The sequence below is a fragment of the Chionomys nivalis genome, chromosome 17 (genome assembly GCF_950005125.1).
Source record: "Chionomys nivalis chromosome 17, mChiNiv1.1, whole genome shotgun sequence".
NCBI lineage: Eukaryota > Metazoa > Chordata > Mammalia > Rodentia > Cricetidae > Chionomys > Chionomys nivalis.
In genome coordinates, this window is record NC_080102.1 from 33726481 (window position 1) to 33861003 (window position 134523).

A 134523-nucleotide genomic window follows, 5' to 3' on the forward strand; every position below is an offset into this window, starting at 1 on the left:
GGAACAAAGAGGTGTGGGGTTGCTGGATTACCCTGGCTGAATACCTAGGCCCCTTAGAGCTTGTCCCTTTTTGCCCTGACCATTCCTATCAGAGAAACTTTGGGAACCCAGCCAGGCAGCTCATTAACAGTCATCAAAAGTATCTCCACGACTCTCTTGGCAACCTGGGTGAAGACAAGTCGCCAAGACAAACTTGATAGGCAACCTAAGCGACACTTATGGTTGATATCAGGGTGGATTCTGGCTCACAGCTGGAATTAGGGAGGCAGAGAAAAGTCTGTGAAAGCCAAGTGATAATGTAAGAGCCTAAAGTTGAGCCGGGCAGTGGTGGTGCACGCCTTTAATCCCAGCACCCCAGAGGCAGAGACAGGTGGATCTCTGAGTTCCAGGTCAACATGGTCTACAGAGTGAGTTCCAGGACAGCCAATGTTACACAGAGAAACCCTGTCTCAAAAACAAAACAACAAAACAAACAAAACTAGTCAGTGTTAAAGTGCTCATAGAATGGGGAACCTCCTTTTACCTGGCTCGTGTGTCCGGACGAGCCTCCTTAAAGTATAGAACTAACGCTCCCTCCCCCGACTTGAAGCTCTTAAGTCACAGCCACAACCTTTGCAGGTTGAGTCTTTGCACTCAGGAACCAGGCACAAGCACCTGCATGCCCTTGGCCAGATAGTAAGGCTTATTGGAGGGGTGGGGAAAGCTAGTCGGGAGGCGGGGCCCTAAGTTTTACTTGAAGTCCTAAGTGGACCCGCCAAGCATAAGAAAGAGCGCAGTGGGCGGGACTGTGAAGCGCGGGTTCTTTTTTCCTCTTCCAACCGCCACAGTAGTTTGAGTGGGTGGGGCCAATGTCCAGAACTCAGGCTCCCGGGGCACAGGTCCTAGTTGTGCCGCCTGGTCTTGACCTCCTGCAGTTCCGGCGGACTCTTAAGGATTCAACTCTCCGGCTGGAAATGAGTCTCCCTGACGTTTCGCTGCGAAGGAGCCCCGTTCGCCATGAACCCTCACTCGATTGGCCCCCGACACCTGACGCCCTGAGGCCTTCACCTTTCCCACATCCCGTGCTACAAGCCCTATATGGTTTATCCCGCAAGCTGCTCTTCCCAGCCTACTGGTCTCTGGACCAACTGCTGGGCTGCTGGGCACCAATGGCACGATCCAGTAGTCTGGGGTGGCTCAAAGTCCTGGCAGGAAGTGGGGCGGCGTTGCTATCGCTGATGGTAGTCGGCCTACCCCTGGTGCTGTTTGGCCTTGTACTCTGGCTGCCCCTACAGGTCTGGCGCCGCCCCTTCTGCTACCAGCCCCCTCCAGCCTGCTGGGTTTGGCCACAGCCCTGGCACCCGCCTGCTGAGCGCGTGCGCTGCTTTGCCTTTTTCACTGCCAATCTGTGCCTGCTCCCTGACGGGCTGGCACGCTTTAGCAACCTGTCGCACAGCCAACAGCGCGCGGAGGCCATTGGTGCTGTACTGCTAGGTAGCCTTCGAACGTCACACTATGGGGCTACTGGATGCAGCCAGCCGCTGCCTGTGGTGCCTGGCGGTGAGCTGAGGGCCACAATACCTACGGGTTTGGACTTCGTGTGCCTGCAGGAAGTGTTCGATCTCCGCGCAGCTCATCGTCTTGTGCGCGTCCTGGCGCCAAATCTGGGCCCAGTCCTATACGATGTGGGCACATTTGGCTTAGTGCCCGGGCCGTACTTCAAGATACTGGGCAGTGGACTTCTACTGGCCTCGCGCTACCCGCTGCTGCGTGCCACCTTCCGGTGCTTTCCTAACGCTGGTCGCGAGGACGCCATGGCCTCCAAAGGTCTACTTTCTGCCCAGGTACTAACAGGCTGCAATGCATCCTAGCAGGGAGAGGGTAAGCAATGGGTGTAACAAGCAAGGAGAGCTAGAACTGTGGGTGGCGTTGCAGGCACAACTGGGCATCCTGGATGGGCGCCGTATCGTGGGATACCTTCATTGCACACACTTGCAGGCACCCGTTGGTGAGCTCTTCAGGGGGGGTTGTTGGAAATGTGGGCAGCCCCTCTTCTCTCCTTTGAGAGCAGTAGATCCCTAACCTCATCAACATTTTTGTCCCTACGCCCTGGTGTTTGTTTCCTGCCCCTCAGACATCCCAAGAAATGCTTGGGTGGGTTTACAGATAAGGACCTGGGTATGGCCTTGGATCCCCACTCTGGGCTGAGGCAACCCCAACTCTCCTCTTAGAAGATGGGCATATTCGCTGCAAACAGCTGTCACTGCTCCTGGAATGGGTGGAGGAGTTTGAGGCCGAGAGCAGCCAGAGTGGCGAGGCTGTAGCCTTCAGCGTCCTCCTGGGAGACTTCAACTTCGACAACTGCTCACAAGGTGAGAAGCTGGGGCAGGTGGAGCCGAGAGACCCAGACCTGCCTGCTAAGAAACGGTTTTCTTCTACAGATCATGCAAAGGAACAGGAGCACAAGCTCTTCAGCTGTTTCCATGACCCCTGCCGGCTAGGCACCTGCCAGGAGCAGCCCTGGGCCTTGGGTACTGCTTCTGTAGAGGAGGGGAGAGCAGGTCTGTGGGATCCCAGTCAGCAAGACTGCCACTGATTCCGCTCTCCCTCTTCCCGACTCCACAGGGACAATTCTGAGCACTTCTAAGCTACACCACGCCATTGCCAGCTCCCCAGAGATGCTTCGGAGGTAAGTGGAATGAGCCCAGGCAGGTCATCTAGGAGGAACTGCCCTAGCCTCAGTGATGCTGTGCCTCTCCTAGGGCCCTGAAGGAAGAAAAGGGGCGCCGCCTCTACCTGGCAGGACCCCCTAGTGGAATTCACTCAGATAAATCCTGGCAGGGTCGGCGCCTGGACTATATCACCTACCGCGGAATACCTGGGAGTCGCCTGAGTCCAGTAAGTGCCTGAGCTGGGGGCAGTTGGGCTTGCTCAGACTGCAAACAGCTCTCAACTTGATGCCTGCCCCGCAGGAAGTGGAGCAGGTGACTTTCAGTACTGCGCTGGCTGGGCTCACAGACCACTTAGCTGTGGGCCTGAAGCTTCAAGTTGTGTGCTCCTGACTCTGGCACACAAAGGGACGACGAGTGAGAAAGACCATCAATATCTGTGCGACTGAAGGATCTTTATTGGGGGACACTCACACAGCTTCCTGGGCACGGCGGTACTCATATACACTGCCGCGCTCTGGAAAGGCTGGAAAGAGCGGAGGCGAACCCGGAGGTGGCGCTGGGTCCTCCGGGTCTCCGTAGCCTCCACCGCCGGGTGTGTGAAGGCAGAACACATCCTGTAAAGAAGAGCAGGTTCAACACAGGTGTGGCCTTGTCCCGGTAAGATCACAGAGGACACTACACAGCCACCCTAGCCAAATTAAAAATTTTGCATCTCTGATGTTTACCACACAGGCTGCGTCTCTTACCCCGGGGTACACGGTCACAGATGTCTTCCCGCCCAAATTCACCGTGCGCCCGTCCTTTCTGATCAGGAGGTTTAAGCCCCGCGCACCAGGCTCTCCCCCTACAGGAGGAGGAAACAAGGAGATGGGGGTCAAGGGAGGTAGGGGCAAGAGATGGGATCCTGAGGTGGCAGGCAGCGACAGGGCAAAAGAGGCTGGAAAGGGCTGGAGAGTCACCCACCGTAGAGGCCATAAGGCTGGAAGGCCCGGCGCTCGGTGAGCACGGACAGCAGCGCCTCTTCCCGAAAGACCAGCTCTCGGATAACACCATCACCTCCCCGGAAGCGGCCTCGGCCCCCAGAGCCTGGCCTCAGCTCAAAGCGGCGCAGGATAACTGGGTACCTGTGCAGATAAAGAGCACAGCAAATGAGCGGCTGACCCATCTCCAGATCAACTGCCTATCACTATGGCTGCTCAGCTCACCGGCTCTCCAGAATCTCCGGGTCCGTGATACGTGTGTTAGTCATGTGACTGTGCACACCACTGCGCCCATGCCAGCCAGGTCCGGCGCCCGCACCACCAGCCACCGTCTCATAGTATCCCATCCGGGCATTGCCCAGGGTCACATTGTTCATACAGCCCTGACAGAAGCATATAACAGTATTTTGTTACTGTGGGTATCCACCCCCACCACGCTGTTTTCCAGCAGCTCCCAGACCTTTGCTCCACCACACCTGGGAGGCTGAACAGGCCCCGAAAGCCCCCAGAATGACGTCCACTACTCGCTGAGATGTGAGCACGTTGCCGCCCACCACTGCTGCCTCTGGGGATGGGTCCAAAATGGAGCCTTTGGGAATTATTACACGCACAGGAGCCAGGCAACCCTGGTGAATGAACAGGGTGATTAATTAGGGATGGGTACCATTCAGATTCAGATAAAAATTCTACCACCCTAGGCTGTTCTATTGGGCTGCCTTTGTCTTCAGGCAAACCTCAGAGTGACCTCACCCCTACGAACCTGGTTAAGTGGGATGTCACGGCCCACAAGACAGCGCAAGCAATAGATGAGAGCAGACAGTGTTATGGCCCTTGGGGCGTTGAGATTGCCAAACACCTCAGACCCGGAACCGCTGAAGTCAAACACTGCGCTGCCCTGCCCACAAGGAAGAAAGGTGTGGCCCTCAGCAACTGGTCACACCCCAGAGGCCAGTGTTGTCCCCACGGCCCTCGCACACTAACCTGACTCAGGTTTATCTGAACATGCAGACAGATCGGGGAGCCGTCATCCATGTGATCCTCTGCAGATACCTCGAGGGGCAGGCCCCGGGCCTGCCGGGAAGCTCCGAAAGCCCGAAGCATGTCTCGAACTGCTAATTCAGCGTTTGCCTAGCAGGAAAAAGGTTCAGGCTAGCCATGCCACCTGCAGGGTGGCCCTGCTACCTTGGAGCCACGACACTGCCCCATGATGCTCTCAGGCCCACCTGAATATGGCCCATATAGGCCTGCACCACATCCAAGCCATACTGCCCGATCAGCTCGCCCACCAGCTGGATGCCCTTCTGGTTGGCTGCCACCTGGGCACGAAGGTCCGACAGGTTGTCATGCAGGTTCCTGGTTCCACTGCAGCCGGAGATCTTGCCTGGTGCCTGCAGGGCCTCTGTCACCGCTGGATGGTGGATGGACAGGGTCACTACTGAGTTACCTTCCATGCCCCCAGGAACCTGTGTGCCTGCCTGTTCCACACCCACGACACACACACTGGGCACTGGGAGCACCCTATTGACCTCCCACTGACTCGCCACCTCCCCTGGACTCTGATGTAGGCTCCATCCTTCTGCTGAGCCTTCTTTTTTTTTTTTTAATATTTATTTATTATGTATACAATATTCTGTCTGCATGTTTTGCCTGCAGGCCAGAAGAGGGCACCAGACCTCATTACAGATGGTTATGAGCCACCATGTGGTTGCTGGGAATTGAACTCAGGACCTTTGGAAGAGCAGCAATACTCTTAACCGCTGAGCCATCTCTCCATCCCGCTGAGCCTTCTTTTGCAGTCCAGCATCTGGAGCACCTCTGGCAAGCAGCAGTGCCAATGACTTCACTGGAGCTGGATGTGGCTTGGGAGCTGGTGGGTTCGTCCCTAAGCAAGCCCATCCTTTTCCAGGCTTCCTCTACACCTTGCAGGAAAAGGTTTCTCTGATACGCATTCCACAAGCACCTTGCTGTCTGCCCTATGTCCTGCCTACTCCCACTGGCCTCCTAGTACTTCAAGAATATAAGGCAGCACAGGGCGGAGACACAGCTCAGCAGTCAAAGAGCCCTTGATGCTCTTTGAGAGGATTCAGGATCGATTTCCAGCATCCACACAAGGGGCTCTTAACTGCCTCTAACTCCAGTTCCTGAGGATCTTGTGCTCCCTTCCGGTCTCCAAGGACACCTGCAAACATGTGGTGCGCACACACACACACACACAATCGGGCACCTGTCATCTCACAGTTTCCTACATCTAGACAAGACTCCCCTCCGCTCCTGGAAGCAGTGCCGTCTAGCCCAGGGACGACACCACACCAGGGGAACCCCTCACTTCACCGTCTTGGTCGTGGACTTCCCTGAGGTTTTCCTGGCCACTTGAACCCTCAGCCACATGGTTACACTTGTGTCTCCATGATCCACCTCAGCTCCCAATGGTCAAGGTTATGTATCCTAGGTGTCTGTGGCACCCAGAGTGGCCTACCATGCCCTCATCTTAACTCCAGAATTCCTTTTTGACTCCTCAGAGCCGTATGACCTCAGAACAGGGCCATCTTTTCCAGTGCCTCCATCTTGCCTGCAGCTGCTCTATACTGCTCAGAGCAGAGCCTCCATCCTGTAGCCGTCTACACCTGACCCGACAGTCCCTCCCACCACCCTCTGCCACCTGGATACCCACACTCTTTGAGGGTGACTGCAGCTGTTACCCCTGACCACTCTGCTCACCCTCAGGGTTACTCTGCAGGCAGGTGTGCTCCAGCTGCTCCGCTGACTGAGACCCAGACCCAGACAGGGATCCTGCAGCCTCAATACCCAGTGTAGCCTGGAGCAGTAGCTAATCTTTTCTACCTGCTGCCCCCTTGGATGTCTTGGCCAACTCCCCACCCCAAAGTCACCTTCTGGGAGACCATCTCTGGCTCCAACATCAGTCATCTCAGCTCTCTGCGCATCTGAGATGACTTACAACTGCCCTGAGAGGGCGCCACATGTCTTTGCCATGCCTCATGGCAGGCCTGAGCTGATAAATCAGGATGTATCTACCAGTTGTGTATCAGGATCCTGACCAGCCTGGTTCTTGGTAGCAGCCAAGCATCCTTGCCTGCTGAACCATCACTGTGACCCGTCTCCAGCTTACCCTCTTCCTGGAAGACGCCTCCCTGGACCAGTTTGAAGGATAGAAAAACAGCACCCTCCTGTTGCAGTGTGGTAGAGTGAGGAGGCATAGAGCCTGGCGTGATACCCCCAATGTCTGCATGGTGCCCTCGGCTGGCCACATAGAACACGGGCCGTGACTGGCCTGGCCAAAATACCTAAGGGGTAAACGGCAACCATCAGCGGCACCAGAAACCTCTCGTCCCTCTGATGGTAGCCAAGGCAGCACTCCTCACCGGTGTGATAACTGTCAGGTCTGGGAGGTGACTGCCCCCTGCACTCGGATGGTTGCTGAGCAGCACGTCACCAGGATGGAGGTCAGCTCCTAAGTGCTGAATCTGAAACCAGGAGACACATACAGAGTGGAAAAGGAAAGTGAAGTCATGGGAAAGGGAGGGGGCAGAAAGGAATAAAACAAGTCACCATCACCACACCTGGAACTGTACAGTCTCCTGCATGGCACCCAGGTGCACAGGAATGTGGGGAGCATTGGAGACCAGGCCCCCGTCTGGCCCAAAAAGGGCACAGGAGAAGTCGAGGCGTTCTTTGATGTTGGTGGAGATGGCTGTGCGCTGAAGGATTCGACCCATCTGCTCTGGGGGGCACAGAGTAGTAACCAGGTAGCCCCATCATCCACCAAGAAAGGACTCACAGGGTGAAAGCCTTCTGCACTCAAACCCAGCAGCTTTTCCTGTGCTCTGGGGAAGACCAGGGTGGCAGCACACCTTCTTGGGCAGGAGGGCCATAGCCAGGTGTATGTCAGCTTATGAAAAGAGCGTTCTCTTTCCTGCCTGCCTTGAGTCTCTTCAACTTCCCTCCCTGACTGGTGCAACAAGAACCCGATCTCCAAGCTTGGACCCCTGGGCTCCTGAAAGCCTATGGCCTGACTCTGAACAGATGAGCTCATAGCGGCTGCCTCTTTTCTCTCCCTAGATTGCTGAAAATCACATGACTCCTGGTGAGACGAAGAAAGTGCTTGCCCTGTGTAAGGCCTGCTCTTGCAGCAGGGAGTGCAGTTTCAGAGCCAAGGCCATACTGCTCACCCCACCACCCTTCCCCTTGGCACACACTTGTCAGGTCAGCACATGCAACAAGAGCCAATGCGACCCCACTTGTCTGTACTTTTGCCTAGTATGCAATCCCTCATATCCTATATCACATATGCCAGCGCTACAAGGAAGACAAAAGTATCCACTCACCAGCAATGCTCATGAAGCGGTGTGAGAAAATAGACAGCTGGATGGGGTCAAGCTTGGTGCCCGACATGCTAGGAGCCTCAGCTCCCACAGAAATGCGGATGTCCCCTGTCTCAGTCACCTCTGCTTGGCAACCTGGTTCTACGAGGATGGTGCTGGGGGCAGGGGACACAAAGGAGCTACAAGAAGGCTGGCCACAACCTCCCCCCAACCAGGGATGTCACTAGTCCATGCCAGGAGATGCCCCGATGATGGAACCTCTGCAGCCCTGAGCCAAGGGATCTGCTGTGAAGGGCACTGCAATAACCCCTCCAAGGCTATACCCAACCCAGGCTTACCTGTTGCTGTCAATGATAAGGCAGGGCCCCTGGAGCTGGTGCCCATAGCCCAGCTCTCCTAAAAGGTACACGGGGGTCTCTTGATAACCCCCCTCAAAGTAGCACTGGGTCACCTGCAGAGGGTGTGGAATGAGCTGGGCTCCTGGATCACCCTTCCTGAGGCCCCTCAACATGACTGAGCTTCCCCATCAGCACTTGTCCCCAGGTCCTAAGGATGTAGGTGGACCAGCACAGCAAAGCCTCCAACCTTGTCTACCCGTGGAGGTCCAGTCTTGGCTTTGGGGGTGTCCTCCAGGCGAAGTCCACTACGGCCAGTTCCCCGCACTCGCACATCGTCTACCACCACTGGCCGCTCAGGAATGATGAAGCCAAACTCTCTCAGGTACCTGCGCTCACCCATCCAAGGGACCAATCAGAAGAAGGCAACCAGAGCAGCAGGCCACATGCTAGACCCACAGAAGGGCACATATACCTCTCAACAAACGCTGCTCCAAAGTCGCCAGCACGGGGTGAGTGGGCTGTGGCCGGATGCTGATGGGCAGACACCATTAGGGCACAATCAGTGCCTTGGTAACGAAGATGCAGGAAGCCCTCAGTGCTGATCTGAGACCTGCAGGAAGCAGGTTAGGCCATTCACCCAGTGCCTTCTGAGGATACCTGCCCTACTTCCTCACACTCTGAGACCATTGCCCTAAAGCCATCCCGTGGTACACAACCAAAGGGCTGGTGGAGATAATACCAGCCCTGTGTTCAGTGGTCCATAACTCTACCTAGAGAAACCCTGGGCCCGCAAGGCATCCACACACTGCTCCTCCAGGCGGCTCAGTCTCTGGTCCAGTTGCACAAAGGTTTCAGGTGTGTAAGACAGGGAACAGGGCTCCTGTGCTTCGTGAACCACATCTGCCAAGGCCAGTCCCAGTGCTGACAGCAGCCCACTGTGCCTGCAGAAATGGTGGCACAGAGGTGTGGGGACACTCCTCAGAGCCAGCTCCCTCAGCTAAGGGCATATGCCCATGTACAAACTTACCTGTGAATATGCACAGTGTCCATACCCAGGGCCCGGGCAATGGCACAAGCATGCTGCCCACCAGCTCCTCCAAAGCAGGCTAGCACGTGGGCTGAGGGGTCATGACCTCGTGCCTGGTGATTCAGGAAGGGTCAATAAGTAGTCTTTCCTACCCTGGACGGGCTCCCACCCCATCCCATTTCTGGTGGGCTGAAAGAGTATGGGAGCAGGGCTAGGACAGACAGGTGATGGTGGACAGAGGGGGCATACCTGTGTGAGGGCACGGATAGGCCGGCACATGGCTTCATTGGCAACACGTACAAACCCCATGGCCACCTCCTCCAGACTTAGTGGGGAAGCTGGGCAGGGTCCACTAGTCAAGAAGCTGTTGACCTCAGTGGCCACAGCCTCTAGTGCCTTTCGGGATGCCTCTGGGGACAGTGGCTGGTCTTCTCCAGGCCCAAAAATGCAAGGGAAAGAGGCCGGCAGCAGGCGACCCAGGACCAGGTTAGCATCTGTCACAGTCACAGGACCCCCTGGGAAGCAGGCACAGTGTGTGGGTTGGAGGCTAATGGAGCAAACCAGATGTGGGCAGCAGGGACAGAGACAGGGAGTAGAACAGACTAGAGCACCACCCAGAAGGAGCGGCCTGTCAGAGCAGAGGCTAGCTCTTACCTTTGCGGTAGCAGGCAGGACCTGGGTGAGCACCTGCTGACTCCGGCCCAACCACAAAGAGGCCAGACCTTGGGGGGGGGGGAGTAAAGGACTGGAATTAGAGGTGGGGAGGATTAAAAAGCCGACAGGTCCTGACTGAAGAGATAGGCACTGACCTGAAGAAGAGGCGGGAACCCCCACCAGCTGCCACTGTGTTGATGTCCAGCTGGGGGGCCTGGAGGGTGACACCAGCTGTGCTAGCCTCAAAGACATGCTCAAATTCTCCAGCATAGCGGCTCACATCTGTGGATGTGCCTAACAGGGATAAGATGCCAAAAGTCACCCAAAGACCCATATCCCCAGTCTCATCCAGCTAGGCTGCGGAGTCTCCCCTCATATACCAGCTTTGGCCGTCATACCTCCCATGTCAAAGCCAATGACAGGCTGACCGCCTTCCAGCTGGTAGGTGGTAGCTGAGTAGCCAACCACACCGCCAGCAGGGCCAGAAAGCACGGCCCTGGAACCACTGAAGGCATCCATGGGTGCCAGGCCACCATCAGAGCGCATGAAAAGTACTTGCACACCCTGGGAATGGGGAGAATGGAGAGTGATGTCATAGGCAGGCACAGGGGTAGGGCCTGGGGTGGGGTGGCCAACGGGCCTCACCTTTAGTTGGCCCTGGAAGCCACGGCTGAAGCCCTGCACATAGCGCTGGATGGTGGGAGTGAGGTAAGCATCAGCACAGGCCGTGTGCCCCCGAGGGACAATGCGTACCATGGGCATGGCTTCCGAGGACAAGGACACGTGGGTGAAGCCCAGCTCCCGGGCCAGTGCACCCACCTGCTGCTCGTGCTGGGCCCACCTACAACGAGAACCCAGGGGGCTCTGTGCCTCCCACCCAATACCCTTCCAGCTTTCCTCTGGACCAGGCCTCCACCCACAATAAGCCCTCACTCACGTGTACGAGTGCATGAGCACCACAGCCAGACTACGGATGCCCCGAGATAAGAGCCCCTCCAGCTTCCCACGCAGGGCTCCCAGATCCACAGGCTGCTGGATCTCTAGCAGGTCCCCTGTACGGCCTGAAAGAGCCCATATCCCTCATTCAAAAGTTGCTAGCTCTGCCTCCCCCAAGAACCTCACACAGGCGGCCAGCACCATCCGCACCTTTAACAGGAGAGCCGGCACCTGGTTCTCCATGGTACAGCACCACTCGCTCCTCCACCTCCAGCACCTCCTCATACAGTACCTCTGGCATGGGCACAGCCTGAGGGCAGGCAGAGGCTTAGAAGAGACCCAGGCCTGAGGATTCTGTGGGGTCCTGAGTGGCTGGAGCAGTGCAGGCAAGGGGATGTGTCCCAGAAAGTGAGGAGAAAATCAAAACGGCCTGGCAAGACCCATCCAGGCTCCTCCCTGCACCTAGGCACTTAAGTGGGGGTAGAACCAACCACTGGTACCCCCAGAGGGCAGCTTTTTCCAGGAACCCAAAGGTGAAATCTCCAACCCCTCACCCTGAACAGTGCTGGCTTGGACTGGCAGGGTACCACGGGCTTGCTTGGCAACTATGGGGACAGAGTCCTGCTGGCAGTGCTCAGTCTCCTTTATGCCTATCAACAAGTGGATTTGGCCATCGTTGCTTCACCGCCCTCCCCACAGGGCCTTAGCTGGGAAAGGGAGGGGAGTGCACAGATTTACCTAACACCCAGCTGGCATGGGAGAGCTCACCAGGTCAAAGAGGTCTGCCCGGGCCTGGGTGCCAATATGCAGCAGGTCTCGGAAACCCCGTGTCACGAGCAGTGCCACCCGTTCCCCCCGTCGTTCCAACAATGCATTGGTGGCCACTGTGGTACCCATGCGGATGCTGGCAATGCGACTGGTGTCTAGGGGTCGGTCTCGAGGCAGCACCACACCTCCCTCCTGGGGACCACATAGTCAGTGTGAGACCTCAGGCTGGGGTTTCCCTCACCCGCTACCTTTGCCCTGGCCCACCTGCTCCAGGATTCGGCGGATGCCCTCTGTGGGTGCATCTGCATAGTTGGCAGGGTCCTCTGAGAGCAGCTTCAGGACACGCACATGCCCTCCTGGGCACTGGGCAAAAACATCTGTGAAGGTGCCACCACGGTCAATGGCAAAATGGAAGCGCCCTTCTGGGCTGCCCATGATGGCGGGGCTGCAGTCCAGCCGTAGCTCTTCAGATAGTAACCCTGGAAGAACTGGACACAAGAGCCTGTCGTTAGGGATAGGGGGACTGGGATTATGCCTGAGGGGGCATAGTTTCTAAGCAGAGGCCAGGAGGGGAAAAGGTGGAGTCCAGTTCTAGGAGATGCCCCGGGGAAGAGTCAAAGAGTAGCTCTGGGTTTGGTAGGAGCTGCAGGAGCAGGTCACAGGGTGGCCAGGCAAGGCCATCTGTCAGCCCAGTGTCCCCACAGCACAGGTCTGAAAGTCCTGGTGCCGACAGAAAGCCAGGACCTGGAGTAGAGGTAGAAGGGCCGCTGGACCCTCGAGCCCTTTTATGCTGGGGGAGCCTGGGTTCTTTCAGCAAGAAAAGGCGCTGGAGTGTGCAGGTAAGAAATAGCTCCACTTCCTGCTTTGCTCAAGCTTCAGGGCCAAAGCCTTAGGACCACTGGAACCCTGCAGAGCCGGTACAACAGTGGGGCGAGGCTAAAGCCAGGGAGACAAGAGGCTTGGAACAGCAGAGCCCCGAGAGGGAAGTAGGGAAGGCGGTAGCTGAGTAGGTAAGGACTTCTGCACAGACCCCCACCTGCGTGCAACCGCAATCCGTCTGGGCTGGGAAGTCTCGGGCTTGTGTTCTCCCGCTGCGCTTCCCACAGGCCCTGCCCCCACCTCGGGGAGGAGCCTGCAGACCCGAACCCTCTCCCTGAACGCACACACAAGCCTGGCGGGGCTGGCCCTCCGGGTTACATAAGAGCGGGCCGGGCCTGTGCAACTCCTCCTTTGGCCAGACCGATCCACGGAGTGACTGAGTGGCCCTGCCAGCTGGGGCGGACCCAGTGCTTTGGCTCAAGGGCACCTTGGTTTTGGGAGCTGCTGTACCTCTCTCTACATGTTCTGGTTCGCCAAGCGTGGGCTCCCTTGACACCCACCTTCAGGTCTCTATGTAACTGGCTGAGTCCTAAAGTAACAGTATTTCTGATGTACTCAGACTGTTCCCCAGCGTGGGAGGACCCGAGGCAGGAGCTAGGGTAGGTGGAAAGGACCCCGAAAGGAACGATGGGAGATAGGAGGATCTAGGAGGGCTTCCTGCCTCCGGAAAATCCTCTTATGTGGGCATGTGAAGTTGCACAATGAACAAGAGGCCTCTCTGCACACATGCCCCGGTCAACTCCACAGCGGAAAAATGGTTCAGCACACCTAAATCGATGTCTCTCCTGCAGTGTGGAACTGGTGTTCCCTCCACAGGATGACTTATCCAGGGGCTCTACCCTCCTGTCTGTCTAGTCAGCCCTTAAGGGGGCCTAACTCTAAGGAGGAGAAAGTGCACTGGCAGAGGAGGCCCCAGGACAACCAGAATTTATATGCAAGGAGGACCAGCGTTGTTTTCTTGATTCGTTCCTTCACAGGCTTTAGCCCCAGGAAAGCAGATCCTTCTCCCTTGGCCAGCATCTCTAAACTTTCTAAGATTCAAGGGAGACTCATTTGTGCTGGCTGGTTGGAAGTGGGGACTTCTGCAGGCAGGCCACAGGCTCTGGATTCCAGAGCAGGGGAGACAATCAGCCATGTGTGATGGTGACACTGCCCTACAAAGGTGACCCCTCAGGACCTTGGGAAGTCTGTTGAACCTACAGGCCTTACCCACCATGCTAGGCTAGATGCCAAACAAGCTTAGGGCACACACTCAAGCCCCCACCCCCACCAAACTAAGTGTCTTGTAGAATATTATTTTAAGGTGTGTTTCATTTGTTTATGCTGTGGAACATTTGTTTTAATGATGCAAAGATGTGGTGCATTCTTTAATGTTGCATTTGTTTAACTCTGTGAAGCTGTGAACTGTGCCTGTCTAAAACACCTGATGGTCTAATAAAGAGCTGAACGACCAATAGTGAGGAAAAAGAAAGGATGGGGGAGCTGCAGACAGAATAAATACAGGGGGAGTAAGGGAGATAAAGGAGTAAGAGAAGAAGGGGCTAGTCACCCAGCCAGCCACAGAGTAGAAGTGAAAGTCAGATTACAGAAGTAAAAAAAGGAAAAAGCCCAGAGGCAAAAGGTAGTTGGGATAATTTAAGTATATATATATATATATATATATATATATATATATATACATACATATATATATTATATATATATCTGGCTAGAAACAAGCCAGACTAAGGCCGAGAATTTATAAGAAAGAATAAGTCTCCGTATATGATTTATTTGGGAGCTGGGTGCCCCCCCCTCGCCCCCGCCAAAATGCCCGAAAAGTAAAGAGTAAAAAACAACCAACAACAAAAGTGCACCGCTGGCTCTCATGGCCTGCTTGGACCTTGGAGGCTAGGGTGTAGGTGAGCTGGTTATGCATGAGAGCTGCGGGCTCTGGACTGCACGCCACACTTCAGGCACTGCCTGGTGCCCTCGGGCATTCCAAAACTGCCCTCACATCCCTTCCTTGTTTTGTGGATGCCCAATCTGTCAGAAGTCCTTTTACTGCGACTTTCAAAACAAATCCAGAGTAAGGCCTGTAGTGCAGGCCTGTAATCCCTGCATAGCTTAGTGAGACTTTAATTTCAAAACAAAAAACAAAGCGGGCTGAGTGCAGCTCGGTAGTAGTAGACGACTTGTTTCATATACAAGAGGCCCTGAGCTCTATCCCTAGTTTGGATAGACAGTGTGTGTGTGTGTGTGTGTGTGTGTGTGTGTGAGAGAGAGAGAGAGAGAGAGAGAGAGAGAGAGAGAGAGAGAGAGAGAGAGAGAGAACACACCCAGAACCAGAAGACAGTCTTCCCTGGAACTCCCTCTTTCTTCTGCATCAACCTCACACCCAGCTGGCTGCCACCTTAGGGCATTTGCTCTAATGGTTCCCTTAGCTTGGAAAGTTTTCCCCAATCACATGACTCCTGCTTCATTCGGCGCAGCTCGACGTCACTTTCTCAGAAGTGTCATCTCCTCTCTCCTGCGTGGACGTCCACGAGTTCATCCCACCCTCTTCCCTGGGCTGGCTCCACTTCACTCTTTCTACCACCAGCACCCAATAAGGAACTTGTGGTCCCACTCCATAAGGTCAGGTCTTTGCATGACTTCTTTCCATTTGGGCACACGCTGGATGAGAGGACTCTAAAAGATGCCCGTGGCTCACCTCTCTCAGCATCCTTGAATTTGATTGTCTTACGTCTGGACAACCAGGGGTTGGCAGTCACTTCTGCCACGAAGCTGGAGCTACAGAAGCCCAGGCTGCTGCCCCTGCTCCTCAGGACTAGCTTCAGCTCTTGGTTCTCCTGGATGAGCTGCACCAGCCGCCGTAGCTCTTCATTCTCCTGTGCCAGCCGCTGGATCTCCTGTCGCAGGCCCTCATAGCTGCTGAGAAGGGACATGCCCAGGAGAGGTGGTCGGTGGGCTGGCCAGCAAAAGGAGACTCTGCCATTGTGAGGTCAGCATCTTACTCCCACCTCTGCATTCCAAGACTGCCAAGGCCCACTCTTCCTGTCCGCAACAGGTTTCGTCTGATTTCTGGCTCTGAAGCTTGGATCACCAGAGATGCCCAGACACCGCCATGGGTCTTTGGATTTCTTTATTAAGCTCTTCCTGGAAGGTAGAAGTTTCTCTGCCCTGGTCCAGCTTAGGGGTGTCACAGGGAATAATCAGGTTTCTCTACCACTCACCTGCCACTGACTACACCCCCTTGGTCTCCACGTAAAATGACGGATCTGAGCAAATGGGTGTGACATCTGAGTCCGATGGTGGTGCAGCACCCAAGGAGGTCGGGGAGGGTGGGTATTGGAGCTACCCTGCAAGGGTGGGGTTTGTGTCTGGCCTCATGAGTGAACAGCAATGACCAGGGCAGGTACAGCCTTAATAGACTGAGGAACTCATTGGGTGCATGGAAAGGGCTGATGGCCAAGAACTGGATCAAGCAGCCATGGTCTTACCCACAGGGACAATGGATTTGCATCTTACACTGGACTCTTATAAAGGACTTTCTTCCATCCAGTCTGTCTTGTAAAAGTCACTTGGATTTCATGACTGTTTCTTCATTATTGTTATTTGCTTCATATCGTTTCCTTTTTGCTTGCTTGATGAGTGCAGCTTTCACTTATTAATTTACAGGTTCTCCATGGATTTCTATGTCCTTTCCACAGTCCAGAAAACTCTGGCAAGAGTCCTTCGTTTGTGGTGACACAGGTGGAGGATGGGGAAGAATTGCCTAGGGCTATGCTGCAGGAGACTGGGTACCACGGAGCCATCTCTCTGGTTCCAAGCATTGACAATTTAAATAATTCCACAAAGAAACAACCCTAATGCCAGGAAACACAGAATGTTTCAGATAGTAGAGAGATTTTTACCCTGAATGAATGGCAGATCCAGTGAATTAAACCCCCAGACAGACATTCTGAACATAGAAGGTGAACTGGGATGGATAAAATTTCAAGACCCCGGTAAAGTTCTGTCATAGACCTTGTCACCGTTTTTCAGACCTGTACATGGGATGGCCTTAAGTCTGACGATGATTAGTTTATTAGTTTATCAGAGGGATAAAGGCAAATTATCCCAGATATGTCAAATGTCACTCCATGGGCCTTTCAAAGGATGGTCCTCTTCCCAGCAAAGAGATTCAAGGGTTAAAAGAGATTCTATGAAAAAGGGATGCTCCCCAGGCGGTGGTGGTGCACACCTTTAATACCAGCACTTGGGAGGCAGAGGCAGTTGGATCTCTGTGAGTTTGAGGCCAGCCTGGTCTACAGAGTGAGTTCCAGGACATCCAGAGCTACCCAGAGAAACCTTGTCTTGAAAAATGGGGGAGGGGGGAGTGACTGACCAGGGTCAAAATATTGAAGGGCTGACAAGATGGCTCAGAAGGTGAAAATACTTACTACCAAGCCTGACTACCTGAGTTCAAGCTCTGGGCCCCACAGGGTGGAAGAGAGAAAGCTGTCCTCTAACCCCACATGCTAGCTATAGCATATATATTCCTCCACTAAGTGTCAAACCCGGGACAAAAGGCTGAGGTGCCTATTAACATAACATAACAAAGCAGACCTGGCTATAGTGATATTTTATTTGTATTTTAATGAATTTCTATTTTAATAAATAAAGCTTGCCTGAAGATCAGAGAGTAAAACAGCCCCACTGGTCAGCCTTACAGACCAAGCAGTGGTAACACACACCTTTAATCCCAAGTTACCATACTAGTTTGCCATAGAAACCAGGCAGTAGTGGTGTACACCTTTAATCCCAGCCCTAGAGAGGAATATAAGACAAGAGGAGACAGCTCTCAGACAGTCTCATTCTGACATTCCTGGAGGCATTATCACCATTTTGGACTAAGGTGGAGGTAAGAGCCAGAGGCTGGCTGTTTTGCTTTTCTGACCTTCAGGTTGAACCCCAATTTCTATCTCTGAGATCTTATTAATCGTGCTACACCTGGTCACCAGCTTCTCCCAGTATCCCTCAATCACTACCTGTTACATACCCACCCTCTCCCTTGAACTCTCCAGTTCAGAGGTTGGGCTGCCCTTCCCCCAGAGGCTCTTCCCTCTATAATCCAGACATTTTGGTTACTCGCCCCTTTTTGGACCTTTGGCCTCCTGGCTGCAGTACCTGATTCTCCTCTCTTCCCTGTCCCCTTCCTTTCCCCCTCTCCCACATTGCCCAGTTCAGTCTGGTCATGCCCACTCTGGACTCTCCCAGATGGCCCTGCCTCTGACCATGCTCTCTCCATATCTACAATAAACGTTCTCTTCCACCACACCTAGCCAATGCCCTTTCTTTTTTATTTCTTTTTCTCATTCACCCCACACACTCCCATTCTCTCTCTCTGGGAGAGAACCTCTGCACTGTCTTGCCTAGTCACTGGTGGGGAAGACAAAAATCTTAATTCCTTGTCCTAAATAAAGACTTAATAGTATTTAATAATAGCAGACTTATATTTGATATTTCTTACAATATGGAGTCCAAGGTTATGAACTCCCTATGTAACCAAGAAGGACCATGAACTGCTGCTATCCTGCCTTTGAGTGCTAGGATTGAAATTCTGGGTCGAATGCATTCTAGGTAAATTTATTGTAGATATGCATATAGATAAATGTAGAGAGCATAGTCAGAGACAGGGCCATCTGGGAGAATCTAGAGTGGGCATGACCAAACTGAACTGTGCCATGTGGGAGAGAGGGAAGGCCAGGGATAGGGGAAACAAGAACCAGGTGCAGCAGTGAGGGAGCCAAAGGTCCAAAAATAGGCAGGAATCTAAAATGTCTGGATTATATAGGGAAGAGCCTCTGGGGGAAGGGCAGCCCAGCTCCTAGGCTGGAGAGTTCAGAGTAGAGCGTGGGGCTTACAAGCCTTACTCTGTAACAGGCAGTGACTGAGGGATGCTGGGAGAACCTGGGGGCCAGGTCTGCTTTGATATGTTAAGTAGGCACCTCAATCCTTTGTCCCAGGGTTTGAGACTGGACCCAAGTGATCCCCCTAACTCCATCTCCCATTGCTGGATTTACAGGTTTGCCCACACTGTCCAGTTGACATATTCAGTCCTGTATGGGGAGCAGGGTGGTGGTGATGCACACCTTTAATCCCAGCACTCAGGAGGCAGAGGCAGGTGGATCTCTGAGAGTTCGAGGCCAGCCTGGTCTACAAGAGCTAGTTCCAGGACAGCCTCCAAAGCTACAGAGAAACCTTGTCTGGGGGGAGTGAAGGAAAGAAAGGAGAGAGAGGAGAGAGAGAGGAGAGAGAGAGAGAGAGAGAGAGAGAGAGAGAGAGAGAGAGAGAGAGGAGAAAGAAGAGAGAGAATGAGAATGAATAGTTAGGGAACATTGGGTGGGCCCTCACTGCTGGCAGAACCAACTCCTCCCAACTTGCTAGGGGAGGCCCCTGCTTGGCTGTTGTGACGTGGATGGCAGCTGACTTCGTGTGCCTCCTGCCCCTGCCTCAGCTGTGGAGGCCAGTCTCCTCTGCTGGACTCTGCGCGGCTCCAGGACTAGAGAGAGTGTGCAAACAATGGCAGGCACGCTCCGGGGCCTCGACCTTAAGAACTCTGGCCCAGGCGGGTCTCCCAACAGGTTTGGGCCACCCTTTCACTCTGAATGGCCAAGGTCATACAACAAAGCCAAAAGCATTTATTTAAGATCTACTGAGAGCTGGCCCTGGGTCTGAATTATGAAAGCTTTCAGACTCTGGGAAAGAAGACCTGAGGACATGAGGCCCACAATCTCTTAGGAGTAGGAGCCAGGCCTCACTCTGGGAAAAGGAAACCTATTTATTCCCAATGCCTCACAGACCAACCTGGGGAAAAAGAGGGAACAGAAGGACCCACTCCTACCCAGGCTGTCAACTCTGGCTAATCTGAGGATAAGATTGGAGACATTCAGGCCTGAAGACAATGACAACCTCAGGGAAGAGCCATCAGCAGAGATGTGGCAAGCCAGCTAGAAATGTAACAAAATCAGGTTCAGAGAATTGAAAAAAGCCCCTGCTGATATCCACACCTTGGGTAGCCACAGAAGAGAGTTTCTGGCTGAGGAAAACATTGTGACTGTGGGGAAAGGAATGCGGCAGACAAGAGCCAAAATGGCCGTGGGCTGTCTTAGACCCTTACACAGGATTGTTACCAATCTCTGTATCTGATTGAACGTCCTAATGTGATTAGGCAAAGCTCCTGGAATGCACCAGTAGGCTTGCTTATTATGTCCAACCCACCCTAAACCTGTGAGAAGCACCTCAAGCTTTCTACAGAAGAGATTCTGAGTCATTCTGGGTAGACGCACTTGTACCCAAGCATCCAGGACACAAAGGTGTACCTGCCATTGGCCAAGCAATTGAGGTTCCAGGTGTTGGCCACCAGAAGGAAACACTGATGGGCCAATCTCGTTGGGGCAAGGCCACAGGACTGCAGACCCTGGAATGTCGTTTGCTTTTGTTGTGCCTTTACATGTTTGCTGCAGCTCTCTTTCTCTGGTGTGAGTGGACGTGGGGAGATCTCCACTGCCGGTAATATAGTGTTTATCTCTTGGAAACAGCCCATTCTACTGGGCATTTTTATCTGTGGATTGTCAAAAAGATGACCCCTCCCTAAGCTGTACTGTCTAATTTGATAACGAGAGCTTATACAGAGTTTTGATGAATGAAAATAAATACATGGAAATGTTTCACAGCCAGGGCCCGTGAGTCTCACCTAAGGAGCTGCATGGATTGTGCCTCAAGTTAATAATTAACAAGTGAGTCCCAATAGCCCATCTAGTTAAAATTCTTTTAACCTTAATGTTAGGAGATGTTCACAGGTTTCAAAGTGCATCACAGCTGAAACAAAGCTTTGAAAATAACAAAGTTAAAAAAAAAAGAAAAGAAAAAGAAAATAACAAAGTTAGACTAAGATGTTTTTGTTAAATAGCTTGGAGGTTTAAAAAAAAACCCAAGAAGACAATCTAAAGTTTTAGAAAGGCACATAATTGAATTCGGAACGCGTTAAGGTCAGGGAACAAGAACAAAGCAACCCAATTATCGTTGACTGACTACCTTTCTTGCTAGGATTGGTTGATGATCAGGTGATGATTAATTCCTTATAGCCATTTTTGCTCTCAATCTTCTACTATAAAAACTATTGGCCGGGCGGTGGTGGCGCACGCCTTTAATCCCAGCACTCGGGAGGCAGAGGCAGGCGGATCTCTGTAAGTTCGAGGCCAGCCTGGTCTACAAAGGGAGTTCCAGGAAAGGCTCCAAAGCTACAGAGAAACCCTGTCTCGAAAAACCAAAAAAAAAAAAAAAAAAAAAAAAACTATTGATGCACTGGGTGGCAGTGGCACACGCCTTTAATCCCAGCACTCGGGAGGCAGAGGCAGGTGAGTCTCTGTGAGTCTGAGGCCAGCCTGGTCTACAAGAGCTAGTTCCAGGACAGCTAGGGCTGTTACATAAAGAAACCCTGTCTCAAAAAACAAAACAACAACAAACAAAAAACAAACTATGGATATGTACCTTAAAGATTTAAAGTAGATCTGGCTGATTCTTCTTCATATATAAAAGTTTAGGTTTGTGATTCCTTTAAGATTCCTTATAAGATTACCTTTCAAGATAAGTAATAAAGTAATTGCCCCTTTCTTTGTAACTGCAAAATGCAGCCTGCCAGTAAAAGACCTGACAAAAATACCTTGCATACACACACAGTTAATTTATAACAAGTTGCTTGGATATGAATGAGAGTGGGTTCTTGGGTTAATTTTTTTTCACCTGTAGTAAGTAAAATGCTTAACCATGTAAGGGAGATGGAAGACATGCTGTCTTTACTGTTTGTTTTCTATTCATTGCACTCATTCACTTGAAAAGCCGAATGGAACCATGATGTAATTCCTTTTTTTTTTTTAATATTTATTTATTTATTATGTATACAATATTCTGTCTGTGTTTATGCCTGAAGGCCAGAAGAGGGCGCCAGACCTCTTTACAGATGGTTGTGAGCCACCATGTGGTTGCTGGGAATTGAACTCAGGACCTTTGGAAGAGCAGGCAATGCTCTTAACCACTGAGCCATCTCTCCAGCCCCCCATGATGTAATTCCTATATTGCCTGAAAAACTTGGAATATATAAGCTGTAAAAAAATATATACAGCAGAAGCAACACAGAAAGAGAAAGAACATAGAAAGAACATTGAGAGAACAGAGAATAAAGAAGGAAGCCACCAGGGTTAGAAAGATGGCTCAGCAGTTAAGAGCATTGGTTGCTCTTCCAGAGGACCCTGGTTCAATTCCCAGAACCCACGTGGCAGTTCACAACTGTCTGTAATTCACCCTCATATAGGCAAAATACCAAATGCACAATAAAATAAATATTAAGGAAGGAAGCCATCAAGAGAGTGTGTGAATATTTTTTCTAACCCCGCCCCCAGCGCCAGACAGAAGAGTCTAGCACAGGCTGACTCCATGCATTTCTCTTCCAAGTCCTGTGCTGCTGGAGGCTGGTCCCCCACAGTAGTATGTACCCACTCCCCAGCAACCAGAATACCAGTGACAGCTGTGAGCTCCCAAATATGCTGACTATGCCACAAAGACTCAGAGCAATCCACCCCATTTTTGTTTTGTTTTGGTATTTGGTTTTTTGCTAAAAAGCATAGACTCTTCACTTAGCCCTACCGATACCCAATGGGGAACTTAAAACAGAAAAAGGGTTGACATCTCTGCCTTCATTTTACATCTGTCTCCTTTGCTTTAAACTTGGGGTTACATCTCACTTCTACATATTAATACATATATCAGCTGTATAGAATGACTATATAACCACCCCATGGTATGATTAAGGGGGAAGTTTTTGTTTTTGTTTTTTGAGACAGGGTTTCTTTGTGTAGCCCTGGCTGTCCTGGAACTAGTTCTGTAGACCAAGTTCCTGTAATTCAGAGCTAGGTATCTATGGGTTGTGATTTGGTCCCTGATACTGTCTACATGTAGGAAATACTGGAACATACCCCAACCACATGCATCCCTGGCAAAACATGGGAGTCTTGTTTTCCCAGGAGCCTAAGCACAAGCTCTGACCATCAGTGGGTGAACACTAACCTGTGCTGCCCCAGGGAGAACTTCCAGCTTCCTAAACACTAGGGTTGGGGACACCAAGCAGTGACATCAGAAGTCATATACAGTGAAGGAAGTGGACCTCACAGAACTGAAGAAAGACAAGCCAAAGAACCTGGCCAATGCAAAGTTACTGCATTTCCTAGTTTTCAACTCATGCAAAGAGTCAGTATAACAGGACTCCTGTACCAGAAGAAAGCAACTCTGGCCTCTGGAGGGGCCAGAGTCGGGACTCCACAAAAGGGTCAAAGCATTACTTATCCAGAGGCCTAGGAACAGCATCATGTGCTGGCAAAAACAGTGGCCCTGTACAGTGTGTTAGCTGTTTCCAATCACTGTAAGAAAATTCTGAGAACTTTGAAGGAAGAAAAGTTTCTTCTGACTCACAACTTTGGAGGCTTGAGCCCATGGCGAGGGTGGCCTTGTGGAAGCACCTGTAAAAGGGTCTGCTCACCTCAGGACAGCAAGGAGACCGATGTGGAATATTACTTTAACTAGCTAAAGGTGTGTTATATTTGTTTATGCTGCATTTGTTTAATTATGTAGTGATGTGTTGCTGCTTCACCTTGCCTGCCTATGGCCCATGACTGGTCTAATAAAAAGGTGAACGGCCGGTAGCGAGGCAGTAGAGAGGTAGGTGGGGCTGGTGGGGCAGAGAGAATAAACAGGAGGAACATAAGCTCTGCAGAAGAGAGAAGGGAGAGTGAGAGAGCGAGAGCGAGAGCGAGAGAGAGAGAGAGAGAGAGAGAGAATAGAGAATGGGAAGAAGAGAACAAGAAAGAGAGAGAGATGCCTGGGGCCAGCCAGTCAGCCAGCCACCAGCCCAACATGTAGTAAGACATACAGAATGATAAAAGATTTTAAAAAAAAAAGAAAAAGAAAAAGAAAAAAGAAAGAAAAACCCTATGCAAAACTTAAATGAAGAGAAACAGGTTAAATTATATTAAAAGAGCCAGTTAGCAACAAGCATAAGGCCGGGTGCCAGGCAGTGGTGACACATCCCAGCACTCGGGAGGTAGAGGCAGGTGGATCTCTGTAAGTCTGAAACCAGCCTAGACTACAGAGTGAGCTCCAGGACAGGTTCCAAAGTTGCACAGAGAAACCCTATCTCGAACTCCCCCCAAAAAGGTAAGGCCAAGCACTCATAACTAATAAGTCTCCAGGGCTGGAGTGATGGCTCAGCGGTTAAGAGCATTGCCTGCTCTTCCAAAGGTCCTGAGTTCAATTCCCAGCAACCATGTGGTTGCTCACAACCATCTGTAATGAGGTCTGGTGCCCTCTTCTGGCCTGCAGGTATACACACAGACAGAATATTATATACATAATAAATAATAAATATTTAAAAAAATACTAATAAGTCTCCGTGTTATTAATTGGGAGCTTGGTTGGTGGCCCAAAAGAAAGCCCACTACAGAAGATATGAGACAGGAAAGGCAGGGTCCCCTTATCTCCTGTAAGTTTGCTCTCGATAGACTAACCAGGCCCCACTCCTAAAAGGTCCCACAACCTCCCAGTAGCACCAAATTAGGGAACAAGTCTTGCCATCAACGCATGGGCTTTTGAAGGATGTTCCAAATCGCAACATCTGGTGTTACTGCCACTCCCCAACCTGTACAGCAGAGACCAAGGACCTCAGACTCTCAACACTATGTCTCCTGCTCTGGACATAATTTTGTCTTTTTGTGTTCCCTCTTCTAACACCTCTGTCCCAGGTCCCCAAACACCTTACCACCCACAGGACAGTGTTTTACATGGACAACCTACATTATAGTGTATGGCCTAGGACTCACTGTCTAACAGAATGGTGGCACAACCTGCTAAAGGTACGTGGGACATTGTCTGCTGGGGTGCATCTGCGCTGCCCAAGGGAGTCGGGTTTCAGAGTCAGGCTAACTGTGAAGTTAAAGGATCAACTCTTTTCAGGTTGGGGGCTTGGCAAAGGGTTCATAGGGCCATATTTTAAAATATTTTTATTAAAAATATGTTTTGCATGATGTGGTAGCTCATGCCTTTAGTCTCAGAACTTGAGAGGCAGATATGGGTGGATCTCTGTGAGTTCAAAGCCAGTCTAGTCTACAAAGCCAGTTCCTGGCTGGGGATGAGAGCACATGCCTTCACTCCCGACTCTTGTGAGGAAGGCAGAGGCAGGCAGATCGCTGTGAATTATAAGCCAGCCTTAGTCTCCTTACGGAGTTAGAGTTATACAGTGAGACCCTGTCTGGAGAAAAGAAAATTTGAGGCAGTATTTCAAATATCCCAGGTTGGATTTGAATTCATTAAGTAGCCAGTGATGACCTTGAATTTCTGTTCCTTCTTCAAGGAACCATCTGCAGATCATGGGATCCTGCTTCATGAGGTTATATTGGGGTGCACTTAGTTTGGACTCAATGAGACCACTCGCTTCTTGATAAACTGCTGCTCTGCTTGCTCTGATGGGGAAACAGCATCTAGGAACACAGCTTCCTTCTTCTGGTGCAAGTTATAACATGAGGGGCTGATGAGACTGGCTAATGGGGACTGGTAATTCAAGAAGAATGGAGGATTAGTCACAGACAAGAAAACCCAGGGCGCCCTTAGATCACTTGACTGGTATGTACAATGTGTGAAAGAAATCTGTTACCAGGTTTCTTCCAATTTAACAAAGTCATAATATTTTACCTGTAAGAGATTCTACCTGGACACAACCAACTTATACAGCCTTCAGCTTTGTTTTTCTTTAATTTTTTCAAGATTCATTTATTTATGCATATAAATGTATGAATGTGCACCATGTGCACGTCTAGTGCCCAGGGAGGTCAGAAGAGGGTGTTGGATCCCCTAGAACTGGAGGTAAGGATGGTTGAGAGCCACCATGTGGGTTCTGGGATTCAAACCCAGATCTTCTGCAAGAGCAGCAAGTATTCTTTACCAGTGAGCCCCAAACCTCAGCTTTTTAAACTGTGGGTCATGTCTGATTTCACTGTAGTCCTGTTTCTACACACGCACACACACACACACACCCCATGTACACTTTGTACACACACATTATACCTTGACAACAAAGCTACCTGAGATGCATCAGCTTAGATTTGAGTATATTATGAAGTGCAGTGTTTCACTTTGACTCAGAAACATTTTGTAAAATATAATACTTAATTATTGAAAATAAGAATTTTAGTGTTTGGCTATCATCATCCTTCAGCATGGAAGCAAAAATTAGTCTGTCTTTGGTTTGGATTTTGTTAGAATGCTTAATTTTATTTTTTTCCTCTTTTCATTATTCATGTTTGTTGTATATTTGGGATGTATGATCATAATTCATTGTATAAATGTATGAACCTATACCAAAAAGAAAGAATAAATATTAGGGTCACCTCAGCTATCAGCAAGTTTGAGGCCACCACGGGCTACATGAAACCCTGTCTCAAAACACCAACAGATAATGATCAAATATTTTAGAAAGAAAATTAAGTTACTTTCTCTGTGTAGAAGGTGACATCATAAAAGAATTGTCTTCAGAGGCTGTCAGCACATACATTTAAAAAGGGTAGGGGAATGTGGTACATTAGGCAGTTAGATAGCATTGGTTTTTTTTTTTTATTTTATGTGCATTGGTGTTCTGTCTGCATGTATGTCTGTCTGAGAGTGTTAGAGCCCCTGGAACTGGAGTCACAGACAGTTGTGAGCTGCCATGTGAGTGCTGGGAACTGAACCCAGGTCCTCTGCAAGAGCAGCAAGTGCTCTTAACCGCTGAGCCATCTTGCCCCCAGTCAACTTAAGTTTTTTACTGCATGTTGGATTTTATTTTGCTTAATTCTGAATCTACAACTCTCAACTCTCCCTAATCTCAGAGGGTCTGGTTTAAAAAAAAAAAAAAAAAGAGTCCACACAGCAGGCCTGAGAAAACTCATCAGGATGTGCAAGGCTGCTGGTGTCTGGGCACGCACTTTTGGTGAGCTGCCCACCACTTCCTGGTAAGAGTGGCTTGCTGTGACTCAACTGTTTGTACAGCTCCTGCTGAACAGCAGCTTTCTGTCTGGGAGTTGGGAATCTGGGTGCCTGCCAGCAGAGCATGCACTAAAACCCCAGCTGTGTCTCCGAGGACCTCCCTGGCAGAAAGCATCTCAACATGTGCTGCCCCAACTTGTTGGGGGAATGAAGTGTCAGCATGAGTCCATCCGAGAGGACGCTGGAAGCTCGCACCTAGATTCTTTAAGACTCCATGAACTTCTCCCCTTCGCTGGCTGTGATTTCAATCTAAGTGCCCTCAGCCAGGAGGAGTACAGTTATCTCCTGAGTTCTGAGACCTCCCAGCAAACTACATCCTTAACACAGCCCTCAAATTTGTATAAGTGTTAGGATCCATGATGGTTAATTTTGATACTCAACTTGGTTAGATTAAGAAAAACCTAGCCCGGGGCCTAGAGAGATGAGAGTTAAAATACTGGCTGCTCTTGCAGACGACCAGAGTTCAGTTTCCAGCACCCATGCTTGGTGACCACAATTGTCTGTAACTCCAGCTCCAGGGGACCCAATATCCTCTTCTGGCCTTTGTGGGCACTCTCAAGACACCAGGGAATGCATATTCATACACACAGACACAGAGACAGAGAAATAAAAATATAAAAATCTTTTATAAATCAAAGTATAATCAGCAGAGGCACACTTTCAGTGGTGTTTCTGATGAGCATTTCCAGAGAAAATTACTGGAAAGGGAAGATTCACCCTGAAATGGGGTACCCCTTCCCATGGGCTGGGGCCCCAAACAGAAAGAGAAAAAAGGAAGAAGCCAGATGAATACTGGTAATTGTGTTTCTCTGCTCTTTGGCCACCTGCTCCTGCCACATGAACTCCACTACGCCTTCCTGCCATGATGGGCATCATCCTCTCAAACTGAGTCAAGGTAAAGCCTCCTCCCAAATCTGCTTTTTGTCAGGCATTAGATTACAGCAACAAGAAACTTGATAAGGTCCCCGAATCCTCGATCTATCCAGATGTATGTTCTACAGCTAGAGTATGGGGTCAAAGCCAGAGGGAGGTAGGGGAGTGGTCTCAGACCCTGAACCTGATGAAGCCACGTTGAGGTCCTTGTTCCTAAGGGGTGGAAGAACACTCTTACTAGGAGACATGGTGAGGACTCTGGAAGCAGCAGCAGCCACCAACCTCCTCTGGACTCCTTAGGCTGAAGACCAGCATCATTCTGGCTGTTCCAAGTTGCTGAGGCTGGCACCACCCAGTGGGGTAGGCCTTTGGACTTGCTGAGGCAATTCAGTATAGTCATCTGTGGTAAGGACCAGCAGGACACAAGAAAAACAACCCCAACCCAACAGGGACAGCAGATGCTGGGGCCACCCATGTAGGAAGACCTGAGCTACTGGACAAGGGAGTGGCTTAGTCCCGCTGCTGAGGATCAAGGCTGAAGATGGCTCAGCCAAGCTGCATCAGCAGGGACTGACTCCTATAACTGGTGCCCAGCCATCACGAAAGCACAACCATTGTGATGGGGGTGTTGGAACTGTTAGTATTAGGGTCCCTTAGACTATTTCTCCAGCCCAACACAGAAGATCCAGTTTACCTGCTGTCTTGTAGGAAAATGTTGACAGTCCTCTCATTGAGGTGTGGGATCCAAGTCCCCCACACTGGTTTTGTGTGTCTTGGAAAGTTCATCTTTGGGACCCACCCATCCTCTCTTCACACTACTATATACACTCAGCTCACTGTTTTAATTCTTAAGGTTGGGTAGTGACATGCATCTCTTTATGCACTAACGGGGGCTGTATGATGGGGAGCTGCAGGTGAAAAGGGTGAGCTCCTTGCTAATGATCATGACCACTCTGAAACAGATACCATGAGGTGAGGTGCTGGATGTGGGCGGAGGGAGAGGCTCTCTCTTTCCTTCCTGTAGACACAGCATCCTTTCTATTGCCTGGACTGACATGAGAGATTGGAACATACAGAGCGAGCAAAGCAAGAATAACAAGACTGTTAGGTCAGAGATCTCTACCTGCTCTAGTTCCCAGAAATTGGGCCATACCCCCTGCAGTCTCTCTAGGGACAGAGAGTTAATAAAAATCTGCTACAGCCCTGCAACTCTCAAGAGTTCTTTCCCTCCCGTTCCTAAACATAAGACATGAGTTATTGCTAGACTTGGTTTTTACATTTTATTACCTGAGGGAGGAGCCGGGGATACCTGCCACGGTGTGGGCATGGGGTCATTAGACGACAGTCTCCGTAGGTAGCAGTTCTCGCTCCACCATACGGGTCCTGCTCCTTTTTAGTTTGAGACAGGGTTTTTCTGTGTAGCCCTGGCTGTCCTAGAACCCACTCTGTAGACCAGGCTGGCCTCAAACTCACAAAAACCTGCCTGCTTTCACCTCCCAAGTGCTGGGACTAAAGGCTTTCACCACCACACCTGGCTGGTGTGATGTTCTAACTCTAACCCTTGGGAACTGAATGCTCTTTCCCTTCAGGCCCCTGTCATACTACTGCACACAGAGATAAGTCATTGGATAAAGACACTCTCATCAAGTCTGACAACCTAAGTTCAATCTTCAGAACCCATATAAAGGTGAAAGAAAAAAATTGATTCCACAAAGTTCTCTTCTCACCTCTACATGCAAGCATGAACACGAATAACTGCTTCTTTAATTGCCAGGTGTGGTAGAGCACTAAGCACACAGAGGCAGCAGGATTTCTGGGTTCTAAGCCAGCTGGGGGTACAAGACATCATATTAAAACACACACACCACAAACAGCCACCACAAAATTATTTACTCTGGGTAAGAAAAAAATAACATACTTAGAATCCAGACTCATGAGCCCCTCACTAGGAACAGTGTCCCTTAATTATAAGCCCCTGGGACATATCAGGTAGTATAAGAGGACGTGGTGGGGATATAATCTGCTCTATCTACCCCATGGGTATGAAGCAGACAACAAAAACATTAACTCCAAGCTGGATGTTGTGGCAGGAACTATAATCACAGCATTAGGAAGCTGTGGTCGGAGGACTTACCAGTTCAAGGCCAACCGAAATACATAAAAGCTCAAAAAAGCAACAATTATAACAACAAAACAACCTGAGATTCATATCAACATTCCAAAAAGCAACAACAAAATCTCAGGACTATTTGGGTTTCTTATTCTCTGAGTAAAAACACTCCCAAGAAAGTGAATACTAGACGATCCTATCTTTAAAAATAATTAGAACTCCAGAAGCTGAAGCTGCTATACAGCTTCACATTCAATTGCGGGCATTTTGTGCTTGCAGTCATGAGGTGTAGAAAACTTGCTGGTCACGGTAAGGGAGGGAAAGTTATGGATTTAATCAAGCAAACGAAAAAAAAAAAAAACCTGAAAACTAAAAACGGCTCCACAAAGAAAATAATGACGTGTATAACAAAAAAGTATGCTTGGCCAGGCGGTTGTGGCTCACACCTTTAATCCCAGACACGGAAGGCAGAGGCAGGCAGATCTCTGTACATTTGAAGGCAGCCTGGTCTACAGAGTGAATTCCTGGTCTACAGAGTGAGTTCGAGAAATTTTGTCTCGAAAAAGAAACAAATAAACAAAAAACACAAACAACCACAAAAAAGTGCTTAAACTGACTACACGGTTGAAAAGCCAAAAATGCAAAGGACCCAGGTTCAATTCCCAGCACTCATAAAGTGGCTCACAACTGCCTGTAACTCCTGTTCTAGGGAACCTGATGCCTTCTTCTGACCTCCACGGGACGAGGTGCATAAATGGAGAACAGACATAAATGCAAGTAAAACATTCATACAATAAAAATAAAGATATGCAATTAAAAAAAGAAGGCCAAAAACTGTCTCCGCTGGGATGAGAGCCACCAACAAACCAAAGATGTCCAAGGAGAAGCCCGTCTTCAGGGCCTTCCCCCTTCGCCGACCCCGGAAGAACTGCAAAAAACAGCTCGGCTCAGGCCTTCGGTTTCCAGGCCCAGAACGACCTAACTGGACATTAGGAAGCCGACGCTGCCGCGATCCGTAGCTGTATCGAACCGGAAGGGGAGGGGTTCAACGGAAGTTGTTCACCGAGCCCGAAATAGGAACGGACCGCCGGAAGCCGCAGGTGCTAGAAGCCCGAGTCGCTAGCGTTGTGCTCTCGTAGGCGGAGGGAGGAGCGTACAACATGGCCGGGCTGGAGCTGCTCTCCGATCAGGGTTACCGGATAGACGGTCGGCGCGCGGGGGAGCTGCGCAAGATCCAAGCGCGTATGGGTGTGTTTGCACAGGCTGACGGCTCGGCTTACATCGAGCAGGGCAATACCAAGGCGTTGGCGGTAGTCTACGGGCCTCACGAGGCGAGTAAGCGGCCGGGTGCGGGGCTCGGGGCTGCACGTCGCGGGAGTAGACCTAAACCTTACAGTTTTAACTCCTCCCCGCAATGGGTCCTCATCATCTCCGAGGTGCCTCAGCCGGCCTGGAGAAACTCCACTCACTCCCTCTTCTCTCAGCTCAATTACTATTCTGACGTCTTGGCGGGAAGAAAACTCCCAGGCCCCTACAACACTCTTTCTTGCCTTTCTGCATTTACTAATTACATCAACTTTACTGAATCTTCGGCGTTGCTTGTTTCTCTACTGGAACATAAACTCCCAAGACAGGGACTTTCGATGAAATTGTCTGCTTTTATTGCTGTCCCAGTTCTGTATCGGACCAGCAAAACACGCACATCGTACAGTTTGATTAGCATTTGAGAGTTCATTCTAGGCGGAAGCCAGGATGACGGTCAGGCATATAACACATCGGGGCCAACGATTGGTAGGGAGGGGGGCAACAGATCAAATAAAGTTGAGAGGTTACCAAAGGGCTGAGGACCCAGGGCCATTGAGATTTTTTTTTTTTTTTTACATGTAATGGAGAACCTCTGGAAGGTAAGTAAAATGTTAGTTGGTAGGTGACACGGATCAGATGTTTGTAAATGCGGTGGCCATAATAGGAATAATTTGGGACGAAATGAAGCAACTGTCGAACAAAGAGTTGCCTGCCAAAAGCTTAGACTGAAAATCCTCCCTCCAGCTAGGATGTGAAAGCAAGAGTAGCAGCTGCTTTCTGAAGCACACGAGAGGAAGAGAAGCAGGAAGGTTGAGTCATTCAGAATGGATTGAGTGTGATCCAGGAGGTAGGCCTGGCTCATGCATTCTTTTCTCCTCCAGATCCGAGGCTCCCGGTCTCGAGCCTTGCCTGACCGGGCCCTAGTGAACTGTCAGTATAGTTCAGCAACCTTCAGCACAGGTGAGCGCAAGCGAAGGCCCCATGGGGACCGGAAGTCTTGTGAGATGGGGCTGCAATTACGCCAGACCTTCGAGGCAGCCATCCTCACACAGCTGCACCCACGCTCTCAGATTGACATCTATGTGCAGGTGAGTTACCTGCAGCCTCAACCCCCCCACCCCCCGTACAAGGGGTGGGGGCTCAGAGATATGAGGTGGATTGAGATATGGGTCTAAGGTCCTGATGCCCCTTCAGGTGTTGCAAGCAGATGGTGGAACCTATGCAGCATGCGTGAATGCAGCTACGCTAGCAGTGATGGATGCTGGGATACCCATGCGGGACTTTGTATGTGCCTGTTCAGCTGGCTTTGTTGATGGCACAGCCCTAGCGGACCTCAGCCACGTGGAGGAAGCAGCTGGAGGGCCCCAGCTAGCCCTGGCCCTGCTTCCTGCCTCGGGCCAGATTGCACTGCTTGAGATGGATTCGAGGCTACATGAAGACCACTTGGAACAAGTGCTGGAGGCTGCTGCCCAGGCAGCCCGAGACGTGCACACTCTGCTGGATCGTGTAGTCCGGCAGCATGTGCAGGAGGCCTCTATCTTACTGGGGGACTGAGTGCCAACAACCCCATCCAGAATAAAAGCCTGTTCCTCTGCTGAACGCACCTTACTGTACAGCCCTTCAGAAGAGCTCAGAGCCCCGCAGAGCAGAGTGTGCACTGCTGTCTCTAAGTGCTAGGACGAGCAAGAGTGCCCAAGCCCTCACACTAAGGGATGTGTATGTTCACACAGCCCATCTGGGACCTGAGCACCAGGCTGAGGTGGAACGTGACTGGCCGTGGTTGCCCATCATAGAGACAGAAGGCTAGACTAATGCAGCAGTTTTTGACATGTCGGTTTCAACCCCTTTGGTGGTCAAATATCAGATATCTACATTACAGATCATAACTAGCAAAATTTTGGTTATGAAGTAGCAACGAAATAATTTTATGGTTGGGGGTCATCATAACATGAGGAACTGTATTAAAGGGCTGAAGCATTAGGAAGGCTGAGAACCACTGGCCTGATGTCTCCTTTCGTCAGGAATCTCCTTGGGCCTTTTCTGCCACTTACCTTGGACTCTGAAAGGTTAACAAGCCCTTTCTGCCTCTTTGGCAACTGTCCTTAGCTGTGACCCTTACCTCTGCACCCTTCTAGATAAACTGCCTTCATTCACCCCTCCATCCTCTGACCACTAACTGATCCACCATGCCGATGCCTCGTGGGTGGACAAAGACGATATGCTTTCCAGTTTGTAGTCCACTCCCTTCCCTGTGGCCAGTGGTAGTATACCATCTTTCCAGTACCCTTATTTGACTTTAATGACCTTGATGCTGGATCCACCTTAGGTGAGCCCACTGTCGTCCTCCCCCCCACCCCACCCCCAGACGGTTTCTCTGTAGTTTTGGAGCCTATCCTGGAACTCGCTCTGTAGACCAGGCTGGCCTCGAACTCACAGAGATCCCCCTGCCTCTGCTTCCCGAGTGCTGGGATTGAAGGCATGTGCCACCATTGCCCGGCAAACCATAGGACTGGTTCGAAGCCTGACAGTTCACGTGGGGCCCTTCTGTCATAGAACACAGTCATCCACATTTGAGTTATCTTTCCGTCGCTCAAGTTCTTCACCCACCTGCGTTACACAGCTTCTTCTCAGACTCCTGAGATAGCACACTATTGCTGCTCTATCTTCAGCTCCGCCAGGGTCCTGCCCTTCAAGAGGCTGCTCACCAGCTGGTCCACAGCCCCAGGTTCCAGTTCCGCCCCGTGCCGTGACCACATCCTGTAGCTGTCCGGCCTTCTGCAGTTTGGGCATGCGCAAAGCGTGGTTCCCAGCAGTTTCTCCCACTACCCTGCGTAGTGGCGTGACGAATCCTGGGACCGGAAGTAGGGCTGCACGGGGCGCCGGGTCTGACGGGAACCGTGCGCGCTCGGAGGTCTCCGGTGGCGGCCTGAGCGGAGCCCCCGCCCCGCCATGGGTCTCCTGTCGGACCCGGTGCGCCGGCGCGCGCTCGCCCGCTTCGTCTTGCGCCTCAACACTCCGCTCTGGTGAGGGCGGGCCAGGGGGCGGGACTCGCGAGAACCTGAGCTGTTGAGGGTCCGCTCGTGGCTACTCCAGGGGCCAGCCGCTCTATGCAGGCATCACTCAGACCCTGAGCTCTGAACTCTGGTTCCGATCCATCCCTTATACAGCGGCTCCGGGATCTTAATGGTTCGGGCCATGCCGCCGACCCCCTGGGAAAGTGATGGGAGCCACGAGCGAGCGTCCCAGGTCGGGCTAATTCCGACGCCCCTCTGTGCTCTCTCTCAGCGTGCTGAGCTACGTGGCTGGCATCGCCTGGTTTTTGGCGCTGGCTTTCCCGCCGCTAACCCAGCGCACTTACATGTCGGAGAACGCCATGGGCTCCACCATGGTAGAGGAGCAGTTTGTAGGTGGAGACCGCGCCCGGAACTTTGCCCGGGATTTCGCTGCCCACCGTAGGAAGTCGGGGTGAGTGCCTAGTAGAGGGCTGGGGACTTCAGGAGCAGCCGAGACCAGGAATCTCTGCACAGAGGCTATCTTTGTGTCTCCAGGTCTCTGCCAGTGGCCTGGCTGGAGCGATCGATGCGATCCGTAGGGCTGGAGGTCTACACTCAGAGCTTCTACCGCAAACTGCCCTTCCCGGATGAGACCCACGAGCGCTATGTATTGAGGGAAAGGGGTGTGCTCGGGAGAAAAGCACTTTAGAAGGAAGGGTGGCTGGGCCGGGTGTCTTGTTGAAGTGCCCTGCAACCAAGAAACTCAGTGGGAGGGATGGTCTGAAAACTTCTGGTGGTGAGCATTGTGGTGCCAGGAAAGAAGGCAGGCTTCAGCCTGTTCCGTGTAGGGTCTACTGAGCCATTCCCACGCACACTTTATGCAGATGGTGTCAGGTACCAATGTGTATGGCATCCTGCGGGCCCCACGTGCTGCCAGTACCGAGTCCCTGGTACTTACTGTGCCCTGTGGTCCAGACTCCACAAATAGCCAGGCTGTGGGGCTGCTGTTGGCACTTGCTGCCCATTTCCGAGGTGAGACCCTGGGGCTCTCTGGTCAGGGAGGGTTTGACCAATGTCCCAGGCCCTGCTGACCCTGCCTTTGGACTCTAGGGCAGATCTACTGGGCCAAAGACATAATCTTCCTGGTAACAGAGCATGATCTTCTGGGCACTGAGGCTTGGCTTGAAGCCTACCATGACATTAATGTTACAGGTAAGGGTTGCTCTGGTCTGGCTCTGGTCTCTCTCCGTGTCAGCTATCCTCACTAGTGCCCCCTCTAGTGCTCATTGCTTGCTCCTACAGGCATACAGTCGTCTCCCCTGCAGGGAAGAGCTGGAGCCATTCAGGCGGCTGTGGCCCTGGAGCTGAGCAGTGATGTGGTCACCAGCCTCGATGTGACCGTGGAAGGACTCAATGGTCAGCTGCCCAACCTTGACCTGCTCAACCTCTTCCAGACCTTCTGCCAGAAAGGGGGGCTGTTATGTACACTCCAGGGCAAGGTGGGACCACCTGCTTGGGAGCATGGGGCCTGTGGTAAGGGGTGACTCTGATCCTGTGCCCATTCCTCCAAAGCTGCAGCCCCAGGACTGGACATCACTCGAAGGACCATTGCAGGGTCTGCAGACCCTGCTACTCATGGTTCTGCGGCAGGCCTCTGGCCGGCCCCATGGCCCCCATGGCCTTTTCCTGAGGTACCGAGTGGAGGCTCTGACCCTGCGTGGCATCAATAGCTTCCGTCAATACAAGTATGATTTGGTGGCAGTGGGCAAGTAAGTCTCTGGACCCCTCTCCATGTTGAAGCAGAGTCTAGCTGGGGTGAGGATGGCTGATCCTGACCTGGCTGTGCTCCGCAGGGCTCTGGAGGGCATGTTCCGCAAACTCAACCACCTCTTGGAGCGCCTGCACCAGTCGTTCTTCTTCTACCTGCTGCCAGCCCTCTCCCGCTTCGTCTCCATCGGCCTCTACATGCCTGCCGCTGGCTTCCTGCTCCTGGTCCTTGGACTCAAGATATCCTCTACTCTCGTTCTCTCTGCTCACTTGCGGCCAGCCTCCAGTCCCTCTAACTATGAGCTGGGGATAGTCCTTCATCCTGCTATGGGGGTGGGGAAGTGAGCCTGTGATCTCCCATCTAACAAATCACATCCAATGTCTTGTTGGGGTCCTTGACTTGGCCCATGCCCTGGAGCTGTGGATGCAGTTACATGAGGCAGGAGTGAACCCTGAGGAAGCTGGGAAGGCTCCTGGCCCTGGGTCTCCACCCTTGGCAGCACAGGTAATATTATACTCCATTGCTGTGACGGTGGGTTTCTGAAGTCCCCAGCACGGCTTTCTGTTACCACATGGCCTCTGCTGGAGGGTTCCCACAAGTCCTTGGGGGGCTCCCCTATGCTTTTGGCTAACTCCAAGTTCCCGTGTGCTCTGCAGGGCGTGAGCCTGGCCTCGCTTATGGCACCCCTACTGATCTCTCAGGCCATGGGTCTGGCCCTCTATGTCCTACCTGTGCTGGGCCAACATGTAGCTGCTCAGCATTTTCCAGTGGCTGAAGCTGAGGCTGTCGTGTTGACGCTGCTAGCAATTTATGTAGCTGGCCTAGCCCTTCCACACAACACCCACCGGTGAGCAGCTGGGCTGGACAGAGGGAGGTGCCCCCCTCCACCAGATACTTAGATGGCTTCCGGATTACCCTTGAACTTCTCACCTTGTAGAGTGGTCAGCTCACAGGTCCCAGACAGGGGCTGGATGGCACTGAAGCTGGTAGCCCTGATCTACCTAGCCCTGCAGCTAGGTTGCATCGCTCTCACCAATTTCTCCCTGGGCTTCCTGCTGGCCACCACCATGGTCCCGGCTGCTGCACTCACCAAGCCCCATGGACCGCGGTATGTGCTGATCAACTTCTTCTCTACCAGAACCTTTACCCCTCGTCAGAGCTAACCCTCATTCATTCAGTTCTTGGCTTTCACCATGATCGTACTTAAATGTTGCCCTTCCTCCCAGGCCACTCTATGCTGCCCTCCTGGTGGTGACAAGCCCAGCAGTCACACTCCTTGGTAGCCTGTTCCTGTGGCGAGAACTGCAGGAGGTACCACTGTCTCTGGCAGAGGGCTGGCAACTCTTCCTGACAGCACTGGCCCAGGGCGTGCTGGAGCACTACACCTATGGCGCCCTCCTCTTCCCGATACTGGCCTTGGGTCTGTATCCCTGCTGGCTGCTTTTCTGGAATGTTCTCTTCTGGAAGTAAGATCTCTGGAGCAGAGATCCCCATGCCTCCGTTCTACCTCCTCCCTGGGAAATAAACAAGATCTATGTTTCTGTTCATTGGGACCCTGGCCCTCTGTCTACTCAGAGACCCTAGCAGTTGGCTAGGCATTCCTCCTCAGCTCTCTGAAGGAGCCACCCCGGTGCTCCTCTCCTGATGGCTGGAGTGGCAGCCTGGCCCCATTAGCATCTGGAGGAGAGCCTCAAGTGCAGAGCCTACCTTCACACACAGTCCTGCGGGGTGGGTACCCGGTTACCAGTGCAGTGCTCCTCAGTGCTGTGCTAGAAATAATTTGTGGCAGCCAGGGTTTGAGGGTCTGACAGGAACTGAGGCACCCAGAGACCACACAGCACCACCTTTGGTCTGCGTTAAGATGAGCTGGATGCTTGGGGTTTAGGCCATGTTTCTAGCCAAGGCTAGAATTTTAGTGTGGGCTATATATGGAGGAACACCAGGCTCCACTTACACTAGCACAAGGGGAGGTGCCCACTAGAGGCAGAACTCAAAGTCTGGCTAGTACCCAGAAACAATAGACTAAGGCCCGCACAAAAGGTGGCAGGTCAGGACGCAATCCTGAGAAGGAACTGTAGTACCTTTTGTGGAAGAAGGAAAGAATGATGTGATGTCATTAGTGATGTCAGGACCGTGTGGGAAACTGTGGGGCCTAACACAGCTGCTCTACCCAAGAAGGCTATAGAGTCCACTCAGGACCTTCTGGGATGCCTTCTGATGGGGCCTGGCTTCTCAATATTGGTTCCTTTTGGCCTTTGTGATTCTCAAATTCTTTTTCACTTGGAGCCAAAGCTCAGTATGTAAAGTCAGCTGCTGCTAGTCTGACAACCTGACTTTGATCCTAGGGACCCACATGGTGGAAAGAGAGGGCCAGCTCCCACAAGTGGTCCTCTGACCATTCGTGCACTGTGGCATGCATATAGCTATATACACAAAAATTTTTTAAATTTTAAAGTTTCTTTAGGGAGGAAAAAATGGGGGGGGGAACTGCAGTCAGGATGTAATGTATGCGAGAAGAATAAATAAAAAATAAAAATTTCTTTGGGATCCCTGTGGACACCATTGATCTACCTGGGCAGGAGCCTATGGATTACACATGGAGGGAATGTGTGAGAACCCATTGTGACAAGTAGCCTTGTAATTGAGTCCAGTTTCTTACCCTTAAGGCCCTTCTCCAACCCTGCTTGCTTCCTGTCTCTGCCCTCGGGAGTGCTACATCCTGGGTACATCGTAGGCCTTGCTCTATGTAGTTACCTAGGAAACCTTGTCTGTGTGCCTTTTGTCTTTGAACTGTCATCTGGTACAAAATTCCCCTCCCTGCATTTTGGCTGGTTTTGGCCTCAGCTGTCTTTAACAGAATGTTAGCAGTCACTTAAAACACAAGTGGACATATATTTATTTAGGGAACATACACAGGAAGAAAGCTAAACCATCATTTCACATGTGTTCTGAACATATCTAGAGTGTTTCTCATCTACATGAATGTTGAACAGAATAAACGTTTGTTTGGGGGGTATAAATTTGTCGTGATTTTCACTAATGTATAAATTTTCCCCCAAAATGTGAGGTGTAGGCTTGGTGGCATGACTATAATAATCTTAACCCTCTTCTGTGCAAAAACAGAGTGACCATGAGAAATAGTCCAAATAATAGGGGAAGCAGTGGGGTGGGCAAGATGATATATTCATATGGTCCTAGCTACTTGGAAGGCCTTGATGCAAGCGGATTACAAGAGCCTTGTAGTTTGAGGCAAGTTTGGGCAACATAGGAAAACACTGTCAAAACATGTCATGCCTGTAATCCTAACACACATCCTGAGGCTGGCGTATTCTGAGCCTGGCCTGTGTCTTTGACACACATAAAGGGTAAAAGGTATAATTGAGACATGACAGGAAGAAGTGTAAAGTCCTAGATGTGTCCTGATGGGGCTGGCACAGTTGTACTTCCCCTTGACATTCCATTTTGCCTTTCTTAGTCTAGAATCCAACTTGGATGTCACCAGATCACCCTGAATGAAACTTCTAGGCCTACTCAGTAGGGCACAGTCATGGTGTGTTATGGCTAGAGGGGTGGAAATAAGGGCACCTTGAGAGAAGAGTCCTTCCCCAGAGAGACCGCTCTTTGGCCCACTTTCGCTTTCTGAAGTTATGGTTGGAACACAAGAAGTCTGAAAGTTGGGACATAGTGCACTACTGGGGTGGAGGTGGGAGCGGTGGGTGACAGCAGGGTTGCTCTGGATTCCTGAACAAGGCCTAACTTGGGGAGAGGAACAAATTCTACCTTGTATGTGGTGATTCCTAACTAATTATCACTCAGCAGGAAGTACAGTTTATTTAAAGACCCATAGGTAGCAAGCTGAGCAAGTTTAGAAATACTGGGTGTTGGGGATGATAATAGTTATAAGGAAAGCTTAACTCTGGTGTACCCCCATACTGAGGCCGGGACTGGGGTCATGAGAATGTACGTGGAAAACGTGTGTGTGTGTGTGCATGCGTGATTCACAAATCACATAACTATGTCCTGGACTTTATTTTGTTTTGTTTTGACTTTTTGGTTATGAGCCTAGCCTTTATTTGCTCTTTGAGACAGTCTCCAACTCCCTATACACCCGAGCCTTGAATTCCTGCTCCTGCGTCTATCTCCCAATCCACAGACCACTGTCCTGGAATCAGGAGATAGAAACATTAGCCAAAGCTCTTGGATCCCCACTAAAGTATACCTGGGTAGCTGCATCTGAGTAATCCAGAGGTAACGGGGAAGTTAGAGATATCACTTGATCTCAGCCTATTGTTTAACCAAAGATCTTATTGGATGTGTCATATAATTGCAGGTACTTGGGGAGGTGTTCTCATTTGGTTTACTGCTAGTCTTCACATACCAGGGTATTAGCACTATAGAAACTTTTTTCCCCCCTGCAAGGTTCCAGCATAAAGCCAAGCAAAGGCAGGATATTCATTTGCTGAATGGGGGAGGGAGGAGGGGTGTAAGGAGGAAAGAGTTCAGGAAAGACACCCCAGAAAGAAACTAAGGGCCATCCTCAGCAGCCACATCCTGGGTCCCCACTAAACCCAGAAAACCAGGGGAGATGGGAGAGGTACCAGGAGGTCAACTCTGCACTAATGTCTGTGGGAACCTGGATTTTCTTGTTCAATGCTTCTATTTTTCTGCCTGTGTTTCCTGAGTGCTTGCTCTCAGCAGAGGACAGGTAGGACAGCAGGCATTTTGATGATAGCTGGCCTTCTAGGCAAGATGTACCCTTGAGAGGACAGTAACAGTTCCTTGCACTGCCAGGATGGCCTCTCTAGTCCAAGACCTAAACAGAAAGGAACTGGCTATGGAATGGAACAGAGGAGAGATCAACAAGGTCCTGTGGGAAGTGAGCTGCCTGAAAAACCGGGAAGCCCATGCTACTGCACAGCAAAGGACGTGTGCTGGAGGGGACAAACTAATGCAATGGGACTGCCTTCAGCCAATGGCCTTTGAGATGCTGGCCCACTTTGGGCGTGATCTTTGGTACTGTATGTGCGGAGGTAGGGGCGTGAGTGAGCCCCTTGGCTGCTGGATTCAGTTCTTATTTGCCTCTCATGCAGAGGACTGCTGATCTGTGAGTCTACACCTAAATAAAGAGACCTTTATTATACTCCATTCCGAGCCAGTGTGGGACAACTTTATTATAATCAACTACACCTGGTATCTACATGGGTTGGAGCAGGGTAGAGCACGGACCCGGGACAGCTCAAAAGGTCTGCGACTGCCGGGCAGTGGTGGCACACGCCTTTAATCCCAGCACTTGGGAGGCAGAGGCAGGCGGATCTCTGTGAGTTCGAGACCAGCCTGGTCTACCAGAGCTAGTTCCAGGACAGGCTCCAAAACCACAGAGAAACCCTGTCTCGAAAAACCAAAAAAAAAAAAAAAAAAAAAAAAGGTCTGTGACCCTGGCCCACATGACTTAAAACCTCTGCACCTGAGCAACATGGCAATTTCCCCGCAGCCTACCCACCCACGCAGCTTTCCCGCTTACAAACTGGCTTTCCAGTTTGGGATTAGGCTTGCAAGCTCTGGGTTCCTTGATGTTCTGGCCACCAAAAAACCCTCTCTAAGTATGGAATTAATTAATTGCCCTTCACCCGATACTATTTAAGCAGCCACTACAGCAGATCCAAGTGAGACTGTTCACAGGGTCACTGGTCCATTTCTCCACCATAAGCCCACAACCACGACACCTGCTGGCCAATAAAATATTATACCTTCAGCAATTTATTAAAAATTTATAACAGTTAATAATAAATAAATGTAAACATTGTATAATGGCAGGCAATTTCACCACCCAGGAATTTAATAACCCTTTTTCTTTCTACTCTGGATGGTATTCTTCAAGGATTGTGTGGTTTTTCTGGTATGCCCATTTTTATGATAATCAAACTTAGCTTTGTTCTTCATGTTATATCCTTACAGAAATGGTTTGATAACAAAGTCAAGAATGAGGCACTTTGCCGACTAATAATGAACAGCCAGCTGACAGGGTTTATTTATACTATTGAAAATCAAAAGTTAGCTGAAAACTTAATGCCATTAAAAAGGATAACATTAATTTGACAGGCAAAATTCAAACCTTACAAAAGGGTGCTAAAAAAATGTCTAAAAGAATTCATACTGTTAAAATTGACAATCAGCCGGGCGGTGGTGGCGCACGCCTTTAATCCCAGCACTTGGGAGGCAGAGGCAGGCGGATCTCTGTGAGTTCGAGACCAGCCTGGTCTACAAGAGCTAGTTCCAGGACAGGCTCCAAAACCACAGAGAAACCCTGTCTCGAAAAACCAAAAAAAATAAAATAAAATAAAATAAAATAAAATTGACAATCAAAACCTGTCAAAAATTTATGATAAGTTAGCAGATAGAGTATCTCTCCGGGAGAATGGAAACATTTGGGGAGGGGTTTTGCTCTTGTTTCCACAGGAGAAGAAAAGCTATGGATAACATCAAAATTAATAAAGATTCCGCTTGAAAAAGAGAAACCTCTTGAGAAAGAGAAATGACAGCTCATCCGCAGAGGTGACAGTCATATGACACTGGGTCACACAGTGTCAACTGCCAAACTCTCTTTCAGATGAGTTAAACCACCTTAGGTTCCCACCAGAGCTGTATAAGGACTCCAATTTCTCTACATATTGTGTTGGTTAAATGAGACTGGCCCCCAGAGGCTCATGTATTTAAATAGTTGGTCCCTAGTTGGTGGAACTGTCATGGGAAGGATCAGAAGGCTTGGCCTTATTGGAGCTGTGTCATTGGAAGTGGGTTTTGAGGTTTCAAAAGCTCAGGTCAGGCCCAGTCACTGCCTCTCTGCCTCCAGCTCTCAGCTCTGCACTGCACCATGCATGTTGTCTGCTGCCCTGCTTCCCACCCTCTGAGACTGCAAGCAAGCCCCAATTAAATGATTTCTTTTGAGTTGCTTTGGTCATGGTGTCTCTTCACAGCAATAGACAACTAAGCCACTGATCAGCACTTGGTCACTGTCCGTTTTGTTGCTTACAGCAAAGTCTAGTGGGTATGAAATTACACTAAGTTGGCTTATATTTCTGAGTCTAAGGCAGGACTTCCATGGGACTAATTCTAATAATTGACTCTTCATTTCAAATTTATATGTCAGGCTTTCTTATTTTTTGAAAACTGATATATCCGGGCTGGAGAGATGGCCCAGTGGTTAAGAGCCACTCTTCCAGAGGTCCTGAGTTCAATTCCCAGGAATCATAAGGTGGCTCAGCCATCCATAATGAGATCTGGTGCCCTCTTCTGGCCTGCAGGCAGACATACAGGCAGATTACTTTATACATGATAAATAATAAAGAAGATAAATATATCAAATAAATTGTTTCATGTGGTCACACTCATCTTTAGAGTCACCCTAAAAGTAAAGGAATTCCTGAAGTGCAGAGCTCCAAACCACCCACACATGTTACCAATTTGGATTTTTTAAAAAAGAAGCGCCAAATGCCTGGGCGATCAAAGGCAGTTTACATCCAGAGGGAGCTGCAGCTTTGTGATGGACAGCAAATCATGGGGTATGTTCTCAGTGAGGAAGTCGAGTTTATATATGGAGTTTGTATGAAAGCTTAAAAGGAATTTGGTCAGGGATAGTTTCTACGCCCGGTCGCCACTACAGTCGCCGCACTAGGCCTGGACGGGCGAGCGGCTCTTAGCTCTCTGGAAGCCTGCCAGAGACTCAACTGGAGGGGAAGAACCTGGGACTACAGTAAAGAAACTCGCCGGCTGCAATGAAGGACGTAACGAGAAAGAAAGAGCAAACACAAACAACAACAAAAACAGGTGTTGTTACTGCAATCGGAGTCGCGGCCAGGCTCAGCGGTAATTTCCCGGTGGACTAGAAGAGCTAGACAAGGGCAGCCCTGGACCTCTGATGGACAGTTCCCTAGCCAGCTCCGCCTGGACCCGCCCACTGCCTTGTCTCGCGCGGTCTGAGTTCTCGTCCGCCCGCACGGGCCGACGGGAACGGCGGCCGCACTAAAGAGGGCCGACATGGCGGCAGCGGCAGCTTCGCTTCGCCGGTCGGTGCTGGGTCCCCGGGGCGTGGGGCTTCCAGGTGCAAATGCTCCGGGCCTGCTGGGCGGCGCGCGGTCCCGGCATCTTCCATTACGGACACCGCAGGTGAGTACTGGCGCGGACCTTGGCCACCGCGCGCCCCTCAGCCCTGAAGGTCACGGCGGGGAGGCTCCGGGTGCGCGCCGGCATCGGTCCCCCACGTACCTCCTACGACTCGGCAGGGTCCCCGCTGACGGGTCGGCGCACTCGGGAAGCCAGGCTGGGTGCCCACGCCTCGGAGCGACAGGGCACGCTGGTCTGATCCCAGGGTCCGGCTGTGGTGGGGTCGGGACGGGAGATTCCTGCAAAGGGCTCGCCCAGAACGACTCCCGAAGCCAGCTGTCTAGACCTGGCTGATGGCCTGAAGTGACCCCAGTCTGACCTCAGCCGGCTGCGGGTGACCTTGGTCTGCTGCCGCACTCTTGGTCACTTAGGCCTGTCTCCCGGTTCATGCTCCGAGAGCATTCCTCACCTGCTCTACAAAGCCGAGCTGTGGCTGAGGAGTCAGCTGCACTAAGGGATGCGGCAGACAGCGGGCCCCTGGCGCTCTGCGGGCGGTGGCTAGTGCTGGGTGACTGAGCGGAAGAGATGGGCGCCCATTCAGATCCCCAGGTGGGCGGGTGGGGTCTTGGCAGGTGCTGAGCGGGGCTCTTGCAGGCAGTGTCCTTGTCCTCGAAGTCTGGCCCCTCCCGGGGCCGGAAGGTGATGCTGTCAGCGTTGGGCATGCTGGCGGCTGGGGGTGCAGGGCTAGCTGTGGCTCTGCATACTGCTGTGAGTGCCAGTGACCTGGAGCTGCACCCCCCCAGCTACCCATGGTCTCATCGTGGCCTCCTCTCCTCCTTGGACCACACCAGGTGGGTGTGTAGCGGTGGGGTTGGGGGTGGACGTTTCTGGGTGAACGGGAATCTTAAGTTTCTCTCATCCTTTTTCTCTTTAGCATCCGTAGGGGTTTCCAGGTATACAAGCAGGTGTGCTCTTCCTGCCACAGCATGGATTATGTGGCTTACCGCCATCTGGTGGGAGTGTGCTACACGGAGGAGGAAGCGAAGGCGCTGGCTGAGGAGGTGTGGGGCCAAGAGAAGGTGGAGGATACAGGGATTGGGGCTTCTACTGTGAGGGATTGAAGGACTGTAATGGGATTCTTGGTGGCAGGTGGAAGTCCAGGATGGCCCTAATGAAGATGGGGAGATGTTCATGAGGCCTGGGAAGCTGTCTGACTATTTTCCAAAACCATACCCCAACCCTGAGGCTGCCAGAGCTGCTAACAATGGAGCCTTACCCCCAGACCTCAGCTATATCGTGCGAGCTAGGTACATGGGCTGCCCTTAGTGCAGGGGTGCAAACAGGGAGGGAAATTAGCCTTGTGGTAAGGACTGAGCCACGGGTCTGCTTCTAGGCATGGTGGTGAAGACTATGTATTCTCCTTGCTCACTGGGTACTGTGAGCCCCCCACTGGGGTGTCATTGCGAGAAGGCCTGTACTTCAACCCTTACTTTCCTGGCCAGGCCATTGGCATGGCTCCTCCCATCTACAATGAAGTCTTGGAGTATGATGATGGTGAGTGTCCTTGACCATGGGTCCTTTCCTATTCCCAGCATGCTTCCTTATATTCCTGGGTCTAGAAGTCTGCTCTCCTCTTACCTGCAATGTTTGTTGACTGTACATATCTAAAAAGGCTTTGGGAACAACTTCATAGTCCTGTAGGGTTCCTATCCCTTTAAAGCCTTGTAATGGACAGTCCCTGCCTCTGTGGAGCACAGTGCACAGAGGGTTGCCCTGGATTGGCACAAGCCCCCAAAGGTAGCTCTCACCATTTGTCCCTGGCCCAGGCACCCCAGCTACCATGTCACAAGTAGCCAAGGATGTCGCCACCTTCCTTCGATGGGCATCAGAGCCAGAACATGACCATCGGAAACGCATGGGGCTCAAGGTGAAGGGTTGGGAAGGGTCACAGTGGGCATAGGGAAGGGGTCTTTCCTGTCTACCTTTTCTGAACTTGCTTTGTTCCCAGATGTTGTTGATGATGGGCTTGCTGCTGCCCCTGACCTATGCCATGAAGCGGCATAAGTGGTCAGTCCTGAAGAGTCGAAAGTTGGCGTACCGGCCACCCAAGTGACCCTGTCCAATATCTGCTTGTCATCTTGCCTGAACAAGCCCTCAGCAGTCCAGGAACAGTCCTAGGCCTTTTCAGGCCTAGCCCCTTTTCATCTGATACACGGAAATGGGGTAGGAGACCAGACTCTTGCTTCTGATCTTCCTTCAGCCCTCATTGTGGGAATAAATTAAGTTTCTCAACATATACATTTTAGCTATTCAATGACTGAAACCCAAATTGCCAAGGAGCCCTGGGACCCATGTTTCCCTGCAATATTGTTCCTTCCTTATCTAGTATCTGGGCATTATAAATGTGGGCCAGAATGCAAAAATTGGCTGCTAAGAGCAGTACCATTCAGATTAGAGAGATGACTTAGCAGTTAAGAGCGCTGGCTGCTTTTCTAGAGGACCCAGGTTCAGTTTGCAGCAGTCACAACTCCAGAGGATCTGAAACCCTCTTCTGGCCTCCAAAGGCACTGCGTGAATGTAGTGCAAAGGTGTACCTGTGGCAACAACCACCGCTCTACCCCCAGTCTCAAAATATTTTATTTCCAAAAAAGCAGCACTGTACTGTTGAACAGAGTGGCTGTGCCTTGGCAGAGCTAGAAAGGGGTTCCCACTTCCACACTGATGGCAGCAGGGAGCCTTCAGATCTTCAGGAAGACCTAGAGCAGCATCACTGGTGGAGCAGTGCTATCTTGGGGGGGCGGGGAATGAGGAAATTCTCAGAAATGTTGAGTAGCCAGGCAAAGGGGATCTGGGATGTCTTAGTCTTGGCTGGACAGATAAAAGGGTTGTACTGGAAATATATGTGGAAGTGTCTGGTATTTATCAGGGAATGACACCTAGTAGTCTCCAGGGCAGTTAGGTAGTACATCTAGGCCAAACTGGCCGCGACTAGATTCATAAAGCGGCAGCACTTCAGTTCATAAAGAGCGGTGACAGATGGTTGTCAGGATCACAAAGGCATGACTCCCCATGCTAAAGCATCCCTTTGGTGAAGGAGAAATACCCAGTCCCATTGCTGGTTTCTACTGGCTGAAACAGCTGAAAATAGTGATTGGACTATAGGATTCAAGAAGGGCAGCAAAGGGCCAGGGTTAGTGAAAGGAACTCCTGGCAGATTAGCAGTCTGAGGAGCCCCTGTAGGCTTGAAGGCTCTGGAAAGACCCTAGTACCATGATCTGTACCGTACTATGGAACTTTAATCTAAATCTACTCTTGAGTAGTCTCCTGGTTGTGGTTTGGGGAGCTCCATCTGCAGCTGAGGGGTAGAATCTGTTTCCTTGCTCCCAGGCAGCTGGACTAGTGCAGCTCTGCACCAAGACTAGGACACAGGCTGGTTCTTGTGTGTCTTTAATTACTGGCTTGTGGCCCTGGTTCCTTAACAGTGCATCTCTGTCCCCAACAAGCAGAGGTCCCCTGCGACATTTGAGTGGTGGTGGTGGTTCAGGGATCTGGGCCTGTGACAGGAGGGCCATTGTCTCTAACCTGGAGAAGAAGATAGGTTATTTCTATTTGTTCTATATTGTATCCCCTCATCCCTACCCAACCTCTTGTACCTTTGGTGTCTTCTAGGTGGAGGCCGTAGTAAGGGGATCCCAAGTACAGGGCCTTTGAGTGCTACACATCTCACAGCCAGGGCGGTTTGAGGCATTGATGAAGGTGCAGGAAGGGCAAGACCAGCCAGGCTGGGAAGATGGGAAGACCATTGATGCATCCCAGCTCCTTCCAGTGCCCACAGCTGCCCATATCTAGCCCACTCCCAGAGGCTCTGGTTATTTGCCCACCTGAGGGGGATTTAGGAGACTGGAACTGGTTGGCTGGAGGGTATGAGGCTGCTCCAATGACTGAGGAAACAAGCATCCTAATTTCCCATCCATCTTGGAATGTTGAGGGCTATGTCCTGTGACAGAGGAGAAGGCTCAGGGCCATCTCAAAACTACACCCCACCTCTCTTAACCACCATTAAGAACTAACCTGAAGCTTCTCGGGGGGCTGAGAGCAAGTAGAGAAAAGCAGGGTCCCCATCTTGCGAGACCCCATAGGAAGCAAGGCTTCGTTCAGGCACACATAGGCACCGCCCAATAACCCAGCGCTGCACAGCTGGCGGGAAACCGAACTCTGAGAACACCTGAGGCCAGAACATCAGGGCCAGGTACTGTTACCCAGGATCCATGCTATACATGTAAGAGTCCCGATGCCCCATGCTCACCTTTTCCTGGAGGGCTGCAATGGAGCAGTGTGGGTGGATCTGCAGTGAGACATGGGCAGATGATGCAGAGGACAAAACAGATGTGGCATCTTCAACTGTGACTTGCAACCTATGTCAAAATGTAGATCAGAGGGTTGGACAGTTAACCTAGGAGGGTCAGGAGGGCAGAGTAAGCGAGGCAAGATCAGGTTCTACCTGATGGGACCTGGTGGGAACCAGGCCTCCATGAGCTGGACATTGAGAGCCACATGATGCTGTGCCAGGATTGCTGCCACATGAGCTGCTTCTTTCTCATCTCCATCTGCAATGGCCTGGGCCAGGCGTGAAGCCAGCTCTTCTACGGGTAGAAAAGACAACTATCACAACCAGACACCAGCCCACCAGCCACAGCTCTCCAAGTCCCTCCAGTCTGTCCTTACCTTTTTTCAAGTTTCCAGAACTTTGAGGAAGATCCCCCTCAGGTTGGGTTGCTTTAGGTATTTGAGCCACAGAAGAACATGGTGGAGAAAGGGGGCACATTTCTGGGGCCGGGGCTTGGCTGCCATTGCCTAAGAGAGAAGATACAGAGTAGGCTAGTGGTCTCTATCTTCAGGATTTTAGGACCTTTGCGTTCTTGGCCTGACCACGCTATCCTTAGGCCATAATTCAGGCTAAGCCCTCCTCTCCCAATCTTGGCCCTCAAAACAACAAAAACTCTCAACTGGACAGAGATGGGTCAACATTTCAGAGCATCTGATGCTCTCGCAGAACACCCTGGTTTGGTTCCCAGAAACTTAACAACCACCTGTAACTCCATTTCAAGGAATCCAATGTCCTGGCCTCTGGGGCACCAAGTACACTGGTACAAACACACACAGAGAAAATATTTATAGGTAAAATTAAAAGAAAAATCCTCAAAAATCTTGCCTGAATTCTGGTACCAGTGCTATATCTGATTCATCCTTGGTATCATTTTTTTAAATTTATTAAAAAACTATTTTCTCGCCGGGCGGTGGTGGCACACGCCTTTAATCCCAGCACTCGGGAGGCAGAGGCAGGTGGATCTCTGTGAGTTCGAGGCCAGCCTGGTCTACAAGAGCTAGTTCCAGGACAGGAACCAAAAGCTACAGAGAAACCCTGACTCGAAAATCAAAAAAAAAAAAAACCTATTTTCTCATTTTACATATCAGTTCCAGTTCCCACTCCCCTTTGTATTAATCTTTATGAACCCTTCTGCCAGCTGGTCCCACCTATGCATCTCCTATTTAGCAGAATCAAACCAACCCCTCAGATGGCTTGCCATTTCCTGCCCAGCAGCAGACCTGTAGTCAGTGACCCCCTCTCAGTACCCTCAGGAGTCTTCTGGCTCTCTAATCTACAGAGAATACTACACTGTCCTGGCATCCTTACAGAACTTGATATACTGCTGTTTCTACTTATCTCCTGAAAGCCAGCACACTGCAATAAGGGATCCCCACCCAGTCATGACAGCTCCCATAATGACCTAGGCCCTTGATACCCTGAACCATGTCACCACTGAGATGGGTAGAGCTTTTCAAGAACTTTGCCTGAATTCTGAAGGTCACTTGCACAAGTTGCCCTTGGAGAATTTGTACTTCTTGCATTTTGGGCCATGAAACTTAAGCCATATTCTTTTAATTTCATTCTCCAAGAAGACTTTAAGACCTTATTTCTTTTGGTTATTTACTTTTTTGTTTGTTTGGTTTTTGAAAGAGTCTCTCTACATAGCCCTGGCTGTTCTGAAACTATGCAGATTAGGCTGGCCTTTGAACTCACAGAGATCCACCAGTCTCTACCTCCCAAGTGCTAGAACTAAAGATGTATGCCAGCACACCCAAGGAGACCCTATTTTAAGTAGCAACCTTCCCTCCCAGCTTTCTCATTCCTTCTACCATCTAACTGAAGTTTATTTATTCTAGAAATTAAAGTTCTAAGGAGGGCAAATTAGAAGTATGGATCATAATTTTAAAAGTGCCCACAGGCTGGAGAACTGGATCAGTGGTTAAGAGCACTTGTTCCACTTGCAGGGAACTGGGGTGCAGTTCTCAGCAACCACATGGAAGCTCACAACCATCTCTAACTCCAGTCCCTGGGGATCTGATGTCCTTCTCTTCAAGGACACTAGGCATGCACATGGTGCAAAGACATGCATGCATGTAGAGAAAAGATTCACACATATAAAACATTTTAATCTAAAAAATTGAAAAGTGCCCAGGAAGGGGCTGGAGAGATGGCTCAGAGGTTAAGCACTGGCTGCTCTTCCAGAGGTCCTGAGTTCAATTCCCAGCAACCACATGGTGGCTTGCAACCATCTATGAGACCTGGTGCCCTCTTCTGGTGGGCAGGCATACATGCAGACAGAACATTGTATACATAATAAATAAATAATTTTAAAAAGAAAAGTTCCCAGGAAGGTCCAGGAGAGAGAGTTTAGCAGGTTAAAGTACTATTTTTATTTTTTATTTTGAGACAGGATTTCTCTGTGTAGCCCTGGCTGTCCTGGAACTTACTCTGTAGACAAGGCTAGCCTCAGAGATCCGCCTGATTCTGCCTCCTGAGTGCTGGTATTAAAGGCCTGCGTCATGCCATCCAGCTTAAAGTGCTTTTCATATAGGAAGAATTTAAATCCCCCCAAACCAAATAAAGCCAAGCTTGGAAGTGTGTGTCTGTAACCCCAATGTTTCTATGGTAAGATGGAGGATAAAGACAAGAGAATAAGCAGAAACTTCATGGGAGTTAGGGAAACTAGTCTGACTTATAAAGTAGCTAACAGCAAAGACTCTGTCTCAAACAAGATGGAAGTGAGGACTAACACCCAAGGTTGTCCTCTGACTTCCATGCATGCCATGCACATGTATGCCTGCATACATACATGCATACCACATATACACACACGAAGGAAAAAAGAGAGTTCTGCAGTTGGGTAGTACACATCTGTATCAACACTGGGTACAGAGGTAAGTGGATCGTTGACAGTCCAAAGTCAGCTTGGGCTAGATAGTGAGTTTGAGATCCGCCTGGACTACACACTTGTCACAGTGAATAGTCTAAAGCAAGGGCTACATAAACATCCGGTAAATGAATGACTTGAAAGTCTTCCTCAATGCTAAGTTACCCCTGCCCCTCTAGCAGTTTTTCCTCAGGTCTTATTTGTAAGCTGCCCTACATCTCCTTAGGGCACAGGCTACATCAGTGGTTCTCACCCTATGGGTCACAACCCATTTGGGTGGGGTCAAATGACAGTTTCACAGGGGTCACCTAAGACCATTGGAAAACACAGATATTTACATTATGACTCATAACAGTAGCAAAATTACAGTTATGAAATAATTTATGGTTAGAGATCACTACAACATGAGGAACTACATTAAAGGGTAGCAGAAATAGGAAGGTTGAGAATCACTGGTCCACATGCAAGGCCGTCTTTTCTCTATGCTTCCCTCTCAGACTTAGGCTGACCTCTCCAGAGCCCCAGCCATGTCCATGCTTTCCCAAGCAGGCACTGTGTACAAGCCTCACTAACTGGTCCCTCTATCTCATTTTAACCACTAATTCTTCCAGTTTAACAACCATAAAACCTATCTAATTTCCTCTCCTAAGGTCCTCGGGTCTTTTTTCTTTTTTTCTTTTTTTTTTTTTTTTGGTTTTTCGAGACAGGGTTTCTCTGTAGCTTTGGAGCCTATCCTGGAACTCCCTTTGTAGACCAGGCCTGCCTCTGCCTCCCGAGTGCTGGGATTAAAGGCGTGCGCCACCACCGCCCGGCTTCGGGTCTTTTTTCTAACCTTGGCTACACCACTCTATATGACTAGAGAGTCTGTCTTTAGTAGCACAGACCTGAACCTGTTATTTTTCCACTGAACACAATGCTGTTCTTGAACTTTTGGCCCTGCAGCAGGGCTTGCTCTTCCTTTTTCACACTTGTCTGGTATTACAGGTGTCAGCTCTTGAATCTCTCATTTTCTCCACTTTATTCCTCTTGGAAGCCTTCCTAGATGCCCAGCTTCTCCCATCACTGTCCCTACCCACGACTAAGAGGCCTGCATTTATTCCACGACACTGACCATTTTGTCCCTCCGCGGTGGCATCTCGCACCAGTGCTGCCCACTGCTGTGCTTCCTGGGAGTTGAGAAAGTACACACTGAAGGTTCCAGGCCCTCCCGGCGGAGGCTGCAGCTCGTGTTGGTTAGGTCCACGTACTGTATAGCAAATGGACTCCAAGGGCCATTCTAAACTGACCTGAAGAGGGAGAGTATGCTGGGTCAGTGGTTCCTCATCTTTAGCCAAGATCAAAGGAAAAGGAAACAAGAGGTCATTTTTACCGTCCTAAGCCTTTCTTTCCTGTTATCATACCAATTTCTCATGAGAGTTTGTAAAGCATTAACCCCATTTTCACAGACAAGTAAAGAAAAGTAACTGCTTAAGAGCAGTTGGCAGGGGAATGGAGACGCTTGACTCCGCTGTCCCGGCCCACACTCACCGCCCCTGGCCCGGTGCCCAACAGCCCCAGCCGGAAGCGCCCAGGACGCTCAGGGTCGGCACTTAACTGCAGCCTCCGTAGCTGCGCCTCGGTGTCGTGCCCTGAGCCCAGCGGTCTCACCGCGGCCTGCACTGCCAGGAGCACCGCAGGCGAACTAGGGTTTGCAGCCGCTGCAGCCCCGCCGGCGGGCGGCGCCATATCTGGTGCGGCAGAATCCTGACCCTCCGAGAGCGCTTCCGTGATACGGAGCTGTTGAGCGCTTCCGCCGACCAGAAACTCGAGCTATGGGCCTAGGTTCCGGATGCGCCAAGAGTGGAGAACATGAAGGACCCAGGGTGGCGCACTACCTGAGCTCGACCGCCCGCTGTGCTCAGGGATAGAGAAGGTCCAATCTCCAGGCACGCTAGTCACGTTTGAGCTGGGCCTGGGGACAGTGTCAGAGACCAGACACCGGTCACAAAATGAAGGATGGACTTTTCTCAAAGGTTCGCACGGGCGATAGCCGCTGCCCGACGTAAGGCAACACCAGTACCCGGCAGGAGCAGGGCGCCAATCCACACAAACACACACCAGACGCTGGTGAGTCTGTTCCACCCTGGGAAAAGGGTTGGCCCCCCCGAGGGCGGGGCGGGGCTGCCCTAACCAATGAACACTAAGAGGGGAGGCGGGTTCGTAAGCGAGAGCGAGACAGACAAGCTACACAGCCAGTAGAAGGGGAAGATAAAGTTGAGTGGCGGAGAATTCCCCCAATGGCTTGTCGCGGTCTGGATCCTGAGGTCGGAGCGGACCATTCAGAGGAGTGGGGCCGGGCCTGTCGGCCGCTTGTTGTTGTCGGGCCGGGGGAGGCGGAGGTCGCTGTTTCGTTCGCTGTCTGGTGCGATCTGTGGCGGTCAGCGGCAGGTCAGTCGCAAAAGCGAGTGCTGCAGGGGGGCGAGGCTATGTCGCGGCTGCAGCCCGTATGGGCCGGCAGGGCCTGGAGTAACGGGACGTCGCCGCGAAGCTTCTTCCCCCGGATACAGTGCGGCCCGAGTGGAGGCCGCGGCGCCGCCCTCCAGTCCTGAGGAGCCCGCGCCGCGCGCAGCCCGTGCCGTCGTCATCTCAGCACCGACGCTAAGCAACCCGGCTAGCCTGGCTTGATCTAGCCAATTCCTGGCAGGTGGGTGTCCGCCTTGTGCTCCAAGCGGTCCCGGACTGCGGGAACCACAGTCCCCGGCAGGGCTCGCGCCTGTGCATTGCCTCATGGGACTTGTAGTTTTGCCGCTGCCTAGCCCGAGCGCCTCTCTTGGTGCACTGCCTCCTGGGGCTTGTAGTTTCCCTTTACGAATCGGCTGGTGCCTCTCTGCTCCCTGGGCGGCAATGCCAGGAGACTGCTGGCCTGAACCTGTGGAGGTTTGGCGTACAAAGAGAGAATTAGGCATAATTGGAAATGGAACTGAAGAACTAATGGGTTTCCTCTTCTCGCCTGGAAACATCGAAGCAACCCATAGAATCGGGGAAGAAAGCCCATACAGGTGACCCTCAGGGCTCAAGCCCCAGGTGCCCGGTTCTGAACCAAATTACAGGTTCTTAGCCTGATTGAGGCCCTTAGTACAGTCTGAGGGTGTCTGCAGAGTGCCGATTTGGGTAGGGAACGTCGAGAGAGGGACTTTCCAACACTTTGAGAGTGAGCAGAATACAGGGTGGCCCTCTCAAACACTCCCCACCTCCCACTCCCAGCCATCTCCAGGACTCTTGCAGCATGTAGGAGGAGTTGGAGTTGAGCTGAACCCTGGTCTTGCCATTCTCAGGTAACAGGATCCTTTCCCTGCCAGTGCTGAGCGCTCAAGGGCAGGTAAGGGGAAGGAGCGGAGCTGCCAGATGGACTCAGGCAGACCCAGCTGCAAACAGTGCTCTACTAGTGGGTGGGAAGGCTGCAGGCAGAACCTTTGGAGCTAGGCAGCCAAACCTGGCTTCCCGCATTCTCAGGTAGCACTGCACTAGTCCCTCTGGCACGAGAAGCCCCCGCCCAAAGGACATGAAGCTACTGGAGAACTCCAGCTTTGAGGCCATCAACTCGCAGTTGACAGTGGAGACTGGAGATGCCCATATTATTGGCAGGTGAGACTGGAGGCTCTTGGGATCACACTCTCGGAAGCCACCATCTTATCCCCTGAGTTAACTGCTTGGGGTCGGCGTGCTCCATGATCCTGCCTGCATTTCGTAGGATTGAAAGCTACTCGTGTAAGATGGCAGGAGATGATAAACACATGTTCAAGCAGTTCTGCCAGGAGGGCCAGCCGCATGTGTTGGAGGCACTGTCCCCACCCCAGACTTCAGGCCTCAGTCCCAGCAGGTAAGCTGAGTGGAGCCTACCTTTGGGGGTATGTGGAATGGTGGGCAAGTCTGACATTTATCTCTGTTCAGATTGAGCAAGAGCCAGGGTGGCGAGGATGAAAGCCCTCTGAGTGACAAGTGCAGTCGCAAGACCCTCTTCTATCTGATTGCCACACTCAATGAGTCCTTCAGGCCAGACTATGACTTCAGCACAGCCAGAAGCCATGAATTCAGCCGGGAGCCCAGCCTTAGCTGGGTAAGGATGGGAAGAGGGACCCAGAACCTTGTAGTCATGACCATCGCCCTCCCCACTTTGAGTAGGTTCTTGGGTTCCACCTGCCATCCTGGCCCCTTGTCATCCCTGTTGTAACCCGCCGTAGGTGGTAAATGCCGTCAACTGCAGCCTGTTCTCAGCGGTTCGGGAAGACTTCAAGGCCCTGAAGCCGCAGCTGTGGAATGCGGTGGATGAGGAAATCTGCTTAGCCGAATGTGACATCTACAGGTGGGCTCACATCTTGCAGGTAGACGTGGCAGGGCTGTGTGGCAGTGGGAGCCTCACACCTCTGCTTTCCTCCCTCTTCAGCTATAACCCAGATCTGGACTCAGACCCCTTTGGGGAAGACGGAAGCCTCTGGTCATTCAATTATTTCTTTTACAACAAGCGTCTTAAACGAATTGTCTTCTTTAGCTGCCGCTCCATCAGGTTGGTACCATTGCCACCTCCCTTTCTCCAGCCCCCTGTTCCTTAACTGGGTCTGTTCTCCCTGAGAAGGCCTGGGTAGCTGGTCCAAAGACTGGCATCTCTCCCACCCAGTGGCTCCACCTACACGCCCTCAGAGGCAGGCAACGCGCTGGACTTGGAACTGGGAGCAGAGGAGGTTGATGAAGAGAGTGGACGTGGAGGCAGTGAAGGCAGGGCGGAGGAGACCAGCACCATGGAGGAAGACAGGTGTGGTGGTGGTGGTGGAGGCTACAGCCATGGCTCCGAACTCTAGAGCCCGGAGTGGGTGGGAAAAATCAGGGTTCTTGGCCTGGTCTGGGTGGTACCTCCTGAAGTCCTACTCTGTGCCAACTTCTGCCTAGGGTTCCAGTGATCTGTATGTGATGCGGAAAAGCAGAGGTCTCAGCTTCATCCAGCTTCGACCAATGCCTGAACTTGTCTACCTACGGAGTTCCAGAGCCTCCCCAGATGCTGGCTACACCCTGGCACTGCCGCCATCCTGGCTCTGCCCAAGGCTATACCTGCCTAGCCCTTTGGTTTCAGCCTGTGGACGTCCACTCACCCCTGCAGGCTCTTACTGCCCATGCTGTGGCTGGATTAGACAGCACAGGGCCGGCTAGAAAGTGACTGCTCTGCACCGCCAGCCTGCCACAGACAGGACAGCTGTATCACAGAGTTTATTTTTGTATTTCTTATTGGGCCTGTACACTCCAGCTCTAAGGGCCAGAGACTTGAGGCCCTGTAAGCGGTGCCCAGTGTTTTATAGGGTCTGGTCTTGGACCCTGGTGCCCACTTTTGCCCCCCACCTTACCAGGTGGGCCACATGCACTGAGTGTCACTTTGCTGCAGCTCTTTCATTTCCAATAAAAGTTTCTGTGACTCAGAGAAACCCTGTCTCGAAAATTTAAAAAAAAAAAAAAGAAAGAAAAAAAAGAAAAAAAAAGTTTCTGTGACTTCAAAGGAACATGGGAGTGTGGGGGCGGGGCCTGCGTCGGGGGCGGGGCCTGCGTCAGGGTGGGGGGCAGGCCGGGAGCGTCTGGTATCTTAGCAACAGCTACTGCCTTTCCGTTAGTCTCAAGAGCTTCTACACCTCGTACCTCTGGGATTGTCCATGGAGGACATGATGTTAGACGCAAGCAACCTCTTTGCATCAGAGGGTGACAGTGCAGTTCTGGACACAGACGTGTATGATCAGGAAGGCTATGATGTCCCAGATCCTGGGGTGCTCTCAGAAAGGCATGGTGAGGGCACCTACCATTGTCCAGACACCCCACTCAGAGGCAGATATTTCTCAGACTTTTGTTCAGTCGCAGAAGTGGAACTTCCCTGGACACTCCCTGACCCATCATGTCCCTCAGAGGAGGGCTCAGTGTTGCTTCCCACCTCCAGGGGTAGGACACAAGGCTATAGTGACACCACACCCTCCACTGACTTACAGAATCGGGTCTGGACGAGGCACCACAGGACCTGCAGCTCTTTACAAATAGCCAGAAGTGGCGGAAAATGACACTGCGTTCCCGAGCCCGCCTGCTGTGGCTGCATCTACGCACATACCTCCATGACATTGTAGAAAAGGTGTGGCTCTTTACGAGGTTTCTAGCTGGGCTCTTCCCTAAAGACACTGGGCACCAACTCCACTGGTCCTTCTGAGTCTCCACAGGCAGAGGAGCTCAGGCCTCCACTATTCACATGCACGTCTGTGTACTCTGGCCTGCAGGAGAAAAGAGCAGAGCTGCGAGTCACTCGGATGACACACGGGCTGGAGCCACTGCGTCGTCTGAAGGTGGCAGCTGGCCTGCGCTCAGTAGCACAGGACCCAGTGGGTGGACGCTTCATGGTACTAGACGGTGAAGGTTACCTACATCAGCATACCAAGGATGGCTGGGTGCAGGCAAAGCTGCAGGCGCCTGTAGTGCTGAACGGGCTGGTGACTATGCCTGGCCCTTTGGGAGAAGTGGGCCGCTTTGTAGGCTGGGGCCCAGCTGGACTGTCCATATTAGGGCCAGACTTCCACCTGCTCTGGCTGAGCCCGCCACGGGAGAACAAGACGCTGGGCCAGGAGCCTCTGTGTTGCTTACCAGTGCCCAGCCTGGGACTGTTGCTTGTGGCCCAGGTGGGAGGCAGCCTGGAACTCTGGAAATTCCGTTCAGGGGGTCGCCGCCTGGTGTCCTGTGGCTCACCTTTGCAACCACCGCCAGGCTTGTCTGGCTCTCTCAAGAGGCTGGCGCTAGGGCCGGAAACTGATCACGGCACCCAGCATTGCTTTGCTGCCTATGGCTCGGCAGTGCTCACTTTTGATCTGGACGCCTGGTCGCTAGTAAATGTGTGCCAGGATCTGCATAAAACGTGAGGGGAGTCCAGGGATGGGGGATGGGAGGCAGATCCCTTAAGGAGAGCCAATCACTTCAGGGCTGTGCTGAGTCCTCTGGGATTCCCATTCTCCCCCGTCTAGAATCATCTCAGACCTGGAATACTGTGAGGAGGTAGAAGCCATGGTGACAGCTTCCCGGGACAGTACCGTGAAGGTGTGGGAGGCTGACTGGCAGATCCGGATGGTGTTCGTGGGCCACACAGGTGTGCCACAGCCTGGCAACTCTTGCAGCCCTTCTCTCTCATCCTGAGCTTGCCCTTCTACAGGGTTGACTGAATCCCAGGAATGCCTCCTTAAGCTATGATGTGCCAAAATGACCAACACCTCTCCTGCAGGCCCAGTGACAGCTATGACAGTGCTCCAGAACACCTCACTGGTAGTGTCCGCCTCACAGGATGGAACGCTTCGCACATGGGACCTGAGGGCCGCAACTCAGGTGGGAGAGGTAACACTGGGTTGCTGGAACCAAGACATATTATCCGAGAGAGTGAGCCGTTTGCTGGCTCCTGCAGCTCCTGGCTGGTCGGTGCTCTCTCTGTGCTCAAAAAGTGTGGAGCTGTGGCGTGTGTGTGACCTCTATTCACCCTTAGCACAGCTATCTGCTCCAGTGCTTCACATACAGGTGGCGCCAGTGCTGCCTGCACCAGCTGAGCCGCCTCTGCCCTCTCGCCTTGTATGCGCTTGTGCAGATGGGTCGGTCTACCTGGTGTCAGCTGCTACGGGACGAACTGTGAGTTCATTGCTGCTGGAACCGGAGGACTGTGCTGCTGGGGTGGTTTATTGTTTGTCTCGAGAAGCTCTGTGGGTGTTGACACGCTCAGGGCACCTACTGCGCGCCAATGCAGCACGCTGCCCCATGGTCGTACTGCACCGCCTGCGTCCGTCTCCACCCCCAGCGCCTCAGCCCTGCTGTCTGCACCTCTACAGCCATCTCACAGACCCTCGTAGTGCATTCAGTTGCTGGGAGATTGTGCGCCATAATCAGGGCGACACGCTCCGCAGTGCCATTGCCTGGAGCTGGAAAAATAAGAACAGGTGGGCACTGCAGCTGTCTGAGGCTGGGTTAAGGCAAAATGTGGCTGACTTGGTGACAGAGCCTTGACCAACAACCTCCTTCACTTCTCACAGATTCTTACCAATGATAGGGCACTCAGACGGCACACTGTCTGTACTGGATTGGCGCACATCAGTGACAGTCTTTCTTACAGAAGCACACAGTCCAGAACCAGTGACTGCTATTGGGTCCACCTGGAACAGCATTGTTACTTCAGGTCAGTACCTTCTCTCCCTCAAAGACAGCCTGGGAGCCCCTGCACCTGCCCGAAGTCCCAACCTTGGCTCTTGCTACCCAAAGGTGGCGATCTGACAGTAAAGATGTGGCGTGTGTTCCCATATGCCGAGGAGAGCCTGAGCCTGTTACGCACCTTTTCCTGTTGCCACCCGGCGGTAATGCTCTGTGCTCTGGGCAAGCGCATCACTGTAGGCTTTGAGGATCCAGAGAGCGCCACCTATGGCCTGGTGCAGTATGGCCTGGGTGACAAAATGCGCAGTGACCACCGGCCACAGGATGACCCTACAGACCACATCACTGGTGAGGACAGTGAAGCAAAGGTGAAGCCTGTGTCCTTATTCTCAACTGTTTCCTAACCTTAGTTCTGCCCCTAGGCCTATGCTGCTGCCCTACCCTCAAGATATATGCATGCTCCAGCCTGGACTGTACCATCCGAATCTGGACCTGGGAGAACCGGCTGCTGCGGTGTGCTGGGGCTCTTTAGTGTGGGGGCAACTAGTGGCTAAAGGATAGCCATCGGGGGTTTTCTAACCTCTGTTTTCCATTAAAGCTCAGGGACTGGACTGAAAGGGACAGGGTCTTGCCCCTGTCACTGCCTCAGGTTCCCCCTCCGTGAAACAGGTCCTAGACTCTCGGCACTCTTGCAGGCTCCTTCAGTTGGATGGTCCCCCTCAGGCTCTGGCCTTCTCCAACAACAGTGGAGACCTGGTATTCGCTCTAGGTTCCCGCCTCTGCCTGGTGTCCCACAAACTCTACCTACCTACATCCTATCTAGTTGAGGTATACAAAGTGGTCAAGGTGGGACTGGCAGCTGCGCACACATGGTACTGGGAACAAAGCTCTTCCTGCTTCTTCAGAAATTGTGTCAGAAGTCCCCTGATGTGGTGAATGACCCTCCGCTGCCGCTGAACAGCCAGAAGCCACTGACATCCACCCAGCTGCAGAGGCTTGCCAGCCTTCATGGAGCAGCCAGCCTCAGGTCTGCCGGCGGGGCTACTCAGCTACTGTGGAGGGTTCTACCCAGTCCCTGCGGGGGGCAGGGTTTGCAGAGCTGTGTGTCCCCCAGTGTGAGTTCTCCACATTCCTAAGTCCCTCTGTTATTGCTACATCTCAACCCAAGAACCTTTTCTCCTGGCTGGTCCTTACTCCAACTTTTAACCCATTCCACCAGTAATACCCAGAGTCTCACCTATGCCTGCTTCTATCTACAGTGTGACCTTGCCCTTCACCTATCACCAGACAGAAACAATTCAGCAGCCAGTGTTGAAGGAGGTAGTGTTGAACCTGACTCTTTGCCTGCCCAGTGCCCATCCATGCTCCATATCCATTCTCAATCCACAACCTCTCAGCCTCTGGCCTGAACTCTCATGGTTGCTTTGGGCAGTGCATGGCAAGTCTTCAAAGAAGCAGGGGCTGGGCTGGAGAGATGGCTCAGAGGTTAAAAGCATTGGCTGTTCTTCTAGAGGTTATGAGTTCAATTCCCAGCAACCACATGGTGGTTGACAACCATCTGTAATGAGATCTGGTGCCCTCTTCTGGTGTGCAGGCAAACATGCAGACAGAACACTGTATACATAATAAATAAAATAAATCTTTAAAACAACAACAACAACAACAACAAAGAAGCAGGGGCTGACCACTGATCTCCACTTCAGGACTTGAAGGATCTCATAGCCCGGGATCAAGACCTTCAAGAACTGAGGCAAGGACTGGTGGTCCCGGCCCCCCGGCCCCAACTCTCCTGGAAGATGCGCCAGGAAGCCTTTGACAGTTACTTACATCTGATCTACGGTTCTGACCTGCTGGTAGGTATGGGATCAATCCCAGGCCCTGGCATAACCTTCACCCTATTTGACAAAGACTTTGTGTTTGTTTGTTTGTTTGTTTGTTTTCCTGTCCCAGGACATAAAATCTGGAAGGGAGTCCCTGCAGTGGGGCACTGCTGGCCCCGTCACAGAGAAAGGGACTCAGGACACGGGGACCCAGCCAGGAGCTGCCACCAGCGGCGGGCAGGCTGCGTCAAGCACTGACGTTCAGCCAGTGTCCCCGCCTTCAGCCCTCCACACCCCAGGAGCCCCAGGCAGGCGCTTTGCCCGCCCTCCCCGTGTCTCCTTGCCCATTCCACCCACTCACCGGACAGTGCATAGCCAGGCATCCCAGGTGAGGCTTTCTTCCCTTCCCATAGCCACCCATATATGACACTGTGGTCCCTGTCCCAGCCCCTTGTACTTCCTTGTGTACCCTAGCTTCTAGCACGTTCCTCGCTGAGCTGTGAGCTGGGCCTCAGTTTGGGTCTGCAGCTGCGGTGGGATTCATTTGGAGAAAAGATCATGGACCTGAACACATCACCTGATTACCTGAAGAATAGGGTGAGGGCCCCTATTCAAGGGTGGTTTCGGGGGCTTGGGTGGCTGTGCTCTGTTCTTACTCCCTGTCCTTCCCCAGGTTCCACTGTTGCTGCACAGAAGGCCCCGAGATCCTCTCTCAAAACTAGGGGGCTTCTTTCCTGCCACCATACAGCCCCACAGGGTGAGACCCCCACCCCTCCTTTCTCCCAGAGGTAGCCTCTTCTAGGGGTCACTCTTTGTATATCCTATCTCCCTTGGCTGTAAATCATTGTACCCCAGTCTGACTTAAGGGCCATGCCTACCTGGAGCCTATAGGGTCAAGACTTAAGAACCCTGTACCTCTGCCGGGCGGTGGTGGTGCACACCTTTAATCCCAGCACTTGGAAGGCAGAGGCAGGCAGATCTCTGTGAGTTCAAGACCAGCCTGTCCTACAAGAGCTAATTCCAGGACAGGCTCTGAAACTACAGAGAAACTTTGTCTCAAAAACAACAACAACAGGGCCGGAGAGATGGCTCAGAGGTTAAGAGCATTGTCTGCTCTTCCAAAGGTCCTGAGTTCAATTCCCAGCAAACACATGGTGGCTCACAACCATCTGTAATGGGGTCTGGTGCCCTCTTCTGGCCTGCAGGCATACACACAGACAGAATATTGTATACATAATAAATAAATTAAAAACAACAACAACAACAACAAAAAGAACCCTGTACCTCTCCATTCTGGCCAGTTCTGGTGTGGTCCACTCCTTGCTGCTTTCTAGGACTAGGCCCAAATCAAGGGCCCACCACCAGTGGTTGTTTCTGCATACACTGTCCCCTCTGGGAGCGCTACATTCCCTGTAGACTTTTTCTGGAAGACCAGAGATCTTGTACTTCAGGGGAGCAAAATCCAGTGGGGTCGGTCCCTCCAGATCCACTGTCTTGCCATACTTGGTCACACTGGGCACCCAGGCAGGCCCTAGCCCCTTGCTTAGCACATACCAGGCTCCTGTTCAGGTGTATCATTAACCCTTCCAGCTTGGGGAGGCCTATTCACTCAATTTATGAACCTCTCTCCAGGTTCCTTTCTTCCTTCCCTGCCCCCTCTACCATGGTGTTTTTTTTTTTTTGTTTTGTTTTGTTTTTTCAAGACAGGGTTTCTCTGTGGGTTTGGAGCCTGTCCTGGAACTAGCTCTTGTAGACCAGGCTGGTCTCGAACTCACAGAGATCCGCCTGCCTCTGCCTCCCGAGTGCTGGGATTAAAGGCGTGCGCCACCACCGCCCGGTTCTACCATGGTTTTTATAGACACCCCTGTTTTAGGTTAAGTTCCACAGAGAACATGTGTGTGGTTAGCGCTCACCAGGGACCAACCACCTCTACGTTCCTCCTTCCATTTACAGTTCATATCCCCCAGATTACCTTGTATTGGGTTTCCAAGCTAAACTGTCATTTGTGTGTTGAGAACGCAAGCAAGCTACCAGTCTAGTCTAGCTTGTGGTGGCCCGTGATTATGAGGGTGTCCCCTGGTTGTGTCCTAGTGATTCTCAGCCCAATCTGTTGCCCTCCACATCTAGAAACGCACTCGGCCCATCAGCTTTCCTGGCTGCGTGCCCAACTCTGTGATAGTGCGGCAAATGTGGTTGCAGGCAGAGGTCAGCTGCCTCAGCTCCCTAGAAGAACTCACCCAGGACAAATTCAAGGCAAGAAGTGGAGCTTGGGGTTAGCAGGGTGGGCCCTGCTATCTCCACAGCCTGCCACATCTTCTCTCTTGTCCCTCTACAGTCAGTTGGAGGCAAGAATGACGAGTGGCTGAAGCGCCGAAAGCATTCTACTGGCAGGTGGCGAAAGAAACTGAAACTGCTCTATTGGCTTCAGAGTGGACGTAAGAGAGGGGAAGGAGAGGACAACCAAGAGGAGGACGAAGAGTTGGAGATGGAGTGGCTCTCCCCTTCTCCAACTACTGAAGAGCATCTAGAACTCTGGGAAGCAGACACTCATGTAGGTACTCTAGGATCTCATGAAGGGAAAGATTGGTGCTCAGAGATATGTTTGAAGCTTCTTTCATTTTCCTTAGAGTTCCATGGACTTGACCACAAAACCTCAACCTGCAGTCGCCCAGCCCAAGACCCAAGTGGCTCCCCACCAACACCAGCCTGGGCGCTCACTCTTGGAAGAGCGCTATGGGCATTTGCCCAAGTTCCTGCATCAGTTTGTTGTTCAGAACTGGTTCAAAAAGCTGTTCCCTATCTTTACCCTGGAGGTTAGGAGAGTCTGAGAAGCTGGGAAGCCCAGGCTGGGGGTAGGGGAAGGAGTGAAGGTAGGGGCTACTCCACATGCAGAGTGGAGTTAGGGATGGGCAGGGCTTCAGCAAATCTTCCCACAGGCCTATCCAGAGATGGGCACCATAGACGGCTTGGCTTCGGTGTTTGTGGACTTTCTGCAACAGACTACCTGGGCAGAAAGAGTACATATTCTAAATGCCCTGCTGAGGCTGTTTCCTGAGATGAGCAGTGAGCTCCACAGCCGGCTGCAGGCCAAACTCTTGTACTTGCTCAACCAAGACCAGCCCCCTAGCCTCCAGGTGAATCCCTCCACAGTGCCCCGTATCCTCACCTACTTCCAGAATCAACCACGGTTCCCTAGTGCCAGCCTACTCTTGAGCCTAGGACAAGATTCAGAAGCAGTTTGTGATGCTGGCGCTGCAGCTGCTCCTGGCCTGCACCCTGGAGGTCCTTGATGTGGTTTTGGAAATCCTGACCTACTACCTCTACTCGCCAGCCAGTTATCAGTGAGTTGAGCTCCTGCTGGGTTTGCCCTACCAGCTTGGGAAGACTTGGGTTAAGCCTCATCCACCTGTTCCAGCCAAGAACTCATGAATCTGCTGGTTGTGCTGGGCCTCAAGGACCCACAGGGCTTCCTGTTCAAGGAGTTGGCAACCTGGGCTGAGAACTTCAACCTTGACTCCAAGGCCAATATACGCACACAATGTCAACAGAAGCTGGAGGAGATGAGTCTTCAGGTCTGGTGGGCCAAGGACTGGGTGACTCATCTACCTGTTGCCTTCTTCCAATGTCTCCCAGAAGATCATGGGTGCCCATAAGAATGCCCCTGGGTTTTCCCCAACCAGAATATTTCTTTTCTTTTCTTTTTTTTTTTTTTAGTTTTTCGAGACAGGGTTTCTCTGTGGTTTTGGAGCCTGTCCTGGAACTAGCTCTTGTAGACCAGGCTGGTCTCGAACAGAATATTTCTTTCTTTTTTTTTTTTTTTTTTATATTTATTTATTATGTATCTGTGTGTATGTCTGCAGGCCAGAAGAGGGCACCAGACCTCATTACAGATGGTTGTGAGCCACCATGTGGTTGCTGGGAATTGAACTCAGGACCTTTGGAAGAGCAGGCAATGCTCTTAACCACTGAGCCATCTCTCCAGCCCCCAGAATATTTCTTGAAAGCTCTCTATACAACGGATGGCTCTACAGGGATGGAGGGGGAGGAGGGGCTGGATGAGGCACCCTCTCCCAGGGGCTAGTACTCTAGCTGAAGGAAAATTCAGAGATACAGGGGCTGGAGAGATGGCTCAGTGGTTAAGAGCACTGACTACTCTTCCAGAGGACCCAGGTTCAATTACCAGCACCCACATGACAGCTCACAACTGTCTGAAGATCCAGTTGCAGAGGATCTGACACCTTCACACCAATGCACATAAAATAAAGTTAAATAAACCATAAAAATATTAATAAAAAATTCAGAGATACAGATGCAAGGGTCATTACTCCATGGGCTACTCTCCTGCAGATGACTAACTTGGAGCAGTCTGCAGCCAGTGCTTTTATGGAACCTCCCAGGGAGGTCTCCTCGAGAGCCTCCCTTGCCTCTGGGGCACTCCTGCCTGCCTTGAGCACCTCTTGGCTACCCTCCGGGGCATCGGAAGTCTCCTTGCATATTCAAGAGCTGATGGTGTCACCTGTGCCTTCAGTTTTGGAGCCCGTGTTATCATCCATGCTAGATCTCCATGCTGCAAGCATTAAGGCACATTCTCGCATGCGGTCAACCAAAAGAGTCTTCGCTGATACACTGCAGGCCTTCTGTTCTGTGATCCAGGACAACTTGCGTGTTCCAGTGTCCCCTGCAGTAAAAAAAGGGCCACCGCCACTGGAGGAGACAGAATGGTCACACTCTCAGATACTGGACCTTTTTTATATTGATGTGCTTAATTTCTTCTGTGAGAAGCACCGGACACGGCAGCAGAGCTTGCTGGAGGAGGAGGAAGAGGAACACTTACATGTCTCCCGCTTAAGCCAGCTAAGGCCCAACATTGTGGTGCGGCCGCCCCGGACTCGCTGGTGCGCATTACTGTGGGCCTGTCGGGTTGACCCTGCATGGGCTGCAGAGGAAGGTCTGATTGAATCCTCTTCCTTCTTCAGGCTCTATCCCATTTTTCGGCTGCAGGAGACCAGGCAACCAAGCTTTGGGATGTTTCTTAGGGGTGAGTGGACACAGGGGTAAGAATTGAACCCTAATGCCCTCTGCCCCAACTCAACCTCAACCTACAGCTTCACTCTCTTGGCTCCCTGCATCCAGGTCACAGGCTGCACCACCAGGGCCCAGCTCGTGGTGATGGCTCTCTTCGGGTGCTGAAGCTGCCACTGCCACGAGTGGAGTTGCAGCCTTTTCCCCCAGGTTGGCCTGCACCCCCACGGGCGCTGCCCCCACTGCTCCTCCAACCTACACTGCAACGCTACTTTCTGCCCCAAGACACAAACCCTAACATCTACAGTTGACCTGGGGGACAGATAGCCATGGTTCCATGGTCAAGGCCCAGTCCTACCACCTTGGCAAATCACACTACCATGTTTGGTCTGAATTAAAATATATATACATATATATATATATATATTTACTTATTGTGTGTATATACATGTTCACTTGTGTTCAAATGCACATATGTGTGCATGCCTTTGGAGACCAAAAGTTGATATCAAGTTTCATTGTTCTACATCCTATTTATTTATTTATTATTTATTTAGTTAGTTAGTTATGGTTTTTTTTTTTTTTTTTTTTTTTTGGTTTTTCGAGACAGGGTTTCTCTGTGGTTTTGGAGCCTGTCCTGGAACTAGCTCTTGTAGACCAGGCTGGTCTCGAACTCACAGAGATCCGCCTGCCTCTGCCTCCCAAGTGCTGGGATTAAAGGCGTGCGCCACCACCGCCCGGCTAGTTATGGTTTTTTGAAACAGGGTTTCTCTGTGTAACAATCCTGGCTGTTCTGGAACTCACTTTTGTAGACCATGCTGGCATCAAACTCACAGAGCTCCGCCTGCCTCTGCCTCCTGAATACTGAGACTCAAGTCATGCCAGGCAGTGGTGGCGCACGCCTTTAATCCCAGCACTTGGGAGGCAGAGGCAGGCGGATCTCTGTGAGTTCGAGACCAGCCTACAAGAGCTAGTTCCAGGACAGGCTCCAAAACCACAGAGAAACCCTGTCTCGAAAAACCAAAAAAAAAAAAAAAAAAAAAAAAAAAAAAAAAAAAAAAAAAAAAAAAAAAAGAAGAAAGAAAAAGAAAAAAAAAGTATGGTTTTAGCTTAGGCTTGTTCCCAACTAGCTCTTAAATTTTAAATTAGCCTGTTTATATTAATCTATGTTCCTCCACGTAGCTCGTAACCTCTCCTTGGTACAGTATGTCCAACCTCCTCCGTATCTAGCTGGCAAATCTCCCACCTCAGATTCTTTTCCACGGTTCCTATCTCTGCCTGCAAATCCAGCCTATCCTCTCCTGCTTAACTATTGGTCATTCAGCTCTTCATTAAACCAGTCAGAAGGTGCCTTAGCCAGGTGATGTAAAACAGAGACACATCTTTACACAGTGCACAAAGATATCATCCCAACAAGCAGTGTGGCAGCAGTAGAAACAGTGGAAGCAGGGCTTTAAGAGGCAAGGGTCTTAGCCTCTTCTCGGAACATATCACTAGCCACTGTCAAAGGCTGGGAAATCTGGACACTTAGACCCACGCGAGAGCTAAAAACACTATAGTCACTGTAGCGCTAAGGGTCCCAGTCGGTATTTAAGGCTGCATAGAATCTGTAACTATTGCAGCTCCTTTGCTGTCAGAAGTTGAGGGTTAGGAAAGCTGTTAAGGACCAGCCCTGGAAAAACTCCTGTCTCGGGAGAGCAAGGACCCCAGGCAACAAATTGGTAGTTGAGGCACAAGAAGCACCGAATGGAATACTTTCCTGGAAAAGACCCCAGTGCGGAAAGAAACTATCTTCTGCCAGGATTATGTAGCTGCGAAGGCCAGTTTTCTCTCACTGTGTGGAAGGTAAAGATAATATGGAGTCTCAGAGAAGCAGAGAGGTGAGGAAGGGAGAAACCAAACAGGGTCCTATAGAGCTGTGTGCAGTGTCTGTCGCCAGACTCCCCCAAACCCGCAACACTAACTAGTCCCCTTTTGTCCAAGCCTGTTTGACCCAGGCTTCTATCACTGAAGTAGTCCTGACAAATGCCCCAAAGTTAGGCTCTCTGTAAAGTCAGAGGCTGCCTTCTCACCGCGGAGTCCTGCGCCATCGGGTTCTGAACCCGGGGCTAAGTGGTAGCAGGCAACAGTCCGGACACCAAGGGCCCGGGCTTCCGAACTTCCAACTCTGCGTGCTGGCCGCGTGGCTCTGATACCACTGGAGGCAGAGCAGCGGCTGTGAATCGGCTGTGAGTCGCCGCAAGCACTTAGATTTTTTTGGGAGGTGGGAAGGAACCTTCCCCACCTACGTGTGCCCCAACACCTAGGCGAAATCCCAACACCGTGGTCCACAATGCCTCGCGCCCAGGCCGGTCCCACCCACTTCAGCTGGGTCCTCAGCTTCGGATTGGTCGCAACGACTTCCGCTTTCCAAGGGTCGTGGCCCTGGTAGAGGGAACGGAGACTGAAACCGCTGGCGGCATGCGGGGCCCGGGAGTGGGTTCGGGGCTCTCGGACGAGCGAGGGTTGTTAGAGCAGGAGGCCGGCGCGGACACGGAGGCGGCGAATCTCCTGCCATTCTTAGAGCCCGGCGTGCGGGCAGAGCTGCAGGCGGTCGCGGCGCAGCACGTGTTGGCGCTCACTGGTTCCGACTCGGGCCGCGCGCTGTTGGCAGGACAGGCATCGCTGCTGCGGGCTCTTGCCGAGCTTGCGGTGGCTCCGGCCCCAGCTCCTTCACGCGACGCTTCCCGCGCGCTCGTGAACTTGGCTGCTGACCCCGGCCTGCACCGGCAGCTGCTAGCGGCGGACCCGGAGCTGCCTCCCCGCCTGCTGAGCTGCGCGTTGGACCCTCAATGGCCCTGGGCTGAAGAGGCGGCAGCGGTACTGGCTAATCTGAGCCGCGAGCTGGTGCCGTGTGCTGCGTTGATGGAGAAACTGATGGTTGCTGAGACGGAGCGCCTGGGTCTGGAGCGGCTGGTTAACGCGCTGTGCACGCCCAGCTACAATGCGGCCGCACCCCTGCATTACCTTGGTCCGCTGCTCTCCAACCTTAGCCAGCAGGCGGAGGTGCGTGCTTTTCTGCTGGACCAGGACAGGTGAAGCCCAGATGCCTACGCGGGCGGGGAGGGGGAGTGGAAGTGGACAAGGACAGCAGTGAGTGTGGCCTTCCAACAGGTGCGTGGTCCAGCGGCTGCTGCCTCTTACCCAGTACCCAGACTCCTCGGTGCGGAGGGGAGGAGTGGTGGGAACACTTCGGAATTGCTGCTTCGAGCATGGTGAGTGACAAGGAGGGGATTGGGCCATTGCTGAGTGGAGACAGGTCCCTCGGGATCCAACGGACCAATTTCTTGATTCCTTTCCTTGTTTCCACCTCCAGGACACCACAAATGGTTGCTCGGGCCCCAAGTTGACATTCTCCCTTTCTTGCTATTGCCCTTGGCTGGGCCTGAGGAGTTCTCCGAGGAAGAAATGGACAGTGAGTGGCTTAGGTGGTTGTCTCAGGGTTGTCTAGGCTCGAGGGAAGGACGCAAGCAAGGGGAAAGGGAGAAATGTATGGGTCTGGAGTCCTTTCAGAAGCCTTTGTGTGTAGGGGGTTGTTTTACACACACACACAGACACACACACGAGTGAGGCTCACCCAGGCAGAACACGGCTCCCACGCTCACTCCTAGGGCTGCCTGTTGACCTGCAGTACTTGCCACCAGACAAACAGCGAGAGCCAGATGCTGACATCCGGAAGATGCTCATTGAAGCCATCATGCTGGTGAGCAGGGGTCTGTGATGTTAATGCTCCCTACAAAACATATTAGTATCCGAGGAGTAACCCTTTCCATCTCCCTAGCTGACAGCCACTGCGCCTGGTCGGCAGCAGATACGGGACCAGGGTGCTTACTTGATCCTTCGAGAGCTACACAACTGGGAGCCAGAGCCCGATGTGCGAATAGCTTGTGAGAAGCTTATCCAGGTGAGCGCAGGGTCAGAAAGGCTAGGGACGCTGTGCCCATAGCTAACGAGCTGCTCACCTGCCTCCTCTGCTTGCAGGTGCTTATTGGTGATGAGCCAGAGGTTGGCATGGACAACCTGCTGGAGGTGCAGGTGCCTGAAGATGTGGAGCGACAGCTGCAACAGCTAGACCGGCAAGAACAACTAGAGCTTTCTCAAGAGCTAAGAGACAAGGGTGCCCCACGGACTTGAAGCTCCTTTGGCCAAAGTGCCAGCTCCATATCTACTTTTGCCAGGGTTCTTTCAGGGTTCTAGGGTAAACACCCAGTAAATGTTGAGAAGCTCAAGGACACTGCCCATTCCTGTGCCCTACTGCACCCGGCAAGAATGCAGGCTGTTCAGTGCTGCACTATTGAGCTGGAGGTGGCCAGGTCCTGTGCCGTAGCTGCTTATATATGAGGCAGGTAGCTGATGGCCACTGGAGCTGTGAGGAGCCTTTTCCCGGATTGTGGTAGGGCTGGACCAAAAACATTGCAAGCCCCAGGAAGCCAACTAGAGCTTTTCACTCCTGAAGACACTGAAGGATCTGGACATGGGTTGGCTTAGTGGTGCCAACCATGCTATGAGCCCCAACCTTTGGAGTCCTTTTGCTTTCCTTGCCTAAGACCCCCTTGAAAGACAAAGCACACTTAAATCCTAGGATTTTCATAGGGTGCTCTGCCCTTCTAGGCCTGTCTTTGGATCACTCCTGGGTACTGTTTCTCATTTGCTATCTCTCTTTCTCTGCACCACCCGTGATACCGGCCCCTGCCTTTAGTCTTTGGTTAGCCTCCTTAGTCCCAGGTTGAATTAGACTTAGCCATTTAGATAGAATATGCTCCTCAGTTAGCTTCCTTGAGCAACAGTTGCCTTTCAAGACCCTCCTACTGGTCACGCCTTGCCTACCTCTGTGGAGATTCTCTTGGGTGTTCCTGAAGCATTTATTCTTATACACACTCCTACCCCCAATTTATGGAGCCTACCCCCTCTATACAGCCCTTCTTCCTCATTCTGTAGATAACCATGGCAAATCTTGCCCCACTGTGTCCCCCTTTTTGAGGCACAGATCTTGATCCACCTATATGAAGCTTTTGTATGCTGTTCCCTCTCAGCAGTGGGTCCTCCCAGGTCCCAGGGGCCCATAGTTTCATGGGAATTTGCAGTGTTCCACTCCATATCTCTGAAGCTGGAAAAATGCTTTATGTGTTGTTATGCTGTGGCTAGGTGTTTCATTCATACCATGAGCCTTCCTCCCTACCGTGATGCCCTCCAGCCCTCTGTTAAAGCTTTGATACTCTAGGTACATGTGCTCTGTAAACTGGTGTTTTCCCCCTGACCCAGAGGCCACCAGCCCTCCCTGTGTAGATAGCTACATCCTCGGCTCCACAGAAAAACATTTTTATCTGCCCATACCCACCTATCCTCAATTGACCAGATAGTGCCCAGGCATGTTCCTGTTGGGGAATGTGGGGCATAGAGCGCAGCCACCTGCCATGGTGTGCCATAACCCAAGGCTGGTAAAACCTATTCCTCTGGTACAGGTTTCCAGATGCTGCACAGGTGGGCCAGAGACACTCTCCTTAGAGATGACCTGCCTCTGGAGGTGCTGCAGCTTTTGCTTCTGGTACACCATATCTCCGCGAGGCTCTGTGTTACCAGGGCCTGTTGCCGACTGGGAATGCTCCTGTTCTGCAATGGACCAAAGCAGAGGGTCATGTAGAGTGTTAGAGGCACTCCCTGCAGCCCAACAATCTCCGGGAGCCATGCCCCACCTGGGGTAGCACCAAGCATAGAGGACAGTATGTGTTCTGCAGGTAGCATCCAGCAGTGAGCAGCCACCTGCTGTAGGCCCAGGCGTGCACATGGATCCAGCTGAAGCAGCCCTCTGATCAGGTCCCGGCACTCTACAGGGGAGGGCTCGCCGCTGGTGCCTGCCAGTAACCCTGACCCACACCCACAACTAACAGAAATGGTGGCAGCTTGAGAAAGAATCTTACCAATCTGGCAAAGATTCAGGAGCTTCTGCCCACCATCAGAGGGGGACTGAGGCACAGAGAAGGGGTGGGGTATTCTGGACTAGTGCCATATTCTTCAGTAGGATTGTTATCCTTCAGTCCTACCCTCAGCTTCCCAGCATGCATTGTGTGGTATGGTACTTTTCCAGCCGATGGGGTGGGGTGATACCATTATTCTCTTTGCTGTTGTCCTGGTCTCTGGTTACTCACCAGGCCTGAGCTGGGGCTTGGAAGGAGCATGGAATGGTGTTGCTCACCTGGGGACAGCCCTGGTCTGAAGATGGGACCACGGCGAATCAGTTGCAGCATGCGAGGGGGTTGCTGTTCCTTGAAGGGCAGCTTCCCAGACACCATGGCATGGAGGATGATCCCTCTGGGGACGCAGCTTCCTCAGGGTGCTGGCCCTCCTAAGCCCACCCCTGGGTCCTGCGTGGGGTACCTTGGGGTACTTACAGGCTCCACAGATCAGCCTGCTCACCGTTGTACTTCTTGCTCATGAGGATCTCTGGGGCCGTATAGGCCACAGAGCCACAGAAGGTGCTCAGCAGTGAGTTCTTGAGCCCCATGCAGTTGGCAAAGCCAAAATCTGCAGGCAGGGCAAGGCAACACAGGTGATGGACAGGACGGGAGAGTGGGTTCAAGAGGGTATCTGTCAGGATGGTGGGGTCTGGGAGGGAGCTCTGAAAGTATGTTACAGAATGAGAGTGAGGGAGAGACCAGGTGGGGCCCCTTGTGGGTGTGGGTCAGTGGGTGTGGGCTGTAGGTAGGAGCTGGCGGTTGGGGCTAGGTCAGAGTTGAGGAGGGAGCCGTGTGGGCTCACCTGTCAGCTTTAGGAAGCCCTGGTCATCCAACAGGATGTTTTCACATTTTAAATCCCTGTGGAGAAGGGAATGTGGGGCTGGGCTCAAGTAGGTCAGCAGTTACCCAGGCAGACAGGCAGGCCAGATGGCGCCCTCACCGGTGCACAATGCCGGCATTGTGGCAGTGGGCCACAGCGCTGACCAGTTGCCAGAACAACCTTCGGGCCTCTTCTTCCTCTAGCCCTGGGCAGCATCGGAGGTCTGACATGGCATTGATATGCTCCAACAGGTCACCTCGGGCTGCCAACTCCAGTACCAGGTAGGAGCGCTGGCTATTCTGGTAGGTCTCGTACAACTGCACCTACCAAACACTCCCATCCCTCACATACACCATCTTCCTGAGGAAGGCCTGGGTCAAGAGTGTTGGGACTGTTAGGTGTACTCGATCCCAAGTATGGGTGAGAATGGGCTCTGTACACAAGGGCAAAAAGGAGGATTTCCAAGTAGGGAAGGGGAGCCAAGCATGGGTAGAAAGCAGGCGTGGCAAGGACTGTCTTACTATGTTCAGGTGCTTGTAGGTGGCATTGAGTGATAAAATCTCACGGGGCAGGAACTTTCTGGAGTACTCCACTGGGGCTTCAGCCGTGGACACAATCTTAATAGCTACCTGAGAAAGGTGGAGAGCAGTCAGCTGTGTAGAAGCTCCTCAGAATAGGTCCACTGTTCTTTTTTTTTAGATTTTTTTTTTTAGATTTAGATTTATGTATACAACCTTCTGCCTCCATGTATACCCTCACGCCAGAGGAGGGCGCCAGATCTCATTACAGATGGTTTGGAGCCACCATGTGGTTGCTGGGAATTGAACTCAGGACCTCTGGAAGAACAGCCAGTTCTCTTACCCTCTGAGCCATCTCTCCAGCCCAGGCCCACTGTTCTTTACACACATTGTTGAACCTCTCCCAGTGGCTGGGTGAACAATATTCTCTAAAGGTGGTGCTAGCCCCACTTTCCTTCTGTCCTGGGCACACGCATGTTTGAGAGATTGGGGAGCAGAACATGGGGAAGCTGAGAAGAAACAGGACCTAGGAGGGAGGTCCTATAGAGGAAGCCAGGGTGGGGTACCTAAGGAGCCCACAGAGAAGGTGGCAGGCCTCCCTCACCATAGTGTGGTGCTTGCCCCGCAAGTCAGAGAATAGCTTCGGGTTGTGCTTCATGCGCTCACGTGTTGCATAGGCCAGGTAGACCTTGGAGAAAGCACCAGAGCCAATCTTCTTGGAGGAGAGCAGGTAGCCGTTGTCCATGCATTCTCGAACCTGCTCTGTGAAGACCCTCTGATGCAGCTCGCGACGACTGTTGCTTCTCAGAGAGGGCAGGGTGCCACAGAAGGGGACTTGGTGGGCCAGTTTAGCTGAGGGTAGGGACATCTCCAAGGGCCAACTTGTTTCAGAGGGCGGGGACTGGGGAAGCAGGAGGCCAGGTGGGACCCACAGCCCCTTGGAGAAAAGTTTTCTGAAGGCTTATTGAGTTTTAAAGTGAAGAGTGTAGGTTGAGAGGCTCGGGAGAGACAAACACAGCTCTGGACTGATTAGAGAGTGAAGACTCCAAGGAACTGGGTATAGGTTCTAAAATAGAAGGTTCTAGAGATGCATCTGCATTGTGCCCTCAAAGTTACTGAGACCTGACATGTCCAAGGCTATCTTACTGGATTGGCCCTATTTAATGCTGTACTCCCCTTCTGTGGGGTGAGAACTCACATGAAGGGTTAGCACAAGGATGAGGCTTTTGTGGGCCACTCTACATGTAATTGAATATAAAAGACCTTTAAGGATTTATTTTCATTTATCTATTTTACACACCAACCAGTTTCCCATCCCTTCACTCCTTCTATTCCCTCCACCACCTCCCTTTTCAACCCCCACCCCCAGTCCACTCCCCCATCTTCATTCAGAAAGGGTAAGGCCTTCCATGGGAGTCAACAAAACATGGCATAACAAGTTGAGGCTGGACCAAGCTCCTATCCCTTGAGTCAAGGCTGGGCGAGGCATCCCACTATAGGAAATATGTTCCAAAGAGCCAACTTATCCATCAAGGGACAGGCAATGGCCCCACTGCTAAGGGCCCCACAAACAGACCAAGCTACACAACTGTCACCCAGATGCAGAGGGCCTGGGTCAGTCCGATGCCAGCTCCCACAAGCTCAGATCAGCTGTCTCTGTGGGTTTCCCAGTCATGATCTTGACCCCCCCACCCTTGCTCATATAATCCCTCCTCCCTCTCTTCATCTGGACTCCCAGAGCTCAGTCCAGTATTGACTGTAGATCTCTGCATCTGCTTCCATCAGTTACTGGATGAAGGCGCTCTGATGACAATTAGGGTAGTCACCAATCTGATTACAGGGGAAGGTCAGTTCAGGCACCTTCTCCATTATTGCTAGGAGTCAACAGGGGTCATCCTTGTGGGTTACTGGGAGTTTCCCTGGCACCAAGTTTCTCCCTTACCCCATAATGGCCCCCTCTATCAAGATACCGTTTTCATTACTCTTCCCCTCCATCCTGCCCTCAACTAGACCATCCTGATCCCTCATGTTCCCATTCCCTTATCCCCTTCCCTCTATTCCCCCTGCCTCCAGTTTACCCAAGAGATCTCATCTATATCCTTTTCCCAGGGAGATCCATGTGTCCTTATTAGGGTCCTCCTTGTTACCTATATTTTTACTATTTTTGAGTGTGTGTGTGTGAGTGTGTGTGTGTGTGTGACAGAGAGAGACCCCCACAGAAGTTTTGTATCTCCTGGAGCTGGAGTTTTAGGTGGTTGTTTTTCTTTGGGCCACCTGATAACGGGTGCTAGAAACCAAACTTGGGTCCCCTGCAAAAGCAGTATGTGTTCTTAATTGCTGAGCCATTTCCCCAGCCACAATACATCCTTTATTAAAGAAATCGGGAGGGAGTTGGGTGGTGGTAGCACTCTATCAAGCAATTCAATTGAGCACTCTATCAAGGCAGAGGCAGGTGGATCTCTAATTTGAGGCCAGCTTGGTCTGCAGAGCAAGTTCCAGGACAGGTAGAGAAACCCTGTCTCGAGAAAACAAGCTTTGGAAGGGTTAAGTCTTCTAAGGATATAAAGAGGTCAAAAGAAACCAACCACTGTTTCATTCTTTGAGGGGGTGTCAAGGTCACGGAGTCAGAAGTGATGAGAGAGTCCAGACCATCCTCTATCCTGGTCTTCCTCTACTGGATTTTGATTTTTGCCCCAGGCCAGACCTGCTGCAGGAGGCCTATCTCCTAGATCTCTCTTCAGACTTGAATACATCTTCAGGGCAAGCACAGCCACCACCTCAGACCAGTCCCTCAGAGCACGGCATCTACCATCACTTCTCTTTTGTTCTGACGTCCGGAGTCACAGCTGACTTTACTTAGCATGCGCCATGTGCCAGTTGCTATTCTAAGTCATCATTTTAGTTGCATCTCTCTGATCATGTCTGATTCCCTGAACACACTTCTGTGTGTAATCTTTTTCTTTCGGCCGCCAGTTCACACAAATAATGAAATTATCAATTAATTATGAAAGCTCAGCCTTAGCGTAGGTTTGTTCTGCTAGTTCGTATTTTTTTGAGACAGAGTTTCCCTGTAGCTTTGGAACCTGTCCTGGAACTAGCTCTTGTGGACCAGGTTGGCCTCGAACTCAGAGAACCGCCTGCCTCTGCCTCCCAGTGCTGGGATTAAAGGTGTGTGCCACCACCGCCTGTCTTCCACTGACTCTTATAACAAATTAACCTGCTTTTATTAATCTATATTTTACCATGTAGCTTTTTACCTTTTTTCATTCTGTCTGTCTGACTCCATGTCTCATTGGTGTCTCCTCTGGGCCTCAATTGTGTCTCCTTCTCTTCCTTTATCTCCCTGGAAATCCTGCCTTTACCTCCTCCCTACCTATTGGCTGTTCAGCTTTTTTATTACACCAATCACAGCAAATACATTTTCACACATTGAACAAATGTCTCAGCTGTGAGCTGGAGGGACCAGCATATTGTCCTGAGAGTATTCATCAAGGCCTGGAATATGGTAGAAGTCTAACGAGCCCTGGAGACTGGTGTCTTCCTGCTCTGAAACCTGTAGCCAGATGTGCAGGCCTTGATTCTAAGGCTTTGGAATAGCCAGGCCTGAACTGTCAGATTTATTTTTTCATTCTTGTTATCCTGTGAATTTTTTGAATGAATGGTTCATAGCTTCCATCCTTGTCTTGCAAAGAAAAGCAATATAGAAAATATGCACACAGTAACTGTCCTCTGGTTAATCTGGAGTTTAGGTAAAAGGAGATTGTTTCTGGGTTTTACTACAGGTTAGCATTCCAGGAGTTGGGAAGGCTGTGGGTATATGCGCCATTGGGTGAGGATGGCTGTAGGCGGGTGGCATTACATCTAGAGAACAAAAGGAAAACACGACAACTCTGTCGAGGCCACCAGTGCCATTGAGCTGCTGCTGTCTACTCAGAGCTCCTCCCCTTCCTGGCTCTCACCTAGGCCAGAACCCAAATGGAAGCTAGCAACTATCTGTCTGTCTTTTTTCCCCTTTGGTTTTTCGAGACAGGGTTCTCTGTGTAGCCCTGGCTGTCCTGGAACTTTCTCTGTAGACCAGGCTGGCCTCAAACTCACAGAGATGCACCTGCCTCTGCCTCCCGAGTGCTGGGATTAAAGGCGTGCACCACCACCACCACCTGGCAAGATTTTATTCTTAATTGTACGTGTGTGTGTGGGGGTGGGGGGGTGGGGGTATGTGCACTTTAGTGTGCATGCCCGTGGAGCTTAGAAGCTTTGATTTCTCCTGGAGCTGGAAGTTACAGCTGGTTGTGAGCTGCCCAATGTGGGAGAGAGGAGAATGTGCTCTTCACTGCTGAGCCACCTCTCCAGTCCCTTTGTCTTTGTCCTCTTCTCTATCTGCACTCTTAGTAGCCCATCAACTCCACTGAGTTACTCAGTACCACATGCACTGGGCCTTATGCTGAATGATAACAGTAAAAATTAAGTTGTGATCCATGCTGGGCAGTTTGTGTGGTTGGGGAGGGAAAAGTGACCGCTGTGGCTGTGGAGGGGCATGTTGGGCTGTTGCCATGGCAATGCCAATGCAAGGCTTTTCAGACTGGAGAGTGAGTTGTCCAGGTGTGAGCTTGGAGAAGACCTCCTTCCTTGGCAGTTACCCTAGTTAGTCCCTTCTATTTTCTGGCATCTTCCTAGACCATGACCCCATCCGCAGAATGCTCTCCTCTCGTGCCCATATATATCCTGTCGTTCTTTCTTGGGCTCCATCCTCACAACAGAAATAGATTCAAGTCCCTCCCACCATGGAAAAAGACTATCAGGTCTCAGTGTTTGCCTCAGAGGACCCTGTCCAACCACAGCCTGATTTCCACATCTCACATATGCTGTCGGGCCTGGGTAATGTAATCGCTAACTGCTTCCTTTTTCTCAACGAGCTGTTTTGGTTCTTTTGCTTTCAGAACACTGCTCACGACTTTCTTTTGTTTACACACATCTGTGTGATTTCAACCTCTGGTTTTTTGCAGGTACTTCAGTCTTCCTGGAATATTCCTCCCCCAACTCTCCCAGAAGAAGCCCTTGCCACCTTTGCTTTCTTGGCACCAAGACCAAACCCCTTCACAGTAGTTCCTATATCCTGTAGTGTGTCTTACTATTCATTTCCTTGCTTATCCACCGCTCCTCTTTCCAGGCTTAGAGGCTTTGGTTTCACCTGGAGCTGGACATTACAGCTAGTTGTGAGCTGCCCAGGGGCTGAGATATGATCATTTTAATTCCCAAGGTCCTGTTGATATGTTGGATACGTACCTCTGATAGGCACGGGCATATGTACCTATTTGTTTGTCTGTGAATTAGGGGTTTTAGGTATTTTTTAGGTGTTTCGAATATGACAATACGTGGTGTGTGCCTCTCTCTCTTTTTCTCTCGTTTTTTTTTTTTTTTTTTTTTCCCGGGGGTGGGTGGGAAGGGTTTCACTTTCCCGCCATGACTGTCCTGGAACTGGATTCGCCTGCCTCTGCCTCCCAAAGACGTGCACTACCACTCCCGGCCGCTGGGGCTTTATACGTAACAAGCCGAGCCTGACTTGTGTCGGGAACAGCGCTTGCGCAGACGGCTCCTGGAGCACAGCACCCCTCGAGCGGGTCTTGTGAGGTGGTCACCCGACCGTCGGAGGACTCCGCGGAGCTTAAGGAGGAGTCAGTGTGCCTAGGCTCTCTAGGGCGTGGAAAATGGGGGCGGGGCTATCGTGAAGGACGGAACTCCGACCAGTGAGCGTGGAGATCGCATGGAGGCGGGGCCAGATTGCCGCGCGCCAGGCCGCAGTTGGCCAGACGGCTGCGGGGACGGGCTTGGCGCGTAGCTCCGCCCACAGTGGGCCGCTTAGGGCACGGAGGGCGGCTCCCTGGTTGTGGCGGCGGCGTCGGCGACTCCTCAGGTAAACGGATTGTTGAGGTTCATCTTTGGTGGCGGAGGCCAGGCGCCCTTTGGGGGAACTTGGACCAGGGAGCATGGGGTCTCCCCTTCTGCCAGCAGCACGGGAAGCTGTGTCAGGAGGCGTCTCCCCAAGGTCAGCGGGCCGGTGCCAGAAGGTCCTGGGAGCTCTCAGGTGTGCCCTGTGGGCCCGGCTTCACGCGTCACACCTGGGAGAGACCTGGGAGCTTGCGATTCAATTCTTCCGCGTTCGACAACGGCACGTGGACCCCAGACCCTGTCCCTGTTTCTCTGGTGGGTCGCGTGGTCCGTATTCTAGCCCCTTCCGGGAACTCGATGGCTCAAGAGACCTTGGTCCTCTCCGGTGTCGGGGCTACGTGTCCATGTCTTTGAGCTCCACAGCTGGGCCACTTGCATTTCTGTCTCGTTCAGAAAACTGAGCCTTCATTCGGAGACTTGCAAAACCAGTGCGCACCGCAGCCACTAGTCTTTCTGTGTTCTCTTTTCGATTAAAGGAGGCGGTCTAGAGCAGGAAGGTGATTTGTCCAGAGTCACGAGGATAGCTGGCCCTAGGGAGAAGGCCACACAACTCAGCAGAGCTGTAGGGAGGATAGAACTCAAATAAGGTGAGAGCTAGATGGGCTTGAGCCAGAGCCGGGGTTCAGATTTTCCTGCCGTGTCAGGGCAGCCACCCAGCAGTACTCTGCTCTACTCCGTACAGAGCGCAGGGCAGGTATACTGGATGGAGCCATAAACTCAAGTCCAGTGAGTAAGCACAAAGAGAGGCTGGAGAGGGATAGAGGCTGGCGTCTGGAGCCCTGGGGATGTGAGCCGAGCAGCTGCTGAGGCAGAGGCCAGCTTTGAGGAACTAGTCTTGGCTGGAGGCAGGAGAAACACTTTGGAAGGGGATGGTGATAGAAGTGGAGATAAAACGGATGAACAGCTCGTGGTCCTGGTCCTGATTTTTTTTTTTTTTTTTTTTTTTTTGGTTTTTCGAGACAGGGTTTCTCTGTGGTTTTGGAGCCTGTCCTGGAACTAGCTCTTGTAGACCAGGCTGGTCTCGAACTCACAGAGATCCGCCTGCCTCTGCCTCCCAAGTGCTGGGATTAAAGGCGTGCGCCACCACCGCCCGGCCCTGGTCCTGATTTTTGACTCAGTTAATTAAATGGTGAAAATTCAGGAAGCAGGCACTGGGGCAGGGCAGGGGTCAAGATGATGGGTTATGGTGTAGCTGCTCTGTTGGATTTGAGTAGCCCTGGTCATCTAGATTGAGAACCCCCCAGCAGACATAGGCTTGGTGAGACATGAGAACAGAGATTCTGTGCAAATCACTAGTTGTGGAAAAGTTCGTCGGTCCATGTGTTTATGACTTGGTTGGCTGCGCGGTCTCTGCACCTGCAGGCCCAGGAGATGCCAGAAGTCTTTCCTTTTAGGCCTAGGGCTAAGACGTGTGGCCCAGAAGAGAACTTGGTCTCTGATGTCAAAGTAGAATGACTGAGGATGAGCTGACTTTGTTGACTTGAAACTGCTTTCCAGGCAACTGTCTTATCTTGTCCTATCGCCCTCTCTCAGAGGTGACTGTTGAGGGGCACCAGAGGTGGAACCTGTAAGACCTGTGCATGTTCAGTAAAGTTGTCTGTGTGGGGGGTAGCAGATGTTAGGGCTCACAGAGGCCCAGGTGAAAAGCAGGGTTGCTGCTGCTGTCTGATCAGCAACACCAGGTCGCCCGGTATCTTTTTATTGAGCCAAGTGGTTTTGAGTCAGACGTTCTTGTCTGTGTCAGGGCACACCGCTTGATTCACTTTGGGAAATAACACCAGGCAGGGTTCCTGTGGCTCTTGTAAGTACCTGGCCAGTTTTCCGAGAATATTGGCTGCTGAATGTCATGGGGTACATGCTTTCTTCCCTGAGCTGGAGGGGCCCCTTGCTTCAGGGGCTGGCATGTAAACCAAGCACCATAGTTCCATGTAGCTTATTTGAGAAAGCATATTCTTAGTGGACAGCGAGCAGTGCGCTCTTGACTGTATTACCATGGGACACCTTCTCAAGTTCTTGCTAGTGACTCTAGAACCTGACTCTTCTCTGGCCCAGTTCCTCCTAGGTAGGGCATTTGGAGACTGCGTGTGCCTGGACCCACCCCATCCCTCCACCCTGCTTTGGAGCCCAGCAGGAATTTATTAAATGTGCAGGTGCATAATGGTTCTCCATTCATATAAATAGGTGCTGTGAACTGGGTGTGTGCACCTGTTAGAAAGAGAGAGAGAGAGAGAGAGAGAGAGAGAGAGAGAGAGAGAGAGAGAGAGAGAGAGAGAGAGAGAGAGAAAGAAGAGAGAGAGAGAGAGAAAGAAAAGCCTTCTATATAGAAAAGGACTCCCACCAATCCTATCTATCCGTCATCTCTCATCCGTTTTGCTTTGCTTTTGCCTTTCAGATTTGCCCCAGCCTGACTCCGAATACCCACATACATAAATGTCTGTGTCCCAGTGTAAGAGCATGTGCGAATGATGGGAGCTCCTCAGGCTCTGTCACTGGGACCAGCACCTAGCACCCAAGGCAGTCCTTGTCCTGTGTCAGATGTGCACAGAGCTTGCTGCTGCCTGGCTTCATTCCCAGTCAGAGCCTTTGCGTACGGGTGCTCCCATCATCATTCACTGATCCAGTGAGCACATGCAAGGTTGGCTGGCTCTAGAGCCATGACCTTAACTGTTCACTTTGCTACACCGTCTCTCAGCTTTGGAAAAACAGCTGGACATACACTTTGTCCTATGGGGTGGTCAGCACGGTCTCTGCATGTCTGTTGGTTCTCTTCTCCGGGGATTCCTGGCTGTCCCTTTTCTTGTTTGTTTTAGTAATGTACAAGCTCTTTTTCACACTAATATTAGGTAGACTAGCCTCTTGTTACATGCTATGATTTGTTGTGTTTTTTTCAAAGCAAATATTTATATTTTTGTTTTTTTGAAGCAGTCTATTATATAGCCCTGGCTGTCCTGAAACTCCTTATGTAGACTAGGCAGGCCTTGAACTCACCAAAATCCATCCACCTGCTTTTGCTTCCCAAGTACTGGGGCTAAAGGAATGCATCATAATTATAATTACTTTTAAATATTAATATTTATTAATTATTTACTAATATGTATATGTGTGTTACCTGAGTATATATATGTACACCATATATGTGCAGGGTTCTTGGGAGGTCAGAAGAGGCCATGGGATCTCTTAGAACTGGGGATATAAATGGTTATGAGCTGTCATGTGGGTTCTGGGACCTGAACTTGGGTCTTCTGCAATAGCAGTAAGTGTTTTTGACAGCCGAGCCATCTCTCCAGACATAGTTAATATCCTTTAAAATGTCTATTCTAGTTTTTTTGGTTTTGGTTTTTTTTTTCCAGTGCTCAGGTCTGAACTCAGGGCCTTTTGCATACTAGGCAAGTAATTACTTGCTACACCTGTGGCCCCTGATTATAGCCATCCTGAGAGGTTGAAGGCATAGCTTATTTCCTTTCACCCCCTCTCCCAATCAGAAGGACTTTTATTTGTTGAGGGCAAGAAGATGCAAACAACATACAAGCAAAGTTTATTTGGCATTTAATTGACTTTTCTTTCTCTGCATGTAAAATGAAAATTGGATTGACTCACCCTCCTTCCCTCTCCCTTCCCTCTTTCTCTTTTTTTTGCCTTGAGCTGGAGAATAAACCCAAGTTCATACACATGCTAGGCATGCCAGCCCTTATGTTAAGTCCCCAGCGCTGGGAAGAGGATGTTGAGTCTTGTGCATCTTCTCAGGGTCCTGGTCCATTAAAAAGTGCTTTGAAGCTGTGGGGCAGGTTCCTTAAGTGCTCTCTGTGAACTCGTATCCTGGTGGAAGTGTTTGATTTGACCTCCTTGTTTCTCCTCCTGTGTACTGCATGGTAGCGCCCCGAGTCCTTCAGCTAGTGACGGGAAACTCCGGGAGTGCACTTTGCCTTCTTAGCATGGATCAGGTCCTTCGTCACTGGTAAATTCTGTTTTCTTGGAGATAGGGTCTTGCTACGTTGCCCAGATTGACTCTGTATCACTCTGTCCTGTTATTTCTTGTTCTTTTTTTTTTTTTTTTTTTTTTTTTTTGGTTTTTTGAGACAGGGTTTCTCTGTGGTTTTGGAGCCTGTCCTGGAACTAGCTCTGTAGACCAGGCTGGTCTTGAACTCACAGAGATCCACCTGCCTCTGCCTCCCAAGTGCTGGGATTAAAGGCGTGCGCCACCATCGCCCGGCTTATTTCTTGTTCTTTTAACAGATGGTGTGGCTGGGAATGTAGCTTACAGGTAGCATTTGCCTGGCATGTGCAAGGTCCTAAGTGTGATCTTTAGTACTATAGAAGGGAGAGCGGGAAGGAAGGGAGAGATGAGGGGAGAAGAGAATTAAGAAAGTGAGAATTAGTTCTCTGTTGCTCAAACTGGTCTTGAACTTGTGAGTTCAAGAGATCCTTTTGCTTCAGTCTCCTGAATACTTTGGACCACAGGTGTGTACTACCAGGCTTCACTTTGAACTTTAAATCTTTTAGATGAAGTGCTGTCTGGATTTGTTTTTTTTTTTTTGTTTGTTTTGTTTTGTTTAAGGATTTATTTTTCTTTTATTTGTATGTCTTGTCTGTTGGTCTGGCTGTATGTATGTGCACTAGGCATGTTTCTGGTGCCTGCAGAGGCCAGAAGAGAGCACCAGATCAGCTGGAACTAAGTTACAGGTGGTTGTGAGCCACCATATGAGAATAAACTCTGGTTCTCTACAAGACCAGACCAGTAAGTGCTCTTAACCACGGAGCCTCTCTAACCACGCTGTATATGTTTTGTGTGTCTATTTTAGATATTCTTTTCCAGCTCCAAAACTATATTTGCCTGTGTTTTATGGTGGTTTTATTTTTACACTTAACTCTTTTCTTTTCTTTTCTTTTCTTTTCTTTCCTTTCCTTTCCTTTCCTTTCCTTTCCTTTCCTTTCCTTTCCTTTCCTTTCCTTTCCTTTTCTTTTCTTGAGGCAGAGTTTCTCTGTGTAACAGCTCTGGCAGTCCTGGAATTCACTCTGTAGTCTAGGATGGCCTCGAACTCACAGAGATCCGCCTGCCTCTGCTGTTAATCCCGAGTGCTGGGATTAAAGGCGTGTGCCATCACCACTCAGTTACACTTATAAGGACTTACTTTGAAGTAAGAGAAGACATGAGTCCTTTTTGATTCAAGTTCTGCTTTAGTCTTGAATACTTTTTGTTCTTTTTAAGATTTATTTTAGCCGGGCGGTGGTGGCGCACGCATTTAATCCCAGCACCTGGGAGGCAGAGGCAGGTGGATCTCTGTGAGTTCGAGACCAGCCTGGTCTTACAAGAGCTAGTTCCAGGACAGGCTCCAAAACCACAGAGAAACCCTGTCTCGAAAAACCAAAAAAAAAAAAAAAAAAAGATTTATTTTATTCTTACTAATGTGTATATGTATATATGTATCTGTATGAAGGTACTTGTTTCAGGGGTTCCTATGCAAGGGATTAGATCATCTGGAGCTGGAGTTACATGTGGTTGTGATCTACCAGATGGGATGCTGAGAGCTGAACTTGGGCTCTCTGGGAGAGCAGCAAGTGCTCTTAACCACTAAGCGCTGTCTGCTTTTCAGCCTTACTTTTTTTTGTTCTTTACTAGTATTTTGCTTATTTTCCTTTATTTGTTGTTGTTACTGTTAACTCTTTCCCTTGCTGAGGATCAAGCTGGGGGTCTTGTGTATACCAGACACACACTTTACCCTTGAGCTATAGTTCTAAGTCTGTACCTTTGTATGTATATTGTTGTTCTTGAAACAGTCACATACAGTGTGAATAGTCCTCAAACTTGCTGTGTAGCTGAGAGTGACCTTTTGAACCCTGTTTCTACCTCCCAGATGCTGAGATTGTAGTCCTATACCATCAGGCTTGGCCTCCTGTGCACTATATATAGTTCCAAATTATGCATTGCACATTAAGAAAATGAGTTGTAGCCGGGCGGTGGTGGCGCACGCCTTTAATCCCAGCACTTGGGAGGCAGAGGCAGGCGGATCTCTGTGAGTTCGAGACCAGCCTGGTCTACAGAGCTAGTTCCAGGACAGGCTCCAAAGCCACAGAGAAACCCTGTCTCGAAAAACCAAAAAAAAGTGAGTTGTGCAAGAGAATTTCTGATCTATTACTGCAGGAAACAATTAAAATTTTTAGATTTATTTTCTTTTGTGTGCATGAGTATTTTGCCTGCATACATATGTATGTACCATGTGGGTGCTGGGTGCCTGTGACATTCAGAAAAAGGACATCAAATCTCCAGGAACTGGAGTTACTGGGTGAGCCACCATGTGGGTGCTGGGAATTGACTCTCTGTCCTTTGGAAGTGCACAAGTGACCTTAACTGCTGAGCCCTGTCTCCAACCCCAGGAGACAGCCTTTGTTTGTGTTTAAACTTGTGTACATCAAGATAGAAATTAAAACTTTCACCAAGATAGAATTGAAACTTTGTCTCTGCTCATTGGAGAAGGCATACTGAACATTCATACTTAGTGCTGATCCCGTGTGTTCTCTGTGATCAAAGGGCTGTGGAAATACCCAGGTCAGCTCAGGGATTCCTGAGTGTAGAGGTGTGACAGAGTACTGGTTTGGACATAGTAGAACTTACCTCAGAACCAAAGCTACCAGCCCAATGCCTAGGCTGTGAGGTGGGCTCAGAAGCAACATTAGAAAATTAATATATTAGAGATATACTTCTAGTTCTATTTGAGAAGTATCAGTAGTTTTGAACAGTGTATCTCTTAGCAATGTATGATAGTTTTAGTGTGTCTTCAAGCACGTCTTTTGTTTTCTTCTCTAGCAAATGGTCTTTTCCAACCACTGTTAGTATGTGGACTAGGGTGACACCTGTGTAATGCCTGTTCATTCTGTGACCTCTTTAAGTGATCTGATTCTGCTCCCAACTGCAGATTCTGTAGGTTCTTTTGTATAAAATATATTACCTGTGAATACAATTTTGCTGCTGGTTTCTTTCTTTTTTTGTTTCTTTCTGGTTTTTTTGGGAGGGGGGTTTCTCTGTGTAACAGTCCTAGCTGTCCTGGAACTAGCTCTGTAGACCAGACTGGCCTTGAACTCACTCACAGAGATCTGCCTGCCTCTGCCTCCTGGCTTTTTTTTTTTTTTTTTTTTTTTGAGACAGGGTCTGACTGTATAGCCCTGGCTGGCCTGGAACTCCCTATGTAGACCAAGCTGGCCCCAGATTCACAGAAAGCCATCTGCCTTTGCCCTTCCAGAGTGCACAGCCACATTCAGTTACTTCTTAATCTGAATGCTTTTTGTTTTTCTTTTTTTCTTTGTCTTGTACTATGCCACTTTCATTTCTTTTCTTTTTTTTTTTTAAGATTTATTTATTTATTTATACAGTATCCTGCCTGAAGGCCAAAAGAGGGCCCCAGCTCTCAATATAGGTGGTTGTGAGCCACCATGTGGTTACTGGGAATTGAACTCAGGACCTCTGGAAGAGCAGTCAGTGCTCTTTAACCGCTGAGCCATCTCTCCAGCCCACTATGCCACTTTCAATCTCCCCTTAGCAACATGTCCTTGAACAGAAGTGGTGCTATCTGAGTTCCTTCTTTTTTTTCCACCTTACACACACATGGACATGGTTTCTCACCAGTGATGTTGATTTTCATGCTAGGTTTTTTTTTTTCTTCTTTTTTCCCTTCCTTCCCAACTTCTTTCTCCTTTTCCTCCTCTGCCTTCCCTCTTCTTCCACTTACTCCTCCTCCTCCCTTCTGCCTCCTTCTCTTCCTCTTCCCCCTCCTCTTCCCCATCCTCCTCTTCCTCTTTTCCCTCCTCCTCTTCTTTATCTTCAACCTTTTCCCTTCTTCCTTCTTCTCTTGCCCCTCTTTCTCCTCTTCCCCTTCTTCTTGTCTTCCTCTTCTCCCATTCTTTTCCTCCTCCCCTCCTCCCCCTCCCTTCCTCCTCCTCCCTTCCTCCTCCTCTTCCCCTTCCTTCTTCTCTTCCTCTTCCCCCTCCTCCTCTTCTTTCCCTTCCTCCTCCTCTTCCCCTTCCTTCTCCTCTTTCTTCTCTTCCCCCTTCATTTCCTTCTATTTTTCTTCCTCTCCTTTGACACAGGGTCTTATTAGTAGCCTGATGTTAGTAGCTTTGGTGTTAGCAACTCTGGCCAATTTGAATTTACTATTATATTTTCTGTTGCCATGATAAAGCATCATGACTAAGACAACTTATAAGAAAGCATTTATTGCCGGGCGGTGGTGGCGCACGCCTTTAATCCCAGCACTTGGGAGGCAGAGGCAGGTGGATCTCTGTGAGTTCGAGACCAGCCTGGTCTACAGAGCTAGTTCCAGGACAGGCTCCAAAACCACAGAGAAACCCTGTCTTGAAAAACCAAAAAAAAAAAAAAAAAGCCGGGCGGTGGTGGCGCACGCCTTTAATCCCAGCACTCGGGAGGCAGAGGCAGGCGGATCTCTGTGAGTTCGAGGCCAGCCTGGTCTACAAAGGGAGTTCCAGGACAGGCTCCAAAGCTACAGAGAAACCCTGTCTCGAAAAACCAAAAAAAAAAAAAAAAAAAAAAAAAAAGAAGCATTTATTTGAGCCTATGGTTCCGAGTGTTAGAATTAATGATGGTAGAGCTGAGGCAGCAGGTAGCAGAGCTAAGAAACTGAGGGCTCCCATCCTGAACTGTAAGCAGGAAGCAGAGAGAAAACTGGGATTGGCTTGGCTGCCTTGGGCATTGCCTTCGCTCCCAGTATAGTCACTGTTGTTCTTCTCGCTTCCTCTTGGCTTCCTCTTGTTGCTTTCTTTCCAATGACTCTAGGTAATAGAGTCACACTTCTCTAGTGTCTTGTAATGTTTGAATTCTTCATGATGTGTTACATTATGCTGTGTGAGGACCAGCAGCTTCAGGTCCTGGAAGGGATACTGGTTCTGAGGGTTCAGGTGTTCACATTCCTTAAGGAAATTGAGGCATCACCTGTATATCAGACTTCTCATCTTGGCTTTGAGCAGCAACTGTAACCACATCTGTCACTCCAGCTCATCCAGCTTGATGCAGACATGCTGACTAACGAAGGGCAGCTCTCTGCTCAGCTTGTTTTGCTATGGATGTCTGTGGTGTTGGGAGCCTGCATCTTCTGCTGGAAGTGCTGGTCTGTCTCTAGATTGTTGATGACATCCTGGAAGTATGGTAGTACAGACCTTGTCTAGGCTCTCAGTGGCGGGGCTGTCCTAATGGGGTGACCTGTGCTTCGGGGACACAGCTAGAATGGTAACTGGCATCAGAAGTGGTGGTAGGAAGAGAAATAGGGCTCTGTGGGGCACAGAGGAAGGTGTGGGGCTGTTTTCCCCTTACAGAGAAGGCTTCCCCTCCTTTTTTGAGAACAGTCTCATGTAGTCTAGAGTAGCCTTGAATTCACTGTGTAGCTAAGGATGACTCAGCTCCTGGTCCTCCTGCTCCATTTACCAAGTGCTGGGATACAATCTCATAGACTAGACTGACTTGAGTCTCTCTTTTTTATTTATTTATTTATTTATTCATTCATTCATTCATTCATTCATTCATTCATTAGATTTTTGAGACAGGGTTTCTCTGTGGTTTTGGAGCCTGTCCTGGAGCTAGCTCTTGTAGACCAGGCTGGTCTCGAACTCACAGAGATCTGCCTGCCTCTGCCTCCCAAGTGCTGGGATTAAAGGCGTGCGCCACCACTGCCTGGCATGACTTGAGTCTCAGTATATGGTCTGTGCTGGTTCTAAACTCTTGATTTCTGGGTCTAACTCCTGCTTAGCTGGGTGTGCACCACACCTGGCTTATGATCAGACCCAGGGTTTGTGCATGTCAGGCAAGAACTCTACCAACTGAACTACATCCTCAAATTTTTCCATCTTTTTACTTTTGACCTCTTTTTCTCAGAACAGTTATTTCCTGTAGTTTCTTGACTATATGAAATGCAGTTATAATAACTGAATGCCATTGTCTACTAATTCTTTTCTTTGTATTATCTTCAGGTCGGTTTGTGCTGACTGTGCCATTTTCTTTCTTTCTTTTTTTTTTAAATTACTTATCTTTATTCTATATGTATTGGTGTTTTGCCTGCATACATGTCTGTGTGATGATGGCAGATCTCCTGGAACTGGAGTTACAGACAGCTGTGAGCGGCTATGTGGGTGCTGGGACTTGAATTCAAGTCCTCTGGAAGAACAGCCAGTGTTCTTAACCACTGAGCCATTTCTCTAGTCCCTAACTGCGTCATTTTCACTATCAGTTTTGTTTGTTATTGCCATGGTGACTACATAGCTTTTGCTGGTCTCAAACGCAGAGATTTGCCTGCCTCTGCCTCCTGAGTATTGGCATAAAGGTGTGTGCCATCATGCCTGGTCATGAGCTGTGCTTTGTTTTCCTGGTAATATTTGATTAGGTACCCTTATCATTTCACATTGTTGGCTCTGAATATTTTTGCATTCCTATTTTCAGACTTAAGCATTGTAGCAGGTTACTTGGACAGTTTGATTCTTTCAGTTTTTCACCTGCTTAGGTGAGACCAGAGCAGATTAACTCATTTATTGTTATTGGGGTGTGAGTGTGTATGATGCGTGTGTATGAGAACTGGCGTGTGAATGTTACTGTGTGCTGTGGAGGTCAGAGGACAGTTCTGGGGAGCTGATTCTCTATTCCAGCATGGGTTCTGGTTATTGAACTTAGGTCGCCAGACTTGTATAGCAAGTGCCTTTATCTTTTGAACCATCTTGCTAGCCCAAGACTAACTTACTATGGGGGCAAAATGCTTGTGAGAACTCTACTCTGTGTCTGTGAGTTACTATGCTTCCCACTCTAGCCTTAAGCAGACACCTCTCCTGCCCTCTGTATGCTTCACATGTCTCTGCTTTCCCTTTTGGATGGGCGCCTTTTTCCCTGGACTTGGGTAGTTTCTTGTACATGTATCACCTGGATTAGATTTCTCTTTCTTTTTAAAATTATTTTTAACTATGTGTATGTCTATGTATGGGTGTGCACACATAAGAGCCTGAGGAAGCCAGAGGTGACCTGCCCACTGTGGGAACCAAACTCTTAATTAATGCTGAGCCATCTCTCCTATCGTTGAGTTAGTTTTCTAATGCTGCAGTAAGACAGATTTATTGTGTAAAGTCTGTTGTGATGTAAGTCCAGGAGTAGGGGGCTGTACTTCCACTAGGGGCTCTGGAGATCATCCCTTTTCTGTTTTCAGGCTTTAGCAGAATTGGGCACTTTGCATCTACAAAACCAACGTCCCCACGCGCTCGTTAGTTCTGTTTTGGTTTTGTCACCTTGATACAAGTTAGAGTCATCTGGGAAGAGAGGACCTCAATTGAGAAATTCCCCTACCAGATTGGTCTGTGGGCAAGGTTGTGGGTATTTTTTTTTTCTTTTAATAATGATTGATGTGAAAGGGCCCAGTTTGAGCTGTACCGTCTCTGAGTATATGGTCCTGGAAAGCAGCTGAGCAGGTCAGTAAGCAGCGTTTCTCCACGGCTTCTGCTTTAGTTCCTGCCTTGAGTTCCTGTCTTCATCTCCTTCGGTGATGGACTGTGATCAGGAAGTATAAGCTGAATAGACCTTTTCCTCTCCAGTTGGTTTTGGTCAGTGTTTTATCATAGCAATGATAGAATAAAACAACCCATTTTCTTCTGACTAAGCTGAGACCATCCTGCTCCTTGTCTGAGTTGTTTCCTGCTGAGCTCATCTGGGCTAGGGAACAGATGGCCTGTGGTGGTTATTGATTTTTGTTTGCTATTGTTTGAATAAGGGGCTACTACTGTGCATATGTGTGTGTGCTCGCGCCCCTTGAGGGGATAGCTTTGCCTTTTTTTCTGGATGATGGAGATTTGCACTTGCAGCTTTTCACAGGGAGGAACATCTATCCCTGAGGCCTGTACCCTGTAGGCTCAGCACAGACTGGGAAGGGGGAGCTTGAGTGTCCACGTCAGTTAAGCCCCCACCTTCCTCACACTCTGCCTGATAACGGATGCTGTTTAACCATCTTGTGGCTTGGGGTCATCTGCCTTTTCCTTTCTGGGGCTCAGATGGAACCCGTGTGTTCATTTCCTGTTTATTTGTTCTTTTTAGATGATTTCCATGAAGAAGGTGGCAATGCTGTACTGATGCTGCCGTCATCAGGGCAAAGCCCTCCACCGGCCTTCCATCCTCCCCGGTGCCTGGGAGTTTCTGGTCTGTTCATTTTATTTTGTTTTTACCCCTCAGACCTTAGATTTAATTTTCACTTCTGTGTATGCGTTTAGGTATATTTTATTTTCATTTGTGTGCAAATGTCCTGACTCTAGAGCATCTGATTCCCTGGAGCCTGAGTTCCAGGTAGCTGTGAGCTCCCTATCATGGGTGCTTGGAACCACACTCTGAGTCCTCTGAAAGCAGCAAGCTCTCAACTCTTAGACCATCTTTCCAGCCTCTTAGTTTACTTATATACTTTTTATTTTTTTTAATATTTATTTATTTATTTATTATTTATACAATATTCTGTCTGTGCGTATGTCTGCAGGCCAGAAGAGGGCACCAGACCTCATTACAGATGGTTGTGAGCCACCATGTGGTTGCCGGGAATTGAACTCAGGACCTTTGGAAGAGCAGGCAATGCTCTTAACCACTGAGCCATCTCTCCGGCCCCCTACTTTTTATTTTTTTAACATTTTTAAATTTTAGCTGAACATTGGTGGCTCACTCCTTTAATACCAGCACTTGGGAGGCAGAGGCAGGCAGATCTCTGTGAGTTCAAGGTCAGCCTGGTCTACAGAGCGAGTACCAGGACAGCCAGGGCTACACAGAGAAGCCCTGTCTTGAAAAACCAAACCAAAACAAAACAAAAATTTAATTTTATTCTTTGTAAGTATGAGTGGTTGTCTGCATATATGCCTGGATGCCACATGTGTGCCTGGTGACTACAGAAGCTATCGAATTCGATACCACAGAGGGTATCGAATCCTCTGGAACTGGAATTACCATTGTGAGCCACCATAAGGGTGCTAGGAACTGAACCCAGGTCCTCTGGAAGAATAGCCAGCATTCTTAACCTCTGAACTGTCTCTCCAGTGCTCTTTTACTTTTTAGAAATACACTTTTGAGGGCTGAAGAAACGACTCAGAGGTTAAGAATTGAGTTAACTGCTCTTCCAGAGGTCCTGAGTTCAATTTCCAGCAACCACATGGTGGCTTACAACCATCTGTAGTGAGATCTGGTGCCCTCTTCTGGTCTGCAGGCAGAACACTGTGTACATAATAAATAAATCGTAAAAAATAAAAATAAAAAAATTAAGAAAAACATAAACAAGCCAGGTGGAGTAGCAAAGAAAAAAAAAAGAAAAAGAAAATATACTTTTGGGAGCCAGGCAGTGGTGGTGACAGCCAGGGCTACACAGAAAAACCCTGTCTTGAGAAACAAAACAAATGCTTTGGGGCTGGAGGTGGTGGTATATGCCTGTGATTCTTTTTTTTTTTTTTTTTTTTACTTATTTATTTATTTTTATTCTTTTTTAATTAAAATTTCCACCTGCTCCCCATTTCCCATTTCCCTCCCCTCCTCCCAAATATTGCCCTCCCCCCACTTCCCTCCCCCTATCCCCACTCCTCTTCTCCTCCCCCCACTCCATTCCCCCTCCCTCTCGATACTGAAGAGCAGTCCAAATTCCCTGCCCTGCGGGAAGACCAAGGTCCTTCTATCTACGTCCAGAAAGGTGAGCGTCCAAACAGGCTAAGCTCCCACAAAGCCAGTTCATGTATTAGGATCGAAACCTAGTGCCATTGTCCTTGGCTTCTCATCAGTCTTCATTGACTGCCATGCTCAGAGAGTCCGGAATCAACCCATGCTTATTCAGTCCCAGACCAGCTGGCCTTGGTGGGCTCCCAATAAATCAGTTCCACTGTCACAGTGGGTGGGTGCATCCCTCGTGGTCCTGATTTTTTGCTCATGTTCTCCCTCCTTCTGCTCCTCATTTGGACCTTAAGAGCTCAGACCGTTGCTCCAAATTGAGACTCTGTCTCTACCTCGATCCATCGCCAGATGAAGGTTCTAAGGTGATATGCAAGATATTCATCAGTATAGGATAGGGTCATTTCAGGTTCCCTCTCCTTAGTTGCCCAAGGTACCAGCTGGGGACATATTCCTGGACACCTGCGAACCCCTCAAGAGTCAAGTCTCTTGCCAACCCTAAGATGGCTCCCTTAGATAGGATATATACTTCGCTGCTCCCGTATCCATCCTTCCTATATCCCAACCATCCCAATCCTCCGAGCTCCTCCCATCCTCCCCTTCTCATATTTCTCATCCCATTTCCCCTCTGCCCCATGCCACCTCACCCGCAAGTTCCCAGTTTTTGCCCTGGAATCTTGTCTACTTCCCCCTCTCCATGCGGATGACTATATGATTTTCTTTGGGTTCACTTTCTTATTTAGCTTCTATAGGATCACACATTATATGCTTAATGTCTTTTATTTTATGGCTAGAAACCGATTATGAGTGAGTACATCCCATGTTCCTCTTTTTGAGTCTGGGATACCTCACTCAGGATAGTGTTTTCTATTTCCATCCATTTGCACGCAAAATTCGAGAAGTCATTGTTTTTTACTGCTGAGTAGTACTCTAATATGTATATATTCCACACTTTCTTCATCCATTCCTCCATTGAAGGGCATCTAGGTTGTTTCCAGGTTTTGGCTATTACAAACAATGCTGCTATGAACATAGTTGAACAGATACTTTTGTCATTTGATGTGGCATCTCTTGGGTATATTCCCAATAGTGGTATTACTGGATCTTGGGGTAGGTTGATCCCAAATTTCCTGAGAAATCGCCACACTGATTTCCAAAGTGGTTGCACAAGTTTGCATTCCCACCAGCAATGAATGAGTGTGCCTCTTTCTCCACAACCTCTCCAGCAAAGGCTATCATTGGTGTTCTTGATTTTAGCCATTCTGACAGGTGTAAGATGGTATCTCAAAGTTGTTTTAATTTGCATTTCCCTTATCGCTAAGGAGGTTGAGCATGACCTTAGGTGTCTTTTGGCCATTTGAATTTCTTCTGTTGAGAATTCTCTGTTCAGATCAGTGCCCCATTTTTTTATTGGGTTCATTAGCATTTTAAAGTTTAGTTTCTTGAGTTCTTTATATATTTTGGTGATCAGACCTTTGTCTGTTGCAGGGTTGGTGAAGATCTTCTCCCAGTCAGTGGGTTGCCTTTTTGTCTTAGTGACAGTGTCCTTTGCTTTACAGAAGCTACTCAGTTTCAGGAGGTCCCATTTATTCAATGTTGCCCTTAATGTCTGTGCTGCTGGGGATAAACGTAGGAAGTGATCTCCTGTACCCATATGTTGTAGAGTACTTCCAACTTTTTCTTCTATCAGGTTCAGTGTGTTCAGACTAATATTGAGGTCTTTAATCCATTTGGACTTGAGTTTTGTGCATGGTGATAGATATGGATCTATTTTCATTCTTCTACACGTTGACAACCAGTTCTGCCAGCACCATTTGTTGAAGATGCTCTCTTTTTTCCATTGAATACTTTTAGCTCCTTTATCAAAAATTAGGTGTTCATAAGTTTGTGGGTTAAAATCAGGGTCTTCTACTCGGTTCCATTGGTCGACTTCTCTGTTTTTATGCCAATACCAAACTGTTTTCAATACTGAGGCTCTGTAATAGAGTTTGAGGTCAGGGATGGTAATGCCTCCAGACGATCCTTTATTATATAAGATTGTTTTGGCTATCCTGGGTTTTTTGTTTCTCCATATAAAGTTGATTATTGTCCTCTCAAGATCTGTGAAGAATTTTGATGGGATTTTGATGGGGATTGCATTGAATCTATAAATTGCCCTTGGTAGAATTGCCATTTTTACTATGTTGATCCTCCCTATCCAAGAGCAAGGGAGATCCTTCCATTTTCTGGTATCCTCCTCAATTTCTTTCTTCATTGACTTAAAGTTCTTGTCAAATAGATCCTTTACTTCCTTGGTTAGGGTTACCCCAAGATATTTTATGCTATTTGTGGCTATCGTGAAGGGTGATGCTTCTCTGATTTCCATCTCTGCTTCCTTATCCTTTGTGTATAGGAGGGCAACTGATTTTTTGGAATTGATCTTGTATCCTGCAACGCTACTAAAGGTGTTTATCAGCTGAAGGAGTTCTTTGCTGGAGTTTTTGGGGTCGCTTATGTACACTATCATATCGTCTGCAAATAATGAAAGTTTAACTTCTTCCTTTCCGATTTGATCAAATTAAATGGAGAGAAACTCAAAGCTATTCCACTAAAATCAGGAACACGACAAGGTTGTCCACTCTCTCCATACCTCTTTAATATAGGGCTTGAAATTCTAGCAATAGCAATATACCTGTGATTCTTGCACTTGCAGAGGGACAGTTATTGCAAATACAAGGCTGGCCTGGTGTACATGGTGAACTGGACTCTGTAGATCTTTATGGAGAGACTCAGAATAGCCAACCTCCACTTAAATCACATACATGTTTTCTGTCATTTCACTGGGGGAGAGTGAATACATGAGATCCATTTGTTTTGTTTCTTTAAAATTTAATTAATTAATTAATTAGTTAATTAATTAATTTTTGAGAGAGGGTTTCTCTGTGTAGCCCTGGCTGTCCTGGAACTTGTTTTGTAGACCAGGCTGACCTTGAACTCACAGAGTTCCACCTGCCTCTGCCTCCCAACTGCTGGGATTAAAGGAGCATACCACCACTGCCCAGTTAGGATTTTTTTTTGTTTGTTTTGTTTTTTTTTTTTTTTTTTTTTTTTTTTTTTTTTTTCAAGACAGGGTTTCTCTGTGGTTTTTGGAGCCTGTCCTGGAACTAGCTCTTGTAGACCAGGCTGGTCTCGAATTCACAGAGATCCGCCTGCCTCTGCCTCCCAAAGTGCTGGGATTAAAGGTGTGCGCCACCACCTCCCGGCAGGATTTTTTTCTTAAATATTTTATTTTTCTTTATTTTGTGTATGAGTGTTCTGCCTGAATGTGCGTAAGTACATTATCTTTGTGCCTGGGCTGTGGAGGCCAGAGAGGTTTATTGAATCCCTTGGAACTGATGTTATAATAGCTGCCATTTGGGTGCCTGGAACTAAACCTGGGTTCTCTCAAGAGCAGTGAATGCTCTTAAGCACTGCACCTTCTCTTCAGTCCCTTTATTTTATTTCCTTTAAAGATTATTATGTTGTTCTGCCTGCATGTATTCTTTGCACGCCAGAAGAGGGCACCAGATCTCATTCTGGGTGGTTGTTGAGCCACCATATGGTTGCTGGGAATTGAACTCAGGACCTTCAGAAAAGCAGCCAGTGCTCTTAACCTCTGAGCCATTTCTCCAGCTCCCTGTTATTTTATTTTTATTTATGTGCACATGGCTCTGATTCAGCCACATGTTTGCAGGTGTTCTTAGAGACCAGAAGAGGGCATCAGATACCCTGGAGCTGGTGTTCACAGGTAGTTGTAAGCTAGGCGTGGGTCCTCTGCAAGAGCAGCAAGGGTTTTTAACTGCTGAGGCATCTCTCCAGTTCCCAGTATCTTTTTTAAAAATTATTTTTAGCATTTGTTAAGTGTGTGTGTGTGTGTGTGTGTGTGTGCATCAAGAGGAAAATCTCCAGGAGTTGCTCTTCTCCCTCCACCATGTAGGTTCTAAGGATTGAGCCCAGGTTATTAGGCTTTGTAGCAAGCACTTTTTTACCATGGAGTCATCTTGTTGACCTATTAAATCTACTTTCTTGAACTAAAATTTTCACTTTATTCAGTTAGGTTTTTTGTTTTTTGTTTTGTTTTTGTTTTTTTGAGACAGGGTTTCTCTGTAGATTTGGAGCCTGTCCTGGAAGTCACTCAGTAGACCAGGCTGGCCTCGAACTCACAGAGATCCACCTGCCTCTGCCTCCCCAGTGCTGGGATTAAAGGTGTGCGCCACCACTACCACCTGACTTTCACTTGCTTTTTAATTCTAATTCCTTTTTCTCCCAAGATTGATGTAGTTTTTCACTTTGCCTTTTGCCTTAGGTACATGGCTCTGATCAGGAGGCCATGATATCCTTTCTCTTTCCCTGGAGTATGTCAGGAAAGACTGAGGGGTGGGAGGTGACTGGAGTAAAGGCATGGAGGATCACCTGGGATGAAGGGTCTGGCACCTGAGTGTACCTGGCTGTGCTGAGGGTGGGCATGTCTCCTGTCTTCTAGGTTCTTAGACTATATGACCTAGGACGTAGCATGAGATTACATAGTGGAGAGGCACAAGCACTTGGTTATTTGAGGGACTTTACTCTTTGTGACTGCATGCAGCTGAGCTCACATAGTATGGGAGAGCTCTGGTGCCCACTGCTCACCTTAGGGTGGAGAGGGAGTTACTTTAATTGGGAGAGTGGCCATGTTTGCTGGTACTGTGAAGATAGCACCATATACCAACCCTGGATACACCATGGGCTACTGTCCTGTTGGAGGGGGCTGGAAGCTCAGGGATGTAGGAGAGCTGGGAATTCCTGAGGCTCATGAACTTTCTTCCTTTCCTGAGTGGATCAGCCAGCTAGATAGATATCTTCCCTAGTCCCTAGGACAAATTCATTTAAATTGTGTGTCTTATGCATGAATAGCAGCTAATCCTGGGCTTATGTGTGGTAGAGATAATGAATAAAATTCCACGTCCCATTTTTCTAGGTTGGGAAGGAAGCTATCCGTGTTTACACTGGACAGGTGGAAGCCAAGACCACAGAAATGACCAGGCCCTATGTAAAAAGTGAGTACACGTGGGAGGCACCCTCTGTCCCCTGCCCTCCCTGTTAGATCATCTGAGATGTTAGGATGAGAGAGGGTGGTGCCTACATTTTTGCTGTCCCTGGAGGCCAGATTCTAAGTGTACATGATGGTGTGAGGGTGTGACTGCTCCCATCAAACTTATAACTGGAGAACAGGTATTTAGATGTGCTTTAGAAGGGCCAGGTATGGCTTATCAGGTTGAACTTGGCCTTAGATGCAATCAGATCCTATTAATTAAATCAACCTGTTTATTCAACTGTTGAATTTTTTAAATTGCAGGTCCCTCTAGCTACCCTCTTGCGATAGCGTGGTGTAGGCATGGTTTCTGGGATGCAAAGGCTCAGTCTGGAGGGTCTTGTTGGGTGTGGGACAATGTCTCTGGTTTGCCTCTCTTGCCAATATTGCAGAGAGATACTCTGATTTGTGGATTCCTTGATTTATATCTTGCCTTGGTAGGCTAAGCCCTATGGGGCAGATGCTGTGGGCCTTCCATTTACTGTTCATTACCAGTGTCCACACTCTCCTACCCAATGCTACCCTCCTATATGTAGGAATTGTGTGTGTAAAGTCCAGTCTGTTCTGTGTCCCAGAACTCAAGGAACTTTCTTGATGTGTCTGTGTCTATGGATCCTTTGTGGAGCACTAGAGTGAGTAGAAGTCCAGGCCTTATCAGAGCTGCAGCAGCCTTGGGAATACTACTAAGACTGTGACCTCTGACTCAGGCTAAACCTGAGTTTTCCAGACCCATAGCTTCTCAGTGATAACCAGTCTGAGTCTGAGCCCTGTCATTTGGCCCAGCAGACTACACACTCAGTATTCGTGATCCCACAACAACATGGGAGTACAGTCGGGGACCATCAGGGAAGATGGTTGGTACAGAAGAAAGGCGTGGTTTTTATGAGAGATAACAGCTTCAGGTCAGCAATGACTGTATACAAGTGGCTGTGCCTATTGCCCTGAAGCACTGGGCTTATACTTGCCATCTCCTATGCTAAGTTTATGATCCCAGAAGCTGGTAGGTGTCATTCATAGGAAGGCAGCCATGGTGTTTTGGGGCCTAAGCACACTGGGTTTTGTCCCTGCAGAGCTGTCCTTCACCCTCCTGGACTCCATCACTGACAAGGATCCTGTGGTGCAGGAGCAGGTCTGCAGCGCTCTCTGCTCCCTTGGAGAGTCGCAGCCAGGCGAGACACTCTGTGCCTGTGAGGAATACCTGCGGAAGCATGACAAGGTACCTCTCCCTTTGGTGATGGTGAGGTCATCAGGGAGCATCTTCATCTCTCGGGTTGGGTGACGAGTCAGTCTGTCAGAAGAAAGTGCCCTGTATATTCCCAGAGTTTAAAGATGATGATGGCTGGGACTCCTCCATGTGGAGAATGGCTGTGTTCTGACTGGTGGTTCTATTATGAGGGGACTGGGTTGTCACTTCAGTGGACAGCATTCGTGAGCAGAGGCTGTTGGCTGTTCCTGTTAGCACATTGATTGGAGATAGGGTGTCTCCCTTGCTGAGAGAGTGCAGGTTGTTTCCAAGTCTTATCGGCTGAGTGTCTAGGGCTCTTGAAAGTCCAGGCTCTGTGCTGGCCTGGGGGAGCTGCTCCAGGTTTGCAAGCTGCCACTCCACTCTCCATCCCTTTCCAGAGAGCTGTTCTAAGGAAAGAACAGGACCTCTGCTACCCCAGAACATCTCAGTCTGTGGGCAAGCATAGCCCATGTAGCAGAGCAAGAAACTTAGGATTCTTTCTGATGCTGTGTGATGTCAAATTGTTAGCCCCAGATTGCTCTTTTCTCATGAGCTTTCTTGTTTTGCTTTGAAATGGGGTCTAGCTCTATAGTACACACTGGCCTTCAACTTGTGATCCTTGTTTCTTAGTCTCCAGAGTGGTGGAGTTACAGGCATGTGCCACCACAGCTGGCTCTTTATTATTTTGTTTTGGTTGGTTGGTTGGTTTGTACTTGTCTTCTTTTTCTTTTCTTTTCTTTTTCTTTTTTCTTCTTTTCTTTTTCCTTTGAGGCAGGAGTTCTTTATGTAGCCCTGGCTGTGTTGGAACTTACTCTGTAGACCAGGCTGGCCTTGAACTCACAGAGATCTGCCTGCCTCTGCCTCCTGAATCCTGGGATTAAAGGCATATTCCACTACCACTGACCTCTCATTAAAAAAAAGTTTATTTTTATTTTCTGTGTGTGTCAGAGGATGCCTGTGGAGGCTGGAAGAGGATGCTGGATCCCTAGAGTTGCGAGCAGTCGTGAGCCACCTAATTTGGGAACTGGGAACTAAACTTGGGTCCTCTGGAGGAACAGCAAGTGCTCTTACCTGTTGTGCCATCTCTCCAGCACATGGCCTTCTATCTTCATGTGGGTTCTGGAGATTGGGCTTGGGTTGTCAAGCTTGGATAGCAAGTAGCTTTTTGCTGAGCCATGTCTTCAGCTCCATGGACATGGGTCATATTATGTTGCCTAAACTAATAGACTAACCTCCCTCTCCAGTCTTCTTTCTTTCTTTTGATGCAGGGTCTCTCTCTGTCCTGGAACTTACTGTGTAGACCAGGCTGACCGTGAACTTGAACTCACAGAGCTCCACCAGCTTATGCCTCCTGGGTGCTGGGAATAAAGGTGTGCGCCACCACGCTCGGCAGTCTTCAAGCTTCTTGAGTGGCCAGGACCATGGGTACAAGATACCATTCTCCATGGGTATTCATCTTACCTGCCAACTATCTCATGGGGAAACAGCTTGATTCCCTGAACATACCCACTATTCCTGCTGTGATTTGTGACACCTGATGGGGAGGACTCCTCCACCTCTATTTCAGCTTTTTCTGCTGGTACTGCAGCTTTATTTGGCTTGTCAGGAGGCTGAGTGAAGCTGGGCTTGCTCTGTAGTCTAAGAGAGCTGCCATATTTGGCATGGCTTGAGTGTCTGCCTGCAGCTCCTTTTTGGGTTTTAACTACACCGTATGTTTTGTTCTCTCAGAGCCAAGCATACCATAATGGTGCTGGCTAAGACCCTTCTCTGTGTGGCCAAAACACTTCTCGCTCTGATGTCCTGGTGTTAGATTGTGGTTGTCAGGCAAGAGTTAAGGGTGGGAAGGTGGCCGCCGAAGGGTAAAGGGTCACTTAGGGCAGCTCCCAGGAAACTAATGTGGCTGCTGTGCTCATTTCCTGAATTACGAGTTTTACTTCTTTTCTGCCTGACATAATTTTATTTCACTGAGTTTAAAAACAAAACCAAAAACCTGATAACCTCACTGCATGGCTACAGTGGCTCTTTGTTGATCTGGTCCTGATCGTATGGGGCGTGGCCTTTCCTGGCTTCTCACACTAGCTTCTGCATGCTATTCCAAGAGGCCTGGGCTGCTGTTCAGCAGCTGTCCTGTGCTGTGTTTGTCACTCCCTGCTGTGTGCAGCATGCAGCATGCACTTCTTCTGACTTGACTGATAGCATATTCACGCGTAACTTTTCTCTCACATTAACAGCTCAGCCGATCAATAAATCTATTGGTCGTTATGTTGAGCAGACATTGATCAACAGGAAGACAGTGCTGTCTAAAGTTAGCTCAACTTTCAGCCAGATGCTTTCAGCATTTGGTAACTCCCAGACGTAGAACCGTGGAGCCAGCAGCCATGAGAAGGGCACAGTGGCATAGATGGTCTTGCTTGGCTGCAGCATGCATCTTTTCAAATTCCTCTGAATTTAAATTGGGCATCAGAGGAAAGTTCTGCCAGTTGCTGTTTTGGGGTACACATGGCACCTTATGGTTAGCTTCAGTCTGGTCTTTGTGTATTTATGATTGGTTGTCATCTTTCTTTTCCCTTCTTTTTCCTCCTCATCCTCCTTGGTATTTCAATATGACCTTGAACTTGGTATGTAAGTGAGGATGATCTTGAACTTGTGATCCTTCTGTCTCTGCCTCCCAGGTACTGGGATTATAGGCATGTGCTACTAGGCCTACCTAGTGTGTGTGGTGTTGGGGACAGAACCCAGCACCTTGTGTATGTTACCCAGGTGCTTACCACTGTGTTATCCTAGTGTCCAGCAGAGGGCACTAGGCTGTATGTCTGTCTCTTTCCTGTGCTGGGCTTCATGGTTTTAGACCCAGCACAAGCTTCCATTCTCTGTGGGTATTTCTCTTACCTGCCAACTATCTATGCATCAGTCAAGATCCAGTTCAGGACAGACTCCATAGAGTAGTTAAACCATGGAGGTGGGAAGGAGAGGAGAAATGGTGACGCCATTATTTTCCCAGAGTGGCTGAATTTTTTTCTCTTTCTTTTCCTTGCTACCATTTTCAACTCAAAACACTTTCTACCTAATGTCCAGTTTCTGGAGTTCCGTCCTGACATAAGGGGATTCTGGTCTGCAGGGGTACTTATTCTTTACACAGAGGCTCTGTAGACCATGCTACCATGCTTAGGACTGGCAGTTTATCCATATGTGCACCACATGCATGCAATACCTGTAGAGGCCAGAAGAGGGTGTTGGACTCACTGGAGTTGGAGTTAACATTTGTTTGTGAGTCATCTGATGTGGGTGCTGGGAATTGAACCTTGGTCCTTTGTAAGAACAGCAAGTGCTCTTAACTGCTGAGCCATCTTTCCAGCCTCTCTATTTTTTTGTATTTAAATGTACATTTGTAATGATCTGGACCTGCATTGTTTCCGCTGCCTGCTGCCACTGGGGATCCTGCAGCATTTTTAATAATCCATTTCAACATTCCTTTGACATTTTCCTTAAAGGGTACAAGGTCGCAGAACCCATCTGCTTCACCAGCCCCTGGAGATGCCCGTTTGCACTGCAGGGAGCAGCAAGTTTCCAGGGCAGCTAGCCAGTGAATGTGCTGGAAGAGAAGGCAGGCTGAGCAGTTCCTTTCTTCTCTTTGCTTTTCTGTTAGAGGGAAGTCTTCCCTAAGCACCTTCATGAAGGTGAGGGGAATTAGAAACCTGGGGTGGTGGCACATGCCTTTGCCTTTAAACCCAGCCCTCAGGAGGCAGAGGCAGATGGGATCTCTGAGTTCAAGGCTAGCCTCCTCTACTGAGCAAGTTCCAGGGATGCTAGGGGCTACACAGAGAAACCCTATCTCAAAAAGAAAGAAAAGAAAAGAAAAGAAAAGAAAAGAAAAGAAAGAAAGAAAGAAAGAAAGAAAGAAAGAAAGTAAATCTGGGAATACCAGGTGTGGTGATCTTTGAGATGTGCTTCCAGAACCAAGAGCCTGGAGGAAGCTAGAAACATTGGCTTCAGATGGACTGGAAGAGATGTTCTCACTGTGTCATCAGAGCTGTGCTCCCAGCTCCTAATCATTTTGATGGAATAAAAGCATACCAGTTCATATTAATTTTCTGTTCTCCTCCAAAGAAAGCATCAGCAACCCTTCCTCCCCATGACATGCTGGCCATCGCTCCTGTCCGGGGAGGAACTCTTGCGGGAACACCATGTTCCTGGAAAGAGAAATGTGAACGCAGCCAGCTAAAGTGGCTGTCTTCCTCTGTGACTGACCAAGAACCACCATCTCAGAGTGCAGTCTCCTTCCTTGGGGCACCAACATGCAAGGATTCAAAAGCCTTATCCTGAAGAAACAAAACGTAGGGCAGAAGCTCTTTCCTTAAACTGGCAGGTTCCTTGTCTCTGGAGTGAGTTGTGATCTATACTGGTTACCTCCCGGAATGAATGTCTCATCCACTGCGGGCTCAGGAATGATGGGTAATGGCTCGTGTAGCAGGTACCAGTAGCCAACAGGCATGTCTCATCTGCTTCTGGGCCAGGGGACTTGGATATCATTTGTGGCACTTTCTTTCTTCCTTTCTTTTTAATTTTTTTTTTAAATATCCTGACCAGTTTCCCCTTCCTCCTCTCCTCCCAGTCCCTCCCCTACCACCACCCTCCCGCCCCCTCCACCCCCTATGCCCCCACCCCATCTATTCCTCCTCCATTACTTTCCAAAAAAGGACAGGCCTCCCATGAATCTCAACCAAACATGGCATATCAATTTGCCATAAGACTAGGCGCCTCCCCTAGCATTAAGGCTGGATGAGGCAACCCAGTATGAGGGAAAGGGTCCAAAAAGCAGGTAACAGTGTCAGAGAGAGCTCCTGCTCCCACTGTTAGGAGTCCCACAGAAGGACCAAACTACACACTGTAACATATATGCAGAATGCCTAGGTCCGTCCCATGCAGGCTCCCTGGTTGTCGGTTCAGTCTCTATGGGTCCCTATGAGCCCAGATTAGTTGATTCTGTGGGTTTTCTGGTGTCCTTGACCCCTCTGGCTCCTATAATCCTTCCTCCACCTCTTCTGCAAGGCTCAGAGACCTAGGATAGAACCAAACACGACTGGCAAAAAACAAACAAACAAAAAAAAAAGTGGGGGAGGGATGAAGAGATGGCTCAGAGATTAAGAGCACGGACCACTCTTGCAGAGGTCCTGATTTTAATTCCTAGCAACCACCTGGTGTCTCACAACCATTGGTAATGATATTGGTGCCCTCTCCTGGCCTGCAGGCCACACATGCAGACAGAACACTGTATACATAATAAATAAATAAATCTTTTTTTTTTTTTTAAGTCAATGAAATGACTCCTAGTTATATTCTTTTTTTGTTGTTGTTGTTTTGTTTTGTTTTGTTTTTCGAGACAGGGTTTCTCTGTGGTTTTGGAGCCTGTCCTGGAACTAGCTCTTGTAGACCAGGCTGGTCTCGAACTCACAGAGATCCGCCTGCCTCTGCCTCCCAAGTGCTGGGATTAAAGGCGTGCGCCACCACCTCCTGGCTTCCTAGTTATATTCTGCTATACCCATAGATTAATACTTAACCCAATTGTCATCAGAGAGGCTTCATCCCACAACTAAAGGAAACAGATGCAGAGACCCACAGCCCCAAACATTTTAATTGTTTTTCCCTTTATTCATGCATTTATTTTATATATATATATTTTTAAAGGAGATTTATTTATTTATTATGTATACAGTGTTCTGTCTGTTTGTATGCTTGCTGGCCAGAAGAGGGCACTAGATCTCACTACAGATGGCTGTGAGCCACCATATGGTTGCTGGGAACTGAACTCAGGACCTCTGGAAAAGCAGTCAGTGCTCTTAACCTCTGAGCCATCTCTCCAGCCCGCATTTATTTTATATTGATGGGTGTTTTTCCTGTATGTATGTGCACCACATGTGTGCAGTGCCTAAGGAGACTAGAAAAGGGTGTTGGATGCCCCAGGGGTTGGAATTATAGTTGTGAGTTGCTGTGTGGGTGCTAGGGATCCATGTCTTCTGGAAGAGCGACCAGTGCTCTTATCTGCTGAGCCTTCTCTCTAACCACATGTGTGGCTTTCTTAACTGTGTTGTCTTATATAGGTCCCAAGTGACATGTCCACCCACCCCTCCCCGGCTGTGGTGGGCACATGGCTGTGGGTGAGACAGTTTATGGCAGAAGTGAAGAGGTAGTTCCAGTGCCTATAGAATACTAGCTTGTTCTAGGCCTGCCTTTGCTCACACCCATGCCACCCAGTGCAGGCTACTCTCAGTGGGTACATCAGGCTGCTCCCACTGAGGGCAACTAGAAGCCTTCATTAGCAACCCCTCCATGGCCCCTTATGGGCCTAGACAGATTCTATCCCAGCCTTCCATTATAGGCTGCCAGCTCTTGAGTCCAGGGTGTGGACTATGTCAAGGATTAGTCCAGGAGGCTGAGTCAGTAGTGCGCCCCAGGCAGTGAACAGAGAAGGAGCATGGCTGAAGGAGGGCAGTAGTAGCTGTGTTTGACTTTGAGCACATTTACAGCGGGGGCCTAGCTGCAGAGAAAGGTGATTCAAGGAGGGCATCTTATCCTGCTGCCTGGGAGGCCAAGTGTGGGAGGAAGAGGTGCCTTCTAAGAGACCTTGCTAGGAGACACTCAGAAGGCAGAAAGTCGAGGCAGAGGCAGGCGGATCTCTGTGAGTTCGAGACCAGCCTGGTCTACAGAGCTAGTTCCAGGACAGGCTCCAAAGCCACAGAGAAACCCTGTCTCGAAAAACAAAAAACAAAAAACAAAAAAAAAAAAAAAGAAGAAGGCAGAAAGTCACTAGCTCATCTACTTGGCAGTTTGCCTCACTGGACTGCTCTTGGCCCTTTCAAAGACACACAGATGTAGCATGATTAATAAAAACCCAGAGACAGAAATTGGGGTTCAGCTTGAAGGTCAGAAAAGCAAAACAGCCAGCCACTGACTCTTACCTCGACCTCAGTCTGAAATGGATGGCAATCCTGCGTCCAGGAATCTCAGAATGACACTCTGACTGAGAGCTGTCTCCTCCCGTTTCATAATCCTCTCTAGTTCTGGGATTAAAGGTGTGCACCACTACCTCCTGGTTTCTATGGCAAGCTAGTGTGGCTACTGGGATTAAAGGTGGGTGTCATTGCTGCCTGGACTGTAAGGCTGGCCAGTTTGGCTGTTTTACTTTTCTGATCCTCAGGCAAACTTTATTTATTGAAATACAAATGAAATGCTACTACACACAGGCTCTGAGGCTCAGCCAGTATATTCTCTTTTAAGGGTATGTGTGACCTTGCACAGTCTAGCCCCTGTAGAAACAAAATGCACACAGAGTACCTGGCTACTCTCAGAACGTTCCCTGGGAACATCTCTCCTCAGCTGGCGCATCCATACCGTACGAAGATCCTGAGGGCCATGGAGACAATACTGAGCAGCCACATCGACGAGCTGGACAAGGACACTGCTGTCATTGCCATCCTCTTGGCTTCCAATGAGATGACTAGAATCAAGGTGAGGGCCTCTGGCCATGTAGGCTGGGGAGGACAGCAGAGAGGACAGCTCCTTTTCTTTGGCCTCCATTCCACAGTATCTGGAACAGGGCTGGAGTTTGACTGACAGAGACCCCTTGATCCTGTGTACCCCTTAGGGGCAAAGAACAAGACACCTAAATTTCTAGAGGGTGAGGATAGGGAACCCGCGCTCAGGCTAAGGGCTGCATGCAGCTCTTTTCATTGCCAGACCTTACCTCACCAGTCCTTCCTTGTGGCTTCTCCCATAGGCGTTGGGTCCCTACAGATTGGAGGTGGGCTGAAGAACATGCCATTTGGTCTCTAACCTGCATTCCCTAGGAAAACTGGAACACAGTAGTTTTTCCTCTTGCAGGCACTACTAAGGGTGGAGTAGTATCTTGCTTGTATCTCTTGAGAGGTGCAGGGAGAGATCAACCTGGTGATTGTTTGGGATACAGGAGCTGGACTGTGACTGGCAGCAGGCAGCAAGCAGTGTCCTGGTGGCTGTGGGGAAGCGATTCATCAACCAGGTGATGGAAGAGGTGCTCAGCAGGTTCCAGCCTGGCATTCTGCCACACTCCTCGGTGTTGCACACGCTTGCCAGCCTCTCCGTGTCCAACGGTAGGTGTCGTTGCGATTCTGGTCCCTTGATGTCCCTGAGTAGTTTGGGGGACCCCTGAGGACTACCTAGGTTTCTGGTTTTGTACCTGAAACTATGAAAAGTACCTCTGAGGGCCCGTTTAAAGTTCTGAAGAGGGGGTGGGTGGGAAGTGGCTGGGCCTGCAGCCCCTGTGACAGCCTCTCTCTTACAGCATTTGGCATGGTTCCCTTTCTGCCATCCATCCTGAGTACCATGCTACCCATGTTGGGTATGGCCAAGCAGGACGCGCTGAGGGTGGTCTTCTGCTGTGGTAAGCCCATCTCCCCCAATTTCTGAGCTGGGACCCCTCTTGGGAGACTGTGTACAAAGATATCCTTTGTGATAGGTGCCATTGAGTGGGTGTGGGCTTTCTGCTAGTGAGGTAGGGCTCAGATGGTACAGTCTCCACCCCATTACTGCCTCTTTCCGATGCTGGGGATGGCCTCTCTGCCCGCTGGGTTTTTATTCAGAGGCCTAAGTAGGCCTGAAACATGGGAAGAGCCTTTTCTCAGAGCATTGTTTCCATTTTTATACTACACGTTCCCAACTAGCAGAGTGACCATTCCCTTGGTATCTCAGACCTATGGTGGGGAAGAGCCACATTCCCTGTCTTCCCACCATTCTCCTGTGGCCTGGGTATCCAGCCCTTTGTGTGCCTGCAGAGGCCCATGGGCAAGCTGTGGTCTGGGCATAGAGCCTAGTGATAAGTGAGGTTCTCAGTGGTGGAGGGTCTTCCCTCCTCCTGGAAGGTGGAGCAGAGGGTCACTTCAGTAGATGTGGAATGGCCTTGGGCTTCCTGGATGTCCAGAGCCTCTGACAGCAAGGCTCCTGATGCTTGGTGGGAAGAGTGCATCTAGGCCTTTCTAGGACCCTCATGCCTCAAATCAGGATCTTTTACTCATGCCCAGCCCTCCCAAGTGGCTTCTGTTAGAGAGTTCTTGAATTTTCTGCCTTTTTCTTGCCCCTCCTCACAGCAGCAAAGTCTAGGGGGTTCTTCAGCTCCTCCCATCTCTCCTCAGTCACTGCGCTCCCATCTCTTGCCCTGTCTTCTTTATGCCATCATCAGTGGGATATCCCTTCTCCCTAGTACTTTTCTGCCTGTGATTGAGAGCTGGGCCAGGTCACAGTGGTAGAAATCCTGTTTGAAGTAGTTTGGGATGAATAGGAGATTCATAACAGAGTAGGCGCAGTATGTGCTTCAGTAAACACATTTGTACCATTTCACTTTTACACGGGATGGTTCATGAGTCGGGCAAGAGGCTGGAGATTGAAACACACATACACACACAGACATGGGTCATCCTTGAAACAAGAATGCCCCTTTTATTGTGTTCCATGGCAGCTTATATAGGGCTCTCCTTGACTAATGGGCACATGCTAGCTCTCAGGATTTTTCAGCTGCAAGCCCACCAGAAACCACTTCCCTGCCATCAGGCACTCATGAAGGTCTTGTGTTTAGAGCAGCTGCAAGCATAGGAAAGCAAGTTGTTTACTCTGGCAGGCAAGGGGTCACAGAAAATCCAGGGTCTGAGGGTCTGTAGTCCCCAACACACATTCAGACCCAGAAGTGCTAGATACAGGTGACAGGGCCTCACCTAGGTAGAGGCTGTCACATTCAGACCCAGAAGTGCTAGATACAGGTGACAGGGCCTCACCTAGGTAGAGGCTGTATTCTCCAACAAAGAGGAAGAAAACTATGCATTCTGAGCATTTGGTATTTATGCCAAGTACTAGCTGCTATCTGTGGCTCTCCTGAAAAATAAATGGTGGGGCTAAGCCTGCCCTGCAGGAAGATGCCCTCTAATTCCTGCTATATGGGCACCTCTCAGGGCTATAGCAGGAGGGCTCAACCAAAATGAACTTTTTTTTTTTTGGGTGGGGGGAGTCTTATGCAGACTGGGTATGTAGCTGAGGATGACTTTGAACCTCTGGTTCTCCTGCTAGAATTACTGACATGCAACGATTCCTTGGTTTATGTGGAAATATGGCTTGAACCCAGAGGTTTGTGAATGCCATACAAACCCTTCACCAGCTGAGCTTTGTTTTCAAGGAGGGGATCTCTGAATTTGAAATCAATTCTGCTACCTCATTGCTGAGGTTATTGGCTAAAGTCACCCAGGCTTAGCAGGGGTTCTCCTAGAATACCTGTTACCTGTACTGCTTACGCAGGCATCTTTTGTTTGCTGCTGGAGGACACAATAGTCCTATAGCCAGAACAGCTTCAGTCGGGCCAGTGGGAACTCTGGCTCTGGGCATCTAAGGCCAGGTGTGACTGAGGTTGACGACACTGCAAAAGCAGAAGGCAACCAAGAACAGAATTCTAACAAGAGGCCAGCCATGGAGGAGTGGATAGAAAGGTCTCAGATGGGCAGGGTTGCAGCCAGCCTGACTTGCTGCCTGAGATGGCAGGCAGCATATAGGGCCCACCTCTGAGGAAAGCCAAGTAGGAAGGTGGCAACAAAATGAACAGAAACTGTGGCCTGGGGATATCAGCAGTTTGGGTAAGAGAAAATTACCTGTGAGTGAGGTAACCCAGACACAGAAAGACAATTATCACATGTACTCACTCATAGGTGGTTCTTTTTTTTTTTTTTCCTTTTCTTTTTCGAGACAGGGTTTCTCTTTGGCTTTGGAGCCTGTCCTGGAACTCCCTTTGTAGACCAGGCTGGTCTCGAACTCACAGAGATCTGCCTGCCTCTGCCTCCCGAGTGCTGGGATTAAAGGCCACCACCGCCCGGCTACTCATAGATGGTTTTTAAACATAAAGCTTAGAAAGCCAGCCTATAAACCACAATCCCAGAGAACTTAGACAACAATGTGGACACTAAGAGAGACTTACATAGATATAATCTACATGAGAAGTAGAAAGTATAAAAAGACAAGATCTCCTGAGTAAATTGGGAACATGGGGACCTTGTTGGAGGGTTGAAGGGGGCAGGGGAGAGGCAGGGAGGGGACCAGAGAAAAATGTAGAGCTCAATAAAAATCATGGAAAAAAAAAAAAGAACAGCAAGTGTTCTTAATTGCTGATACATCTCTCTAGTCTGTCATAATCAGCTTTTCAAATAAAGGTGAGCCAGGTGGTGGTGGCGCACGCCTTTAATCCCAGCACTTGGGAGGCAGAGGCAGGTGAATCTCTGTGAGTTTGAGACCAGCCTGGTCTACAAGAGCTAGTTCCAGGACAGGCTCCAAAGCCACAGAGAAACCCTGTCTCGAAAAACAAAACAAACAAAACAAAAAAAAAAATCAAATAAAGGTGAATGGTCATTTAGTGTGCCTGAGTACCAATAATGTGGAAAAAATATATGTATGGTAAAATATTCTAAAAAAAAAAAAAAGGAAAAGCTCTGTGACTAACACCCCAGGGAGATAAGAGGGGAGAATGAATTCATAAAGCAAGAGGAGTACATCACCATCCATTAAGGAGCTGCAGTCAAGAAGAGTAAATCAAGTGGTCTAAAAATATGATCAGAGAAGTGGAAAACATCACAGAGCGATTGGAGGTTGAAGAAACTTTTGGGGAATGTGGCAGAATTCAGAGTTGTAGAAAAAAAATAGAGAAGAAGGGGTTAGTGGGTAAGACCGTGGAGCCTGCATTCTGGTGACAGACACCTGGAAAAGAAACAGAAGGATTTGTGAAGTCCCACAAGTCCATCATCGGAAGATGCATCAGACAGAATGGCCATGGCACACACGCCCTGGATACAGGTAGGGAACTAGCACACCCTGCTCTACCAGTGCCAGTCCACTCACCTGGCAGTTTTCCACAGCTCTGGTGGAAGTTTACACACTGGGTCATAACACAACCCATGCCATCTGACTGAGGGTAAAACAGGCTTTCCAAAGAAGCAGGTCGTAGAAATGTCCTTCGTCCACACTTCCCAGAGCAGCTTAAGCGTTTAACACTGAGAGGTGGCTTGAATGAGAAGGAGCATGCCCAGATGGTGACATTTTTATGCAGTGGAAAGAGCTAGGGTGAGTGTCCAGGGGTGTCACTCTTCAAAGCTGTGGGTAACAGACACCTGCAGAACTGAGCAGACAGCCATGGAAGATCTGACTGCAGAGCTCCACTAGAGGATTAGGGTTGTGAGGAGCCAGCTCCAAGCAGTGCCAGGCTGAAGGTACAAAAGGAGGACACATTGCTGGGGGAGACCTTGTGGCACTTAGAGGACCCAACTAGTGACTGCTTCCCAGGAAAAGGATGCTGACATTAGGAGGGTGGACCTCTTTCATCCTGAGTATATGCAACTCTAATAAATTGTGAGAATGTTGTTTCTGAAAATATGATTACCTGCTATTTGGAAAAATATTCTTGTCCCTGAAGACCACTCTGGCTAGGATCCTTCAGGTCAGAAGGAAGCATCTTGGGGCTGGGAGGAGCTGAGGAATCAGAATAGGCCCTTTTGGTCTTAATGTCAGCAGCCAAGAGTGATGGGAGTTGAGGCCATTGCCCACCTGAACGGAACCCCCAGAAGCCCATCCTCAGGGAAAGGGGAACTGACCAGTGCATTTTACCAAGGGTCCTGGCAGGAAAGTGGTTTTTGGTTTTGTTTTTTTCCTTTAAGTTCTCTCTCTTGAGAGTTTGTCAATGTGGTTTATCCCTGTATCAATGAAGGGTTTAAATTTATTTCTCTCTTTCTGAGACAGGATTTCTCTGTTTAACAGCCCTGGCTGCCTTGGAACTCATTTCATAGACCAAACTGGCCTTGAACACTCAGAGATCCACCTGCCTCTGCCTCCCAAGTGCTGGAATTAAAGGCGTGCGCCACCATCGCCCAGCCTTAAGCCATATCTCTTGGACCTTTCATATGACTGCCCACAGCAACTCAGAACCTCTGCTCTATCCATCTGTGTCCCCATTCATGAGTAATAGCCCTGCCATCCTGTGCCCATCCACATAGCCTGGAACCTCTTTCCTGTTTCTTCTTGCTCTTATACTGGGCCTGGCAGCCCTTGTGCTGTAAGGAACATGATCTGGGGTGGGGGGACACAGTGCTTCCTTCGTCTCTAAGGTGGACTTATGGGCAGGTTATTTCAGGGACATTGGGTCTGGGTCAGGGTGTTGGTGGATTGTCATCGTCCTGGGAGCTCAGAGACTGTTTTCCTTCCTTCTTCCCTATTCTGGTTGTATGGTATAGACCTCTTGTGGCTTCTTGGAGTTTCAGCTTTTACTCACCCTCCATTGTCTGCTTTTATTACGCATGGCCATCTCTCCCCATCCCTTCTGTTCTTAGGACCACTCTCCTACATGTGACCTTGTCCTGACAGCCCTGTAGCCACTCTGTTTCCACAGAAGATACAGATTTGGGAGAACTCTGTTTATCCTAGTGTAGTCCAGGGGTCACCACCTAACCAGGTGCTGGTCTAGGCACCATGCACACTGTCTTGGGAGTTCATGGGCAGCACTGGGGAGCCAGTGTGGGACATGTCAGGAGTTGCTCACTGTGGGCCATCACAGCTCTGCAGCACTTCAGTGAGAGTACCCTGGAGTACCTGGCCAACCTGGACCAAGCCCCAGACCCCACAGTCAGGAAGGACACCTTTGCTGCCGACATCTTTGGCGCCTATGACATTCTTTTCCACCACTGGCTGCAGAGTCGTGATGCAAAGGTACAGCTATGATCCATCAGGGGCCAAGGCTCAGCCTGTGAGGCCTCCTGCTTTTCTTTACCCTTTCTCTCTGCCAGGGTGGTCCTAAGGGGTGCAGGAAAGGACCTGAGTTCCCTCCCTATAGTTGGTGCTTAGGAGGTGGTAAAGAACCCCTACATCCAACTGGACTCAACCTGTTCTAAAGCTTGGTCATGAGGGTTGGTCATTGCAGGTCCTATGGCATCCACTCTCTTCCGGAGACTATGTCCTACCTGGCCACCATCCGACCTCTTGCCATAGTTGCCCCATAGATGTACTAGTAACTAATAGCCATCAGGCTTGCCTGTTAGACCTGGGGTTTAGAGCCATGTGCAGACAGGGAGGCCTTTGCTGTCTTTTCAGCTCCGGCTTGCAGTAGTGGCAGCTCTGGGTCCCATGAGCCACCTGCTTCCCAGTGAGAAGTTGGAAGAACAGCTCCCTAAGCTCCTCCCTGCAGTACTCGGCCTCTACAAGAAGCATGCGGAGACCTTTCAGATATCCAAGGTATTTGTAGGGAGGGGAGGGCACAGCAACCCCAGAATCCCTCAAATCCCTGCAGAAACAATCCTTACTTAAAATTTTGTGTTGGCTTATGAGGTGAGCGGCTTCCACTCTACTAAGCACTCAATGGGAACTTGCTCCTTTACCTTCCATACTAACCTGTGACCAGATTAAGAAACACCTTTCTTAATCTGCCTCCAAATTCTGGAGGTTAAAGTATAGTTTCTTCATTTGGGTCTTCAAGGGCATTAGTGTTCTCCTGGACCACATCTTAGGGCCTCTTTTCCCTCTTGTGGAGCAGAAGGTGGACTGAAGCCTTCTCCTTCTTGTCTTGAACAGAGCCTGGGACAAATTCTCGAGGCAGCTGTGAGTGTGGGCAGCCGCACCCTGGAGGTTCAGCTAGATGCCCTCTTGGTGGCTCTTCATGCTCAGGTAGGCTGGGAGATGAGTACTTGGGGCAGTGGATCTTGTGGGGATGGGCCCTTCAAAGTGAGTTGCCCAATGGGATGCATGATTTGAAGGGGGTGCTTCAGCCACACAGCCATGAAATGGGCTTTCTGAGCATCACATGGGTGTGGCCTCCAGGGATGAAACCACCAGATCTCATGATAGATGGTTATGAGCCACCTTGTGGGTGCTGGGAATTGAACTCAGGACCTCTAGAAGAGCAGCCAGTGCTCTTAACCTCTGAGGCATCTCTCCAGACCCTAGATTTATTTATGTGTATGAGCATTTTACCTTTATGTATGTTGGTATACCACGTGTATGAGTGCCCTTGGAGGCCAGAAGAGGGCGCTGGGTCCCATTAGACTAGTTACAGATAGTTATAAGCCACTGTGGGTAGAAGGACACCAGCCAGCTGACCAGTAAGGGGGTACCTCTGTCCATAAGACACTGGGTGGAACACTGGGCCCAGTCCTCCAGAGAGGTTGTTCTCCAGCCCTTCCTCACCCAGGAGCAGGGTGCACAGATTTTGACAGAAGGACATACATCCCCATCATCAAAGGGGACTCAGAGGCCAACTTCTAGTTAGTCCCTTACTGTTGGGAGCAGGGTGGGAGAAACAGAACATACAAACATGTAACTGGCACTTAAGTGTCAGAGAACAGATCTGGGCTTCTATCAGCATTAAACAAACCCCAAGGAACACTTTACTAGAAAAGCAATCATTTCTAGAATAAAGCATTCATTTTGTTTGGAAAAGGAAGGAGAGATAGAAGGAACAAAGGAGCAGGGCGGTGGTGGCACACGCCTTTAATCCCAGCCCTCGGGAGGCAGAGGCAGGCGGATCTTTGTGAGTTCGAGACCAGCCTGGTCTACAAGAGCTAGTTCCAGGACAAGCTCCAAAACCACAGAGAAACCCTGTCTCGAAAAACCAAAAAAAAAAAAAAAAAAAAAAAAAAAAAAAAAAAAAAAAAAAAAAGGAACAAAGGAAAGAGAGGAAGGGAGGGAAGAAAAGAGGGAGGGAGAAGACATTTTTTGGAAATATTTCTTGCCTTCTTGATCACACTGCCAAGTTAATCACATGTCTTGAGATCATTTAAGATAGAAATCATAAGTAGGCAAGATGTTTGTCACGTGCTAGGCTTGGGCAGTTGTTTTTGTTTGTTTCATTTGGTTTTGGTTTGCTTTTTTTGAGACAGGGTTTCTCTGTCTAGCCTTGGCTATCTTGGAACTACCTCTATAGATCATGCCTGCCCCTGCCTCTTGAGTTCTGGATCACCACCCAGCTAATTTTAAAATTTAAATCGTACATGTTTTGTTTTGCTTTGTCTTTGAGACAGGGCCTTATGCAGAATAGTTTGGTCCTGAGTTTATAGGAATCCTTCCTTGCCTCTGCCTCTAGAATGCTGGAATTACAACTGTGTACCACCACACCTGGCTTTTGTATCCCTCAGCATTTGACAGAAGCAAGCTACATCCTCTAGTGTTACAGCTTTCGGTCAGATCTTGAGTAGTGGGACCTTACAAAGAGCCATGTTACAGCTCCTGGGTCTGGGTGTGTGAGACTTTCGGCCCTGAAGTCCAGCTCTTTTGCCTCAGGGCTTTTTACTTTTCTTCTGTATATCTTACTTTAACTGCTTCTCTTGTCTGACTGTCAGTCCGGTGGCTGCCTGACTTCTGGCCCTGGGTGTCTCCCTCATTCTCTCCTCTTCTTCTTTTATTTTTTAATTTTTTTATGGTTCATTTAACTTTTTATTTTATGTGTATTGGTGTGAGGGTGTCAGATCCCCTGGAACTGGATATTCAGACAGTTGTGAGCTACCATGTGGGTGCTGGGAGTTGAACCCAGGTCCTCTGGAAGAGCAGTCAGTGCTCTTAACCACTGAGCCATCTCTCCAGCCCCTCTCCTCTTCTTCTTTCTCTTGTTCGTCTCTCCCTAGATTTCTCCTCCTATTTATTTTCTCTGTCTACCAGCCATGCCTATCCCTCTCCTGCCTAGTTATTGGTCATTCAGCTTTTTATTAGACCAATCAGGTACCTTAGGCAGACAAGGTAAAACAAATGCTGCACATCTTTACGTAAACATCCATACTTACATGGTTAAACAAAGGCAGCACAGACAAATATAACATAGTTAAAGTAACATTCTGCAGCATGATCAAGTGTAACACATCTTTGCTTCATTAACATAATATCCCACAACAGGCCCGATGTTACACAGACTGGGTTTCTCTCAGCTGACTCAACAAATAATTCAAGCATCTTACTTATCCATGTGATATAGCCAGAAGAGAGGTGTGTGTACCAATCCCAGCAAACTTGCCTTGCAAACGAAGGCTGATGTTTGTAGGAGTCATAGAGTTGGCTCTTTATCACCCGTCATAGCCTTTCTTCTCAGGTAGACCACCAGGGGACATGCTTCCTCTCTGGCCCAGGTAGAAACAGTTGCACCAAGGCTTGTCATAACAAAAAGTCCAGTGTAAGCTTTGAAATAATCCTGACAAGGTCTGTACCTTCAAGAGTCAAAGCAAGCAGCCATGTTGTGTAGCTTCCTCAAGATGTCTGGAGTGTTTATGATGGTCAGTGCTGGCATAAGGGTAGGATGGCTGTCTGTTTGCTGAGTCATTTTACAGCAAGGGAGAATCCAAAAGTTGCCAAAAGTTAGGGAATCAAAGTGTCCCATCTTCCCCCATCAGGAGGGTTTGCAGTAACCCTCCTGGGCTCATGAGATGCTTCTGTGAGTAAAGGTACTTCCCCTGAAGCCAGATGACTTAAGTTCACTCCCTGGAACTCCCACAGAAAGGAGAGAACCAACTCCATTGAGTTGTCTTCTCTGATCTCCACAGCCATAGCACATATACCTCCTCCCCCACTAATAATAATACTAAGTAAATACTTTTTTTTTTTTTTTTTTTTTTTTTTTTGGTTTTTCGAGACAGGGTTTCTTTGTGGCTTTGAAGCCAGTCCTGGAACTAGCTCTGTAGACCAGGCTGGTCTCGAACTCACAGAGATCCGCCTGCCTCTGCCTCCCGAGTGCTGGGATTAAAGGCGTGCACCACCATCGCCCGGCCAATACTTTTTTTTTAAAAAAAAAGAACTTATTGGTGCTGGGGAGACAGCAGTTTAGCACACTTGCTGCTCTTCCACAGGATCTGAGTTCACTTTCCAGTATCCACATGTTGGCTCATGTCCACATGTGACTCTAGTTCCAGAAGAGCCAGTGATGGTACCAGGCACACATTTGATACACATACATACATGTAGACAAAATAAAACTCATATATAAAATAAAAATAAATAAATCGGTTTTGTTGTTGTTTGGTTTGCTTTTTTGAGACAGGGTTTCTCTGTGTAGTTCTGGTTGTCTTGGAATTTGCTTGTAGACCAGAGTAAGAATTTACCAGCCTAAGTGTGGTGGCACAAGCCTTTAATCCAGCACTTGGGAGGCAGAGGGAGGTGAATCTCTGTGAATTTGAAGCCATTCTGGTCTATATAGTGAGTTTCAGGACAGCCAGAGCTACAAAGCGAGACCTTGTCTCAAACAAACAAAGCATAGGCTGGAGAGGTGGCTCAGTGAGTGGTTAAGAATGTTTGTTGCTCTTGCAGACAGTCTGGATTTGATTCCTAGTGCCCACAGGACAGCTCACAGTGGTCTGTAACTTTAGTCCAAGGGAATCTAACACCTTCTTTTGTCCTCCAGGGGCACCAGCAATGTATTCATCTATTTAGGTAAAACACTCATACATATAAAACAGTAAAGTAGATCTTTAAGTTACTTTATTTACGTGTATTGGTTTTCCACTTGCTTGTTTATCTGTGCACCGTGTGCACTGGTACCCACAGGGGTTGGAAGAGGGCCTCAAGTCTGCCATGTGGTGGTGAGAACTGAACCCAGGTCTTCTGGAAGAGCAGCCAGTGCCCTTAACCTCCGAGCTGCCACACCAGCACCTCTTAAATTTTCTTTAAAAAACCAAAAGCAGCAACAACAGAATACCTTTCCAGTGCCCCCAGGTGAGGTAGAGCCACCTAGTCTGTTGCACAGCAGGGCCCTGACTTGCGGTGAGTCCATCACCATAATCTCTGTCCTCTCTCCTGGAGCAGATTTGTGTGCCTGTGGAGTCCTCAAGCCCCTTAGTGATGAGTAGCCAGAAGGAGGTGCTTCGTTGCTTCACAGTGCTGGGTGAGTGGTGGCTTCTGTGGGGAATCCTCAGAGAACGCATCTGAACCAGTTGTCCTCTTTGTCCTTTTTTCTTATTTATTTGTTTGTTTGTTTTACAAGGTAGTGTTTCTCTGTATAACCCTGGAATTCTGTACTGGAATTTACTCTGTAGACCAGGCTGGTCTTGAACTCAGAGATCTGCCTGCCTCTCCCTCCTGAGTGCTGGGATTAAAGTCATGCGCCACTACCGCATGACTATTTTTATTGATTATTATGTTATTATAAAAACAAAACAGGTTCTCAGGGTCCTTTTAGCTCAGCTGGTCTTGAATTCATGATTCTTTTGCCTCAGGCTTCCAAATACTGGCGTTAGTTGCCTGAGGAGTGGTTGGGGCCTCAAGCAGGGTCTTGGTTCCAGCCACAGCCCTCAAGTACCTGACCTTCCTTGACATGAGTGTTATAGCCCCACTTCTCTTCTGCAGCCTCTGTCTGCCACGCCACACATTCCGTCCTTGACCCTCATCCACGGTCTACTACTTTGCACCCCCTATGTGTGGCTGCTTGGCTCTGGCCATCAGTCTGGCATTGCCTGACCCCCGCTAGAGGCGATAGCATCTTTCAGTGCCTTTACTGGAGCCTGGTGATGGAGGACAGTGAAAGCCTGGTCTGCCAGCTCTGTCCCTGGTGTCTGTATTCTGTCAGGGCCTGCTCGCCAGCTCAAGGGTCAGGCAGAGGTTTGTGACTTGCCAGCTGCTGAAGTCCAGTGACATCAGCACCCACCTAGAGTCTGGATGGAGGGATCACTGGGAGACTGGTTCAGCTTGCCCAGAGTGTGGTGGGAGGGAGGACCAATTTTTTACTGTCATTGACACTGATTTGCAAAGGTGAGAACTCACCAAAGTAATTTCTCATTGACAGTGATAGAGGTCCAAGCTAGAGGTCTGAACAGTGTCAGGGTCAGGGGCTGAGTGCTTGGGAATTGTTCTTTAGCAGCAGACCAGCCCAGAAGCAGGAGGATCTCTGAGGGGGGGTCCCTTGTGAGCTCCCCATGAATTGTTGGAATGAGCCCACTGGTCCTGGTGACCCCAGGTCTGAGCCTCACATGTACTGTGTGGTACCAACGCATTGGTATTAAAGCCCCCTGTGCTCTAACCCTTCCCACTTCAAGAAAACATTGGGGTGAAATTGATGGCCAGGGGGTTCTAGATTCCTGCATTCCCCACAGTGAGTCTTTGCCTTCACTGTCCTGGAAATCTCCAGTTCCAGAATGACCAAGATAAACAAACTCAGTCCTGGGGAGCTTAGGGCACAAGCATGGGACGAGGAACAAAGGGATTGTTAGAAAGTGTCTGATGTGCATGTTGCCCTGCAGCCTGCTGCTCTCCTGACCGACTGCTGGCCTTCTTACTGCCCAGGCTGGACACCAACAATGAGAGGCTCCGTGTGGGTACCCTGCAGATCCTGAGACACATCATCAACTCGGCTGGTGAGTGCCTTCTGTGCCTGCAGGCTTGCCCCTGTGCCATGTGCAGCACAGGGTAATATCAGGATAATGTCCATCTCACAGCTGAGAGAAGCATCCTGATTTGAATTACTGTTAATAACAGTATTTTTCCTGGTGCTTTTCACAAGTGAACTTTGTCTTAGTTATTACTGCTCTGATAAGATACCATGACCAAGGCAACTTCTAAGAAGAAAAGGTTCATTTGGAGGTGGGGGACACGGGCCATGCACAAGCGTGTGAAAACTGGGGCTGGCATGGGCTTCTGAAACCTTAGAAAAAGCCTGCCCCAGAGACACACCTCTTCCAACAAGGCCATGCCTCCTACTCCTTCCCAAACTCTTCTTTCCACTGGGAAGCATTCAAATAAATGAGCCTATGGGACCATTCTTCTTCAGACCACCACAGACTTAGAGTTCCACACATGCTATGCAGCTGTTCTGCCTCTGAACAACACCTTTAGCCCCAAGTTTCCTTCTTTTTTTTTTTTTTTTTTTTTTTTTAAATATTTTATTTATTTATTATGTATACAGTGTTCTGTCTGTGTGTATGCCTGCAGGCCAGAAGAGGGCACCAGACCATTATGGATGGTTGTGAGCCACCATGTGGTTGCTGGGAATTGAACTCAGGACCTTTGGAAGAGCAGGCAATGCTCTTAACCACTGAGCCATCTCTCCAGCCCCCCAAGTTTCCTTCTTTTAAGTGATATTTATTTGCTTAACAGTAAGCTTCAAAAAGATAATCACAGCTATACAGGTGGGTTTGTGTTTCAGTGAGTTTCATTCATGCCCCGTCAGAGGTTCAAAGTCAGTGACCATGGGCCACACTGGGTGGCATTAGATATGAGGTTCAGAAAGGAAGATCTTGTGGTCTGGGGCTCATCTAGGCACCATTCCTTAAGCCTTTAGGCCTGCATTCCACTTTTTTTTGTTTGTTTGGATTTTTGTTTGTTTGTTTGTTTTTAGAGACAGGGTTTCTCTTTGGCTTTGGAGCCTGTCCTGGAACTGGCACTTGTAGACCAGGCTGGCCTCGAACTCACAGAGATCCACCTGCCTCTGCCTCCTGAGTGCTGGGATTAAAGGCATACGCTACCACTGCCCAGCAAAGCCTGCATTCTTAATGCCTGCATTCCAGGCTTAAGGCACCAGATGTGGACCCTTGGTGGTTTTTTTAGGTGTGTGTGTGTGTGTATGTGTGTGTGTGTGTGTGTTTGCATTTAAGAGTTCACAAGTGGGATGGGCTGGAGAGATGAGTCAGAGGTTAAGAGCATTGCTCTTTCAGAGGTCCTGAGTTCAAAAACATGGTGGTTCGCAACCATCTGTAATGAGATCTGATGCCCTTTTCTGGTGTGCAGCATGCATGCAGGCTGAACACTGCATGCATAATAAATAAATAACTCTTTGAAAAAGAAAGAAATAAAAAGAGTTCAAAGTGGAGCTGGGCAGTGGTAGTGCATGCCTTTAATCCTAGCATTCAGGAGGCAGAGGTAGGTGGATCTCTCTGAGTTCAAGGCCAGCCTGATCTACAGAGTGAGTTCCAGGATAAGACAGTCAAAGCTGTTGTTACTTATTTATTTGTTTGTTTATTTGGAGACAGAGTCTTTCTACAGAACTCTGGATGTCTGAGATTAAAGGAGTGCGCCACCATGGCCAGCATTTGACTAGATTCCTTCATTTAGCTATGCGATGCTTTATTGATTTCATTACAGCAAAATGATTTTTATTGAAAAAGCCAATTCTTTCTTGGGGGGAGGAGTTTAGCATTGGTCTGTGACTAGGTAAACCTTGCTCATCTTTTCTGAGTGAATTTTACATTCCAACTGCAATTTCCCTCTTACCCCTCCTCCACCCTCTTTTGCCTCCCTCCAACCCACCTCCCATCCACTCCTCCCAATGGGTAAGGGCTCCCATAGGGAATCAATGAAGTCTGGCACATTAAGTTGGGGAAGGAGCAAGCCCCTCCCCACCGCACTAAGGCTGAGCATAGCATCCTACCATAGGGAATGGGCTCCAACAAGCCAGCTCATGCACCAAGGATAGGTCCTACTGTCAGGGCCCCTCAGATAGTTCAAGCTTCACCACTGTCTTCCACATATGGAGGGCCTAGTTTGGTCCCATGGAGACTCCACAGCTGTCAGTCTAGAGTTCATGAGTTTCCACGACCTTGGTTCAGTTGTCTTGGTAGATTTTTCCATCATGATCTTGACCTCCCTTGTTCCCTTTGATTGGATTCCTGGAGCTGAGTCTGGTGCTTGGTTGTGGATCTCTGCATCTGGTTCCATCAGTTACTGGATGAAGGCTCTATGATGATAGTTGGGGTATTCCCCAATATGATTATAGGGGAAAGCCAGTTCGGGCACCCTCTCCACTATTGCTAGGAGTCTTAGCTGGGGTCATCCTTGTGGAATCTTGGGACTTTCTTTCTCTAACCCCATAGCGGCTCTATCAAGATCTCTCTTCCATCACTCTCCACTCCATCCCTCATGTTCTCATCTCCCACCCACCCCTACTGTTAATTCTTTTTGTTTGTTTGTCTTTGTTTGGTTTTTCAAGACAGTGTTTCTTTGTGTAACAGCTTTGACTGTCCTGGAACTCGCTCTGTAGACCAGGCTGGCCTTGAAATCACAGATCCACCTGCCTCTGCCTCCCAGGTGCTGGGATTGAAGGCGTGCGCGCCAGTTCGGGCACCCTCTCCACTATTGCTAGGAGTCTTAGCTGGGGTCATCCTTGTGGAATCTTGGGACTTTCTTTCTCTAACCCCATAGCGGCTCTATCAAGATCTCTCTTCCATCACTCTCCACTCCATCCCTCATGTTCTCATCTCCCACCCACCCCTACTGTTAATTCTTTTTGTTTGTTTGTCTTTGTTTGGTTTTTCAAGACAGTGTTTCTTTGTGTAACAGCTTTGACTGTCCTGGAACTCGCTCTGTAGACCAGGCTGGCCTTGAAATCACAGATCCACCTGCCTCTGCCTCCCAGGTGCTGGGATTGAAGGCGTGCGCCACCATTGCCCAACCTGAGTTAATTCTTGTTGTAATAGGAGCGGCAGGGCTGCATCCCCGGCACCCGGCCGCCTGCATGGCTAGCTTATGCCCCGAAATAATTACACGGAAACTGTATTCTTTTAATCACTGTCTGGCCCATTAGCTCCAGCCTCTTACTGGCTAGCTCTTACATATTGATCTAACCCATTTTTAATATTCTGTGTAATACCACGAGCTGGCTTACCAGGAAAGATCTTAACCTGCATCTGTCTGGAGTGGGAGAATCATGGCGACTCACTCACTCGGCTTCTTTCTCCCAGCATTCTGTTCTGTCTACTCCGCCTACCTAATTTTCTGTCCTATTAAAGGGGCCAAGGCAGTTTCTTTATTACTTAACCAATAAAACAACAGATAGAAAGATGACCCACCTCCATCAAATTCTTATATTGCATCTGTGCGCTTCAGAAGCCACTCTGTGTTTACCTGTGTTTCATTTTTCTTCTGTGTTCTTTCTCTGGCACTTCATATGGAAATGTGATGTTTTCTATCTGGACATAGTTCATTGTGGTCTTCCTTTCTTTCTGTAAACTACCGTAGAGACTGCTTGATTTCATAAATACAGAGTCAAGATGCTTTTCAATTTTTATCTTAAAATACATTTGGAAAAGCCGGGCGGTGGTGGCGCACGCCTTTAATCCCAGCACTCGGGAGGCAGAGGCAGGCGGATCTCTGGGAGTTCGAGGCCAGCCTGGTCTACAAGAGCTAGTTCCAGGACCGGCACCAAAGCTACAGAGAAACCCTGCCTCGAAAAACCAAAAAAAAAAAAAAAAAAAAAAAAAAAAAATACATTTGGAAAAAGCCCAGATGGTAACTGTTCTTTTCAGTAAGTGATAACACGAGCCATTATCCCTCCTGGGTGAAGAATGAGAAAAGGCTGTAGTGGTGCCCGGAGCCACTAGCAGGCCTTTGAGAGGCAGCATCCAGCTCAAGATGATGCTTCTGTGTTAAGAAAGGGAAATTGCACTGTATGGAGTATTTTGTATCTAATTTATTTTTCTATTTTTCTATTTTCAGTTAATGAAGTGTGTGTGTGTGTGTGTGTGTGTGTGTGTGTGTGTGTGTGTGTGATGAACTGTGGAGTTAATCTCCAAGTTACTCATTTGCTTGGCTATGGATATGTCGATTCTTTCAGTTTTTTTTTTTTTTTTTTTTTTTACTGTAAAGACTGCTGTTGTTTCCATTTTTTCTGTGCACACTTAGTCAGATGTGTATGTAGAACCAGAAATTTCAGATTGTAGGTATGCACTCTGTTTTTCTAAAATACCCATCATAGTGAAGCCAATCCTTTGCATCCTAGCCGGAGTAACTCATTTCGCAGCAAGCCGCTATTTAGCTGTTTTATGTGTCAGACTGTATCAAAACAAGCTATCTTTCCCAAGATTATCCAAATCAGCCAAGTCCTGGTACGGGCAAGGATGGAGCACACTACATATACTTTTCCTGGAGTCTACTTTTATTATTATATTGTCTGAGTCTGTAGTCACCTCTATGACTTTAACACTAGGTAGCGCTCTGAACTCAGGTTTGCCTTAGTTCTTCTGTGAATTTAAAGCCATATAAAATAGGACCAGGATAGCAACTTCAGGAAGATAAGGCTATCTATTGCTCCTTGAGAGACCCTAGTCATCTAAAGATGAACTTGAATGAGACATTCTTTGGGCTTCAATATGAGTTCCAGGTAGGACACAGATTCATTTTAAATTTCTTTTAAAAATTTACATAGCACAGATGAACCTCTACCCCAGTGAGCAGCAGCTGTCCTGGTCTTGAATAATATAGCCTTATCATCTACACCTTTTTGTCTTTATCTATAAGATTCCAGGGTCTAGCTATACTTAGTTTTGTTTGTTTGTTTGCTTTTTATTTATTTATTTTGTTTATGATACAAAGTCTTTGTATATACCCCTGATTGTCCTGGAACTCACTATGTAAACCAGGCTGGCCTCAAACTCAGAGATCCCCCTGCCTCTGCCCCCCAAGTACTGGGATCAAAGGTGCTGCTGTGCTCAGCTGACCATTGATATTTTTGTTTCATTTGATATTTTTCTTTAATATAGGATGTCAGGTATCCCAGGTTGGCCTTGCGTTTGTTTTACACCTGAGAATGGCCTTGAGCTCCTCATCCTCCTGGGATTTGGGGTGTTTACCCTGCACTTGTTCTTATTCGGTGTTGGGGACTCAACCTTGAGCCCTATGTCTGCCAGGCAAATACCCTGCCAGCTCGGCCGCATCTCCAGCCCTGGTGTTATTTTTATTTGTTCTAAAATGATGTCATATACAGTGGCATAATTCAGTAATGTTGAGCACAGCCCCACTGTGGTGTGGCTGTCACCAGTACTCTCTGTGAAGTGCTCCTTCCTGTAGCACTGAAGCTGTCCACTTCCTGGTGACTGTCTCCAGACTCTGTTCACAGAAGTTTCATGGTGTTACCATCTTTGCTTCCTACCTCAGTTTTAAGGGTCGTGAATATTATTCAGCATCTTCTATACTCTGCGCATTTGACACAGGTCAGATTTGGAATTTCTGTTGTCTGATCTTTTATAGTACACATCTCATTTTTCTGCATCTTATGTTTTTACTACCAGGACTTGGTTGTGGTGGCTCCGGGGCAGGAAAGGAATGGCTCAAGAAGTATTTTAGAGTGGAGGTGCTGGGGCACTGGAGATAAGGACGTCTTTCTTTGAGGCCTCTGCCCTCTGTGTTGGGCTCTACCTTTTGCTGCTCTGGGAGCTTGTGTTCTGAGGGCCATGTGCCTGCCCTCTGAGTCCAGACTCCTGGCTTGTGAAATTAGGATGAGGATGACATCTTTCTCATTGGACTATCATCTATATAATGAAAACATGGTCACAAACAGTGTGTTACCTGCATCTTTCTCATTGGGCTATCATCTATATAATGAAAACGTGGTCACAAACAGTGTGTTACCTGCATCTTTCTCATTGGACTATCATCTATATAATGAAAACGTGGTCACAAACAGTGTGTTACCTGCATTGTGTCCAGCTTCCTCTTTTTTTCTTCCTTAATTAACTTTTTTAAAAAAAAGATTGCTTGTTTGTTTATTTATTTGGTTTTTTGAGACAGGGTTTCTCTGTAGCTTTGGAACTTGTCCCATAACTATCTCTTGTAGACCAGTCTGGCCCTGAACTTACAGAGATCTGCCTACCTCTGCCTCCCGAGTGCTGGGATTAAAGGTGTGCGCTGCCACTGCCTGAATTCTTTTTGATTTATTTATTTATTATGTATACAGTGTTCTGCCTGCATGTACACCTGCAGGCCAGAAGAGGGCACCAGATCTCATTACAGATGGTTGTGAGCCATCATGTGGGTTGCTGGGAATTGAACTCAGGAAGAACATCCAGTGCTCTTAACTGCTGAGTCATCTCTCCAGCCCTCTTTTTGTTATTTTAAATTATATATGTGTATGTCTGTTTATAGATTTGTGCATATGAGTGTATGTACCCACAGAGAGCAGAAGTGTCATCTTTTCCTGGAGATGACTATAAGCCACCTGACATAGGTGCTGGGAACTGAACTCAGATCCTCTGGAAGAACAACACATGCTCCTAATCACTGAGCCATCCCTCCAGCACCCCCCCCCCTTAAATTCATCATCATTATTTGATGAAGCTGGAGATTGAGAAATGAATCTTGAGTGTCTGTCCAACTGTAAGCCACTGTGATTTAATATTTTATAGAAAAGAAGGTGTAATTTACAGAAAACACAATCTGAGCAGAAGGCAGAGCCCTTTGAATTCTGTTCCCAGGGACTCGGTATTCTGTGTCACAGCTGTCCCCAGCTGCTGGTTGGGGCTTTGCCTACAGCTTCCCCATATCTCTTACTGGTACTGTGCTTTCACGATGACTTCTTTTGAATGAGCTAGAAAGCAGTTCTTTTTAAAGGTGACCATCTTAGAAAGTCGACTACATTGGGCAAGGCAAGCGTATTGGGTAGGGAGGGCAAGTGCACATGCAATACAGAGAGCTTTTCCTAAATTCATGTACAGAGAACTGAGCACTCTCAGAGTGGGGGCACCATTTAGCGGTGCATAAAAGACAGGATAGATGTCTCAGATGGTTTTGTCTGTGGCTCCTGCTTAACTGTGGCATTTCCTTAATTCCTTCGATCTGCTGTGGTCTATGCTCTGCTTCCCCTAACCTTGCAAAGTTTGCAGCACACTGCGTTTCAACGACATAAAAATCCCTTTTAACTTTTTATTGGTAAAATGTTATTTGAGATTTTTTTTTTCTCCTTCACAGCAATGGTCTTATACCATGTCCTCCTCCTACAAGAGGACCAAGTGAGGCCAGGTCCCCTGAAACCGAGACTTCAAGGTAGATGTGGGTAGGATGACTGGTCTAGGCTGGCAGGGACTAAACCATCTTGTTTGTTTACTGCAGCTGCTCAAATGGAGGTTAAGAAGCCCTTTATACTCTCTTCCATGAGGCTCCCTCTTCTGGACACCAACAATAAGGTAAAGTGAGCAGATTAGCGTGGCCATTGTTGGCATAGACCAGTTAGTTTGGCTCATCACAACCATCAGAAGAGTGGCGAGAACACTGGAAGTGCCTATCCTAGTCTGTGGGTGCAAGCAAGCAGAGAGAGGAACACATGTAGTGTGAACAGGCTACCTTTCCACACTGTTAGTGAACCATTAGTGAATCCAAGCCACCTCAGGATTGGGACCTGTCATAGACCCAGAGGGCTCCAGCACCATCCTGAGGTTCGCTATTCCCCAGAAGGACTCAGAACTCAGGCAGCTGGTATACCCCCCACTTAGTGCAGGAATTGTTTAAATCAGCTGGGGAGCTGGGTGTGGTAGCTCATGACTGTAATCTTAGCATTTGGGAGTCTGAGATAGGAGAGGAGTTCATGCCTATCCTGGGCTGCATAACGTATCTCAAAAACAAAAATCAGCTGGAAAATAGCTCTTGGGACAGAGTGCAGGCATGCCCAAACCTGCAGCTTTCCATTGCCGTTTATGGACAGGGCAGTAATGTGTGACCACACATAGGAGTATTGCCAATTAAGGTCATTCCTTAGTCTTAGAGTCCTGAGCCATGGGACTTTTACCATGTGGCTTGCAGGCTCCTACCTGAGGCCTTTTACTGTGGGAGGTGACCCTGGCCCCAGATCAGGAGACCTTCTCACCAAGTAGGATATCTCAAGGGCTCCCAGGAGTCTAGGAAACAGGTCAGACTCTTCTTTGGGCAAGGTAGATCTTTTCCAGCCCTCTGAGCACTATTCCCTTGAGCAGGGCCTGCTTGCTCAGAGGCAACAGGATGCTAGCCTCCCCTGAGAGCTACTGCAGCATTGTGCAACTTCCAGGGACCTCCTGTGTATCTTACTGTTATTTCTTCAGAAGCTTCTGACACAAAGTCCAAATTAACAGCCTTCAGACCTTTATATCCTGGCACAGTCTTCCCTGATATACCTGTGACAGGGTCCAAACAATGCGATGTTCACAGTGTCGAGTGGGCACATACGTGCTCAGACTGGGCACTTGACTACCAACCCAGACCACGTTGTTCCCATAGACAGCCACGGCAGATGAGTGTGACATGGGGATACAGGGTGTAATCTCAGGAGACTTCCTTGGGGCAGCTGCATTTGATCTGACATTCTAGGAAGCAAAAACATTCTCATGGGTCTGAAGGCTCCTGAGAGTAGGCCCCATGCAAGGGGCTAAGACTAGGAGCAGAGGCCAGTATCTGGTTAGGGTATGGTGACACTGGCCCTGAGTAAATATCACTGATTTTGGCTACTGGGGCTTGCCATACATGCTCAGAACTAGGAATGATTGGGTGGTAGTTAAAGGTCTGAGAAACATGGCCTGGGGGATGAACCAAACAGCCAGGAAATACGGGTGTCACACACAAGAGGAGCCAGCTCTGAAGGACACCAGCCCTATAGCTTAAGGCCAGATGAACAGTGCAGATAGGACAGGTCTATTAGGCACCAGAACGCATGAATGTAGGGTGGGGAGGTAAGCCTGGAGGACAGGGTGGTTTGGAGCAGATCTTCAGCAGAGCTCTTTTCATAGCCTTGAGGATGAAGTTTGGTAAAAGTGCGTGAAGGAAGGCAGTTGGTGAGATGAGGTAGCTTCTGAGGAGCTGGGAGGAGGGCGAGAATGTATGTGGGGTAGCAGGAAAAGAGGCCTTCTTTTGAGAACTGCATATGTTACATGGTGGCTAAAAGGCTGCTAGCCGAGAGCTGAGCAAACTTCTGTAAATCCAGGTGTTAGGTACCACAGCAGGTGTGGGTCCAGGTGTAGGTGTAGATATCCATACTAGTGTGTCTCTGAGTCTAGATGCAGATGCAGTTGTAGGGACAGTTGTGGTGTGGGTATATATATGGACATAGGCACCGATACAGATGTGGGCACAAATGCGGGTGCAGGCATAGCACAGGGCCAGGTGTGTGCCCTGTGCCCCTTCCTGACCTTCTCTTGGTTCTGAACAGGTGAAACGGGCTGTGGTACAGGTGATAAGTGCCATGGCCCACCATGGCTACCTGGAGCAGCCTGGAGGTGAAGTGATGGTTGACTACATTGTGCAGCAGTGTGCTCTGCCCCCGGAGGAGGTAAGGACTACTACCAACAGACCCACCTGTTTCTGGATCTGTTGGATGCCAAGCTCTTCAGCCTCTTGAGCACTGTTAGCACTGGTTACCAAGAGCAGCTGGCCTGGCAGCCGGTGGCTGTGTGTGGGCTGAGGTCTCTTCATTTCTTGAGTCCACTCAACAGATTCCCAACTCAGAAGCAGAGGCAGAAGACAGAAACTTTATTCTCTTTAATTCTTTTCTATTTTATAAGTTACTAAACACACCAGTTTCTTTTGAAGGAGAGCAAGGTTAGACCAGATAGAGTAGACTGTAAGAGTGGGTGGAGGCACAGCTCAGCGGCATTGTGCTGGCCTGCTATGCACAGGGTCCTGGGCTCTCTAGTGAGGAGATGTGTGCAGGTAGAGCAGTTATACACTAAAGTTCTTGGGCTGCCAGCTCTGGATTTGGTTTCTTGGAGTTAGCAAAGCTAGATTGTCCTAAGGTCAGTTCAGAATAGAGACATGTATTAGTACTTTTCTATTGCTATGATAAAACACCATGACCAAGGCAACTTAGATAAGGAAGGGTTTGTTTGGGCTTCTGGTTCCAGAAGGATGAGTCCATCAGGGTAGAAATACAACAGCAGTGGCAGGCATGGTGGCAGGAACAGGAAGCTGAGAGCTCATATCCTCAACTGCAAACATGAAACAAAAGTGAACAGGAGCCGGGCGGTGGTGGCGCACACCTTTAATCCCAGCACTCGGGAGGCAGAGGCAGGCGGATCTCTGTGAGTTCGAGACCACCCTGGTCTACAAGAGCTAGTTCCAGGACAGGCTCCAAAACCACAGAGAAACCCTGTCTCAAAAAACCAAAAAAAAAAAACAAAAACAAAAACAAAAAAAGGGAACAGGAAGTGGGGCAAGACCACTCAAAGCCCACCCCCAGTGACTCACTTCCTCCAGCAGGGCTCCACCTCCTGAAGGTTCCACAACCTCCTCAAACAGCGTCATCAGCTGGGGACAGGAGACATTTCTTACTCAAACCACCATGTGTGACCACCTTCTGTGCACTCTGTCACTGTGGTATGTGCAATACCTCAAACAGCACTACTGTGTTTATTCTTTTAAAATATAATTTTAAAAAAATTAGGGCTGGAGAGACCGTCCATCAGTTAAGACCTGGCTGCTCTTCCAGAGGTTCTGAGTTCAATCCCCAGCATCCTCATGATGATTCATAGTCATCTATAACTGTAGTTCCATAGGATCCAGTGTCCTCTTCTGGTATGCAGATGAAAACATTCATATATATAAAATACATTCTTAAAAGTTTAGATTTATTTTTCATTTTATGTATATGAATATTTGCCTGCATGTATGTATATATATTATACTTGGTGCCCACAGAGATCAGAAAAGGGCTTCCCTGGAACTGGAGTTATGAATGGTTGTGAGCCACCATGTGGGTGCTGGAAATTTAGCTCAGGTTCTCTGTAAGAGCAACAAGTGCTCTAAAACCACTGATCCATCTCAAGTCCCATTTTTTTTTGTTTGTTTTTGTTTTTGTTTTTTTTGAGACAGGGTTTCTCTATAACTATGGAGCCAGTCAGTCCTGGAACTTGCTCTGTAGACGAAGCTGGCCTCGAACTCACAGAGATCCACCTACCTCTGCCTCCTGAGTGCTGGGATTAAAGGCGTGCACCACCACTGCCTAGCTAATTGTTTTATTCTTTGGGAATTTCATATAATGTATTTTGATCATATCCACCCCATGCTCTCTCTCTTAACTTCTCCCAGATCTACTTTCTCTTATTCATAATATCACATTTTAATTTACGTGTGTGTGCTCTTACATGTTACAGCACGTGTATGAAGGCCAGAGGAAAGCATATAGAAGTTGGTTGTCTCCACCATGGCTATCTTTTTTTTTTTGGTTTTTTCGAGACAGGGTTTCTCTGTGGTTTTGGAGCCTGTCCTGGAACCAACTCTTGTAGACCAGGCTGGTCTCGAACTCACAGAGATCCGCCTGCCTCTGCCTCCCAAGTGCTGGGATTAAAGGCGTGCGCCACCACCGCCCGGCCCACCATGGCTATCTTGAGGATAGACTCAGGCTATCAGGTTTTTTTTTTTTTTTTTAAAGATTTATTTATTTATTTATTATGTATACAATATTGTCTGTATGTATGCTTGCTGGCCAGAAGAGGGCACCAGATCTCATTACAGATGGCTGTGAGCCACCATGTGGTTGCTGGGAATTGAACTCAGGACCTCTGGAAGAGCAGTCAGTTGCTCTTAACCTCTGAGCCATCTCTCCAACCCTCAGATTTTGATAGTGTGTTTACCTGCTGAACAATCTCGCAGGCCCATCCTGCATTTGTCTTGAAACAGTAGAAGTCATGGATGATAAGCCCACCTTTGGAGGAAGCCTTGCCAAGGTTTAGGAGCCCACGGGGAGAGGTGTGTGTGTATAATGTATGTATGTATATGAGTGCAGACACACACGTCACGACTGCCACATGGAGCTTAGAGGACAACTTTGTGCCATCGGGCCTGGGAATCACTCGGATTGTCAGTCTTACAGAACAAGTGCTCCCACTTCTGTTCACTGAGCCATCTCACCAGCTTTTCCCGAGTGATTTTAGTAACCCTTATGGAAGGTGGCAGACATGCTCTTTGCGGGGCAGGTTTGGTGGGTCTTCTCCTTTCTCATGCTAACCAGGGGTGCTCTCACTTTGCCTCTTCCCCTAGCCCGAGAAGCCCGGCCCTGATGGGGAGGACCTGGCAGCGGATAGTGTGCGGGCAGTCAGTATCCGCACCCTCTATCTGGTCAGCACCACAGTGGACAGGATGAACAGTGTGAGTGTGTCTGTCTTTGACTCAAGGCCGCCTGAGCTTTTCCTTCCTGAGATTCCCTGCCCTCCCCATCCCTGACCTGGGTAACAAGTGAACAGTGGAATGGATAGAGGCCTGGAGAGGGCAGTGGCTGGGCTGGGCTTGGAGGACTTCTCAGCAATGGCAGGACACATTGTCTGCCTTAGCTTGAGGTCCTCTAAAGCTGCCCTGCTCCTGTATAGATGTGGAAACCAAATCCTATCAGCTCTGCTGCCCTGGAGGCCGTGCCCAGTGCTTGCAGTTCACAGACCATGGCCCTTTGTCCCTCAGGTTCTCTGGCCCTACCTGCTCGAGTTCCTCACTCCAGTGCGCTTCACCGCGGCCCTCACCCCACTCTGCAGGAGCCTTGTGCATTTAGCCCTGAAGAGGCAGGAGGCAGGGGCAGATGCTTTCCTCATCCAGTACAACTCGAATGGTGTGGAGGCCCAACTACCTTGCACCTGACCCACACCAGTGCCCTTAAACCTTATCCTTTCTCAGCCCTCAGCCCTCTGCCCTTGCCCTTGCCCCTGCCGCTGATCTCTTCCCCAGCTGCTGCTTTCACATGACATCCCACCCCTGCTCCCTGCTTCTGCATATGATCCCCATCCTTCATCTCACACCTATCCCTACCTTGTAACAATCTCTGTGTTTCTTGTCCAGCAAACCTCCCATCTCCCTTCGCTATGACCACAAGACTGCTGGTAAGTAGAGCATCTGTTATTGTGTCCAAGCACACTGGCTGACACTATCCTTGTCCTTAACGGGATACTTGCCTAGGTGTCGGCTTGACCATGGTTACTCTCCACTAGAGGAGTAGACTCCGAGTTCTTGTGGCAGGCTCTGACCCTTGCCGTCCTCTCATGGAGGTGCCTCCCACCTTGTGTTTGCTGGCTTTCCCTCACTCCTGGGAAGTTGGGCACTGTGGTCTGGGAAGTTGTCCTGCCACATCTCCCCCAGGAAGTGCAGGTGACTCCATGTTTAGGCAACCCCCTTCCTCCCCCTCCTTCAGGTTGTGTCTTCCAATCCCTACCTGGGAGATGGACGTGGGGCAGCCTCATTGCGCCTCCTGAAGGTGATGCATCGGAATATACACCCTTTGCTGGGCCAGCGGTGGGAGACAACTATGCCTGTGCTGCTGGAGTACCTAGATGGTGAGGCCAGTGAGACTAAGGAGCCCATTAGCCATCCCTGACCCCATTTGTACCCAGTCGATCATAAGGCTGGCTGATACAGACCTGGGTTTTGTAAATTGGAAGAAATAATCTTAGCTGTAATCTAAGAAAGGGACTGGATGTCTCAAGAGGTGTTACCTGGTGACATGTGGGAAGTGGGTGCAACCGGTAGTGTGATTGGCTGCTGCATGCCTCCTGGGAGTTCAAAACACAAAGAGGTGGGCACTGAGCATCCATTCGTGTATGTTGGGATGAACTCGCCTGGCAGGACCTCAGCCAACAGGGTTACTGGTCATTTCAGAGCATACTGAGGAAACCTTGTCACTGAAGGAGTGGGAAGAAAAGCTTCTCGTGGTGAGAGATGGATAGAAGACCAAGGGCCTGTCTGTGCTCCTCTGGGATACTCTGGGCCTGGGCTTGGAGGGCTGGAAGTGTGGGACTGGTATATTATGTCTTCCAAGGGACTTATTACCTCACTTCACCTGGTGGTATGACTAGGGAATGGGCTTAGCAGAGGTGGAGTATGGGGTGATGCTGGTGGTGGGCCTCAGATTTCTGTGACTGCCAGCACCAAACTTGAGGCACTTTGGGCCATCCTGGCCACAGAAGGTGGTCTATCCTTCTTCTCCTTCTACTGTTCCCAACCTAGTCCAGAGTAATTTGTGCTTCAGCATGTTTTATAGCTGCCCACCTTCAAAGATCACTTACCAGCAGGGGTCACCATAAGGTTATCATGTGACGTGCCCAGGCCATAGGCCCTCCCACAGCCAGCTATTCACTGGTACTCTCATCCACAGTTCCTACGAGACACCCTGGCCGTGGTATCTGACAACACGTGGATCTGCCAGCTGAGTCAGGAGATGTGCAAGCAACTACCCTCTTACAATGGGACAGCTCAGGAGAAGGTGCCCAGGACAAGCCAGCTGGGGTCAGGGGTCTCTGCACAGTCCACAGTCCCAACTCTTGTGCTTTCAATGTTTGATTTTTCTGTTCTTCCTGTCTGTGCCTTTGTCTCATGATAACCAGGGCTACACAGAGAAACCCTGTCTCAAACAGAGAGAGAGAGAGAGAGAGAGAGAGAGAGAGAGAGAGAGAGAGAGACCATAGTGCATCAGGAGTCAGGTGCATGTGTATTCTCTGCCTTTGTTCCAGAATTTCCTGTATAAGTGTATAGGAACCACA

The 134523-nt window shown here is 49.5% G+C and overlaps 11 protein-coding genes across 21 annotated transcripts in view; 8 read left to right on the forward strand and 3 right to left on the reverse strand.

The window, feature by feature from the left end:
• Window positions 1-886: 886 nt before the first annotated feature.
• On the forward strand, window positions 887-3363 carry LOC130888391 (sphingomyelin phosphodiesterase 5-like). Of its 2 annotated transcripts, none has more exons than XM_057791299.1 (7): window positions 887-1823; window positions 1915-1987; window positions 2211-2351; window positions 2421-2510; window positions 2605-2668; window positions 2742-2877; window positions 2952-3363. In XM_057791299.1, exons 1-7 carry the CDS (start codon window positions 954-956, stop codon window positions 3039-3041), a joined length of 1464 nt encoding a protein of 487 aa, XP_057647282.1. In that variant the 5' UTR covers window positions 887-953; the 3' UTR covers window positions 3042-3363. The 2 variants fall into 2 exon arrangements, with proteins under 2 accessions (XP_057647282.1, XP_057647283.1); XM_057791300.1 differs by having other exon boundaries at window positions 887-1274; window positions 1590-1823; window positions 2211-2510.
• Oplah (5-oxoprolinase, ATP-hydrolysing) lies at window positions 3096-33707 on the reverse strand. Of its 3 annotated transcripts, none has more exons than XM_057791295.1 (27): window positions 33560-33707; window positions 11959-12182; window positions 11695-11886; window positions 11137-11236; window positions 10928-11051; window positions 10636-10831; window positions 10389-10554; window positions 10146-10284; window positions 9991-10058; window positions 9586-9851; window positions 9337-9449; window positions 9080-9250; window positions 8782-8919; window positions 8557-8695; window positions 8310-8422; window positions 7975-8126; window positions 7210-7370; window positions 7012-7113; window positions 6759-6933; window positions 4855-5039; window positions 4613-4759; window positions 4392-4526; window positions 4108-4257; window positions 3857-4014; window positions 3615-3775; window positions 3398-3495; window positions 3096-3265 (listed from the first exon to the last, which is right to left on the reverse strand). In XM_057791295.1, exons 2-27 carry the CDS (start codon window positions 12127-12129, stop codon window positions 3119-3121), a joined length of 3867 nt encoding a protein of 1288 aa, XP_057647278.1. In that variant the 5' UTR covers window positions 12130-12182; window positions 33560-33707; the 3' UTR covers window positions 3096-3118. The 3 variants fall into 3 exon arrangements, with proteins under 3 accessions (XP_057647278.1, XP_057647279.1, XP_057647280.1); XM_057791296.1 differs by lacking the exon at window positions 33560-33707 and adding an exon at window positions 12731-12866; XM_057791297.1 differs by lacking the exons at window positions 11137-11236; window positions 11959-12182; window positions 33560-33707 and having other exon boundaries at window positions 11695-11819.
• Exosc4 (exosome component 4) lies at window positions 30755-33505 on the forward strand. The gene is made up of 3 exons (XM_057791301.1): window positions 30755-30978; window positions 31834-32040; window positions 32147-33505. Exons 1-3 carry the CDS (start codon window positions 30808-30810, stop codon window positions 32504-32506), a joined length of 738 nt encoding a protein of 245 aa, XP_057647284.1. The 5' UTR covers window positions 30755-30807; the 3' UTR covers window positions 32507-33505.
• Window positions 33708-33776: 69 nt separating the features above from the next.
• Window positions 33777-38641, forward strand: Gpaa1 (glycosylphosphatidylinositol anchor attachment 1). Its single transcript, XM_057791298.1, has 12 exons — window positions 33777-33975; window positions 34238-34417; window positions 34501-34612; window positions 34830-34977; window positions 35056-35157; window positions 35248-35444; window positions 35518-35714; window positions 35799-35952; window positions 36122-36217; window positions 36370-36560; window positions 36651-36821; window positions 36940-38641. Exons 1-12 carry the CDS (start codon window positions 33902-33904, stop codon window positions 37181-37183), a joined length of 1866 nt encoding a protein of 621 aa, XP_057647281.1. The 5' UTR covers window positions 33777-33901; the 3' UTR covers window positions 37184-38641.
• Window positions 38642-43695: 5054 nt separating this feature from the next.
• Window positions 43696-46107, forward strand: LOC130888576 (cytochrome c1, heme protein, mitochondrial). The gene is made up of 7 exons (XM_057791678.1): window positions 43696-43876; window positions 44468-44664; window positions 44748-44874; window positions 44963-45120; window positions 45207-45367; window positions 45640-45740; window positions 45822-46107. Exons 1-7 carry the CDS (start codon window positions 43748-43750, stop codon window positions 45924-45926), a joined length of 978 nt encoding a protein of 325 aa, XP_057647661.1. The 5' UTR covers window positions 43696-43747; the 3' UTR covers window positions 45927-46107.
• A 330-nt stretch (window positions 46108-46437) lies between these two features.
• On the reverse strand, window positions 46438-52807 carry Sharpin (SHANK associated RH domain interactor). Its single transcript, XM_057791677.1, has 9 exons — window positions 52597-52807; window positions 52181-52355; window positions 48539-48667; window positions 48315-48456; window positions 48120-48228; window positions 47885-48038; window positions 47695-47810; window positions 47467-47595; window positions 46438-47395 (listed from the first exon to the last, which is right to left on the reverse strand). Exons 1-8 carry the CDS (start codon window positions 52792-52794, stop codon window positions 47479-47481), a joined length of 1140 nt encoding a protein of 379 aa, XP_057647660.1. The 5' UTR covers window positions 52795-52807; the 3' UTR covers window positions 46438-47395; window positions 47467-47478.
• Window positions 52808-52893: 86 nt separating this feature from the next.
• Maf1 (MAF1 homolog, negative regulator of RNA polymerase III) lies at window positions 52894-56513 on the forward strand. 4 transcript variants are annotated; one of them, XM_057791681.1, is made up of 9 exons: window positions 52894-53752; window positions 54384-54427; window positions 54562-54693; window positions 54800-54928; window positions 55000-55165; window positions 55290-55411; window positions 55493-55612; window positions 55724-55858; window positions 55993-56513. In XM_057791681.1, exons 3-9 carry the CDS (start codon window positions 54611-54613, stop codon window positions 56012-56014), a joined length of 777 nt encoding a protein of 258 aa, XP_057647664.1. In that variant the 5' UTR covers window positions 52894-53752; window positions 54384-54427; window positions 54562-54610; the 3' UTR covers window positions 56015-56513. The 4 variants fall into 4 exon arrangements, with proteins under 4 accessions (XP_057647664.1, XP_057647662.1, XP_057647663.1 ...); XM_057791680.1 differs by lacking the exon at window positions 54384-54427 and having other exon boundaries at window positions 52897-52981; window positions 53082-53752; XM_057791679.1 differs by lacking the exon at window positions 54384-54427 and having other exon boundaries at window positions 52895-53752.
• Window positions 56514-56741: 228 nt separating this feature from the next.
• Window positions 56742-66397, forward strand: Wdr97 (WD repeat domain 97). The gene is made up of 24 exons (XM_057792667.1): window positions 56742-56871; window positions 57069-57205; window positions 57348-57976; window positions 58083-58204; window positions 58337-59036; window positions 59130-59272; window positions 59356-59592; window positions 59667-59757; window positions 59940-60072; window positions 60150-60271; window positions 60504-60564; window positions 60948-61097; window positions 61195-61452; window positions 61539-61661; window positions 61738-61821; window positions 63192-63324; window positions 63410-63615; window positions 63692-63877; window positions 64001-64198; window positions 64284-64405; window positions 64480-64636; window positions 65412-65959; window positions 66041-66102; window positions 66198-66397. Exons 1-24 carry the CDS (start codon window positions 56742-56744, stop codon window positions 66395-66397), a joined length of 4932 nt encoding a protein of 1643 aa, XP_057648650.1.
• Window positions 66398-68512: 2115 nt separating this feature from the next.
• On the forward strand, window positions 68513-71341 carry Hgh1 (HGH1 homolog). Of its 2 annotated transcripts, none has more exons than XM_057792004.1 (6): window positions 68513-69160; window positions 69240-69340; window positions 69442-69540; window positions 69737-69828; window positions 69907-70029; window positions 70107-71341. In XM_057792004.1, the coding sequence occupies exons 1-6, from the start codon at window positions 68547-68549 to the stop codon at window positions 70257-70259; spliced, it is 1182 nt and encodes a 393-aa protein (XP_057647987.1). In that variant the 5' UTR covers window positions 68513-68546; the 3' UTR covers window positions 70260-71341. The 2 variants fall into 2 exon arrangements, with proteins under 2 accessions (XP_057647987.1, XP_057647988.1); XM_057792005.1 differs by having other exon boundaries at window positions 68513-69131; window positions 69240-69288.
• Window positions 71342-71570: 229 nt separating this feature from the next.
• Window positions 71571-74285, reverse strand: LOC130888864 (testis-specific serine/threonine-protein kinase 5-like). The gene is given in 9 exon segments (XM_057792229.1): window positions 71571-71670; window positions 71672-71735; window positions 71819-71950; window positions 72319-72434; window positions 72515-72647; window positions 72882-72937; window positions 73020-73222; window positions 73421-73528; window positions 74022-74285. Coding segments are annotated over 9 exon segments (1176 nt in total).
• A 4938-nt stretch (window positions 74286-79223) lies between these two features.
• Window positions 79224-134523, forward strand: part of Mroh1 (maestro heat like repeat family member 1) — an 80151-nt gene continuing 24851 nt past the window's right edge. For 2 of the 4 annotated variants that reach the window (XM_057791714.1, XM_057791716.1), the window contains exons 1-21: window positions 79224-79328; window positions 91428-91529; window positions 97996-98074; window positions 99180-99325; window positions 106709-106840; window positions 107298-107460; window positions 107652-107750; window positions 112938-113089; window positions 113471-113611; window positions 113948-114040; window positions 118154-118232; window positions 119584-119697; window positions 127157-127230; window positions 129219-129338; window positions 132044-132151; window positions 132458-132602; window positions 132830-132870; window positions 133179-133320; window positions 133643-133695; window positions 134139-134246; window positions 134494-134523. The exon at window positions 134494-134523 is cut by the window's right edge and continues 90 nt beyond it. In XM_057791714.1, coding sequence (XP_057647697.1) covers window positions 98053-98074; window positions 99180-99325; window positions 106709-106840; window positions 107298-107460; window positions 107652-107750; window positions 112938-113089; window positions 113471-113611; window positions 113948-114040; window positions 118154-118232; window positions 119584-119697; window positions 127157-127230; window positions 129219-129338; window positions 132044-132151; window positions 132458-132602; window positions 132830-132870; window positions 133179-133320; window positions 133643-133695; window positions 134139-134246; window positions 134494-134523 — 1962 coding nt within the window. In that variant the 5' untranslated portion in view covers window positions 79224-79328; window positions 91428-91529; window positions 97996-98052. Of the gene's footprint in view, window positions 79329-91427; window positions 91530-97995; window positions 98075-99179; window positions 99326-106708; window positions 106841-107297; window positions 107461-107651; window positions 107751-112937; window positions 113090-113470; window positions 113612-113947; window positions 114041-118153; window positions 118233-119583; window positions 119698-127156; window positions 127231-129218; window positions 129339-132043; window positions 132152-132457; window positions 132603-132829; window positions 132871-133178; window positions 133321-133642; window positions 133696-134138; window positions 134247-134493 lie in introns of those variants that run through there. The other 2 variants (XM_057791715.1, XM_057791717.1) reach the window with 2 other exon arrangements.

Excerpts from the sequence above, each read along its gene's own strand:
- LOC130888391 (XM_057791299.1), top strand. The coding sequence starts at position 954 with ATGAGTCTCCCTGACGTTTCGCTGCGAAGGAGCCCCGTTCGCCATGAA. Across the intron at positions 1,824-1,914 it reads AAGGTCTACTTTCTGCCCAG|GCACAACTGGGCATCCTGGA; the intron begins GTACTAACAGGC and ends GTGGCGTTGCAG. Across the intron at positions 2,511-2,604 it reads GGAGCAGCCCTGGGCCTTGG|GGACAATTCTGAGCACTTCT; the intron begins GTACTGCTTCTG and ends CCGACTCCACAG.
- Oplah (XM_057791295.1), bottom strand. The coding sequence starts at position 12,129 with ATGGGCAGCCCAGAAGGGCGCTTCCATTTTGCCATTGACCGTGGTGGC. Across the intron at positions 10,555-10,635 it reads GCTTCCAGGGCCAACTAAAG|GGTGTGCAAGTACTTTTCAT; the intron begins GTGAGGCCCGTT and ends CCCCATTCCCAG. Across the intron at positions 4,527-4,612 it reads TTCAGATAAACCTGAGTCAG|GGCAGCGCAGTGTTTGACTT; the intron begins GTTAGTGTGCGA and ends CCTTGTGGGCAG.
- Exosc4 (XM_057791301.1), top strand. The coding sequence starts at position 30,808 with ATGGCCGGGCTGGAGCTGCTCTCCGATCAGGGTTACCGGATAGACGGT. Across the intron at positions 30,979-31,833 it reads TAGTCTACGGGCCTCACGAG|ATCCGAGGCTCCCGGTCTCG; the intron begins GCGAGTAAGCGG and ends TTTCTCCTCCAG. Across the intron at positions 32,041-32,146 it reads AGATTGACATCTATGTGCAG|GTGTTGCAAGCAGATGGTGG; the intron begins GTGAGTTACCTG and ends ATGCCCCTTCAG.
- Gpaa1 (XM_057791298.1), top strand. The coding sequence starts at position 33,902 with ATGGGTCTCCTGTCGGACCCGGTGCGCCGGCGCGCGCTCGCCCGCTTC. Across the intron at positions 33,976-34,237 it reads CGCCTCAACACTCCGCTCTG|CGTGCTGAGCTACGTGGCTG; the intron begins GTGAGGGCGGGC and ends GCTCTCTCTCAG. Across the intron at positions 36,218-36,369 it reads CTCCACCCTTGGCAGCACAG|GGCGTGAGCCTGGCCTCGCT; the intron begins GTAATATTATAC and ends TGTGCTCTGCAG.
- LOC130888576 (XM_057791678.1), top strand. The coding sequence starts at position 43,748 with ATGGCGGCAGCGGCAGCTTCGCTTCGCCGGTCGGTGCTGGGTCCCCGG. Across the intron at positions 44,665-44,747 it reads TCCTCCTTGGACCACACCAG|CATCCGTAGGGGTTTCCAGG; the intron begins GTGGGTGTGTAG and ends TTTTCTCTTTAG. Across the intron at positions 45,121-45,206 it reads AGCTATATCGTGCGAGCTAG|GCATGGTGGTGAAGACTATG; the intron begins GTACATGGGCTG and ends GTCTGCTTCTAG.
- Sharpin (XM_057791677.1), bottom strand. The coding sequence starts at position 52,794 with ATGGCGCCGCCCGCCGGCGGGGCTGCAGCGGCTGCAAACCCTAGTTCG. Across the intron at positions 48,668-52,180 it reads CACCGCGGAGGGACAAAATG|GCAATGGCAGCCAAGCCCCG; the intron begins GTCAGTGTCGTG and ends CTTCTCTCTTAG. Across the intron at positions 48,229-48,314 it reads TTCCCACCAGGTCCCATCAG|GTTGCAAGTCACAGTTGAAG; the intron begins GTAGAACCTGAT and ends ATTTTGACATAG.
- Maf1 (XM_057791681.1), top strand. The coding sequence starts at position 54,611 with ATGAAGCTACTGGAGAACTCCAGCTTTGAGGCCATCAACTCGCAGTTG. Across the intron at positions 54,929-54,999 it reads TCAGGCCTCAGTCCCAGCAG|ATTGAGCAAGAGCCAGGGTG; the intron begins GTAAGCTGAGTG and ends ATCTCTGTTCAG. Across the intron at positions 55,613-55,723 it reads TTTAGCTGCCGCTCCATCAG|TGGCTCCACCTACACGCCCT; the intron begins GTTGGTACCATT and ends TCTCCCACCCAG.
- Wdr97 (XM_057792667.1), top strand. The coding sequence starts at position 56,742 with ATGGAGGACATGATGTTAGACGCAAGCAACCTCTTTGCATCAGAGGGT. Across the intron at positions 59,037-59,129 it reads AGCTGGAAAAATAAGAACAG|ATTCTTACCAATGATAGGGC; the intron begins GTGGGCACTGCA and ends CACTTCTCACAG. Across the intron at positions 63,616-63,691 it reads TCTGGGAAGCAGACACTCAT|AGTTCCATGGACTTGACCAC; the intron begins GTAGGTACTCTA and ends CATTTTCCTTAG.
- Hgh1 (XM_057792004.1), top strand. The coding sequence starts at position 68,547 with ATGCGGGGCCCGGGAGTGGGTTCGGGGCTCTCGGACGAGCGAGGGTTG. Across the intron at positions 69,161-69,239 it reads TTTCTGCTGGACCAGGACAG|GTGCGTGGTCCAGCGGCTGC; the intron begins GTGAAGCCCAGA and ends GCCTTCCAACAG. Across the intron at positions 69,341-69,441 it reads GAATTGCTGCTTCGAGCATG|GACACCACAAATGGTTGCTC; the intron begins GTGAGTGACAAG and ends TTCCACCTCCAG.